The sequence below is a fragment of the Salmo trutta genome, chromosome 32 (genome assembly GCF_901001165.1).
Source record: "Salmo trutta chromosome 32, fSalTru1.1, whole genome shotgun sequence".
Taxonomy (NCBI): domain Eukaryota; kingdom Metazoa; phylum Chordata; class Actinopteri; order Salmoniformes; family Salmonidae; genus Salmo; species Salmo trutta.
Window position 1 is genome coordinate 9,862,093 of NC_042988.1, and position 105,098 is coordinate 9,967,190.

General features: G+C 41.9%; 3 protein-coding genes across 5 annotated transcripts; 2 read left to right on the top strand and 1 right to left on the bottom strand.

Annotated features, from left to right (window-relative positions):
• Positions 1-13,334: 13,334 nt before the first annotated feature.
• On the top strand, positions 13,335-74,615 carry LOC115171021 (insulin-like growth factor 2 mRNA-binding protein 1). Of its 3 annotated transcripts, none has more exons than XM_029727469.1 (15): positions 13,335-14,101; positions 15,311-15,371; positions 59,512-59,560; positions 60,543-60,594; positions 61,307-61,370; positions 63,925-64,212; positions 64,537-64,671; positions 64,878-65,000; positions 65,863-65,998; positions 66,345-66,461; positions 66,687-66,803; positions 67,703-67,777; positions 68,102-68,233; positions 68,454-68,567; positions 68,741-74,615. In XM_029727469.1, exons 1-15 carry the CDS (start codon positions 13,927-13,929, stop codon positions 68,903-68,905), a joined length of 1,803 nt encoding a protein of 600 aa, XP_029583329.1. In that variant the 5' UTR covers positions 13,335-13,926; the 3' UTR covers positions 68,906-74,615. The 3 variants fall into 3 exon arrangements, with proteins under 3 accessions (XP_029583329.1, XP_029583331.1, XP_029583330.1); XM_029727471.1 differs by having other exon boundaries at positions 61,316-61,370; XM_029727470.1 differs by having other exon boundaries at positions 13,336-14,101; positions 66,351-66,461.
• Positions 74,616-78,572: 3,957 nt separating this feature from the next.
• Positions 78,573-83,588, top strand: LOC115171022 (uncharacterized). The gene is made up of 9 exons (XM_029727473.1): positions 78,573-78,640; positions 78,881-78,977; positions 79,116-79,239; positions 79,385-79,542; positions 79,743-79,885; positions 80,198-80,372; positions 80,813-80,952; positions 81,592-81,754; positions 82,052-83,588. The coding sequence occupies exons 1-9, from the start codon at positions 78,618-78,620 to the stop codon at positions 82,115-82,117; spliced, it is 1,089 nt and encodes a 362-aa protein (XP_029583333.1). The 5' UTR covers positions 78,573-78,617; the 3' UTR covers positions 82,118-83,588.
• Positions 83,589-86,903: 3,315 nt separating this feature from the next.
• Positions 86,904-95,307, bottom strand: LOC115171023 (nuclear receptor subfamily 1 group D member 1-like). Its single transcript, XM_029727474.1, has 7 exons — positions 94,882-95,307; positions 91,011-91,289; positions 90,648-90,881; positions 89,876-90,525; positions 89,569-89,754; positions 89,217-89,427; positions 86,904-87,895 (listed from the first exon to the last, which is right to left on the bottom strand). The coding sequence occupies exons 1-7, from the start codon at positions 94,919-94,921 to the stop codon at positions 87,699-87,701; spliced, it is 1,797 nt and encodes a 598-aa protein (XP_029583334.1). The 5' UTR covers positions 94,922-95,307; the 3' UTR covers positions 86,904-87,698.
• Between the last annotated feature and the right edge of the window lie 9,791 nt (positions 95,308-105,098).

The following is a 105,098-nucleotide window of genomic DNA, read 5'->3' on the forward strand; positions in this document are numbered from 1 at the left end:
TAGCCTGCTTTGGACTACGTTGAATGACGTTTTATGAGTGCATTATTTTCCTTCTTAGACTTTGGGCAATGTTGTGTGCTTGTCAGGCAGGGGCAGTAAGGCTTTCATCTGTTAGAGTTTCACAGATTTTATTGATTGGATTTATTATTTCTAATTATGTTTTTCTTTTCTCATTTGTAGTTAAAAGAGGAGGAAAACATTGAATTCAGACCAAAAATAAGACTATTGATCTTAAAACTATTGATGAAACCATATAAAAAGCCACAACTTCATGATGAAACATTTGTGATTTATAGACTACTACATTGGTTGATGACAGCTTAATGTGAGACAGTCATTCTCTCCAGTTGTCTCCTCCACGAATAACATGTTGCTATTGTTCTATAGGCCTATTTCATTTATACATTTTTAAAACGACTTTTTGACATACGTTTTATTATACAGTATTCATCTTCAATCGTGATAATGTTGGATTAGTAAACGCTCCTTCTATCTGACGGACCAAATAACTTCATTCTATCGACCCTCCCTCACACACAGTTATTATTGAGATGGGCTGGAGGCGCTTTCTTTCAACTCAACAGGTAGCTGAATCCCAACCGACAACAACTTAGACAATTGGTATGAAATACAGTATATTGAAAGAATTGAGTCAATTTTGATACAGGGATCCAGTATGTTTTTTGTCATTTCGAAATTGTACAAGATTCAATATGATTCTGATGGGCTTCCAAAGCATGACTTCGAGGTCGCGCAATACTGTACCTTGTTTTTTTTTCGATGTAGTAACTGATCAAGTCTCTTGAGTTTTGTTTTGTAATTATTCATATGGCATGTGTGTTGAATTTCAAACGGAATATACTCTGCAAACATGAATTGTTAAGTTAGTAGGCAGTCTTGACACCATTTCAGATGTCTATTGTAGCCGATATAATTCATATTATTTGTATCCGATTATTTATATTATCATTATAATTACTACACAATTTATGCAATAGAAAATCAAAGAAAACAAAGGTGTATTCAATGACATGTTCACACTTACACTATTTCGTGTAATGTTTTGCCCTTGTGATGGTCTGATTCGTTTAAGGTGAGCGTTGATTTGTAATTATATGCCTTTTCGATAGCTTTTCGTTTGTGCTTTCAGTAGAACTTTTGATGAGAAATTGGAAGAATTGTTCTATCGTTCCAAAACACAAGTTAACAATTTTATAACACAATAATTAACGATGACTCAAAAAAAAAATCTGTAATAGCTTCTAATAAATTGAATACATTTAAAATACAACGGGATTTAACCAGATAGTTCACAACAGTTAATTCTTCCATTTGTTGTGAAATGTTCTCGTGAAAGTAAGCTAACATCATTGTAGTCAGCAGGAACGCCTCGTCTTGTTTAATAAGATATAGGCTACTTCGATATGCTGAAGAAATCCTCGTTTCGCTTTAGCCAGCATATGTAACAATGTAGCCTATATGCGCGTGTATTTGATATGTTTGATTTTATATTGTTTGGTAGGCTATTGTATTTAAAATGTTTACTTCGCTGCAGTAGCCTGCATTCAGTATAAAAAAAACATCTTTATTTGAAAATAAAGTGCTGTATTCTATGATCATTTGATCATTTTTCCTTACAGGCCTGTTAACGGATTACTGTTTAATGAAGGATAATACAACATCAAACTAATGTTCATGGTGGGCTATGTTGTGAGTTGAGGAAAAACAGTATACATTTGAACCATTTCAGTTCATTTATGTGCACATGCGATGCGTTATCTCAACGTGTCCACTTGGTGGGGGTAGCTACGAGCAGAAGTATCTTGGTGGGTGACACGTCTAGGACCACCTCTTAATCAAACCTTCTTCTGAACACAGAACTGTTTATGTTCTTAAAGATCTTCTGTAGCAACTGATTCATGAATGGAATATTGGGCAGATTTGCTGATATTACTAGATACTATGACAAACGAGCAATGGGTTAATGAAGTAGCAAACAAAATCACATGCACTATTCCAAATCAGAACTATTTGTGATTTTCAAAGAAATATTTAAGCCATTCGTGTAAACCTGAAAGTTTTGTGTAAGGCAAGTTCCTAATTGATTGAAAGTGGCTATTGCAATTAGGCTATCGAAAACTTGGGGATATTGAAAAAAATAACTCAACACCGTTTATTTATTTTCATATTCGTTCAGGGAATAACTCAGTATCCTCTTCAGTGTTTTTTTGTTGTTGTTCCTGTTGGCGCTTTTCTCGTCGGAAATAACTTTGCTCTCTTCTCTCTCTCTCCCTCTTTCTCTCTCTCTCTCTCCATTTTGAGAATTGACTGAAACAACAGAAACGATCGTATCAGAGAACGACAAAATGAGACATTTCTGAACAAGTCAATGGTAAGAATTACTAAGATTTTCAATAAGTAATTTTTTTAACGTTTTTATTTACTTTAATTAGGCGCCGGTCGGTTTCGTAGCCTTTGACTTAATATGAACAAACCTAGTAATTTCTACCTTGTCCTTCTACCTAAAAGATCATAAAACAATGTTTTGATCACTGACTAACATCTCTCATAGGGAATACAATAACCTCAAATTATGTTTTGATATATATATAAATTGTGTAAGAATGTATTTGGTGAATAGTAATATTCAGTTTATAACCTGTAAAGTCTCTAACATGATTATTTTGAGTACAATTCAATTACAAAATACATCCCTTAATGTTTCTAAAGACGTGTTTAGTAACTGTTTATCTGCCAATGTTGTCTTTGTTTCTGTAATGAACAGAATTATGAAGTATCATAAATAAGTATTTGTTTTTCTGTATCGTTGTTATAAACATGGAGCAAATTGACTGAAATGGTTATAGAGTTTTAACAGTTTTTCCTGTCATGAAATTGAGGTTGAATTAAACTTTTTCACAAATATTTAGTTGTAAATGTTTTAAAGCATGAAACTTTACCTTCATAATGTTGTTGTTCTTCTTGTTGTTGTTATTGTTGTTCAACTTCTGTCTGAATTTACTGTGAACTTCTTGGACTTATTTTCCTAAATATGTGCCTTGCAAAATATATATATTTGTATGTTTTAGTTCCACAAATGCTGTATCAAGTAAGACACACGTTTGAATAATGATGTTTATACACCCACGCCTGTTTCAGGCTTATTGAAGAACAGGAATGTGTACCCTTTTAGCCATAACTACTCTGTAACATTACAAGTTTGGTTCAAGACTTTAAGCTGATGTTTTACTACTTTTTAGACAAGCATTCTCACTTCCAGTTTGAGTTGACATTCAATTTGAAGAAAAAAAATGCCATGTACTAAATCTGGCCACATTCTCACTTAACACTGTAATTCTCGAAATGGGTAGAAACGTAAGTCACCATGGAAATTTAAACTGCACTAATAATGTTGTCGAAAGCACGCTGCCATGTATTCGTTTTACATTCATGTAGCCAACCTTTACATTAGGAAGTGTGCAGTACCACACAACCTCAGAAGTAAGAGTGACTGACAACCAGAGGGAAAACACAAACAAGAAACAACACTTAACAAACAGCACCCTGACCCACTGATATCCTATACAAGCCTCTGAAAAGGTAGCACACTTTAGGACTCTAACGAGTCCTACTGTCCCCTGAGATAAGTACATCTGGATTAGGGTGGGGGTCCTCAATAAAACAGATTATGTAATATAGCTGCAGATACATCCCAAATGGCACCCTATTCCCTTTATAGTGCACTACTTTTGGCCAGGACCCATATGGCTCTGGTCAAAAATAGTGCACTATGTGGGGATATTTGGGACAGAGCCAAAGACTGTGACGCCCACTGAGAATAATAAACATCAACATTACCTTACGCAGATTGAACCAATTCACAGACATAGACCTGATGCGTATAGTCAAGCATTGTCTAAACTACCTTTGGAATCCTTACATACTATAGTAGTATGTATCTGTTGTAGATGACAGCGTATATGAATATCCAGGGTTACAATGCCAGTAAGACGGTATGAATGAAGTTTTCTTTATATTCTATGCCATCACGCAAACACTCCATCTCCAGTCAGTCAACCTCTACTGTTATCATAAACAGCCATCACTGTGATGACACATTCTCATTGGATGTTTCATGTATCTTCTCCAAAGGTGAAAACGATAAATACAAGATGATGTGGTCTGTGACAATATTGGATAGATGCAGAACCAATATGTTCTCCCCTCAGGTGTTCTGCCTAAACCGCACACAATACTGTACATTCTAAAATGTAATACCATGTCTGCAGTATGCCACTTTCCTTCCGGCTCTTGATTGTATCTTGCATGTCAACATGGTGTCCCTCTTGGCTATTTACAATAACGCTTCACTGTGTTTACTACATGTCTCTTCTTCTAGGTATCGATCTCTCGTTACGATTATGCCACTAAAACAAAAGTGTAAAACACACTCTATAGACAACCTGACAAACCGTTTTGGGCGGCCGTCCGGTATTGCCTCTTAGGTAGAGCAGCAGCAGCGTAGACTCGTGTCCTTGTTGGCATGCAGTCTCATCTTCATTGAGAAAATTGCATTTGAATTCTCTTGAGCTGTTTTTTTTTCCCAACTAATTTGATCAATGATCAGTAGACGGTTCATCAACTGCAGCTGCTTTTAGTGGAAATACATGACAGATACTATTATTACTACTATTACTTTACTGGAATTGCTTCTAACTAAACTATTCTATCTTCATCACATCTTCTTTCCATTTATTTTCATTAACTACCACGATCACCTCATGTTTTGATGCCTCTAAAATTTTTACTTTGAACCGTTTTATGCAGAGGTTATGCAGTGGTGGGAAAAGTACTCAATTGTCCTACTGTAGTAAAAGTAAAGATACCTTACTAGAAAATGACTCAAGTAAAAGTGAAAGTCACCCAGTAAAATAGTACTTGAGTAAAAGTATAAACAATCTGGTTTTATATGTACTTAAGTACAGTGGTGGAAAAAGTACTCAATAGTCATACTTGAGTAAGTGTAAAAAGTAAATGCTTATATTAAGCCAATCAGATGGCAAAATGCTCTTTCTTTATTTTTACGGACCGCCAGGGACACACACTCCAACACTCAGACATCATTTACAAACGCAGTATTTGTGTCTAGTAAGTCCGCCAGATCAGAGGCAGTAGGAATTACATGTTATATTGATAGATGTGTCAATTGGACCATATTGCTGTCCTGCCAGAGCATTTGTAATGTAACGAGTACTTTAGGGTGTCAGGGAATATGTATGGGAGTATAAAGTACATATTTTCTTTAGGAATGTAGTAGAGTACAAGTAAAATGTAAAGTAAAGTACAGATACCCCAAAACACTACTTAAGTAGATCTTTAAAGTATTTTTACTTAAGTACTTTACACCACTGAGGTTATGTTATGTGAGCCCAAAGGTTTATGCTGTAGCTTATGAAGCTATAGTTTCATTAAAAGTAACAAGAAAAAGAGAGGACATCTTGGTAAATATAATATCACCAACATCATTGAATCATTGAATAGAAACATAATTGAATAGAAACATTCTTACTCATGTACCATGCAGCCATTCTACCAGCGTAAGAGTGGGAACTCGGTAAGACCTTGTACGATTGCTGAACTCCATACAACCTTCCTCGTTGCTGACCCACTGCGTATGTTTCACACAGCTTAGGTTTTAGTTTCCTACTTAGATGTCTGTACATCTCAGATATGAAATGGAGAATACAGAGGAATCAGAACAGGGTCCATAGAAAGTGGTTGAGAGGACATCACTTTTCAAGACAGGTGGAGTGACAAGGATAAAGTTAGTTCAAACTCAAAAGAAACTAGCTACCATGTTAGATCTATACAGTTGAACTTTCTTTCATCGCCTTTGGTCCATCAATGTTTTGCAAGCTGTTCTTTGCATCCACAAAGTTCTCCTTACAAATATGTTGCGTGTTAGGCAGTGTAACTTGAAAATGGGAGTCTTACCCTTTTTTAATTCAACAATATTAAGTTTGTGTTGCTTATTCATAGGGATTTCCATGGTATTTTGAGGGTATTCAACCTAATCATTCCATGGTATTTTGACGGTATAGCAGCCAACCTAACTAATGGCTCAATTTAAAAATGCAGTTTGGTATTACATCACCAGTGTACTAGACACCATTCTTCTACTTCTGCATTCCCGCCCAATTTAACCTCTGCTTAGCCTAACCTTTTGACCTCCTTCTTTGCACCTCCCCCAAAACATACATACACACAACCACCACTACCAGTGAAGAAGGGGAGGTGAGCTGATTTGGTGAAAGTCAAAGTAGGAAGTGGGTGTTTTTTGTCTTTTGTTTTGCACAGCACATCCATAACTCTCCCATCTGCGTAGCTTTTACCCACAATGTAAACAGCAACCCACACAACACCCTTTAAACCCCATATATATATATATATATATATATATATATATATATATATATATATATATATATATATACAAAATATTTATGTTTCATTGTCACATAGGCGCATCTTGGGTATTCGAACCAGCTACCTTTCGGTTACTGGCCCAACCTTCTAACTGCTAGGCTACCTGCTGCTGTTACACAGACAGTCATGTTGCTGGTAGACCAGTGAAATAGCAATGAAGAGGAATGAGGCTTTGGAACACCCAACAATGGACGCCCTTATGATGTGCCATCAGGCATCAACTGACATAACTGTTCTTGTATGTAGAAAAACTTTTCATTGGGGTGCCAGAGTTAGTAATTGACAGTGCATAGCACTGATTGAACAGCATTCTCTGTTGTTACCTCTATAACAAAGTTATCGTCAGTGTCCCCCTCACTCATATAGCAGCAGAGAGATGGTTGAAAAGCACAAATATGGGATTCTGTACAGCAAAAGCACTGGTACTCCTGTATCCTAGATGCCGTCTCCTGCCGTTGTGCACTTGAGCAAGGCACTTACCCCCTTAACTACTCCAGGGGCGTCGTACTATGGCTGACCCTCTGCTTTAACCTCGCCACCCTCTGTGTGTGTGCGCTATGGGTGTCTCTCGAAGGGGTTGGGATAAAGTAGAACACACATCTTTTTGTTGAACATTTGTGGACAATGGACAATAAAATGATGTTGATTTTCAATATGTTGGCTGCACCATACAGAAAGTCGTGACTGACTGCATCACCGCTTGGTATGGCAACTGCTTGGCATCCAAAAAAAGCAATGTTTGGTAAAAAATAAGGTAAGTGAATGATGGTCACGCTAAGGCAAACAAGTTATGAAGGGAATTAAGTGGCTACAATTTTGTAGTTATTTAATTAAATGTTTTCCATTTAATTAACAGGTATTGTATATATATATCAAGTGTATAGATTAGATGATAAATATATATAATATTCATCATTTAGATATATAGAAATTTTTTCAAAATGATGAATATTAGATCAAATTATCTCCGAATTTCCTACAGACCCAACAAAAATTATTATAATCATTTTCCTCAGAATCGTTTCGTTAGAATTACTTTTACATTTTTGGGATGAAACAGATAATATTTTCAGTTAAGCAACAGTAGTGGCAGCCAGGGAATGTGAAAAATAGATGACAAAGTGGTTTCTGGGAGAATTATAGGGCTGGGGGCATCTGCCCCGGGGGGGATAGTTATCCCACGTTAACAATACATATTACCTCAACTACCTCCTACCCGGTACTCCTTGTATATAGCCTCGTTATTGTTATTTTATTGTTTGCAACTTTTTCTTTTTTTTATTACTTTTTAACTCTGCGTTATTGGGAAAGCGCTCGTAAGTAAGCATTTCACTGTAAAGTCTACACCTGTTGTATTTGGCACACGTGAAAAATAAAATTTGATGATGAAGTTATCAGAACCTCATTTGTTTCATTAAGTTATTAAACCTTTTAGCTGGGTTCAATGTATTCCATTACCAGTGTGTGTTTTACATACCAGTGATCCCATACATCTTAATTAGAGCCAGCAGAAAAATGATACTGCAGCAACAGGAAATGTGAATTATTATGTGGATTATAATCAATGGACATTTTTATAGAGGTTAATACATTTTTCTTAAGGGAAAATCAAGTCTGAAATTTCAGAGGAAATTACAAACTTCAGAAGCCTTTTTTAACCTCAAATACACGACACATTTTACATTTCCTGCTTGATCAAATTAAGATCCTACATCTGTACATACCAGTTCCCTATCATGCACAGTTGTGTGTGGGTCTCCATAATAACTGCATTGATCGTTTTAGTGAGTGCAACATATTGATACAAAACACACTATAAGACATAAGCAAAAAAACATGACTTTGCAACCTTTCCATTTAGACCATTACAAGTAGTTTGAGTTATTTATTTTGTTGTCCTCTGGGTATTTTCTGAAATTTATGTTAAGTATCTTGTGATTTGACCTAATGTAGCAACCTCCCGGGTTACAACTTCAATTCCCTAATGACTAAGACTTACACATTGTACCAGACTGAATAACCTGTTTACATTAAGTTAACTCAGCAAAAAAAGACACGTCCTCTCACTGTCAACTGCGTTTATTTTCAGCAAACTTAACATGTGTAAATATTTGTATGAACATAACAAGATTCAACAACTGAGACAGAAACTGAACAAGTTCCACAGACGTGACTAAGAGAAATTGAATAATGTGTCCCTGAACAAAGGTAGGGGAGTCAAAATCAAAAGTAACAGTCAGTATCTGGTGTGGCCACCAGCTGCATTAAGTACTGCAGTGCATCTCCTCCTTATGGACTGCACCAGATTTGCCAGTTCTTGCTGTGAGATGTTACCCCACTCTTCCACCAAGGCACCTGCAAGTTCCCAGACGATTCTGGGGGGAATGGCCCTAGCCCTCACCCTCTGATCCAACAGGTCTCAGACGTGCTCAATGGGATTGAGATCCGGGCTCTTTGCTGGCCATGGCAGAACACTGACATTCCTGTCTTGCAGGAAATCACATACAGAATGAGTAGTATGGCTGGTGGCATTGTCATGCTGGAGGGTCATGTCAGGATGAGCCTGCAGGAAGGGTACCACATGAGGGAGGAGGATGTCTTCCCTGTAACATAGCACTTTTTGCCAGTCCTGTCTGGTCCAGCGGCGGTGGGTTTGTGCCCATAGGCGACGTTGTTGCCGGTGATGTCTGGTGAGGACCTGCCTTACAACAGGCCTAAAAGCCCTCAGTCCAGCCTCTCTCAGTCTATTGCGGACAGTCTGAGCACTGATGGTGGGATTGTGCGTTCCTGATGTAACTTGGGCAGTTGTTGTTGCCATCCTGTACCTGTCCCGCAGGTGTGATGTTCAGATGTACCGATCCTGTGCAGGTGTTGTTACACGTGGTCTGCCACTGCGAGGACAATCAGCTGTCTGTCCTGTCTCCTTGTAGCGTTGTCTTAGGCGTCTCACAGTACGGACATTGCAATTTATTGCCCTGGCCACATCTGCAGTCCTCATGCCTCCTTGCAGCATACCTAAGGCACGTTCACGCAGATGAGCAGGGACCCTGGGCATCTTCCTTTTGGTGTTTTTCAGAGTCAGTAGAAAGGCTTCTTTAGTGTCCTAAGTTTTCATAACCTTAATTGCCTACCATCTGTAAGCTGTTAGTGTCTTAATGACCGTTCCACAGGTGCATGTTCATTAATTGTTTGTGGTTCATTGAACAAGCATGGGAAACAGTGTTTAAACCCTTTACAAGGAAGATCTGTGAAGTTATTTGGATTTTTACGAATTATCTTTGAAAGACAGGGTCCTGAAAAAAAGGATGTTTATTTTTTTGTTGAGTTTATAAGAGTATAGGAACCACTGAACCAATTAAGCTTTGACCAGGCAGTTTGTTCTAGAATGTAATACTTTTTGCACCCAACAAATGACATCAATGATACAACACAAAACATGCGGGTTGACTCAATATTGAGTGACATCAACCATTTTTGTTTTGAGTGACTGGTGCCATTGTTCATAGCTTTCAACATAAACAGTGCATGTACTTGGCTGTGGCAGGTCCTCCTTACATTAGTCTTTGTGAATCTTTTTAACCTGGTGTGAAGTACAAGTCCTCATTATCAACTCAATTATCCCAATGTGTTCATTATTCTATTGTTTTGTGCATTATTGTATGTATTGTAAGTGTTTGCCTATGTTGTTTTTTTAATGTTATGGTATGTTTTGGCCATATGCACTTTCAAAATATATGTTCCTTTTGTCTTTTACAGTTTTTTATCTTATAACTGACTTTATTATGTGCATTTGTATGTTTGTAAAATGTTTTTTAAAAGATAAATAGTGAAGATACAGTACCAGTCAAAAGTTTGGACACCTACTCATTCAAGGGTTTTTCTTTATTTTTAAGTTTTTCACCATTGTAGAATAATACTGAAGATATCAAAACTATGAAATAACACATATGGAATCATGTAGTAACCAAAAAAGTGTTAAACAAATGAAAATATATTTTTGATTTTAGATTCTTCAAAGTAGCCACCCTTTGCCTTGATGACAGCTTCACACACTCTTGGCATTCTCTCAACCAGCTTCACCTGGAATGCTTTCCAACAGTCTTGAAGGAGTTCCCACATATGCTGAGCACCATCTCATTTGGGTTGAGGTCGGGGGATTGTGGAGGCCAGGTCATCTGATGCAGCACTCCATCACTCTCCTTCTTGGTCAAATTGCCCTTACACAGCCTGGAGGTGTGTTTGGTCATTGTCCTGTTGGAAATCAAATGATAGTCCCACTAAGCGCAAACCAGATGGGATGGTGTATCGCTGCAGAATGCTGTGGTAGCCATGCTGGTTAAGTGTGCCTTGAATTCTAAACAAATCACTGACAGTGTCACCAGCAAAGCACCCCCATACCATCACACCTCCTCCTTCATGCTTCACGGTGGGCACCACACATGCAGAGATCATCCGTTCACCTACTCTGCGTCTCACAAAGACACGGCGATTGGAACAAAAAGTCTAAAATTTGGACTCATCAGACCAAAGGACAGATTTCCACCAGTCTAGTGTCCGTTGCTCGTGTTTCTGGGCCCAAGCAAGTCTCTTCTTATTATTGGTGTTCTTTAGTAATGGTTTCTTTGTAGCAATTCATCCATGAAGGCCTGATTCACAGTCTCCTCTGAACAGTTGATGCTGAAATGTGTCTGTGTACATTTATTTGGGCTGCAATTTCTGAAGCTGGTAACACTAATGAACTTATCCTCTGCAGCAGAGGTAACTCTGGGTCTTTCCTGTGGCGATCCTCATGAGAGCCAGTTTCATCATAGCGATGGTTTTTGCGACTGCACTTGAAGAAACTTTCAAAGTTCTACATTTTCTGGATTAACTGACCATCATGTCTTAAAGTGATGATGGACTGTAGTTTGTCTTTGCTTATTTGAGCTGTTCTTGCCATAATATGGACTTGGTATTTTTCCAAATAAGGCTATCTTCTGTAAACCAACCCTACCTTTTCACAACACAACTGATTGGTTCAAACACATTAAAAAGGAAAGAAATTCCACAAATCACATTTTAACAAGGCACACCTGCATTCCATTCCATTACCTCATGAAGCTGATTGAGAGAATGCAAAGCTGTCATCAAGGCAAAAGGTAGCTACTTTGAAGAAATATATTTTGATTTGTTTAACACTTTTTTTGGTTACTACATGATTCCATATGTGTTATTTCATAGTTTTGATGCCTTCACTATTATTCAACAATGTATAAAATAGTCAAAATAAAGAAAACCCTTGAATGAGTAGGTGTGTCCAAACGTTTGACTGGTACTGTATATCATGTGGTTACATGGAATTTCAATTTCTTGGTATAATAACTATGTAACTACATAGTACCTATTCTTTAGGCTTACTGGTGGCTAATTTGAAACAGAATTTGGTCAGTTTCCTTTCAGTACAATTCGGCCATTGTTCTATCTGCACTTACTGTGTGACGCTGAAGAGGTATAGGCTAAAGATTATGTTATTAATATTAAATAGGTTATAGAGTAGATGTATCTAAGCGAAACTTAGCCTACTGTAAGGTTTTGTCATAATGTGTAATTAATTTTAAAAAAAAACATTTAATTAGCCTAAAAATAATTTTGCTGTTGGTTCTCAAGCCCACGACTTCGTATAGCATTAATTATTGTGATATTATTGTCAAATCAAGCGTTCCATAACATGTGTTATAACGGGAGTTGTTGCCATGTGTTACGCATAATGAAATTGTTGGAAGATTTTGAGTTTTTAACCCTCCAATGTCTGTAGGCGAGCCATTTTACAACAAAGCGATACAGTATGCCTATATGCCACGTTGAATACAGTATATGCTGCACTCTCAGTAGTCAACAAAATGCCTCAATGCAGATCCATTATCGTATGATTTATTCAAAGTGATGTTCTGTCTGCAGATATAATTAAAATATTATATTAAACACACTTAACTCACTAAGTTCGTGACTGTACATGATGAAGTACACGACTTTCGGTGGAGTACACTGTGCACACTGACTGCAGCAGAAGCTCTGCCATTTCCCCTTCCAATGAAAAGCTGCCCTTTGCGCTTTTGGGGCCTGCACCACTGGATCCTCCATTTTGAAAATTAAATCAGGGGATTGGGCGTATTTTGCCTGGCAGAGTAGTGTACACCATGTGTAGCGAGCTGTCAGTTTCCTAAAAGCCCTTTACAGAAATATGATGAAAACGGAACACTTGTAAGGCTGGCTATATGGCCAAAGAATAACCTCAAACCAAGGAATCGTTGCTCCAGCGAGGCCTTCTAGTTTCAGGCGAATGCAACAATGTTACGAGTGCTATAATGAACCTAAACAATGATACAACGTAACAATTTCCTTCCACGCTCGGCAGTTTGTTACAATGTATCTAGCTTGACTGCTGTTGGCCTCGTTGCCTATGCCACAACCTTTTGTTAGAGACTTTCGAAAATGACTTGGAAGCTTATGATTTTACGTTCATGTAACATCCTCCTGGAGACCAAATTCTTTATCACAATGCATATTCATTGGAGAGGCGGGATGACTTCAAGAGCTGGGCTGAAGAGAGAATGTCTTGACCAAATGGTATATGAGCTAAGAGCTTATATTAAACTAAGTAGACCACAACTCGCACACCTCCGACACAATAGTCATCCATTATGTTCCTATCCAAAATCTGCGAATGATTTATATATTTTTAAAGGACAAAACACACATCCGCATCTTGAAGGAAGTATCCCCTCCCGGTGACTGATATTCAGCAGACATCAGACATGCCCAGCACACTCGCGCATGTGTGGGCTACGTATGCATAAAGCCTGTACGCACACAGCACGGTGGCATAGCATGAAGGCTCGCTTCGTATACTCATCTGGTGAGCTACGCGGCCAGGAGGCTGGCCCTTTCTCTAGCTACTCCAATACCACGTGGTTTCCTCTTTGCAAACAAAAAAAATGTGAATTCGAGTCGGTTTAGAGGCGGTGCCATCGCCAGGCAGAAGGATCTGTGACAGTGCAGGGTACAACTCGAGGTTGAGGGGCAGAGAGAGGAAAACATTTCTCCCGATCCCGCCATACTTCTACCACTATTCCACCATAACCACCATCAAATTCATTCAAATTGATCCATTCTACATTGTGCGATTCATTCGCTTGGGTTGCTGCAGTCAAGGTTTCTCCACTTCAATATTGGACTTAATCAGACTACAACATTACCATTACTTTCAACTTTTTTTCCTTTTTCTTTTAGTTTTACTTTGAAAATAAATGTATTTCGTTTTCTTTTACTGCTTGTGGACATTTGCAAGTGTTTTCAACCTGTGATCATCCTGGGTAGATCTATCTCGTTGCGTTTTCAAAGAAAAAAAGTTTTGTTGCTCAGATTTTTTTCATTTCAATTGGAGGACCTCTATTTTTCAACATGAACAAGCTATACATTGGAAATCTCAATGAAAACGTGACTGCAGAGGACTTGGTTAAAACCTTTGATGACAACAAGATTCCATACTCTGGGCAGTTTCTTATGAAAACTGGCTACGCGTTTGTTGATTGTCCGGACGACCAATGGGCTATGAAAGCCATTGAAGCATTTTCCGGTAAGTAATTGAACGTAAATGATCACTTCAATAGCGTCGTACCTTTATGTAATTTAATTCAATGGGGAAACCACCTAGGCTCAAATGTATAAGGGTTTGCCCACTCCCCTCACGCGTCCCAATGCTAATTGTCCAGTAGAAGACATGATAGAATTAAGAGACACTTCGTAGCAAATATGTTGCATAGGCCTATAATAATCGAGAAGAGGTTTATGAAGTGCTTAACCGAACATCAAGATACTCAACTTTTACAGGGAGAGGGGGCCCATCACACAGGCCTACCTATTTGAATGTGAACATCAAGATAACCAGATTTCTCGAATCGTATTCTATTTTAGGTCTATTTACATACTCTAAACCGCAGTTTTGTCCTGGATATGATAGCCAAATGCCTATATTTCGGCCTTATGACCACACGCTTTTATTGTACTTACCGAAGCCTTGCTCTCTGGTGCCTTGTATGACTAGGTTCTGTGTACTCCGTAGAGCTGTAGAATCAAATCTTACACCTCCCCCTTTTGGCGAAAAGGCCACTAAAGCTAAGATAAAAATGCGTTCTATGTGTAGTTTAAAAGCATATATCGACACTATTCTTTCATAGATTAATGGCTTTGATTGCCTTGACCATTACATTGCCAAATTACTTTCCCATTCTTCTCACAAGTCACGAACGGGCTTGATTCCCTTAAATGTATCTTCACGACCTCCTACATATGTAGCATGTGATGTTGTTCTATATAGCACGAAGGACGCCATGCTGCTCATGTGTTAAGCCTGAAATAGATCACTAAGAACTCTAGGGCACGCAAATGTGCATCTTCAGCTTTTAATAATTGTTTGACAATGTCCTTTTCAAATGGACCATAAGTGTTCTGTTGTACTCTATATGACATGAGGGACTGGGAAGAATGAGTTGTAAAAGATCAACAATGTGTGGAAGTGAAATAGGAGTTGATGAGTTAATTCACAATTGTTGAACTTCTTGCCCATCATATTTCAATGACAGGCCTATTGCGTTATTGGGCACTAACTACTTATCTTGAACATGCATTGGTGCATATTAGACAACATAAGACACAATTAAGGAACACACAACTCAGTCACATGGTAAATATTATTTCCATATGGCAAATAAATGCAATACACTGTCTACACTCTGAATGGAGGACATGGCCTCATTTATTTTTAACATAAACATTTATTTTACAGGTAAAGTGGAGCTCCATGGGAAACATATTGAGGTCGAACACTCTGTCCCTAAGAAGCAAAGGTATTTAGCACCCTCCCCCAATAACACTTCAGTTGTTGCATCTGGTAATGTATGGATTTTGCTGGAAAAGGGACATGTTGCTATTTAAGTTAATGCACGCATTAGATGTAGAGTTCTATGCCTGGTGTGTGGATGTAGTAGTAAGAAGGTTTTGTATTTAGGCTACTCTTTAATTACATTGTTGTAAACGGTGTGGCCTACTCACGTGTGGAGTATGTGGTGTCGCGAGTCTTGTCTACGTATGCACTAAAGGCTACTCTTAAAACGAAAATGATGGCTGTCCATTAATTACTGGGACACTTATTTGACACTGTGAAGATAATATCGGTTGCAACGTCATCACTTAAATACCTCATGTTCATTTTACCTCCGGAAGGCCTTGTCATAGGCCTAGGCCTTCCTGTGTGCAGAATTATTGATAAAAAAAATGTGTAGGCCATAGCTACTTTTCACAGCTACTTTAGTGGCATTGGGTACGTGGTTACGTTGTGTATGTTGGCACTATATTGTCATGCACAGCCTAGTGACAATCGAGTTGCTATGTCAATATGTGGGATTGAAATTGGTTTAAATCACGTCACGACAACTGCTGAAACTTCAGTAATTTGTTGCACTGGGATTATTCATTATGAAGAACGAAGCCTTTTTAATTACGTTTTTGCTTTTATTGCACACGAACATTGTTTTGTTGTTGTCTGGGCGTTGTTTTATAATGTTGAATCTCCAATAAATTTGGTCTCTGGGTTAGAAATGTGAAAAATACTGTTTCTGGTCATTAATCATGAAGTAGGCCTGTAGAAAATAAATGGTTATATGTGCATGCATAGGCTATGCCTATTCTTGCTCTGGTCTAATTCGTATTTTGTCATTAAACAGACGTGTATGTGTGTATGGCAGTAAACACATATTGTGCTGAAATGTAATGCAATACTCACATCAATTCAAAGGACAGTTCGTCAAAAATAATTTGAGTAGCCTAGGTTATTTATCCGGTCTATATACATGCTATATCAAAATGGGGACATTGAGCCCTCCCTCCATTACAGTTGACCCAGTTAAAAATATTACTACATTTTAGCGTAGTTAAAAATAGTTTAACAAAAATATTCATTACCATTAACCTTTTAACACATGTAGGTTATTTGAAATTATTCGTCTACGAAAGTACGGGTTTGAGATTAGGGTGTAACAGTTTGGGGTTAGGCTAAGAGTTTTTAATTCAGGTGTAGGCATACCTTCTTTTTTTTTACCAGCCTTTTTTTCAAGAAAACATTTAATCAAAGGCAATTTATTTTGACTTACTAAATATATTCAAACATATGCCCTATCTGTAAAAGTGGTATGTATGTAGGCTGATGTAAACGTATAGACTACATTCAAGTCTGTAATAGACCGTAGCCCTGACAAGGAAAAGTCGTGGCTGTATTGCAATAATAATAGAAATATGTGTTATAGCCTACCATTCAAGTGCCATTCATTGGTGGATTCTATGCCCGTATTGGGAAAAACAATTATAACACTAATTGATGCATATAGGCTTTTTACAACCTTTGTCTGAAAAACAAATTCACGGATATGCATATGGATAATTTGAACGAGTATATGTTCAACCTTCAATGGCATAGAGAAATATAGTTGAGGTTTTCACTCATGGAATAGCCTACATTTCAGTGCAACTGTTAGAATATAGCTGTGTTGAGGTTTTCGCCCATGAAATAGCCTATATTTCACAACCGTTAGATATTACCTGTTAGATACTGCTGCACTGTTGGATCTAGACACATAAGCATTTCGCTACACTCGCAATATCATCTGCTAACCATGTCTATGTGACCGTTAAAATGTGATTTGATTGATTTGATTTGAACTGGAAAGGCCTACCTTTGGCGATACACAACACGTGGTCGCCCCCACTGAGAGAAGTCATCCAACGTCACTTGAGTGGGAAAAATGGCGAGCCTCATCATGAATGGCAAAGGGTGTTCTTTCTTTCGTTCATTCACTGCTGCAAAGCACGCACTCCTCTCTATTAATGTAGCAAAGCTGTTTAAGTTTTTTTTCTGTTGATCTTAGGCCTTTATAGCCTTTACCATGAAGTTAAACATAGGCTATAAATGAATGTTTCGACTAGGCCTAATATCTTGCTGACACTCAAAATGGCCGCAACAACTCAACTAGCGGTGGCCAAATTCTCTTAAAACCAGCGCTAGGAATTCAAATTCACGTGAATACATTATTATAGTTATGTCATTGTCACCTGAACATATAAATTGTAGTCCTATCAGTTATTTCTGAATTCTGCAAACGCTACCACAGTAGCCTGTGCTGAGTTGTGTTGTTTTAGATTTCCAATGAACATGCTACGCAATGCCTCATTTGATTTTGATGAGAAGCCCAGGCATAGGGGCTTTCATTTAAAAAAAATGTTCATTTGATGAAAGTGGTCATTTTATGAGGTATTAGACAATGGTTCAAACTCTGCTCCTTTGGCTCATGCCTCTCCTTGAGAAACCATGTGACTCGAGTGCAACACCAACCCATTGTTCCATTTTATTTCGCCCACTGTAAAATAACTCATTTTGACAAATATCTATTCTACATGCCACTCACTATAGGCTATTTAAAATCACTTCAGCATATTATCTTGATCTCGTTTGTTTTCTGCATACTAGTGCTTAAATTAGGCGACTCTCCAATATTCAAACTATATTGTGTATTTATAATTGTTTCTTTGTATTAGCTTATGTTGCCACCCTTGTTGATTAACACAAATATGTATCTTCACAAGTCGTGTCCTTTCTGCAGCGTCCTAAGTATTGAGGTGGGCTTAAGCCTGTGAGTGAAGTAGATCCTAGTGTACGATGTAGAGTTGTGGTTGTGTGTCAGAGACAGAGAGAGAAAGGTGAGAGGGGGAGGGGTGATGGAGGAAGGATCTTCAGACATAACTCTGTCCCTCCTGACATAAGTGCATACACTATAAATTAGAAATGTATGTATGCAGGGAGGGAACCCCCTCCCCTGCAAGTAATCTGTTGATGTGGCCCAGGGCATTGAAATGTCCTACAAAATCAAATAAAATGTTATTTGTCACATGCTTCGTAAACAACAGGTGTAGACTAACAGTGAAAGGCTTACTCACTATTAGAATTAAGCTGTTGTGACAACTCCTAGTTTGTGTCTGATGTTTTGGGAAAAAATGGGAGACTTTGTTTGAGATGACAAAGTTAAAGGTGCAATATGTAGAAATTGCTCCGCCATTTCCTGGTTGCTAAAATTCGAATAGTTTGCCTGATTTCAGTTTATGTGACAAAACAAGCAAGTGTAGAGAATCATTGTACCATCTAAACCTCTATGAAATATATGTTCAATAACCAAAATATTGTATTTTCAGCTGGTTGAAGCTGGTGTACAAAACCGAAAGTAAAAGACCCAAAAATGAATCTTAAGAACGGGAAGCGTAGAAATAACGCACATAGAACAGATCTACCGCTCCTTAGACTTGCTTTCAATGAGAATGAAAGATCTGTTACTCACATTTCTATGTGAATTTGGTCAGGTCACACAAAAGCATGGTCACACTCTAAAAAGTAACTTTGGAACATTGTGGTTTTTTGGGTGTGAATTTTCAGATTTAAAGGAGTAGTTCACTATTTTACAACTTGATGTTAGATGCGTCCACGCCCTGAAATTAGTCTATGGGCCAGGAGAAACTGTAATCCATGGTTCAGTTCTATTTATTAAACAGCCACTACAAACTTCAGCTAACTTTAGCCACCGCAAGCTAATAATCAAGGGATGGGAGCATATGAGCATATTTTAAATGGCCAAATCACCTTTAAGGAACATCAAACCAAATATGGAGTTGATTTGAACTGATTTCAGGTGATTTGGAAATACTTTTGTAAAACATACTCACATGGTCCTCTGTAGCTCAGTTGGTAGAGCATTGTTCTTTGCTATACCAGGATTGTAGGGTCGATTCCCGGGTGGCTACGGGTAGCTGAAGTTTGGGGTGGCTGTTTAAAGAAAACTGAACCCTGGATTATAGTTTCTCTTGGCCCACAGACTAGTTTCAGGGTGAGGAACCATCTAACATCAAGTTGTAAACTAGTGAACTACTCTTTTAATATATGTGTGTTGGTGTGGGTGTGTACAGCTTTTGTGTGTACCACACCTCTTCCACTCACACTTGCACACAAACCCATTGCCCTGCTTCACTGATTTAAGCTTAATGAGGAATGCTACGTTTCCTTGAGCATGGCCATTTGCAATGCCGTGTTGGGCCTATTTTGATGTGCCTACACTTCTGAGAGATGTTGAAACAAAGGGAAGTTCCAGACCCCCTCCTAAATGCCAGGTGCTGGTAAAAAAAAACATCACCCCCCTCTAGTATCACCCAACACCACCCTGAGAGAACCTGAAATGAAAAAAGAAAGGTTGGCTTCCTATTGTGACATCATGACCAGTGTTTGCAGGCCTCCAGGCCACTTGTCTATGCCCAGTGGGATGCAGGGATTGGCTATTGAACGCTTTGGGCACATCTGTATTTGGGGGGCAGGGTAGCTGCAGGAGTGCTTAGTGAAAAGAAAGCATGCCCTCTGTACTCCTGATTGCATTCATTACTGTAAATATATATGAACTGTTTTGTAATTATCCTCCCATTTGTCTCCTATCCATCCAGTATGGCTTTCTGTTACTGTTGCGCTTATGTGCACAAAATATGTTGTCCTCAGGGTTTTATAGAATTTGAACTGATTGTATTAGTTTGTTTGTCCTCTTATTGATTGTAATAAACATATTTGCATATTTACTGTTTTAAAGTATGTTGGTGCTCTTTTTAAAATACATTTTTAGGGTTAGATGGAGGGAAAAAAGTTACAGGTGTGATTTTATCATGAGGGAAAAGCCCAGTATACGATTATTCAAATAATGTTGCACAAAGTTTCATTGAAAATGCTTGAAATTACTTTGAAATGTACATCGAAAGAATGAGTCAAAATGTGTATGCAAAACAGGTCCTATTGGGTTTTTTTCTTTCCCGCGTTGCAAACAAACTTCCTTGAAATATGTGGCACATATGAAAAGTCCTTGATCTGCATGAATCAAGCACGTAGTAGGGCTGTAGTGTTGCTCCCATTGCCTGTCTCAAGCTAGCAGCCAGCAAACTCACTGTTTCTTCCTCTCATGATTGTTGTACTACCAAAGGCAATGCGAGGGAGGGGGTGTTGTGAGAGAGGGGGTGCGACCAATCAGCTGGCTGGAACACCTGTGTGCAGCGCCGAGAGGCCATTGACGCTGCAGCACACAAAAAGGCAGTCCCTCGCTCCCTCCCTCTCCTTCTCCCTCGCTCTTTCTCACACACACACATCCACTCACAGCTGGCACACACACCCGACCTCTCACACACCCACAGCAGAAAGGCATGTTCTGCGCTCTATTACATTCCTGATACATAACTTTTTGCCAGCCAGGCAGAATGAGAGGAAGAGTGTGAGTGCGAGCGGCTGAGGGAGTGAGTGAGTGAATGAGAGAAAGCGAGACCAAAAGAGAGAAAGAAAGAGAGCTGTCGCATACATGCACGCATGCTCCTCTACAGGGTCATATGATTAGCTGCTCTCTCTCTTTCCGGGGCTTCAGTTGCGGAATATAGTGGAGGCAGGGGCAGGGACGCTGCATGGAAGGACTTCCTTATGGGCTATCTGAAGGAAAGAAAATCTAGTGGGGGGTTGTGGAGATGGCGAGAGAGACGTGTCCATTTCTGTGTGTATGGATTGGAGAGAGGGGAGGGAATCTGTTGGAGGGGGCTAGCTGGGGGGAAAATGTGCACCGTCTCTTTAAGAAACCACCAACCCCTTGCTAATGTGCCTTCTTCCCCCTCTCTGGTTTGGACCATCTGTCCTGTTTTTAAAGGGGCTGAGTCCCACTCCCTTCAGATCTTCTCACAGCTTTGGACTTGCCATGGACACCACTAACCTCTAAATCCACCCCAACCCTGTCCCCCTCCCAACACACACACATCAACCAACCATGGCTGCTGTGGGAAAAACGCAGGGGGATTGGCAACGTGTCTCGTAAATTTAGGTAAAAATGTGAACTGTTGACCTGGAAGAAGCCAAGGGTGAAAAGAAAGAAAGGCAGGGGGAGAAGACAGAATAAAAGAGGAGATCTTTGGGTTTTGTGTTGAATGGGAGAGCCTATATGGCGGTGGAGCAGGGAAAAGAGCTATCCACTCGGCTGGGATCAATGTGCAGCCAAATGGATTTGTCTCCATGTGTGAGAGTCAGGATTTTCTGAGCTGCAACTGAAATGCAAGGGAAACCAACCCTTCCCACCTACACAAATCAAATCAAAATGTATTGTTCACATACACATGGTTAGCAGATGTTAATGCGAGTGCAGCAAAATGCTTGTGCTTCTAGTTCCGACAGTGCAGTAATATCTAACAAGTAATCTAACAATTCCCCAACAACTACCTAATACACACAAATCTAAAGGGGTGACTGAGAATATGTTCATATAAATATATGGATGAGCGATGGCAGAGCAGCATAGGCAAGATGCAATAGATGGTATAAAATACAGTATATACACATGATATGAGTAATGTAAGATATGTAAACATTATTAAAGTGGCATTGTTTAAAGTGACTAGTGATCCATTTATTAAAGTGGCCTGTGATTGGGTCTCAATGTGGGCAGCAGTCTCTCTGAGTTATTGATTGCTGTTTAACAGTCTGATGGCCTTGAGATAGAAGCTGTTTTTCAGTCTCTCGGTCCCAGCTTTGATGCACCTGTACTGACCTCGCCTTCTGGATGGTAGCGGTGTGAACAGGCAGTGGCTTGGGTGGTTGTTGTCCTTGATGATCTTTTTGGCCTTACTGTGACATCGGGTGCTGTAGGTGTCCTGGAGGACAGGTAGTTTGCCCCCGGTGATGCGTTGTGCCGACCGCACTACCCTCCGGAGAACCTTGCGGTTGAGGGAGGTGCAGTTGCCGTACCAGGCTGTGATACAGCCCGACAGGATGCTCTCGATTATGCATCTGTAAAAGTTTGTCAGGGTTTTGGCTGACAAGCCACATTTCTTCCACCTCCTGAGGTTGAAGAGTCGCTCTTGCGCCATCTTCACCACACTGTCTGTGTGGGTGGACCATTTCAGTTAGTCTGTGATGTGTACGCCGAGGAACTTAAAACTTTCCACCTTCTCCACTGCTGTCCCTTCAATGTGGATAGTGGGATGCTCCCTCTGCTGTTTCCTGAAGCACAATCATCTCCTTTGTTTTGTCGACGTTGAATGAGAGGTTATTTTTCTGACACCACACTCCGAGTGCCCTCACCTCCTCCCTGTAGGCCGTCTCGTTGTTGTTGGTAATCAAGCCCACTACTGTTGTGTCATCTGCAAACGTGATGATTGAGTTGGAGGCGTGCATGGCCACGCAGTCATGGGTGAACAGGGAGTACAGGAGGGGGCTGAGCACACACCCTTGTGGGGCCCCAGTGTTGAGGGTCAGCGAAGTGGAGATGTTGTTTTCTAACTTCACCACCTGGGGCGGCCCGTCAGAAAGTCCAGGACCCAATTGCTTTGAGGGTATTATGGTGTTGAATGCTGAGCTGTAGTCAATGAACAGCATTCTTACATAGGTATTCCTCGTCCAGATGGGATAGGGCAGTGCGCAGGCGATTGCATCGTTTGTGGACCTCTTGGGGCGGTATGCAAACTGAAGGTGGAGGTGATATGATCCTTGACTAGTCTCTCACAGCACTTCATGATGACAAAAGTCATTTAGTTCAGTTGTCTTTGCCTTCTTGGGTACAGGAACAATAGTGGCCATCTAGAAGCATGTGATGAAACACACATACACAGCAGGGAGGCCCCGGGGTAGAGTTGAGCTGTCCCTGTGTGGACAGACGGAGGCTCGCCTCACCGTCCCACTCCACAACACTCCATCCCACCCATCCAAGGGCACGTTACCCAGAAGAAGCCTCCTTGAGAGCGTATTTCCCCAGGGGTGGCTCTGCACCAAACAGCTGGATGGAAATGTCAGCTGACGGGGCAGATAAGCACAAAATGCACCGCTTAACTCTAATAACAAATTGGGTGGGCGTTTATGATGCATTTTTTAAAATGTGTTTTTGCAAGGATTAATAGACAGGTTATTGCGAAATAATTCAAGAAAATCTAAACAATTAGATGATAATGAACCAAGGAGGAATTTGTTTGCATTGTAAAATGTGAATGGTACAGTGTATCAAAATGATTTTAGATATACTTTTTGTATTGAACTTTCTCTAGCTTCATTATGAAAGTTAAATATAGTTTCCTAAGAACAGTTGAAGTGTGAGGAACATTTTCTTATAGCTCAGACATTGTGGTAGGCTTGTCAAACATTTGCCTTCCGACTGTACTTAGCACCTCTGAACACTGTCACTTTTGTGTTTACCCAGCAAAGACCTTGAAGTCATCAGCCACTCAGCCTTGTTAAAATACTCCAAACCAGAAGGTGACAGTAGCGTTGTTTGGCAATACAGGTCCGTGTGTGTAGCTTATTTTATGGTCTAGATTCCAATGTTAGCCAGCTATATAGCTAGCTGCGCTAATGTTGCTATTTTGTAGAAAGCCATAGTTGATACTGGCCAGATGGCCACAGCTAACTACCTAACATGATGACGAAGAAACTATTTAATTAACTCTCCATAATCCCCTACTGCCAGTGCCAGTCCATAGCCAAATATTTAGCTAGCTAAGGTTAGCATATTCTCTAGCTAGCACAGCTTAGCAAGCTAGCTAGCTAGGTAAGGAGTCTGCCCTATCTTGTCAGCTATCACGGGCAGCTGTTTCATGTAAACAAATCCATTGTGATTTAATTATAGTGTCAATATTAGTTATCTAACTTGGAGTAATAATTTAGTTTTGTGTGCATTGCATCTATGCAATTCGCTAGTTACCATCCCATAGCCTACATTGCATATGAAGTGTGACTTGCTCATGACATTTAACCGTGGATGTAAATTGCCCTCTTTTTTCCCTTTTTGTTGTCACTCCTGTTGGCTTCCTCATGTGGGGGTTTGTGCTCTCTGATTGGCTCAAAGTCAAGTTGTTGGCCACTGACGAGCATTGCGATTCTACAAGTAGAAACGTCAGGTTCGTTGCTAATGGGTCGGCACGAAGCAGGTACCAGTTTTGTCCTAGCAAGAGAAGGGACGGGCTCCCACAGTGATACAATTCTATCGGCAGTCTGATTCATGCTTTAGGTTGTGCCCACACACTTTTAAAGTACTTTGTTAAGTTTAATCCAGTCCTTTTCTCTCCTTTATGATGTTTTACAGACTGTTCAATTTGGTTTGAATAAAAACATCAACGTAGGGTTAAATAAATGCCATATAGAACATTTATGAATGGAGTAGAACTGAAAGTATGTGGCCCTTTTTGTGATGTCTGGCCTGTCTGAAGAGCTTGCACGACTAAGGGGCGTTTGTTGATTTGTTTTTATTTATCACTTTTATTTACTCTGGGTCACACAGTCAGCTGATGTTTACTTACTAACCTCACTGTTCCTGGAATACAAAGTCTTCAGCCTCGCTCAGTCTAGCAGAACGTCTTCACCCCCCCCCCTCCCCCAAAAGTACTTCCCTGTGTTAGGGGCCTCCCGCCCCCTCACCCCTGACCTCTCTTTGTGTGCCTTGTGAACCGGCCTCTCTGGAGGCTCGGTTGGGTGAGGAACACGGTAAACATTCCCAAAGTTTCCCCCTGGGGCAAACTGGAGGATGGTAGAGGTGTGTGTGCATGAAGGGGTAGTGCCTCTTAGACCTAAATACTTAAACACATATTTTGCAATGAGAGAAATTGAAGATCAAGGAGCTATAGTGTTTTTTATGTCAGTGGTGCTTGTGTTAAGAGTTATTCTGTGTAATTAAAGTCCCTCTCTTGCTATCCATGTGGATCTTTACAAACCTGAAGTTGACTGCTTTCCATAGGAAATATGTGTACCATGGGTATTATGTCAAAGGCACATTTTTCTGAATTAGTCTTTCTATCAGATAAACTATTGAGGCTGGGATATGTTCCCTCTTTAAGTTGTCACATATAGCTTCTGCTCCAATAGGATGCAGCTTTTTGTAAATAAGTTAACCTGACACAGTAACAGCTAGCTCCGACTCACATCCTCGTATTTAGTACCTTTGTATTAAAATGTATTACACTACCAGTACGTTTGCTGTGGTCTGTGGAAAGACCTATATGTGGTTATCTTACCTAGTTGAATGCACTGACTGTAAGTCTTTCTGGATAAGAGTGTCTGCTAAATGGCCGAACTGGAAAAAGGTATTCAAGGAGAAAGTCTCCTTTTACACTGAATATCATCTCCCCTCTAAATGTGGGAGAAAGTTCAAAGATGAATAACATCATAGGTGTGCATCTTGTGTGATCTTCTTCATTTTGCGAGTTTGACTCATCAAATTGAATCCGTCAAGAGGTCAAACGTCCTTATTGGATTTCTCCTTGACTTTGCTGGATTTCCATACTCAATGCAGACAAGCTTGTCTCGTTGCCTTGTTATGGCTTGTTATGAAATTGTCTATCAGTGCTATGTCTATCACGCCTGTTCCTTTGTATCCTTCCGAGTTGATATGGAAAAGCAAGGCCAGAGGGAACAGGACAGAGCCTCTGTATTCATTTTACATTTTAGTCATTTAGCAGACGCTCTTATCCAGAGCGACTTACAGTAGTGAATGCATACATTTCATACATTTTAATTTTTTTTCCTGTGTTGGCCCCCCGTGGGAATCGAACCCACAACCCTGGTGTTGCAAACACCATGCTCTACCAACTGAGCTACAGGGAAGGCTGCATCTGCAAACCCAAAAGAAGCTAAGATAAGCCCCCGGGCTGCAGCTCTAGATGGCATACAGTACTGTTGCATCTCTCAGCACCTTTAGCCACAGTCAATCCACAGTGGGTCAATAGGCAAGACCAGAGTGTCACAGTAAATGACTGGTGACAACTGCTATCCCCTCTATATCGATTCATTGAAAATTGAAGGACGTTAGAACAAACGAGTGATAGACAATCATAAGCTACATCCCACTGCTAAATGTCTTGTTTCGTTTCACTGTGTGAAAATTCCATGGGATAAATTTTTATAAAGGTGTGACTGGTTTATCTTTATTTCTGTTGTCTATTTATTAAATCGAAGGATATTGAAGTAATGTTTTCATTGGGAGAAACTAACATCTTGTTAAAATACTGTTATTGCCATGTTATTACCACTTTATGTGCTGTAATATATAGTGCTGCAGAGGTTTAAATGTAGTTACATTTAGGCATCATCAAAAAATTGCTGAATATTTTTCACATGTAATTCACATTAAGTTCATGACCCATGTTGTAGACAGAAACGCTTGTTTCTCTTGGACGTTTAAATGAAATCACAGCATTTATTTTCTCAAAACTTTGCTCTTCATTTATTAAACAGTTGAAATTGGACATGTATTACTTCACAATTTGAATGGATAGATGTTGTATGCCAAGATGTTGATTATTCCTTTCAAAGTGACTGAGCTATTCTGATATTGACTATGTGTGGAATTTTTTCAGTATAGATTCATTAGTTCACAAATACGTTTGAATGTGTTTGCACATTTTGAATGGATAAATATTAAATGCCAAGATGTTGATTACTCATTTCATAGCCAACGATGTTGACAATTTGTGTGGTGTCAAGTCTTTCTCTCTTTAGATTTAGTTCACAGCAGTAAAAAAGTCACTTTTCACCAGCTCTGTTGCATTTAATCACCTCTTCTCATCAAGGACCCAAGTGTTGTTTGTCATGAATGTGCATCATCATCATCCACCTGTTTGATCACCCAGGGCAGCCATTTTGTTCCAGAGTGCTCCCTGTACACTTGGACACCAATGAGCAGAGAGCCTAGTGGGCGGAGCTTCCCCAGTCAGTCCCACTTTGCTGTTCTGCTCTGCTTTAAGAGGTGTTGTGTCTCGTGTGGATTTTGCAACTCTGCTCCCACCTCCTTTCTGTGGGTGTCACAGTGGGGCTTGGCACCCAAAAGTGCCGGAATGTGGAAGGTCTCGATGGGGAGAGAGAGGGTATTTCTTGCTTGTCTTCAGAAATCCTTGGCCCACTTCTCAGTAATTTAGTCCAGGGGTTCCAAAGTGGCGGAGCTCTAAATGGTCTGCCAATTTCTATACATTTTCAACAACAACAAAAACATGAGTGGTAACCCAGATGTGAGTGCAGATCCCAGGTGTGGAAAGCGTAGATGCAATTCCAGTGCACATATTGTATGTACTGTACAAGGTCATTAAAGCTCTGAGAAAGATAACGCTGTCGTAGACAGCATAATACATTTCAAATAGCTCAATGAAGTTATTGAAAGACTGTCTGCAGTGTTTTTGTCTGAAAAGACAGTTTGAAGTGGGAACTTGACGTTATGGGATTCGTGGTAGTCGCGGTAGCAGCACGATCTAAGGATTGTAGAGTTGTGTGGGCCAAAGATTCATAATTGTATTATGTTCTTATATTAACTTACGGTGGGGTTCTTGGATGCTAATCAGAATGTTTACCTTTTTGTAATGAATAACTATTGATTTATGAAATATTCTTTTCATCTAAATAATTATCTTATGCTGTAAACATGTTCGGCCTCAACGGACAAGTTGTTAAGACTTCAAACGACTGAGTTAAATCTTAATGACATTTTTCATAGTATTGAATTGAAAAAGAAAATATGTCTTTAAAGTATGTAACATGACATCACACATAAAAGTGTTACTGAACCTTAATAAACTATGGTTTATAAACTAATTATTTTTGTTGCATCACAGATGAGAAAGCAGTGTTATTTTAGACATCCAAAAATGACCAATTGATTATTGAGACAATGAAAATAATTGGGACTGAACCGAGTGTAGGGTTACAGGTCATTTATCTGTATTTTAAAGCACGTCTTAGTGAGCAAATAGCTCGGTCTTTCATGGGTCAACACTCTTGGTAGTGCCATGCTCTATCAGTGCCCTGAAGTCATCACCATTTTCCTAAATAGTTACTGAAGGACTACTTTATGTAAACCTTCCAATACAGTGAATAATGTTGTGTTGTATCTGAGGCGCATGAAAGGATGGCTTAATATTTGTTAACAGTGACATGTTAATGGGGTTTCCCTTACCAGATCCACTGACCTTGGTGACAGTTTGAGTTTTTTTTCTCCCTTTCCTGCAGTCAAACGACCTAGTTGCCTCAGGGGTGGAATGTTATTCATGTTTTTCATAACTTCATAATTAATAAACAAATATTTCTTTCAACCTCAGAAAATCTGGTGTTTCTATGTCAAACGGTTTTGTTATATTTCAGTCTTCTGTGATGATATAAAGTGTAATAGTGGGATGCGAACTCAAAATGTTCTACATTTCAAGACTGTATATCTGAAATTGTACAGGTAAGTGTCTTCTTCTTTTTAAGCCCATAACCAAGTGTGTGAGGTGTATACTTTTGTTTCAAAGTAGATTTGTTTAAGACTACCAAGAAACTCTGTGTGACCCTGATTTAGCCCACTGCAGTATTAAAGAAATACTCAAATATATATAGAAAAAATAAGTCTATGTCAAGCTTTACAATGTGTATAATTAGAGGGCAACATCAATGTAAAAAGATAGAAATCGTCTAATATCATTGAGCATGATTACTTTAGATGTAGGAAGATATGTGTAGACATGTCTCTGCTGCAATTCACATCTTGATATAAGGTGGTAAGAAGTGGGTGTGTCAAATGATATGTAAGTATTTTCTTATTATTGTTCTCTTATGAGGCCTTGCAAAGCAAAGTGAAGACCCATTTTCTCCCCTCCTCCATTTTTCTCCCCTCTCGCTCCTTCTCGCTCCTTCTCGCTCTTTCCCTCAGTCTCACAGCTCTGACTATGAATCAGTTAAAATGGAGCCTCCAGGTCACATGTCTGCCAAACAGGCATGTGCTGGTATGGCCATGCTATCCCCTTTCACACACACACACACACACACACTACAAGGCAGAGGGAGCGAGGGCGGCTTACAAGCCTACACCCTTACTCAACCCCCTTCCCCCACCTCATACCTCTCCCCTCATACTAGTCACTTCATCATACTGGGAGTGTGTACCATGTCACACACAGGACACATGCTCACATGGATGTGAGTGTGGTGTTGGATTTCTGGATTAAGATTATTTGCTGAGTTGCTGCGCACATAGACCGAGGAGCGATGAGATCGAAATCTATTGAAACATCTTTCGTGTTGGTATTATTTTTGTCCAGCAAACATACAAAAGCAAACATGCATGGTTGCTTTGATATTTGAGAATGCACAACAGTATTTTTCCTCCCCTGGTTGTGGTTGCAGGCATCATTTCAGTCTCATACGAAAAGGATGAGGTTGAACACACTCTGACCGATGTTATGAATAAAACTTGTTTTTGTGTGGTTTTCAGTTAAGGGTCAGGTCTAATTAAAATGACTGGCATGTTGGGATGCCATTGGGTCAACATTTTATCCTTGTCTTCGTTATCCATATACAGATAACCCCCAAAATAAAGGAAACACTTGAGTAAATGAGGGTTCTGGCAGCTCTGTTATGGTGTGGGGTGCATTTTCCTGGCATGGTTTAGGTCCTCTCATCCCCTTAGAGGGTAAGGTAAACACCAATTAAATACACAGCCAGCCCTTCTGTGTGATCACCTTCAACCTATGGTGAAGCACTTCGATCCTGATGGAAGTGGCTTCTTCCAGGATGGACAATGCCCCCATCCACAAGGCACGACTGGTCACTGAATGGCTTGATGAGCATGAAAACGATGTAAAATATATGCCATAGCCGTCTCAGTCACCAGATCTCAACCCAATTGAACACTGATGGGAGATTCTGGAGCGGCAACTGAGACAGCGTTTTCCACCACAATCAACAAAACACCAAATGATGGATTTTCTTGTAGAAGAATGGTGTCGCATCCCTCCAATACAGTTCCAGACACTTGTAGAATCTATGCCAAGGAGCATTGAACCTATTCTGGCAGCTCGTGGTGGCCCAACGCCCTATTAAGTCACTTATGTTGGTGTTTCCTTTATTTTGGCAGTTACCTGTTTGTTAACCAAGGTGTTGATTGATCTCTGCATAGTGAGTTTTAATGTGTTTCAATTCCTCTTCGCCTCTAGTAATACTTCTGTAACAAGACTTTGCTAATAGTTACTTTATTGAGGGAAAATGTACTTACTACGACTGTGATATGTGGTTGTCTCACCTAGCTACCTTAAGATGAATGCACTAACTGTAAGTCGTTCTGGATAAGAGCGTCTGCTGAATGACTAAAATGTGAATATTAATATTTTGAGTCTGAGAATTTGATAGATTTGTTGAATGTTCATAAAACACACATGCACAGAGAAACCCTGCAGTTTGCTAATTTCTTAGAATAACTTCTGATACCTCAAGTAAATGTGAAAGAAATATTGCAATCTACGTGAAACCATGCAATGGAATTATGATGAAGTGGGTCCTTGCTTCAATGTTCAAGTATTGAGCAAAATGCTTGACAGAAATGTTATTTGTCATCTAGTTTAGAACTAATTTAGTTGTATTAGTTTTAGCTTTTGTTATTTCTCTCTGAGGCTATGTGGACTGTACCAAACATAACACATGGTTAACAGAGTTGAGCTGTAGTGTGTCTTAAAACGTTTTTTTTTATTATTGGAATATAGAGCCCAAATATCTTTGCCATGTTGATCGGCAATGATCATTACCCAACGTTCCTCAATCAATGTTTGGGGCAGCAGCCATGGCGTTGTGCTGTGTGTTGGAAGTTACACATGAGAAGGGAACTAAACAGAGGAAGGGAGGGATGCCTTGGCTGTTCCTAGGAGTCAGTTGCATATAGAGTGGACTGGCCCCCACATTCTGGACGTTGTATTGGTCCTTGGGGTTCATTGATTCAAAACAAAGTCAGAGCTGACGTCACACTCTCCGATGAAGAAACCCCCCTCTTGTTTTTGAAACACAAGTACATTGTGGCTCTCTTTCTCTCTCTCTCTTTCTCTCTCAAAGTGAACTTTGAAGTTGGAGATGCTTGTTACTTTTAGCAAGGTTTTGAAAACTGTTTGTGGTCATATTGATGAATATGGATATTTTGGTAGATGTTTTTAGAGGAAGGTTTTAATCATTTATTTCTGTTAATCTGTTTATGTGACTGGGGGGAAACAGAGATATATACATGAGCATTGTAGTAAATGATTACCTTACACTTTGTTACTTTTGAAGTGTTCTGATTTGTTCAAGGACACTAAATTCTCAAAAGTAGGAACATCTCATTAGGTCAAAATACTTATTTACCTTTTTGAAGGTAAATGGGGAGAATAACTTCTCTATTCTTCTGAAGTGGATCTCACAGAAGGCTTCTGGGTGGACCACGTTTTTAGTTAACTAAAGATGATGGTGTTGATGGCATAGAACTTTGTGGTTGAAGAATTTAGAAACAAAAATAATGTTTTTGAAAATAGAAAACAATATATGTTGTGGTGCTGGATAAGCAAATTCTTTCCACAGTTGTATTTTTGTACATTAAAATCTGGCAATGGACAGGCTTTACCCCAATGCTGACCATTTGGAGAGGGTCCTATAAGTTGAACTGGAAATTGTACTGTATGATTGAGTATAATACAATACAATTTATGTTATTACTCTATGGAAATTAATTAGTTATTCAATTATTTTAATTTATGTGTAAAGATATGTTATAACTTTTTAGAGTATGTTATGTTAATTAATTGTAAAGGTTTCTGGGCTTAATTGACTTGTAGACTAGTTGTATTGAATTCAGAACTTTGCAGTGGTAACATTGGGATTTCATTGGGGTGTGGGCACAATGCTTTAACACTATCTTAATATGATGTTCATATTTTTCTAATTTAGGAGTATTTGTCTCCCCTCACTCCCTATTCTCACGTATATTCACTGTGCATCCTAAAGGTACTCTGATAGGTGTTTTACATCGGAGTTATAATGTAATGTATCTCGGTATAGAATAAAGCAACAAAATAACCATTTGACATCACACCAACTTTAATGTTATTTAGTTTTCAAAGTAAATTTTTTTACATTTAAATTCAAACAATTATCAGTGATTGATATCAGATTTATAGCAGTAGGCCTAGACCAATATCAGTTCTCGGCCTATATCCGTTCTCAGAATCAGAATCACCTTCATTTGCCAAGTCCATTTACGCATACTCGGAATGTTACTTGGTGATATGGTGCTGCTAGTGATAGACAGCATTTAGAGACAAAATACAGAAAACAGAGTTTAATCAAAGTTTACATACATTATATTTATTATATACAACTAGGTAGTGCGAGAGAATGAGAAAATATGAAAATACACAAATGTTCACCAGTGTTTGTTTCATGGAATTGTTTATTGTTTCTTTGGCGTAATACTTTATGTATTATTTGTGGGGAAGAATTGTTTATCTTAAAGAATGTAGTTTGGAAATATGTACATTTCTCATTTTAGAATTGAAAGATTTCGAAGTTCTGTTCATAGTGTACATTAGACAGCAATGAGTTGACGACACTAAAGTTGTTACTCAAACAATGTGGATAAACTTGAGAATTTTACATTTTATTTGGGTTTATATAATACTGATATGAACTATAATTCGTTCAACTAGTAGGCCTTCTCCCTTAGTGTTGAATTATTTGTTTGCAGTCATTGGCATGATGCGTGCATGCACAATGAGTGAGATTCCCCTAACGTTTTACATCGATCTAAAGTATGGACTCAGATGGAACATAGTGTTGAAATCGTTATGCTACATTATGATTTCGATGAAAACTTAATACGATGTTTTTTTAGTGCTTGATAATGATATTTCAATAGCCGTTTCACTCTAGAGTGTAGTTGGGTGTTAATCATTCAATTGGTATATGTCTTTTCTCGCTATCAAAACAAACAACTCGGTTATTACATTCATTTCAAGTAGAACGCTTAGTGGGGGTTTTGTCATGCCTCTCACTTCTTACCTATTTGGAATAAACACTGGTTTATCTCCTCCCATGATTTGACGAAAACTGACACACGTTGTGTGACCGAATGGATTTGCCTTTGCTTTCTCGGACGTATTATGGGCAATTAAGAAATACATTTTGCACGTTTATGAGGACGCGTGAGGCTTTGATCATTCACGAATAGGCTATAATGCATATAAAATGTAGGCTAACCGTTTAAACACTCAATCTAGGTCTCATTAGAACCAGCAGACATATCGACATCAGATGAAAAGCGAATGCAAGGATGTGAGGTTATGTTTCTGCTCCATGAGTCATGTTTAAACGTTATAGCAAGTAGCCTACGTGGTTCTATTCTATACGCTATGGGGCTTGACTTCTGGACAGTGCAGCGACGGGAAGAAAATCGTCCACGTCAAACGCAGCAATGATTCATCGGAAGTAAGTGCATATGTATCAGAAACAATGCATATGTATCAGAAATGTGTCACTGCTCGATATCACCAGCATAGCCAAACCCTTGCTATACCCCCTGTATGCGTCAGGCGTGCTCTCTGGCATACATTGGAGCCACACGCTCCCTCCTTTCTTCTATCCAATGACTGCTTCTATCTTCTCCCCCTCCCCTCCCCTCCGCTTCTCTAGGTGGGCGGTGCAGCTACTCCGAGAACCGCCTCTTCCACGATGCTGTAGTACTCTCGAGTAGTTTACAGACTTTATGAATGAAGGCAGGTTTTCCTCCAAACAGCAGCGCTAGGCTGTAGAGCGATGGGGGGAGGTGTGTAGCCACCGCACTGACAGACAGAGAGAAGCAAGAGGGTTTGCTTTCTCAATAGAATGTAATGAACAGTCTTTCCTTTTCAATGCAATATAGCCAGACGTGCATTGATAATATGTAGATTTACAATATTGTGCATGTCTTCGACTATGGTTGCATAGCCTATAAAACGCCTATTGTTTAACCTTTAAACAATAGTGATAAAATGGCAGCTGTTTTTTTGTTTTTGTGTGTAAGTTATTAACAGTATATTATCTTTATAAGCGTTTGTTTTACCCATGCAGGAACCTAGCCACGAATTCTCAACGTGGTGACTGTCTGTGCCACTCATCCATATCAATTTATTCAATAGGTGACGCCCAGATGAATAGTGCTCTCAGTGATGTTTCTAAATGTTCTGGTATGTTCTGCGCTGCCACATGTGACTGTATTTCATTGTGGTAATTGGGCGTTGTCCAATAAAGATGGCTACCTACTTGCTGGCTCACATGGCTCAGATTTATCTAGGGTGGTGTCATTCGCAGTGAACTAGAAAATACGGCTTTACAGACATGTGTGTGTCTAAGAGCCCTGTAAGTGTTCAAACTGCCACCATAGCAAGTTATATGCGGTGTTTTGGTTTTGTTTATATTCTGAACATATGCATTCTTATTAACCAACAGACCGCAAATTCATCCTAATCCGGACTACTTCTAATTTGAAGAATAGCTTTCTTATCTGTCTGATTCAGATTTTTACCCGCTGGGTTCTGCATGGCAAGTATGGAATATGGACAGAGAGACAAATAAGGAAAATAGCGTTCGGTTCTGATTATGCGGTTATAGACCATATAGCCTAATGTATGAGGGAATGTTTAGGCCTATGGCCTCAGTCGAGTAGCCTACATTTCTCTTTTATTGCCTTTTGGGAAATTTAAGGGATAAATATTCCTATGCAAAAAAAAACTGGATACAGGTTTCTATAGACTTTTGTCTTTTGACCATCAGTTGATTGGATAAACTGTTGAAAGAATAGTACTTTTAAACCTGTATATCAGTGTTAATTGTTGATTTTTAGAGCAATATAAATTAATTGGCAATCATTTGGTCATTAATATTGCATACAAATATCAAATCAATAGGTCTATGTGGGCATAGGGCCTCGATATGGCAGAGCCTGTCAAATTGGGTGGGTTACCGAGAAAGGGACAACGAAATATCATCGTTTTGGAAGAGAAATACATGCAAGGTCATCCGCCTAGATAGACTGCTCTTACCAAAATTATTACATTTGACCCTCCTCTTCTCAATAACTTCAACCCAAATCTGAGCGACAACTTTTTCTAATGATCAAACTGTAAGTAATTAAACGAGTAGTCTGTAGACTATTCTTGAGCTATTATAAATATATGGAATAATGTCAATCAAAGTTAATCATTTACTTTATATGCTGTAAATTGGACAAGTATTTCTCTCGAACCCATGCAGTGCATAAAATGTAGGCCACTGTTGCGCACAAAATGACGCACGAGGAAGACGTGTGCAAGAGGCGCAGGCAGCGTCAGCCTATAGCCTACAGCAAGGCTATGGGACTGACCATATTCACAGGGCATAAAGTGACCAGACTCCAGTAGCACACCACAGTGTAAAGAAAACGTGCATTAATTAACAACTGTCATGCATAAATATGTCTTTATTATTCCATATCGTATGTTGGAAACAAATAAACGCACTCATAGCCCTGCATGCGTAGATTATCGAAACCTTGCTCTTATCAGAATGGAAATATAGGCTATATAAGTGTTTTTCAGGAATCAGAATGTATAACAAAAAATATATTAAGTTATGTGTTAATAAAGTGACAATGGCTAAATGTACTCGATGGAGATCAATATCTCACCTACAACGTACTGTTAGGCTACTGTGCCACACAAAATGGAGACCTTGCGGCTGCCATCTTCTCATGGCGAACGGGTCATTGTGGAGATAGGCATTAACTTTGAGCCAGACTAAAGGCACATCTCTCGTTGCTACTTCTCCACTGCTAAATGAACTCCAGAGTTGTTCTCGCAGGTTCAGCTTCTTCTCACTATACCAGCCACCGCAACGACCACCCCACCTCTTCCAGGCAATGGCGCGAATGCGCTCTCTACTGTGTAGGTCAGACCTGTAGAGTAGACTCATTTCACCAGTGAAGGAGAGGGTCCTAGGCTGCGATTCGCATCATTCATTCATGTGCACAGTGTATTTACGGATGTAGGATCTTAATTTGAGCAGCAACAGGAAATGTGAATTATTATGAGGTTTATAATAATCGAGATTTTTGTGCTCAACTGCTCTGAAACCGCAACAAAACGCCAGGCATATCAGACGCTATCAATTTCCCGTTTTCGGGCGGTTGTTGGTTGACGTGTCGTTTTTTGTGTGGCATTTTGATTAAAGCAATTACGTAAAATCTCACATATGATATCCCTATGTAGCCTATTAGCATGTATGATGTCATGTAATAGGAGTGCCAGAGGAAGCAGTTGTGTGTGGGTGACTGTCTCATAGTGTTCCACATAACCCTGCGAAGCCTATTTTAAGTCAGGGGAAGCCCATCCCCCGCTATGGCGGCTGCACCTCAGCTGAAGCTGCGGCCCCTGTGAACAGTTCAATTGTTTGCTGCTAGTGCTACGCCCTCTGGCCCTTTCTAAACTCTTAAACTACAGCATTTCATAGTCACTCCGAGGTCAAGGGTTGCGGTGTATGGTTCGGGTCAATCCGCCATTGCTGCGATGGAATGAGCTAGGATCGAAAACCTAACCAGATTTGTTTTAGGCTCGGGAACTGTGGAATTCGGAGCCTGGAAGAGGGCGGAGTGAGTGAGTGAGAGGAGGGATAGAGGGAGGAAAGGAGGAGGGAAGAAGGGGGGAGCTCGTAAAGTGATAATGTATGAGAGGACCTGTGTTTCCTCCCCTGCTGGTTGCCATGGCAGAAGCCCCACATTCCTCAGCTGAGCATTTTTCCCCTCAGTCAATCGGTGTTTGTGTGCGTGTGTGGTGCAGCACTGTGATGCATGAGAGAGATGGCACCATAAACACAGAGGCTCCCAGGGGCCTCAAACTGTCTGGACTGAACTCTCCTCACACACACACACACACACACACACACACACACACACACACACACACACACACACAGAGAGATATACACACACCTTGATGGCCAGGTGTTTTTGTTTCACACGCTCATCCGTAGAGTTTACAGCAGCCTAATAGTCAGTAACACATTACCCTGACTCTATTTTAGAAAACATCCAAAGTTGACTCATAAGCGGTAAATACACATTATAATAAACACCTGCGGTTTAATTTAAGTAGGCATATTATTTAATGGTTAAGTGAACAATTACAGACGTTACCTCAACAGTAATGTCATATTGTAAAAGTGTATAGGCAACATTCTAAACCTACCATTGGTCATTAATAATTTTCCTTGTCATGAAGTGTTAGGCTATTAATGCCTAATAGTATATTCATGCAGTATCTGAGTAATAATACGTTTATTACGTAACCCTGTAACTGTCGTGTTCCTTCAGTGCTTATGAATGTGTTATGAATCATTTATTAGTCGATTCATTTTTTTATGGCTTTGTCCAAAATATGGTTGTCGTATATTTGATTACTATGGATGCGTTTTCAAAGATGAGGAGCTTTCATGATTCTGAAATATATGAGACTGGAAGACAAAATGACTGATTCGATTGAAAGTCGTGTATTATACTGGAGCAAATCGACAAATTCAATCAACGCGATTAAAAAAACTAGAATGCCATGGACGCTTGATGGCAAAGAAAATAACATCCTTTACCTGAGTTATGATTTGGTCCATTTCTGTAATTGATTGAGTTTTGTTTAGATCAAATTGTGATTACAAACAAATCTTATCATGCCATGACATATTTGGGATCTCCAGAGAAGAGGATGCTACAGTGCCTTGCAAAAATATTCAGATCCCTTGGATTTCTTTACATTTCATTTTGTTACAAGGTGGGAATAAAATGTATTTAATTGTCATTATTTTGTCAACAATCTACACAAAATACTCTGTAGCCTAATGTCTAAGTGAAAGAAAAATTCTACCGTTTTTCCTCTAGGATTTTGCCTGTGCTTAGCTACATCACACTTTTTATCTTGAAAACCTCCCCAGTATCTGATGTTAAGCATATCCATACCATGATGCAGCAACAACATGCTTGAAAATAAGGAGGCAGTTTCTCAGTGATGTGTTGTGATAGATTTGCCCCAAACATACGGCTTTGCATTCAGACCAAAATGTGTATTACTTTGCTGTTGTTTTTTTGCAGTATTACTTTAGTGCCTTGTTAAATATATAATCCACAGCATAATTATTAACTTGACCATGCTTAAAGAGATGTTCAGTGTCTGATTTGTTATTGTTGCCCATCTACCAATCACTGCCCTTCTTTGAGGCTGTCGAAAAGATCCCTTATCTTTGTATTTGAATCTGTGTTTGAAATGCAATACTTGACTGAGGGACCTTACAGATGTTTTCTGTATCGGGGACAGAGGAAGGGTTAGTCATTTAAAAAATCATATCAGCCCCTTTTATTTCACACAGAGTGAGTCCATGTAACTTATTATGTGATTTGTTGAGCCAAATGTTTACTCCTGAACTAATTTAGGCTTGCCTAAACAAAGGGGCTAAATACTTACGCAACGACTATATCTTAGTTATGACTTTTATTTTTAATAAAACATTTTCAATTAATATTTCTTCCAATTTGACAGAGTATTCTGTGTAGATTGTTGACAAAAAAATGACAATTGAATCCATTTTTAATCCCACTTTTTAACACCACAAAAAGGTGAAGTAATCCAAGGGGCCTAATTACTTTTACAAGGCACTGTACGTGGCCTTAGTTTTTAGTACATTGTTTTGTTTGTTCTTCATCTGTCTTTAATCATGAATCATAAAATACTAATTTGCGAAAGGAGCAGGACCAGGTCAGTGCCAGGGGAATCACTCCTCTGCCTTCAACCACTGCTCCTCACGGCAGCCCTGTTAGCCTCTCTCTCTCTCCCAAACCCGTTGACCACCTCCATCCACCGCTACTGTACAACCACAGAGGAAATGTATTGTGACATATCAATACATTTTTGATTGGAAGAGATTCATCCCTCTCAGCAGGTTTTCTCGGCCAACGAGGTTGTCCGAGTCTTTGAACTCTCCCGGCTATTCTTGGTACTGTAGTGTCTTTGTAAGGTTAAAAATATTTTGTCTTTTCATTACGTAATACTTGCGCTTGAGCTGGGTAGGTGCACACTTGTAGTGAGTACCAGGACCTTGAATTTAGATTCAAACTCTATAGAATATTGACTCTAAAATCTGATTCCAGTACCTCAAATGAGTACTGGCATCTATTTCATTCTAAGCAGTGGTATACCCAAGCACACTGAAGCTCAGCCTGTGTAAAGAACATGTCATCCATGCTGCCAGTTGACTGTATGCTGCCAGTTGACTGCATGCTGCCAGTTGACTTCAAGAAATCACCTTGCTTGTGCCCCCTGCTTCCTCTCCCCTACCATTCTTTCTTTGCGCTCCTCTCCACCCCCTCCCTCTCCCCCTCCCTCTCCCCCTCCCTCTCTTGCACACTCTGGCTATTTAAAGCATGAAGTACAGTATTACATCCACAGAAGGGTTCATGTCTGTCTTTGATTGACACACTAAGGAGTATTGGCACTTCAGGCTCTAGCAGCTAGATCAGTCGAACCAGAGTACAGTGTTATGGTATTTGGTTGCCTTTGCACCTTCCCATTAACAATTAAATATTCATCTCTGATTTTATGCTCGCTAGATAGTCCCCATGAAATATTGACTTATCTACTTCTCTCTCCTACGTAATAGCTGCTCCTAATAGCAGTGTGGGTCTTTCCTTTTTTCTTCTTCCAATATGTCAACTTGCAAGCTGCTTTTTTATTTCCTCTTCTCCCTCACTCTGTTCTCTGCTCTTTGAAAAATGTGAGTTAACATCTTGGTAAGCTTTTATGGCACATTGTGAAGATTTGCACGTTGAAACATTTCAACGAGCATGACCAATCCATGCAAGTGGAGTTTTCAGTCGGTTAACAACAACGTCAGGCAGTTGCCATGTTGGAAGTGTGATCTCGCTTGTGTACAATCCCTTGTTTGTTATGCAAATAATTCTGTGTTGCATTAATGTGATGCGTTTCTATCAATCATTTATCAAAACAGTTGTCAGCTCGTCTGACATTCATATAGCCTATCTGTCACTGATGAGCGCAGAGCGCCAATCACCTCTTAGAGTCATTGTTTTGCTTTGTACGTTGTTTGAATTTGAGATTACATCCTTAATAGGACTTTCAAGTTGTCTGTTTCAGTTTCAAGATTTGTGTAAGGAAGCGCACGGTATAAACCGTCCAATGAAATGCTTACTTGCAGGTTCCTTACTCGACAATGCAACAACAATAAGAAATAATAAAAGATAAGAATAGGAACATAAAGTCAATGACAGTAGAATAGAATAAACATTTTAGCATAAGTATAATACAGGAAGGCACAATTTATAGTCCAATATTTACACGTGTATTGGGGAAGGGGGGCATGTGTATACATTTCGCAGTATAAAAAGAGTATGCTAGCAGCAGCTGTGATGTGTGTGTGTGTGTGTGTGTGTGTGTGTGTGTGTGTGTGTGTGTGTGTGTAAGTGTGTGTGTGTGTGTGTGTGCAGCATGAATGTATATGTACTGTATGTGTGTGTATGTCTGTGTGGGTGTGTGCATGAGTGAGCCCATGTGTACTATGGTGCGAAGAATCAGAGCAGGTGGTCAGTCCAGTGTGACTGTTCAGCAGTCTGATGGCTTGTAGATAGAAACGGACTGGTGAGGACGTGCAGATTTCAACGAAAGCCAACCATTTATTGTGTTTGAGTGCCTAGACATGATGGAGGATTTTCGGGTTTCCCAGTTTTGCTTCCCGACTTTTGATTTGGCTCCACATTCGTACCTGGAAAGTGCCCATATCCTTCCTTTTGGGCATAGTGGGAAGAGAATGAGATTTTGAACTGACACAGCCCACTGGGCACACCATGTCATTTCAACGTGGAAATGTGGGACATTTTTGTTTGAGACATTAATCAATGAGATTTCAACCTTTATTCACCCACTCAAAAAGACAGCCAGAAGTTTGTTTAAATTTCCAATATGTTATCACTATGCTCTCAACCATCTAAAAGCACAATTCAATTCCAATAAAAAAAAACAATATCTGATTTTGGTTGTCATCTAATGGCACTTTCAACCATTTAAAAGCACAACAAAGTTGAAATAGGAATACACTGTCAGACATTTTGTATTTATATAACACAATTTAATGTGTTATCACTGTGCTTCATCTAATAGCACAACTAAATGACCTGGATTGTAGTTCAGATTACATTAAAAGTACATAGTGCAAGTGATCAATGCTGTTCGAGATTCTACACAGATATTTCAATTGTGAAGATCTCCACAGACCTGCTACCTTTGCATGCTGTCTTGAACATGCACATTTTCTGTGATTACATAAATACTTTTATAGTTACAGTAACCTTAAAAATGTTGCCATGGATAAGTTACTCATTTAAGGTTGAATAAAAACTGCTAAATTAGTTTGAAAGATAGCCTTAACTTTACTGTTTTTAGTTCCATCTGAGCCACTGGCTTAATCCTATTCTTTAACATTATTTTTGGTTTAGTTGGAGACTTGAATCCAACATAAGTTAATAGGCTATTTACTAGTTAATAGGCTATTTACTGTATAGCAAAACTGATATTGAATTGTGTTTGGTTTTAAACGCAACCAAATATTTACATTTGAAGAAGATATATATTTTGTGCCACTGACTTAGTCTGACTTTAATTCCAGTTTGTCTACAAATTTAACAATTGATATGTTGGATTCATGTCCCCAATCTCAACCAAAAGTCAAAGTTAAAGAATAGGTCTAAATCAAATCAATTCAAACTTTAAATACACGAAATAAAGTTTGATTTGATTTAGTCCTATTCATTAACTTTGATTTTTGGATGAAATGGAGACGAGAATCCAACATATTCATTATTAACTTGAAGATTCAATTTGACATCAACCAAAGCTTGAAATCCTAGGCCTTTATGTATTGTCTATTTTTAGTTGAACCCTGGGTTAAACTGAAACAATAGCTGTTGATGACTTTGCAAATGCTACACTGAACAAAAATATAACTGCAACATGTAGTGTTGGTCCCATGTTTCATGTGTTGAAATAAAAGATCCCAGACATTTTCCATACCCACAAAAAACATCTTTCTCTAAAATGTTGTGCTTAAATGTGTTTACATCTCTGTTAGTGTGCATTTATCCTTTGCCAAGATAATCCATCCACCTGACAGGTGTGGCATAACAAGAAGCTGATTAAACAGCATGATCATTACACATGTGTACCTTGTGCTGGGGACAATAAAAGGCAACTTTAAAATGTGCAGTTTTGTCACACAACACAATACCACAGATATCTCAAGTTTTGAGGGAGCGTGCAATTGGCATGCTGACTGTAGGAATGTCCACCAGAGCTGTTGCCAGAGAATTGAATGGTAATTTCTCTATCATAAGCCACCTCCAACGTTGTTTTAGAGCATTTGGCAGTATGTCCAACCGGGCTCACAACCGCAGACCACGTGTATGGTGTCGTGTGGGCGAGCGGTTTACTGATGTCAACGTTGTGACAGGCGAGTTATGGTATGGGCAGGCATAAGCTACGGACAACGAACACAATTGAATTTTATCTATGGCAATTTGAATGCACAGAGATACCATGATGAGATCCTGAGGCCCATTGTTGTGCCATGCATAGGCCGCCATCACCTCATGTTTCAGCCTGATAATGCACGGTCCCATGTCACATCTGTACACAATTCCTGGAAGCTGAAAATGTTCCAGTTCTCCCATGGCCTGCATACTCACCTGACATGTCACCCATTGAGCATGTTTGGGATGCTCTGGATCGACATGTACGACAGCGTGCTCCAGTTGCCACCAATATCCAGAAACTTCGCACAGCCATTGAAGAGGAGTGGGACAACACTCCACAGGCCACAACCAACTCTATGCGAAGGAGATGTCTCGCACTGCATGAGGCAAATGGTGGTCTCACCAGATACTTACTGGTATTCTGATCCACGCCCCTACCTTTTTTAAAAAAGTATTTCTGACCAACAGATGCATATCTGTATTTCCAGTCATGTGAAATACATAGATTGGGGCGTAATGAATTTATTCTAATTGACTGATTTCCTTATATGAACTGTAACTCAGTGAAATCTTCGAAATTGTTACATGTCACATTTATATTTTGGTTCAGTATATATAGGCCTAAATAGTATAATATTGATGATGTATGACTTATAGAGTATAGAGTACCAATGATGTTATATTCGCTCTGTTAAACCTTCCCTTTGGAATGACTTCGATAGCAACAGTGAATCTATTTAGTTATTAAGAGATCTCTCAATAATCATTCTCATGATAGCACATTGTTAGTAGTTAGTGATGAATATCAAAGTTAAGCAGGTTTTGGTTAAAAGCCTAGATGGGAGACCAAATGGAGGTGCTGCCCAACTTGTTATTTTTTTCTTATAGTGGATATAACGTTGACGATCTGACGTTGTTTCAAAGATAGAAATTCAACATATTTTATAAAAGGTTTGTCTATGTTGAAAACTGGTTACCATGATGACATAATTCTGTGGTTGAAATCTCACACGCAAAACAACAGTTTTTGAGGACTTTTTGCAAATCCAATGGATTTTCCACATCACAATACATTGACAAATTACGCTGAAACAACGTTGATTCAACCAATCTGTGCCCAGTGGGAACTGTCTCTTTTATTCATATAGGACTACTACAGTTCACAGTTGTAACATTTGGGATGAAAACCATTTCCCCAAGTCTTCCCACTCTGTAGTTTCTTTCAATGACTTCTACATATGTACCTTCAGAGCACCCTGAGAAAATAAGACTCCTTCCTGCATGCTATTTCTCAACCCTTTTGTTGTTCCGAAACTCTCTCCACACGGGCAAATTTGGAGCCTCTTTTCCTGACCGCTGTTTTTGAAGTGTAATGAACCAGGTGAAGATTGTAATCGTATAGACAGCGGCAGTCTTTCCACCTGCTCTCTGTTCTCTCTTCATGCCAACAGACTCTACCTATTTAGACTCTCCCTATGCAAGATCTCCCTGTGTTTGTTGTTGTTAGCATGTCTTGTTTTAGGTATTTCCATATGATTCTAATCCCTATAGGCAGGGACAGAGACAGCCTGCTATAGCAGCAGAACGGTCCAACTCTTTGTGTGTGTGTGTGTCCCTGGCGTGTTTGGGGTTAATGTTGCATCTGCGCCTCCTGATTGCCTGGCTAGTGGAGTGACCTTTCACCCGTTGGAGGAGGGGGGGAGGAGGTGGGGGCAGCTATCAGGTCTTCTCGGGGGGGGGGGGGGGTCAAGTGGAGGGAGAGGGAGGGAGAGGGAAGGGTTGTAAGTATACAGTGTAGGGGAGAGTGGGGTAAGTTGAGCCAAATGGGTATGTTGAGCCACCCAAATGTATTATTTGACCAAGTATTTAGGGAGAGGTCATGATTTCATGGAGTCTATGAAGTAAGGAACCACATGGAAAAAGTGGTAAGCAAGTTAGATCCAAAAAATAGATTTTTACCAAGTCAAATGAATGTATTGTGTTAGAGGTTTCATGAATTTTGCATCTAAACCAACGTAGGACATTTTAAGATTGTTCAGTTGGGATCTCTATAAGCTTCAATATGAGGTCCTAAACCTAGCATGAAAGTGCATCCTTGTAGATGTGTGGGCTAATATAGTCAACATGTTTGCCATGGGGTAAGTTGAGCCAATGACCATGGGGTAAGTTGAGCCAATGACCATGGGGTAAGTTGAGCCAATGACCATGGGGTAAGTTGAGCCAATGACCATGGGGTAAGTTGAGCCAATGACCATGGGGTAAGTTGAGCCAATGACCATGGGGTAAGTTAAGCCAATGACCATGGGGTAAGTTGAGCCAATGACCATGGGGTAAGTTGAGCCAATGACAAGTTGACCAAATTGAAGTGTTTTCTTCCCAGGCGTAATGCAAGGAATTATCGCTGGGATATGAGGTAACAGGCCTATGTTAAAAGTGTTAAATAAAGTACAAAATGTTTGTTAGGAGTTAAGCCTGTGTTAAAAGATGCCTAAAATGATTGAAAGACAAAGAAGTGATTGTGATTGTGTTGAATTGTGTTTGGGAAATACAGATTGTCATGGTTTTAAAAAGGTAGTGATAATATTTCATTCAGTACAGAGATTTGTAGGTGGCCTAACTTACTCTGTCCTGCGGGTCAATTTACCACTTTTTTGGACAAGCTATGTTTTCAAAACTGTAACGTTTACATGAATTCGGATCATTTCCAGGGATACCCACCATACTGAAATATATGTAGATATCTTTGTTAGAAAGAATACTATATTTCGCTTGATGGAGTGATGCTGAATGTAAAAAATGGCTCAGATTACCACACTCTTCCCTATATCTTGTCTCATGTCAGTGCTCCTTGCTTACACTGTATGTTGATGAAGTCATTTAAGCCTCCATGCTTTGTTGAGAGCTTCTTGGGTGGTAGTAAGGCTATTTCACAAAGAATTGTGATAAACACACATCCACTACTTGTTTCTGAGTAGTTAGCTCCTTGGCTCTCGTTTGTCCTGTCTTGTGAAATGCCTTCCTGGAGTCATGGGCACCAACAACATCCTGGTATGGACTACATGGAATATCTGTCAAGATGGCGCCGACAGACACGGTCTCCCTGTTTCTAGCTCCTAGCCAACTTTGCTGTGTAAATTTTTTTCATGTTATTTCTTACATTATTTTCTCTGAACTTTTCATGTATTATTACCTTCAGCCAGAAATAACATTTGGACATTAGATCGGTGGTCACTCACCAGAAATTCTAGCACAAATTTGTTTGCATACCATCCACCGCTTCTGAGTATATTACTCGCTAACGTTCAGTCCTTGGACAATAAAGTAGATGAGCTCAGGGCAAGGATCTCCTTCCAGAGAGACATCAGGGACTGTAACATACTATGTTTTATGGATTCATGGCTCTCTCCGGATATACTGTCCCCATCCATTCAACCAGTTGGGTTCTCCGTCCATCTTGCGGACAAGAAGAAAAAACTCTACGGGAAAAAGAAAGGCGGTGGGGTTTGTTTCATGATTAACAAAATACAAACTAGCCAAATATAAACTGTGCTCTGCAATAAGGAAGGCCAAAACAAACCACAAAAAAACTGAAAGCACAATTAACTGCCAATGACTCCAGATCAGTCAGGAAAAGCTTACAAGAGATGACAAATTACAAAAAATGATCCTCCCCCTTCAAATGAGGACCCTGACCTCCCAGACAAGCTCAATGTGTTTTCTGCACGCTTTGAGGAAACAAGTGTATAGACACTCAACCCTCCACTTCAGGTCCCCCCCCCTCCCGACACCATTCACCATACCGGAGGATGAGGTGAGAACTGTTTTCAAAAAGCAGAACATAAGGAAAGCCGAAGAGCCGGATCAACTTGCCCCAGCTGTGCTCCACCACTGTATGGAACAACTGGCTACAGTGTTCACTGACATTTAAAAAAATGTCTTAATGCCATTGTACAGTACCACAGTATCCACCATCATCACTGTCCCCAAATCACCCAAAACACCCTGCCTCAAACACCTGAGCCCCATCGCCCTGACTTCTGTGGCCATGAAAGCGTTTCAATGCCATGTCCTAGCCTACATCATGCACATCCCCATTGATGGATCCACTCCAGTTTGCCTAGTGAGCTAATAGGCCCATTGAAGACGCTGTCGACCTGGCATTCAACCACAGATTGCAACACCTGCAGACACCTAACAACTACTTACGCCTCTTGTTCATAGACTTTTGGCTCGGCCTTCAAAACCATCAATCCCCACAAACTATTCACTAAGCTGAAGGACATGAACATCAACCCAGCTATGTGCCACTGGATACTGGACTTCCTGAGGAACAGAAGCCAGACTGTCAAGGTAAACAATCTGACATCTTGCCCTCTGACCCTCAGTACTGGTGCACCATAAGGTTGCGTGCCGTCCGCTCTGCTCTTCTCCCTCCTCACGAACCAGTTTACATCTCATGAGACCACAGTTGAGGTCTTTAAATAGGCTGACGATGCCACCATAGTCAGCTTCATCACAGACAACAATGAAACACATTGCCGCCGTGAAGTGGCCTTTTGCCTTTTGGTAGGCCGTCATTGTAAATTAGAATTTGTTCTTAACTGACTTGCCTAGTTAAATAAAGGTTAAATAAAAAGTGGCTAAGGCGGTGACGTAGTGTAAGGACTATGACCTCATGCTCAATGCCTAAAAAAAACACAGAGATAGCCATAGACTACAGGATAAGAAAGAACCCCAAGGTCATAATCACTGACCAACCAATAACCTTGATAGATTCTTTCAAATTCCTTTGCACTTACATAATTCAAATGGGACTCCAACTCCAACCACATTATCAAGAAGGCCCAGCAGAGGCTTTACTTTCTAAGACAACTGAAAACGTACAGGGTCAGCTACTGGTTCAGTTTTACACAGCCATCATACAGTGCATTACCATATCATCCATTACAGTTAGGTATGGGAACATGGACAGTCACATTAAGAGGATACTACAGTGGGTTGTGTCAAATGCCTTAAAGATCACTGGCTTTGACCTTCCCTCTGAGCTCTCTGCACACCAAGCGCACATTCAAATGTGGGGAAATAAATCATCAACGACCCCACCCCTCCAGCCAATTAACTCTTTCAGCCCCTACCCTCTGGAAGGCGTTTGAAAAATAGTTTTCCCCCGCAGCAATCAGAACGTTGAACTCCCTTAGCATTGGTTGTATGGCAATAACGTATCTTCTGTCTTGTAACGCATGGTGTGATTGTGGTAATGTACAGGAACTCAAGTCCTTTTGTTCTCTCGATCTGGAATCCTTCACAATTAAATGCCGACCGCATCACCTACGGAGATCATTTTCTTCAGTCATCATCACTGCCATGTATATTCCCCCCAAGCCTAAACCGTGACGGCTCTCAAGGAACTACACTGGATTATATGCCAACTGGAAACCGCATATCCTGGGGCCACATTTATTATAGCTGGGGACTTTAATAAAGGAAATCTGAGGAAAACGCTACCGAAATTCTATCAACACATCGCCTGTGCTACACGCTGAACATGAACCCTGGCTCTTTGCTACTCTCCCTTCCTGGACAGCTACAAGGCCCTCCCCCGACCTTCCTTCAGCAATTTAGATCACACCTCCATTCTGCTCCTCCCCACCTATAGGCAGAAACTTAAACAGGAAGCTCCCATGAAAAGGACTGTTCAACATTGGTCTGACCAATCGGAATCTATGCTTCAAGATTGTTTTGATCACGCAGACTGGGAAATGTTCCGGGTCGCCTCTGAGAATGGTATCAACGTATACACTGACTCGGTGACGGGGTTCATCAGGAAGTGCATAGAGGATCTTGTTCCCGATGTGAAAATTAGAACTTATCCAAGCCAAAAACAATGGAGAGGTGACAGCATTCCCGCAAAACTGAAAGTGCGAACCACCGCAGTTAACCATGGAAAGGTGACTGGGAACATGGACTTGTACAAACAGACCATCTACGACTTCCGTGAGGCAATCAGAAAGGTAAAACGACAGTACAGGGACAAAGGGGAGTCACAATTCAACGGCTCAGACATGAGACTTATGTGGCAGGGACTCCAGACAATCACAGATTATAAAGGGAAAGCCAGCCACGTCGCGGACACCAACGCCTCACTCCCAGACGAGCTAAACACGATGAAGTAAACATAGAGCTTCACGAGGACTGTGTACTCTCCGTCTCCGTGGCCGACGTGAGTAAGTCATTTAAGCGTGTTAACCCTCGCAAGGCTGCTGGCCCAGACGGCATCCCAAGCCGCGATCTCGGAGCATGTGCAGACCAGCTGGCTCGAGTGTTGTCAACATGTGCTTCAAGAGGTCCACCATTGTTCCTGTACCCAAGAAAGCGAAGGTAACTGAACTAAATGACCATCGCCCCGTAGCGCTCACTTCTGTCATCATGCAGTACTTTGAGAGGCAGATCATTTCCACCTTACCCGACACCCAAGACCCACTACAATTTGCATATCTCCCCAACAGATCCACGGATGTCGCAATCGCCATTGCACTGCACACACTGCCCTATCCCACCGTGTGCGTGTGTGTGTGTGTGCCCGCGTGTGTGTGTTTGTGTGTGTAAAGGTGGCTGTTTTTGTAGTGTCGCTCTACTTTTCCCCATCTTCCCCAACACCAAGGTGGACAATGATCCAATTCCTTAACTAGGCTTTGTGTAGTGGCTTTAATATACTTCAGTAGCCCACGTGTAATCTCTCTCTCTCTCGCTCGCGCTCTCTCGCTCTCTCGCTCTCTCGCTCTCTCGCTCTCTCGCTCTCATTTAGCATAATCAGCTTAGAACTGCAACCATGGGCCTGCTATCCTGCAGGTTCCCAGCCCACCCCATAAACACAACACACAGCACACAAAACACACACACACAATTAGCTTTCTTGACCACCATTCCCAGGATGTATAGGCTGTTGACCCACACATTGCAGTATAGTGTATCCAGGATCTTACTTTTTTTGTTGTCAGTTTGCTACAGCAGGAAAATGATCCTGCAACAACAGGAAATGTGAATAATTATGTGGATTATAATTAATAGACATTTTTGTAGGGGTTGATGCATTTTTCTCAATGGAAAATCAAGGCTGACATTTCAAAGTGGAAATTACAAACATCAGGACTTTTATAACCTCAAATGCACTCCAAGTTGAAAATGTCCTGCATTGCAGGAGAACTTACTACACTTTGGAGAAACAGCATGAAACCAAAAACATTCCTTTAACATGTTGAACTTTGTTAATTTTGCTGAAATTAGAGATGAAGGATTTGAAGTATTTTTAAAAATAGATATTTGTTTGTATCACTATCAATACTGCCAAATCTCAAGGTATGATTGAATGGTAAGCAATATCTGCATCTGTCTTACTATTTCATTACTATTAACAAGTTGTTGGACTTTTTGTTTAACAATATCATAATCAAGGTGCAACAACAGTGTCTACCAACCAAATTCTGGGACAATTGAAGGTGTGTGGGGCTTTAGGGTGTACGCTGTATGGCAACCTAACATGACACTATGAGGTCAATTATTGGAATGAGCTTTTCAATTAAGTGATTACAATTCGCATTTAGCGCTATCGTTCTCTCTGAGCACAAGCTATGGTGCTGCTAAGCGCCATCCCTTCCTATTGTATGGCCTTGTTGTAACAGTTATTATCTGGAGCCTTTGAGCTTTGCATGGTGAGAGTGGATTTGGTTTCATTTATGGTTGAGATTCAGGCTCGAGTTCCATTGCATCCCTGTGAAAAACTGCTACCTCTTTTGAAGGGCGTAGGCAGCAGAGAATGGCTAGTAGGGATGTGAGGTGTATTCAGCTAAGCTGAAATGTTGAATTATCGCTCAAAACAAAAACAGTATTGAATTTAACGTTTGATATACGAACATTGCAACTTTAGGCATTCTGAATGCACCGTTTGTTGAATACAAAGGTCGAACACACCGGCTGTGGATATAGCCCTAAAAATTGTGTGTTGAAATTATTTCTCAACGTCAATGTTGACAGACTGGTCTTTTTTAATGTGAGATCAAAACATTAATTCATAAAAAAAAATCAAATAATAATAATAAGGTTTTATTGTCAAATTCACCGGATAGTTGCAATGAAATAAGCACCAGATAACAAGTTGTAAATACCAGATAAAATCTACACATTATGTTGTCTACACGCATAAGGTCAATCCCAGCTATAGGAAGAAGACGTGGGCATTTTGACTGAAGGGCTTTGTAGCGGTAGTACAATGCCAACATATATCACGGCTTTGGCAGTTCGCTGCTTAATCTCGTTACCCTACTGCTCTATACACTCTTAGAACCTAAAAGGGTTCTTCAGCTGTCCCGATAGGAGAACCCTTTGAAGAACCCTTTTTGGTTCCAGGTAGAACCCTTTCCCCAGAGGGTTCTACATTGAACCCAAAAGAGTTCTGCCTGGAGCTAAAAATAGTGTACGTAGGAGCCGTTAATCAGTAGCTCTGTTTTATTTTATTTTGAAGAGGCACCTTTTTGCGGTCCCCACCCCTTTCCCTTCCTCCGTCTCTCGCCCCTCTCCTCTGCTCTCCACATGCATTGAGAGGAAGTTAGCTGGGAGTGGGGGTGTGTGCATGTGGGGGAGGGGAGAGAGAGAGAGAATGCAAGCTGCTGTCTTTGAAGCCTATTGTTTTTTCTTCTCTCTCTCTTTCTCTCTCTCGCTCGCGCTCTCTATCTCTCTCTCTCTCTGCATTTCATTCCCCACTCCCCCATCATCCTCTGAGCTTGGTTTCTGATTGGCCAAGCCACCGAGAGGGTGAAATTAGACAGGAAGTAGCTCTGGATAGAAAGAAAAGGCAAAGCGGTTCTACATGACTGAGACATCCTGTGTGCTCCATTTCCTGCTTGACCTTTCACCTTGCCCATGGGCCCCACATAGTTCATTTGGTGGGATTTGGAGGTCTGCAGCTACCCTGGTGCATGTGTGTGTGTGTGTGTTAGCATGTGTGTGTACTTCTTTTATTCCGCTGAGTTGGTTGAGTTGTCGTGGGCCCCTTTGCTAGGTAGACTGTATATGTAATGCTGTTGTGTAATTGTCGCTATTCTTCGGCTACGCCATCTTCCCTAAAACACATTTTGGCCTCCATTTTCAAAACTCCATGGTCTGTTGTAGTTATACTCTTAAATGAAAAGGACAGTCAGGGTTACTTAGGCCAACCACCCACTGACCTAAGTTTAAAAGTGAATCACATAATCCCAGTTTGTATGTGTGTATTTGTGTTGGTAGGCGTTTACAGTATGTTAGTATGGTCATGAGTATTTTATCTATGTACCTTTTTCATTTTAGCAAGTGTGTTCAGACCTACATTTATGGTGTGCCTTTGTTGGTTTTTGACTGTATCTTGTAAATCAAGGGGCATCTACAAAGTCTGTATGCACTTGATGCTTGTGGTGTGGGTGTGTTTGTGTTTTCAGCACACATAGTGTGTGTGTGTGTGTGTGTGTGTGTGTGTGTGTGTGCGCGCGTTCAAACGTGAATGTGTGGAGCCTAAGTGACTATGTTTTAACAAAAATACATATTTTTTTTAAAGTATTTTTTTTACAATACTAATTCTGATCTATGTTCAAATATGCACATGTGCGGACGAGTGGGTGTGTTTGTTTAATCTGCATGGTGGGTGTGTGACTTGGTGTGTGTTTATGATTATGGGCTGTGGAATGCTCCAGCCGGGTCCTCCAGCCCTGCTGAGACTGTTCCATCATGCATCGGTGAGCCACCGGTGGGGGGGGGGGGCGCTCTAGGAACCTTTCCAATGCTAAACAGACGGCCTGATGGGAATGGGAGGCGAGCCACCCAGGGCGACATGCATGCCTGTGTAACAGCTCTCTGTGAAAATTGCACCTCCTCTGTGCAAACGTGCACGTGTGGTTGTGTACATTTTACCCCTATGTAAAATGACCTGAGGGTGTGTGTATTATGCAATTGAGCCTGAACTTGGCACGGAAAGTTTTCTTTCCTACATTTGTGGTTCCTTACTTGTAAAGTCTACAGCATGAATGTAAAGGTTTGAATATTGTAGTTGTGTTTGTTTATTAAATGGTGAGATGATACTGTAGAGCAGAGTTCTCCAATAGGCGGCCCGTTGGTGATTTTGTTTTGCCCCCAAGGTTTCCGAGCAAAATAAAAAAGAGAATAAATAAATGTACAGTACCAGTAAAAAGTATGAACACACCTACTCATTCAAGGGTTTTTCTTTATTTTTACATTGTAGAATAATAGTTAAGACATCAAAAATATGAAATAACACATATGGAATCATGTAGTAAACAAGAAAGTGTTAAACAAATCAAAATATATTTGAGATTCTTCAAAGTAGCCACCCTTTGCCTTGATGGCATCTTTGCATACTCTTGGCATTCTCTCAACCAGCTTCATGAGGTAGTCACCTGGAATGCATTTCAATTAACAGGTGTGCCTTGTTAAAGTGATTTTGTGGAATTTCTTTCCTTCTTAATGCGTTTGAGCCAATCAGTTGTGTTGTGACAAGGTAGGGGTGGTATACAGAAGATAGCCCTATTTGGTAAAAGACAAAGTCCATATTATGGCAAGAACAGCTCAAATAAGCAAGGAGAAACTATAGTCCATCATTACTTTAAGACATGAAGGTCAGTCAATACAGAACGTTTCCAAAACTTTGAAAGTTTCTTCAAGTGCAGTCGGAATAGCCATCAAGCGCTTTGGTCTGATGAGTCCAAATTTCAGATTTTTGGTTCCAAATGTTGTGTATTTGTGAGACACAGAGTAGGTGAACGGATGATATTCGCATGTGTGGTTCCTTCCATGAAGCATGGAGGAGGAGGTGGGGGGTGCTTTGCTGGTGACACTGTCAGTGATTTATTTAGAATTCAAGGCGCACTTAACCAGAATTCTGCAGGGATATGCCATCCCATCTGGTTTGCGCTTAGTGGGACTATCATTTGTTTTTCAACAGGACAATGACCCAAACACACCTCCAGGCTGTGTAAGGGCTATTTGACCAAGAAGGAGAGTGATGGAGTGCTGCATCAGAAGATCTAGCCTCCACAATCACCCGAGCTCAACCCAATTATGATGGTTTGGGATGAGTTTGACCACAGACTGAAGGAAAAGCCGCCAACAAGTGCTCGGTATATGTGGGAACTCATTCAAAACTGTTGGAAAAAATATATATACAACAGTATGTGGACACCCCTTCAAATTAGTGGATTCGGCTATTTCAGCCACACCCGTTGCTGACAGGTGCATAAAATCGAGCACACAGCCATGCAATCTCCATAGACAAACATTAACAGTAGAATGGCCTTACTGAAGAGCTCAGTGACTTTCAACGTGGCACTGTCATAGGATGCCACCTTTCCAACAAGTCAGTTTGTCAACTTTCTGCCCTTGTCGAGCTGCCCCGGTCAACTCTAAGTGCCGTTATTGTGAAGTGGAAACATCTAGGAGCAATAATGGCTTAGCCGTGAAGTAGCAGGCCACACAAGCTCACAGAACGGGACCGCCGAGTGCTGAACCACGTAGTGCGTAAAAATCCGCAACCCTCAGCTTCATGAAATGGGTTTCCATGGCCAAGCAGCCACATACAAGCCTAAGATTACCATGCGCAATGCCAAGCATCGGCTGGAGTGGTGTAAAGCCCGCCACCATTGTACTCTGGAGCAGTGGAAACGCGTTCTCTGTAGTGATGAATCACGCTTCACCATCTGGCAGTCCAACGGACTAATCTGTGTTTGGCGGATGCCAGGAGAATGCTACCTACCCCAATGCATAGTGCCAACTGTAAAGATTGATGCAGGAAGAATAATGGTCTGGGGCTGTTTTTCATAGTTAGGGCTAGGCCCCTGGCCTGCACAGTCAACCCCATCGAACACCTTTGGGATGAATTGGAACGCTGACTGCGAGCCAGACCTAATCACCCAACATCAGAGCCCGACCTCACTAATGCTCTTGTGGCTGAATGGAAGAAAGTCCCCACAGCAATGTTCCAACATCTAGTGTATATATATGTTACGTTATTGGACATAAAATGCCAGGAAATTATATTGAAAGTACATATACATTTTAGTAATTTAGCACACTCTCTTATCCGAAACGACTTACAGTAGTAGTGAGCTCCAAGTGATTATAATTTAGCAAATCTGTTCCCAAGTATTCCCATGAGTAAATAGAGGGATATGTGATCGTTACCCCGATGTTACCAAGGTTTGAAATGATTCTGTTTTTGTAAAATACTATATCTGTTTAGGATTCTTGCGGTCAATTTGCAGTGTACAAATTATTTAGAGCTATGTTCTGGCCCCCCGACCAAGGAGAAATCAGCCCACGGCTGAATGTAATTGGGGACCCCTGCCGTGGAGGCCTATCCTTGAATGAAATGTTGCGGGATAGATCTTCAAAGGAGAGGTGCACAGGAACCAAAATTGATGACATGAGTATAATGGAGGACAGAGAGTCGAGCTATTCAGTTAGGACCTTTCGAAACCTCCCGCAAGTCCATTTTCCCTTGCATAACCAACCAGTGTCTGTACAACATGCACACACTTACGTACATACAAACACCTTCGCTCTTCGTCACAGGCCTGCAGCAAACGTGCTCCCTGACACTTTCACTCTTCCTCATTTTTCAATGTTTGGGATGTCTGTCCTTTATGGAGTGTGCTCTCTCTCTCTCTCTCTATTCTCTCTCTCTCTCTCTCTCTCTCTCTCTCTCTCTCTCTCTATTCTCTCTCTCTCTCTCTCTCTCTCTCTCTCTCTCTCTCTCTCTCTATTCCCTCTCTCTATTCCCTCTCTCTATTCTTCCCACCTGCTGTACTTGTCCCACCCCACCCTATATTCCCTGACCATTCTATTCTTTGACATGGTAAACTATCTCCTCCTTGCCCCTCCTATGAGACAATGCTATGGTCTCACCCCCCACCTTCAGACCAATAGAGTCTCCTGATCAGTCTAAAGGCCCTTCACTTTTGACCCCACAAGCGCAAAGCTGTGGGCTCGAGGCTTCTAAGCGTCCAGGCCCCTCTCTTCTTTCTCCCCTTGTCCTGTTGGTACCGCCACAAGCTATATATGTTAGACGCTACCTCAAGGACAAAGTCAGTAACACAGACATAAACATTCGTTAAGCTTCAGCTGAGCTTTTGTTTTTCAAGAATTTACAAATGTTTGTTCATTTTGGAGTATTTGCTATGTGAGGTTGGGAGCATGTGTAGGGAAGACCACCCCTGAAGGGAGGAACAACAACAAATGAATGGGTGCAACCATATTGTCTCCTCGCCACTCATCCATCTTCCCCTCCTCTCCCCTGTCGTCATGGCGTTAGCCAATGAGATGCCTGGGAGTTGGCGGTCAGTGTTGTCTAGGTTCATTTAATTTAACAGTTGGTGTGGGTGCGGGGCTGATAGTTGAGGGGGGTTAAAGGGGCAAATGTGAGTTAAGTGTTGGGTGGGGGAGTATGTAGATGTGGGGGCAGGGTGGATGCTTATGTCTACTGATGTATTGATTTGCGGGACAGGGACTTTGATGGATGAAAAAGGGTTTTCGCCGAGGAGGAAAAGTCCCAGGAGCTTGGTGGCCTTGGTAGTTCTGCTCACTGCACCATCCCACATTCTCCCCTAACCCCCCCAGACCAGCACGCCCCCATCAACCCAGGCCTAAATCTCAATTCAAAGGCTCACCCATCCCCCTCACTTGCTCCCCTCACAAAAAGCCTACCGTGGGGTGGTGAAGCCTGAAGCTCGGCCATGAGCTTGGCTGTTGATTTGGTGGCTTTCACAAGTTTACCCAAAAATGGCCAAAACTATTTGTTTTCCAGACTTTGTGGTGGCCTTCGAGTAACTGAACCATTCTATGCGGCTAAAGAGTCATTAGTGCCTTAATGGTTACAGCACATTCAACCCAACTACCATCCAACAGTGTTGCACAGCAAACAGGAACCTCTTAGCCTCATCACCAAAATGCCCTGAAACCTTTCGAGAATGTTGCTGCTCTTGAAAGCAACCTGTGCCGTGTTTGTATTGGGTTGCTTTGTGGTAATATATGTGTAGAATGTCATTTACCTGAGGCCCATGAGCTTGGATTGGCCCTTCCATGTGTTTTGTCGTGCAGAGCCCAAGAGGCGAGGCAGGGAATTTTTATTGGGTTGTGTCTCTCCTGGGTGTGGAAACTAGGGTTCAGAGGTCACCAGGGGATTGCCACATATTAACCCTTTACAAACCAGCAGAGCAGTGAGCTGCCCCTCCCGTATGACCCCTGGCGCCCGTTCTCTCCTCTACACGCACACACCAAACACTCACAACCCCTCACCTCTCACATAGATCATTAGAGCTCCCTCTAGAGTTTCAATCAGGACGCTGGCAACCAATTCCCAGCTCTGTGTTTCAGTTGCCCTTAGGCACACAGATCTAGCATCAGCTTACCCTCTAAAATCTGGTGGTAAACGCGGAAACTGACCGTACATCTAGGAGTGACGTCATCCTACTCCCAGACAGAGATCCTACTCCCAGACAGGAAAATTTGATAGGCTACTATTATCTACCTGCTACCCCTCCCTGTCCTCTTTTCTCTCCTCACTATGTTCCCCTGATCTCCTCCACTTTGCCTTCTCTGTGGCCAAATCTTTGAATACATCTGTGAGTACTACTTTGGTACTGAGTGGTTCAACATACAAGTTATTCAGCTTGATTGTTTATTCTTGTATTTTGGGGAACCTTGATGTTGTTATGGCAATTGTCCTCCCCCTGCTCCAGTTCTTTCTCTCTCACTCCTGTTTGCGCCTTGTAACACTCTGTCCCTTTCTCGCATGTGTTCCCCTGCAGTCAACTCTCTCTCGCTTAATGCCAACCTCACACACTCTCTCCCTCTACTATACTCCGTAATAGTTTGACTCTCTCTCCCTCTCTCTCTCACACTCTCTCTCTCTCTCTCTCTCTCTCTGAGTCCAGGCCAGCAACAGGCAGCGGGATATGCAAGCTGGCAGATGCTGATGAGCTGAGACACACACACACACACACACACACACACACACACACACACACACACACACACACACACACACTTTCAGCGTCGCTCATGTGTACTGAACCAGGATGTTAAAACCTGAAACACAAGACTGCCAACCGTGTGTGTGTGTGCGTGTGTGTGTGCGTGTGTGTGTGCGTGTGTGTGTGTGTGTGTGTGTGTGTGTGTGTGTGTGTGTGGTGTGTGTGTCTGTATGTCTTTCTTGACAGCTTGTCATAACTTTCAATGGTGCATTGGCGGTCAGTACAATGGAGTTCAGCGTTTTTCTATGGACACAGACTTCTCAGTTGAGAGGCTCAAAGTATTGGAGTTGTACATATATAAAATATATGGAGTAGTGATACCGATGCTCTTTCCTCTCACAGTTGCTGCAAGCAAACTGTGAGACACTGGTATTTTATGATGCTGAAACGTGAACCAGAGAACCCAATCATGCTGCTGATTCAATGAAATAAAGAATGACGTTTGACAAAAAAAGATTCAGAATTGGATGGTTAATTAAGTAATAATGCCTGAGAAACTGGTGTTTGGAGGATATATTTAGAACACAACCCAGTCGTTCGTTCTAAATGTTCCATTGCCATACTGGCTGGCAACGTTCTTATCCCCTGCTTGCTAGCTAGCCAACTTACAGTCACGTCAAACAGTGCAGCCAGAATAACAGCAAAGTAACTGCATTTGCATTCTAGTGACAGTTATTTGGATACATCCATAACAATGAGCTAATGAGGCACGATTTCGCCTGGCATAGAAAATGTGCTCTCTCGTTAGGACACTGTTGTTCAGAGTAGCTAGCCAACAACACCGCTAACACAATCACTTCAAACTGAAGCTGGAAAGACTGCAAACTACAGTAGCTGCACGTTGTTTCATTTTACATTTTTTCAATTGACAGTTGTTTATATCTATAAAAATGATGCCAGCTGATTCATGATGTAGACTGGCTGAGAAACGCAGCCTGCTTGTCTGTCTCGTCCAGACTCCCGACACGTTCATTACTACGGGACAGCTGGAGATTGAATTTCAATATTGAAACAATGTTGCAAATGTCGTAGAGACCGACAGCAAGGTCTATACAAATCTCCTCTGTTGAAAACTAAATGTTACTCTAAAAGAAATGTGAGATAATATCTAGATGCTTTTTATAGTGGAGACCAAGTATATAACTTGCATGGCTGAGGAGATAAGACAGTGGATTACGCAGTCAGATGGAACAGAGTAAATAGGCATTTTAATGTCATAGATTTAGCCGGTGGTAACTTGTGGAGTAGACACCGGCTGGAATGCGGTTTCAACCAATCAGCATTCAGGATTAGAACCACCCATTGTATAATATAGTGTAACCACACACCAGGTCATAGTTTAACCAAATCCATTTGACTGCATAAAATATGTAAATGTTTTACAGCCATGTTTGAGTTTAATATTTTCTAAGAGTATTTCTCTCTCTCTTTCTCTCTCTCTCTCTCTCTCTCTCTCTCTCTCTCTCTCTCTCTCTCTCTCTCTCTCTTAGGACCAGGAAACTCCAGATCAGAAACATTCCTCCACACCTGCAGTGGGAGGTGAGTGCCCCTGGTTTGACCAGATCATAGTTTCACCATATCAAAATGTGTCAATGGGTCCGTTAGTGTCTCTCAACCAGTTAGTGTTACTTTTAGAAGGAAAAGCATAGGTTAGTCCCTGCTACAACAAAGGTAAGTAATCAGAAAAACAAATCTGTTCAGAACAGAATGTTCTGTGTAGCCGTCTGAGATGTGAGTGAGTTAAGGGGGGTAAAAAGGCATTTAGATTAACTATGGCTGCGGGCATGAGCGTGTGTGTTCGTATGTGCATTTGTGTCTTTATCGTGTGTGTCTGTGTGAGTGTGTGCTGGCGTGGGCGGCGAGCGGCGCACGCTGCCGCTGACAGCTGGACGAAGACAGGCCACATGTCCCTGCTAAGGCGGGGCTCTTTCGCTTTCTCTCTCTCTCTCCCTCCCTCTCTTTCTCTCCCTCCCTCTCTTTCTCCCCACTCCGTCCTGCCGGGCGCTCTCGTGCAGCGCAGCGTGTAACTTCTCTAACTGGCCACACGAGGGTAACGTTTCTCCACCCATGTTATAGCCCTGCACGTGAGCCACAGTACAGCAAGGAATAAAAAAAGAGGCCCAATGTCAGGTAGAAACACCAGGGAAGTTAAACCAAGCCTCTGGACGGCCACATATGCCATTTATCCAAGCGACATACAGTAGTGGGTGCCACAATTATACGTATGGCCGGTCCCGGAAATCAAACCCATTATCCTGGCATTGTAAGCACCATGCTCTACTAACAGAGCTACTCAAGGACATCAGTGTCTGATTTAGACCAGGGAAGCATCTCTCTCCAGTCAGTAACACTAATCAGTTAAGTGGCAGGTTGAAATGATGCAGACACTTTGACCCTTGAGGACTGGAACTGCTTTACACTGATGTAGCAAGTGAGACAAATAAGAGAACAGTGGAGAAACCCAGTTTCGGTGCAAATGTTGTAACACCACTATAATAAAATGGTGTTCTCCCCTCACTAGGTGCTGGATGGTCTGCTGGCCCAATATGGAACGGTTGAGAACTGCGAACAAGGTAAGATACTGAAGTTACCTCTGGGAAAAATAGAGTTATTCTGTCCTTTTCATAACCAGTCAGACTTCGCTCTGAACATCTCATCTGCAAATCCAATGAGAAGGCTTCCTTTACACACTCACTGGGCGAGATTCTAATGAGATTCACAGTAATTCTCTGCACTTTGCTCAATGCTTTAACACCGCAAAAATGTCGCTCACTGTTTTCTATCCCTGAGACCTGACCGGACCTGCTTACCTATCCATCTGAGCTACAAAACAAAAGCATATTCATAAAGCGTCTCAGAATAGGAGTGCTGATCTAGGATCAGGTCCTACCTGTCCAGGTAATCTTAGTCATTAAGATCTAAGAGGCACTCCTACTCTGAGGCGCTTTATGATCAGAGTTCTGACATTCCTTCTGTAGTCCAAGCACCTCCCTTCGTGAATACAGCTCATTAAGAAATAGCTTAAGTCTACCAGTCTACCGGAAACACTGCGAGAGGGAAGTCTTTACTGTCAGCGAATCAGATTTGATCAATGGGATATCCCATGCTCTGTCATAGGTCAATCAATATCAATAACTCTCAGTGCTCAACTGTTCAGGAAATGGAAAGGAGGTGGGTTTATAGCCTCGGACTTATGCAATCTCCCCTCCTCTCTCTCCTCTCTCTCTCTCCTTGCATCTCTCTGTCTCTCGTCCCCTCTCCTCTCACTCTGGCTACTTTTCTTAGTGAACACAGACAGTGAGACTGCGGTGGTCAACGTCACATATGGAACTCGGGAACATGCCAGACAGTAAGTCTCCCATAGTACATTATATTTTCTATATCTCTACTTCCAATTGTACCCACCCCATATCCTTTCACACCTTGCTTATCTGAATGTTTTTGTGTCTATATAATATAGGCCATTGAGCAGATGCATTTATCCAAAGGGACTTAGTCATGAGTGCATACATTTTACATCCCAGGAATCAAACACACTATCCTGGCATTGCAAGCACCATGCTCTACCAACTGAGCTACAGAGGACCATACGAACAAAGCGTATAGGGCTAAATTATGTCCAAATGTTACAGTGAAATGCTTACTTACAGGCCCTAACCAACAGTGCAATTTTTAAGTAAAAAATAGGTATTAGGTGAACAATAGATAAGTAAAGAAATAAATACAACAGTTAAAAGACAGTGAATAATAACAGTAGCGAGGCTATATACAGTAGTGAGGCTATATACAGGCACCGGTTAGTCGGGCTAATTGAGGTACTCTGAATACTCTGTAATACTTGATAAGAGAGCTATTTGAATCTTTGTCAAACTCCACGTGTTGATGCATGATACACTACATGACCAAAAGTATGTGGACACTTGCTCGTCAAAAATCTCGTTCACGAAATCATGGCCATTAATATGGAGTTGATCCCCTCTTTGCTTCTATAACAGCCTCCACTCTTCTGGGAAGGCTTTCCACTAGATGTTGGAATATTGCTTCAGGGACTTGGTTCCATTCAGCCAGAAGAGCATTAGTGAGGTCGGGCACTGATGTTTGGCAATTATGCCTAGCTCGCAGTCGGTGTTCCAATTCATCCCAAATGTGTTCAATGGGGTTGAGGTCAGTGCTCTGTGCAGGCCAGTCAAGTTCTTCCGCACCAATCTCGACAAATCATTTCTGTAGGGACCTCGCTTTATGCACAGGGGCATTGTCATGCTGAAACCGGAAAGGGCCTTCCCCATACTGTTGCCACAAAGTTGGAAGCACATAATCTTCTAGAATGTAATTGAATGCTGTAACGTTAAGATTTCCCTTCACTGGAACTAAGGGGCCTAGCCTGAACCATGAAAAACAGCCTCCGACCATTATTCCTCCTACACCAAACTTTACAGTTGGCACTATGCATTGGGGCAGGTAGCGTTCTCCTGGCATCCGCCAAACACATATTTGTCCGTCAGATTGCCAGATGGTAAAGCGTGATTCATCACTCCAGAGAATGCGTTTACACTGCTCCAGAGTCCAATAGCGGCGTGCTTTACACCACTCCAGCCGAGGCTTGGCATTGCGCATGGTGATATTAGGCTTGTGTGTGGCTGCTCGGCCATGGAAACCCATTTCATGAATCTCCCGACTAACAGTTATTGTGCTGATGTTGCTTCTAGAGGCAGTTTGGAACTCAGTAGTGAGTGTTGCAACCGAGGACAGACGATTTTAACGCACTTCAGCACTCGTCGGTCCCGTTCTGTGAGCTTGTGTGGCTTACCATTTCGCAGCTCAGCCAATGTTGCTTCTAGACATTTCCACTTCACAATAACAGCACTGGCCAGCTGCATACCACCCTGCATCCCACTGCTGGCTTGCTTCTGAAGCTTATCAGGGTTGGTCCTGGTCAGTCCCTGGATGGGAGACCAGATGCTGCTGGAAGTGGTGTTGGAGGGCCAGTAGGAGGCACCCTTTCCTCTGGTCTAAAAAAATATCCCAATGATTGGGGACATTGCCGTGTGTAGGGTGCTGTCTTTCAGCTGGGATGTCAAACGGGTGCCCTGACTCTGTGGTCACTAAAAGATCCCATGGCACTTATTGTAAGAGTGTGGGTGTTAACCCTGGTGTCTTGGCTAAATTCCACATCTGGCTCTCATACCATCATGGTCACATAATCATCCCCTGTAACTATTCCCCAGGTTGTTGCTGTAAATGAGAATGTGTTCTCAGTCAACTTACCTGGTTAAAGAATAAAAATTACAGTTGACTGGGGCAGCTCTAGCAGGGCAGAAATTTGATCAACTGACTTGTTGGAAAGGTGGCATCCTATGATGGTACCATGTTAAAAGTCACTGAGCTCTTCAGTAAGGCCATTCTCCTGGCAGTGGTGTCTATGGAGATTGTATGGCTGTGTGCTCAATTTTATACACCTGTCAGCAACGGGTGTGTCTGAAATCCACTACTTTGAACGGGTGTCCACATAGTTTTGTATATTTAGTGTATACATCACTCGCTTGACCTCTAGTGGTATGATAGTAGGACTGCAGTTGGGGATTGCGCTGCGCTGCAACAAAAATGATCAAAGATATTTAACATGAACTACACACATGTAGCTGATGAATTTGGCCATAGTAGAAGGTTTCACTTAAGAAAAGCATTGTTTTGAGACATTTGGCTTTCAAGGTCCATTTTTGTCCAGCAAAAACATATAAAACTCATTATAAAAAGGTTTTCAGAAAACCTCATGGATAAGTGACACAAACCATGGGAATTCTTTCTTTCTCTTTCGTCATCCTTATAAATGACCATTTCTAGTTTTGTTGATATTGTCGCTGTATGATTAAACGTGAAATGTAACATCCACCTCTTTCTCCCAGGGCTATCCAGAAGCTGAACGGCTACGAGTTTGAGAACAACTCCTTGCGCGTCTCCTACATCCCAGATGAGACGTCTGATGTCGACTCCCAACGCGGCCAAGACAACAGTCGTCGCCCCGGTTACGGTTCCCGCGGCCCCCGTGGCGGTTCCCCGGGCTCAGGCATGCCTTCGAAACACCAGCACGCTGACATCCCCCTCCGACTCCTGGTGCCCACCCAATACGTGGGGGCCATCATCGGCAAGGAGGGTGCCACCATCCGCAACATCACCAAACAAACCCAGAGCAAGTGAGTACAAATATGAGTTGACCAATATACTGTAAGTAACAGATGAGTACCAGAGAACCAGATCAAGTAAGTGCAAGTCACCGGTATGGCCTCTAAAAGAGAACATGTTGGTAGAATAGACCATTACTGCCATTACTGCCACAAGGTTTTACATCCCATCTTTGTTAACGCTTTTGAAGTGAGTATGAAAAGGTACTGGGAGCATTGCACAACCCAAAGGGCTTTCGATTGAATTTAAACAAACCAAAAGTGCCCTGCCTACCTGTTTGTGGACACCATACTGTATGGCCAAACGGACTTTCCTGCGTTTTCCGTCCCTGCTAGAATTGACGTCCACCGCAAAGAGAATGCCGGCGCAGCTGAGAAACCAATCAGCATCCACTCCACCCCTGAGGGCTGCTCCTCTGCCTGCCGTATGATCCTGGACATCATGCAACAGGAGGCTAAGGACACCAAGACGTGAGTGCAGTGTCCGTGAAGCAGCTGTCAAACCTGCACAGTGTGAAAACTTTAAAGTGACCCTCCAGCTATTTTGTAACTTTTCCCATTAAAAAACGGCATCTCCAATTGTGCTAGGGGTGGACGTTTATGCATGCAGTTAGGAAACGGTATATTTGGATTTCCTCCTGTGTTTATCTCATACTGTGTTCTCCTCATCCTCTCAGTGCTGAAGAAGTACCCCTGAAGATCCTGGCTCACAATAACTTTGTAGGCCGACTGATCGGCAAGGAGGGGCGCAACCTGAAAAAAGTGGAGCAGGACACCGACACCAAGATTACCATCTCCCCGTTAGTCACACACATCTAAAAACATACACACACATCTACACACATCATGAAACACACAGGTCCCTGGGTATGTTTACGCAGAGCCGCCATGGTCAATTAGGAAAGATCATGCACCGTGTGATCGAAACCTATGACTATATCTAATGACTGAGACTGATTAAATGTACTGAGTTGTACGGGCCTCCCGAGTGGCGCAGCAGTCTAAGGCACTGCTCCACAGTGCTAGCTGTGTCACTACACATCCGGGTTTGATCCCGGGCTGTGTCGCAGCCGGCCGTGGCCGGGAGACCCATGAGGCGGTGCACAATTGGCCCAGCGTCGTCCGGGTTAGGGGAGGGTTTGGCTGGTAGGGATGTCCTTGTCCCATCACGCTCTAGTGACTCCTGTGGCGGGCCGGGTGCATACACGGTCGCCAGGTGTTACAGTGTTTCCTCCGACACATTGTTGCGGCTGGCTTCCCGGGTTAAGTGAGCAGTGTGTCAAAAAAAGCTTGGCGGGGTTGTGTTTTGGAGGATGCATGGCTCTCGACCTTTGCCTCTCCCGAGTCTGTATGGGAGTTACAGTGATGGGACTAGACTGTAACTACCAATTGAGGAGAAAAAAGGGTTAAAAAAAATAGAACTGTATGTACTGAGTTATTTCTTCATTAGTGTAGTCTCCAATGATCACCTATGGTTGATTAACAGCGTTCCTTGTACTTTTTCTCCCTCTGCTCCTCTCCTCTCCCCTTCTTCTTTCTTCTTCTACCTGCTCTTCCTGTTTCTTATCTTCCTCCTTTTCCACCTGACCTCTCCCTCTTTCCTCTTCTCCTCCTCTTTCACTTCTCCCACCCTCTCTTCCTTCCCACTGCTCCTGTCTGCAGACTCCAGGACTTGACCGTGTACAACCCAGAGAGGACCATCACAGTGAAGGGACCCATCGAGGCATGTTGTCTGGCCGAGACAGAGATCATGAAGAAAGTGCGTGAGGCCTATGACAATGACATGGCCGCCATGAATGTGAGTCAATGCTCAATAAAGTTACTGGCCTCCAGTTCTCTTCAAAACACAATGGTCCCTCACATAGATCTTTCCCCTGCCCCTGGCACTTTAGGTTTCCACCTGTGTTTGTTGAATTTAATAGCGAGAAATGCACATACAGTCATTGTCACATGCACTCAAACGATCATGCACTCAAACTATCATGCACTCAAACGATCATGCACTCAAACTATCATGCACTCAAACTATCATGCACTCAAACTATCATGCACTCAAACTATCATGCACTCAAACTATCATGCACTCAAACTATCATGCACTCTCAGTTCAGTTCCTTTGGCACTTACCTGCTTCTTGTCTCCAGCAACAGACTCATCTGATTCCCGGATTGAACCTTGGAGCGCTTGGACTTTTCCCCCCTTCCGGTTCCATGCCCCCTCCCCCACCAGGCAACTCTGCATCCCCCTACGGCTCTTTTGGGGTAAGTGCACAGGCTTCTATCTAAGCTAGTTGGGTTCCAGCCATTGAGCTTTAGTTTAGTTTGCTGTGTTTGCAAACGCTGATGCTAGCTCTCACAAACATTACTTCTGTCTGTCTCAGGGTTGGGTTATGGTGTGGTAACAACCTCTAGATCAGCGGGGTCAGATATTGGTTGGGCCGTGGTCATATTGTGATATAGTTGTAACTGTTTCATGTCACCCTACAGGCCCCTGAGCAGGAGACAGTCCATGTGTACATCCCGGCCCAGGCAGTAGGAGCTATTATTGGCAAGAAGGGACAGCATATAAAACAGCTAAGCCGCTTCGCTGGAGCGTCAATCAAGGTGAGAAATGTACTAGTATACACAGACATTCACTCACACAAGGAGTGAATGTCAATTGGTCAATGAGGAAAGATAATACACCAAGCTGATGTAAATAGTGCATTTCATCACCGCTCTGAAACTGATTCGAAAAAACAATGACTTCTTGAGACACCTATACTTGTACTTATCATGTCTCTATAAAGGACGTTACGCTGCTTGCTTAGCGAGTACCACTTCCTCCGGTTTCGTCCCATACCTGACTCAAACTCAGAACCTCTACCTTGCTAGCACACGTGACCACCCTCCTGAAGCATCTTACCAGTCGGCGCCACACGATAAGCTCACTATTCACTGGTGCAAGTGGGGACACTTCAGGCTGAGAAGTGAGTTTCACACATCCCCATGTGCTACATTCACCCCTCAAAAGGACATCACGCTGCTTGTTTAGCGAGTAACACTTCCTTCTGATTCTCCCCATACCTGGCTCAAACTCCTTCTGATTCTCCCCATACCTGGCTCAAACTCGGGACCTCTGCCTTGCTAGCACACGTGACCGCCCTCCTGAAGCGTCTTGCCAGTCGGCGCCATGCGAAAAGCTAGCTATTCGCTAGCACAAGTGGGGAGACTTCATTTACATTACATTTACATCATTTAGCAGACACTCTTATCCAGAGCGACTTACAGTAGTGAATACATACATTTCATTTCATGCACTCTTTTTTTGTACTGGCCCCCCGTGGGAATCGAACCCACAACCCTGGCGTTGCACACACCATGCTGGCATTGCAAACACCATGCTCTACCAACTGAGCCACAGGGAAGACTTCAGGCTGAGGAGTCAGTTTCGCACATTCCCATGTGCTATAGACCTCTATCTGTGTGGTTTAAGTTGACCTTCATATCTTTTTCCCTGCCAGATTGCCCCAGCTGAGGCTCCAGACTCCAAGATGCGAATGGTCATTGTAACCGGCCCACCTGAGGCCCAGTTCAAGGTACAGTGGAATGGGAGCATGATCAGACAATCTCTTTTTCAGCCTCTGTTTTTCATAGTGTTCATATCAGTGTTCAGAACTGGGAGCCCTCTTCTTGGTGTTTGCATCTTTTGTTGTGTGTGGTCTCTGCTTGCCTGTCCTGCCTTCTCATCCTTCATCCGTTTCCTCTCCTCCAACCTGTATTTCCCTACTTTTAGCCTTACACTCTTCCTCTCCTTCATACTCTCTTTTTCCTTCCAAATCCCTGTTGAAGTCACATGTCAAGCCATAGGTGTAGTTACTTTTTGATGTCAAACTGACTTTGGATCTTTGTTGCCACCTCAGGCTCAGGGCAGGATTTATGGCAAACTGAAGGAGGAAAACTTCTTTGGGCCGAAGGAGGAAGTGAAGCTGGAGACGCACATCAAGGTAGCTGCTGCCGCTGCCGGCAGAGTCATCGGAAAAGGCGGAAAGACGGTGAGTGTAAAGGGTCTTCTCTAGGTCCTTTTCAGGTTGCATCCCTTTCTCTTTTTGGCATAGCTTGTACCCTGTATTACAATCAATTCTGTTCCTCTATGTCCTTGTGGCTATCCTCTCCTGAGCTAGAATAACCGAGCATAGGACCACTAATCACTATAAACAGTCATGTTAGTTTTATCTAAGTGCAAATCACTAACAAAACCTTCTTATTCCTCAGGTGAATGAGCTACAGAACCTCACTGCAGCTGAGGTGGTGGTCCCTCGCGAACAGACCCCAGACGAGAATGACCAGGTTATTGTCAAGATCATCGGCCACTTCTACGCAAGCCAGGTGAGGATCTCCTAGTCCTCATTCTCTTTCATAAGCTGCCTATAGAAGTTGACTATATAGAACCTACGGAGATTTGAATAGGCCCCAACCTCTCCTCATCATTTCCTTCAACAGTTTCTCCAGTACTCTTCAGTCTCCTCACATGCTCACTCATATGTTGTTGTCTCCTGCAGTTGGCCCAAAGGAAGATCAGGGACATTCTTACGCAGGTCAGGCAGCAGCAGAAGGGAGGCATGGGGGAGCGCCAGGGGGAGCGCCAGGGGCCACACCCACAGGTCTTGTCTGAGATGGGGCCCTCCCAGGGACTGGCACAGGAGCCCCGGCCCCAGAGAAAGTGACGGGGCAGAGGGACCTTACCGGACAGACAGACAGAAAAACGAACGGAGGATAGATGAACGGACGTATAAAAGAGAGCGACACACGGACCCAGCGATAGACAGGAGAGATGCGAGTCAAACTGAGTCAGAGAGAGGAAACACCTGAGAGAGGACAAAGTTTAGAGAGGAAAAAAAGAGAGGAAAAGTAAACTTAGAGAAAACAGAGACCAGATGCCAGGCCAGAGCGACTGACTGGGAATGGTGAGTTGTTTGGAGGAGGTGGTAGGTAGAGGCGTCCTTGTGTGTTTCAGAGAGGGTCTTTCTCTCTCACACCAATGGGGGTCATTTGGTTCTCCTCATATGGAGAGCGGCTACTTTCCCTGATCGCACTTGGATAGGCCAGCCTACTTGATACTAAACCCATACTGAGCTCTTAACCATCTCCAGCCAGTCCTATATTTTAAGGGTGGTTTTTTTAAAGATAAAGATATATGTATAGAAATGTTTATTCAGAGGTATTATTAATAGAATGCAGTGATCGGGAGCCGGGAGAGGGGGCGGGGAAGCCATTGCAGTGGGGGCGGGGTCATGGATTAGGTGACCCTTCGTCAGCCAATGGAAGTTCAGCAGAGGGGCCGCAGTTGTTAACACTGCTCTTTGACTCCTTCGTAGAAATCTAAGAAGAAAAAAAGAAAATATGAGGTTGTAAATAGAATCTTCATGAAATGTAATGAAATGCTGCGCTCAATCGCCTTGCCTTTTGGGGTCGCCTCGAGACTCAGGTTTGCCTCGTTTCCGAGACACTGTTTGTTCCTGAGGTCCCGATAGGCGTCTGGTGGTCGGAGCAGTGAGAGATCAGTAAGTGCGTGGAGGCCGCGGCTAGTCCTGCAGTTCTATTGCAGAGGCTTAGCTCCGAGACGCGGACGAGAACGACCGTAAACTAGCTAGCCATGCTCGCTGGCGAGCGGCCCACGCCTAAACGGCATATTTTATATATATTATATATATATGATATGTGAGTTAACCCAAGTCCCTCGGGAGAATGAATTGAGGGCAAGGAGAAATACTGTGTAGCAGTCCTGCAATGACTGACAGGCAAGAGGTCTTATTTGATTTTGCTCATTGCCTTTTTCATGCTCAGACCCAATCTAGACCCAAACCGGTTCTTTGGAACCCCCTGTGTGTTCTGGATTTCGTTTTATTGGATCTACGAAAACGTCAAAAATGAAATCCATTGTTTAATTTGATACCAAGCAGGATTGGGCCCACACGTACTGAGGTCACAAACAAGTTAGGAGACTAGATGGAATCAAAAACAGTACACACAGCAGTCTTTGAGGACCACGACTGCATGGGTCAGGTGAGTTGATCCACAGTCCTTGCCTTTAGATGGAAAGGTAATAACAGATAGTGGGGATGGCTTCCTCTCTCTCTCTCCCCCCTCCGCTGAAGGCCTGCTGGTGACGCTTCCAGACCCCACCTAATGAAGGAGGGGTAGAAGCATGGGGCGCTCTCACCGTTACTAGAAAAGATTAGATAAAATGAAATTAAAAATAAAAACCTACCTCAGGGTATTGTTACCTCAGTATTCCTAACTTTTTTTTTTTTTGCTTGCTGGTGTTTTATATAAAGCTGATAGTCCTGAATATTTTTTATTTTTTTAAGAAAAAATAAATACATTTTTTAGGTTTTGTCTTGTTGCTTTGGTTATTTTTTTCTGTTTTTTTGTGTGACTTTTATTTTGAAAATCAGAATGACCCAGAGGTGATGCCCCAGAAGAGAAAGTGAAATTAGCCAACAATGGCAAGGTGATAGAGGACCATGTCATGTGTTGTCATGCCTGCTTTGGGGGCAGCCTCTGGCTCTTCTGAAGTATGATTGGAGCATTCGGTCTTTAAAATCAGAGTATTGGCCAATGGGGAATGGCGCTGTTAGTCAAGAGGGTCTCTGGGCACATGTTGGTCCATACCACACCATGGGTGTGGGTTATGATTAGGTCCCGGTAATTATGTTTTTGACATGGTCAAAAGGTTATTTATGATTATATATGTTTGTCATACAAGCTATAATTTGTTATACTGCTGAACTAGAATACTGACAGCATGACAGGATAGGTTTTTGAGGCAGAATTCCCATGATATGACTTTGACCACTGTGTATCCGAGGCCCTCTTGTCTGTTTCATGATGACATCATCTTAATGCGCAGAATGTTTACTTACATGTTGCAGTCCATCTTTAGTGCTGTGCCAGAGAAATGTTGATGGAAGACTGAAGGGCGTTCAATCTGTCCCCTTGCTCTGAAAACACTGAATGTGAATATTTATTAGCTCTGTGCACTGACCAATAAGCCTCAGCCCTGCCCACACTCACAGATCTGTGAGTGTGATCGTGCGTGGGCTTGGGTGTGTTAGTGATTTTTTAGTTTATTGGTTTTAAGTGTTACATTTTTTTGCGGGGGAAGTGGTGGGGTGTAAAAAAAGCAGAAAAAAGTAGAAAGAGAACCTATGGACTCGGTTTGTCTTTCAACAGACAGAGGGGTGTTCAAAAACCTTTTAAAAATGGGAGCAGAAAGCAAGGAAATTGAAAAGAATGCATAAAATAAATAGATTCAACCTGTTCATAAGATGTAAAAGGAAACCGATCACCAGACTTTTGTATTTTTGAAATAACTATGGGGGTGAAATGATGAGAAATGATGGAAAAGTCGAAGAATAAAACGTGCCAGGTCACTGATTGACACTGCCAGATAGCATCATTTCCACAGTCTGAGCTATTCACTAACCACATCCAGTAGACTGGCCAGCGGCTTTGAAACATACTTTCTCACCATCGACAGGTGAAAGTCTATTCTACTGTTTATGCTTCCATTTTTTTTTTCAAGAGACGGCAACTTCTTGTTTCGCCATGGCAAGAGCTGACTTGACATGTTTAGAGGTCTCCTTGGCAATGAGCATATGACTCCATCATCATGTGGGGTAAATGCTCCTCAGAAGTTTCCGTCTCTTTCCGACCCATAGAGCTCTGTTCACAAACACCAAGACACACTATTTTGGATTATTCAGACTGCAGCCATTTTTTTTTGTATACAGCAAGCTTTATTTGGACATGACATCTGGTTAAATACTGTTACACTAATTGAATAATGTAAACAACTAAATATTGAAATGACCGAGAACCTCCAGGACTTTTTTAAACTTGATGCAATTTAGTAAGGGAGGTGTAGAAGATTGACAGGAGATGGGCCAATCTTTTGTGGAAAGCGGGCGAGGGACTATTATCTACTATGTCAGAGACTGACAGACAAATAGCATACCCTTGTTTGATGTACAAGAATTGCCTTTTTATGTTAGGTCACTGGAAATGCAACTATACCCCATATAGTCCAGTCAAAGTGGACTTAACATCACACACACGTAACCCCCTCCCCTCTAGTCTTCTTTCACTATCTCACCACCCTGGTTTAAGATCATTCTACTCACACTCTCTTACTATCAGGATTTTATTTGTACTTTTCTGTACTCCACAGGACTAGGAGAACCTTTTTAAAAAATCATTTCATTTTCGGGAGATGAGGGGAACTACGGAGTCCTCCACCCTCTCTTACGCTGGCCTCGATTGTGTTCGTTTTCTCACTTCTGTTCAGATGTTTCTAGTTTTATTACATATACTTTTTTTCAATTTGTTTCCGTTGCTTTAGTTTGGAAAAATAGTTGATTACCTTTTTTTTCTGATCATGTTTTTTAATGCACAGATCTCATAAACAGCTACTAAATAAAGACAAAATACTAACATGTAACGCATTACATGATGCAAGTAATAACAGTGCCAAACAAGTTTTAGTACTCAAAAAGAGAAAAAATAAGAATTTGGTTTTATCTGTAAATGGATGACACCTGGTCTGTTCACTGAGTGGCTTACTCTTCAGCCCTCACACTTTGAAGCACTATAACATGAAATCCATGCTCGTTGTCTGTGGCAAAGCGAATGGCTCACTATTGTGTCCACAAACAAAATTCTCTAAATGTCTAAACCGAAGTCCTTTTTTATGCAATTTCAGTGATATGTTGACAAGCTATATTCATGGTCAACATTTGGCATGTGGACTGTTGATTATCCACTTATAAAACAAACCCACAACAATATGACAAAACTATTTTGAAACTTCCCATCAAAGCTTGTAGCTTAGCATATTGACGACAGATTCAAGCTTTCGTAATGACGGCTATGATTATTGAAACAAAGATGCACACCACAATGTTTTTTTCCTCATTAGTAGACTCTTCACTTAAACGAGACATCATAGATGTGTGCTACAAAGATGAGACAAACCTCACACATAACTGGGAACGCTACCTCAAGACTTAGCCATAAGATTGTTTTTATCAACCAGACAAGAGCAAACAGTGCATGTTACAGTATTTTCTTTCATTCACTTTAATTTATTTTTTATTTTAATTTTACCTCTACAGCTTTGAGTTGGGACTGTAAAAATTACAATAAACACAGAGGGTGAAGTGGGGTGCAGGAGCAGGGAGGGAGAGGACTATGTGTGGGGAGTGACTGGGTCTATTATGGGCATCCTCTAGTAGGCCTTGGACATGTTGGTTTGAGTGATAAGGAGGCACTGAGGATTGGAACAAAGTGAATACATGGGAAACTAAACCCTTGTGGCTCTTTTGGTGGAGCAGGGTTGTTCGGTCTCTCTTGAATGAGAACCCGAGGGCCCTGAAATTGCTTCTATCCCTCATTAGATACACCACACTCTGTGCCTGTTCCACATTTCTCTACTGACCCCTTCAGATAACCAGCTCCCCCATAGGCCCTCACCTTGGGGTCCTGAGGCCCAGTGTCCCACCCTCCTCCTCCTCCCACAGTGCTCCTCCAACTCTGCCCCTCTTCCATCTCTCCCTTTGTTTTCACTTCCTGAATCAAGGGGAATGATACCTGTAACCATGTAATTTTTTTGTTGATCTACCTCTTAGGAAAAAATTGGTAAAAGGTCAAATTAAAAAAGGACACAAAAGTTTAACATTTGAAAATGCTCATATAAAAATTAAGTAAATCAATAAATAACTGGGTAGCTGCATCTCCATATACTGTAGTTCATAGTCTATTAAAAGGAAAATAAAAACTTTTCTTCCAAAGATGATTTTGTTTTCTCTGTTGTTAGAAGCTATTTTGAAAGGATTATGAAATGGAAACATTGAACTTAAGTTTTTTTTTTCTCAAAAAACAAGATTTAATTATCCAATTGCATTTTTGTTCTTCATTAGATGTACGTTTTTAGCCTCAAAATTCTTTCTCTTTTTTTGTTTGATTTCTTTTCTGATTGCTTTTTCAAATGACATAGGATTGTATTTCTTGTGTTTGGATGCATTAGGATTCTCTCTCTGTGAACTGCAACATAATAACACTCAGTAAAACCTTTTCAGAGCAGCATGATGTCTAAACGATTAGATTTTTATTTTTTATTTTGAATGATTAATTTGAAAAGAAAGGACCTGTTTAGCTGGTCAGTCTCCAGAGGAGCTGGAGGAGGAGGACATGGAGAGAGAGAGAGGCCCATCTATCAGGCTCTACTCTGCTGCCAGCCCTTCTCCACCTCTGGGGCCTTGGCCTTTCAACTTCTGCCCGCCTGATTTCTTTAGTTCTCATCAAGACTTGTTTTTAAACTCCTTGTTAACAAAACAGAGCATAGATATGAATGTGTTATTAAAAGATGAGAAAACCGGAACCCGCTTCTGTCTTGTGTGTTTTCTGTGTTGTCTTTTTTCTCTACACAGTACCCACCACTGCCTTCTTCCCCCACTGTGGTCTTTACAGAAAAATTCAGATTTAACCACAGAACTAGATTAACTCATATTTCTATAAGTGGAACACCATTTTTTTTATTTAAACTTTATTTCACTAGGCAAGTCAGTTAAGAACAAATTCTAATTTACAATGACGGCCTACAAAAAGGCCTCCTGCGGGGACAGGGGCCTTGGTTTAAAAATAAAAAAGAAATACAATATAAATATAGGACAAAACACACATCACAACAAGAGAGACAACACAACACTACATAAAGAGAGACCTATGACAACAACATAGTAAGGCAGCAACACATGACAACACAACATGGTAGCAAAACAATATAACAACATGGTAGCTGCACAAAACATGGTACAAACATTACTGGGCACAGAGAACAGCACAAAGGGCAAGAAGGTAGAGACAACAATACATCACACAAAGCCACCACAACTGTCAGTAAGATTGTCCATGATTGAGTCTTTGAATGAAGAGATTGAGATAAAACTGTCAAGTTTAAGTGTTACAGCTCGTTCCAGTCGCTAGCTGCAACTGTGTGTGCTTTGGGGACCTTTAACAGAATGTGACTGGCAGAACTGGTGTTGTATGTGGAGGATGAGTGCTGCAGTAGATACATTTGAAGTCGGAAGTTTACATACACTTAGGTTGGAGTCATTAAAACTTGTTTTTCAACCACTCCACAAATTTCTTGTTAACAAACTATAGTTTTGTCAAGTCGGTTAGGACATTTTTCCAACAGACAGATTATTTCACTTATAATTCACTGTGTCACAATTCCAGTGGGTCAAAAGTTTACATACACTAAGTTGGCTGTGCCTTTAAACAGCTTGGAAAATTCCAGAAAATGTTCAGAAGCTTCTGATTGACTCAAATGATGTCAATTAGCCTATTGTGGATGTATTTCAAAGCCTACCTTCAAACTTAGTGCCTCTTTGCTTGACATCATGGGAAAATCAAAAGAAATCAGCCAAGACCTCGGAAAAAAAATTGGAGACCTCCACAAGTCTGGTTCATCCCTGGGAGCAATTTCCAAATGCCTGAAGGTACCACGTTCATCTGTACAAACAATAGTATGCAAGTATAAACACCACCGCTCAGGAAGGAGACGCCTTCCATCTCCTAGAGATGAACGTACTTTGGTGCAAAAAGTGCAAATCAATCCCAGAACAACAGCAAAGGACATTGTGTAGATGCTGGAGGAAACCAGTACAAAAGTACCTATATCCACAACAAAACGAGTCCTATATCGACATAACTTGAAAGGCCACTCAGCAAAGAAGAAGCTACTGCTCCAAAACCGCCATAAAAAAGCCAGACTACGGTTTGCAACTGCACATGGGGACAAAGATCGTACTTTTTAGAGAAATGTCCTCTGGTCTTATGAAACAAAAATAGAACTGTTTGGCCATAATGACCATCGTTATGTTTGGAGGAAAAAGGGGGAAGCTTGCAAGCCGAAGAACACCATCTCAACCGTGAAGCACGGGGGTGGCAACCTCATGTTATGGGGGTGCTTTGCTGCAGGAGGGACTGGTGCACATCACAAAATAGATGGCATCATGAGGAAGGGGAAAGCTATGTGGATATATTGAAGCAACATCTCAAGACATCAGTCAGGAAGTTAAAGCTTGGTCAAAAATGGGTCTTCCAAATGGACAATGACCCCAAGCATACTTCCAAAGTTGTGGAAAAATGGTTTAAGGACAACAGAGTCAAGGTATTGGAGTGGCCATCACAAAGCCCTGACCTCAATCCCATAGAATATTTGTGGGCAGAACTGAAAAAGTGTGTGCGAGCAAGGAGGCCTACAAACCTGACTCAGTTACACCAGCTCTGTCAGGCAGAATGGCCAAAATTCACCCAACTTATTGTGGGAAGCTTGTGGAAGGCTACCCGAAACGTTTGACCCAAGTTAAACAATTTAAATTCAATGCTACCAAATACTAATTGAGTGTATGTAAACTTCTGACCCACTGGGAATGTGATGAAAGAAATAAAAGCTGAAAGAAATCATTCTCTACTATTATTCTGACATTTCACATTCTTTAAAATAAAGTGGTGATCCTAACTGACGTAAGACAGGGAATTCTTACTAGGATTAAATGTCAGGAATTGTGAAAAACTGAGTTTAAATGTAGTTGGCTAAGGTGTATGTAAACTTCCGACTTCAACTGTATCTCAGATAGGGGGGAGTGAGGCCTAAGAGGGTTTTATAAATAAGCATCAACCAGTGGGACTTGCGACAGGTATACAGAGATGACCAGTTTACAGAGGAGTATAGAGTGCAGTGATGTGTCCTGTAAGGAGCATTGGTGGAGCACTATGTATCATGTCACATCAGATGTCTCGATCTAGAGTTTGGAATTCCAATCAAAGATATCGATGAAGAGTCTAGGAACTCTATGGCTATTGAACTTTCCTGGAATAACTTAGAAGCAACCTAAGACACTGGCATTAACAAATATCCTTATTTAAGCCTATATACTCCCAGCAGGAGTTTATCAAAATGCTTTACTTTCTGAGGCAATGTGTTCCTCTGACACATTGATATAATTATTATTGAGTACACACTTGGCTAGGTCAAGGTCCTATAAATGTATTATTATTATTATTTTTTACAGTCTATGAATTTAGCAGTACCCCCCTCTTATTAAAAAGAATACCCAGGTGGCACATAACGTTCTGAGAACCATATGTTTCTTAGAGCATGGTTGTTCTATGGTAATTTTGCATACAACCTTCCCATAATTTTATAGGCACAAGATACCCGGCTAGCACATTACATTCTGAGAACCATATGTTTCTTAAGTGGGAATTTCAGTACTTCAGCATTACTTTTTCTGCACGTTTACTCATGGTTCTATTTAAAGAAAACGTTTCATAAAAACCACAAGAAAACAGTAAAGTCCAAAGAATATTCTAAGAATTTTATTTAAAAACATGTACATTCTGTTCTCAGCTCCAACAAAACTCTCTATCCTCTGTCTTGTTAAGTGTGTTCAGGTGTGTTAGCCGAGCACACTAATTGGCGACACCTGATCTTAATGAGTTCTTGTTTCCTTTTAAATGGGGTCTGTTAAAATACACATACCATGCTAGCTCCATCCTGGTGGTGCTGTGGACTAATTCCATGGATAGAGAACAGAAGATCATAGGTTTGAGCCTCAATTTAAAAACATTTTTTTTGCATGATTAATGCCTAAGCAAAATAATTTCCATGTGTCATATCTGTGCTTGGAGTTCAAAACAGTTAACCCAAACTGAGCTAGCAGTGTTATTAAAAGTCTTATTAAAACATTCAGTGAAAGTTAAGGAAGTTGTTCTAAAACCTCCAAATAACCTATCATTTCCAGCCTCAGAACTTTAATAAAACCTCCCAGGAAAACTTTCAGAAAACCATAGAAAAACATTGTAAGAACCCGCCTGCAACCTAAATATGAATGTTCTCAGAACAAGCTAAATGTTCACTTCTGTTCTCAGAACGTTTAAAACCTTTCAGTTTTACCGGTCAGGAAACGTATGACTTCGTTCCCAGAACCAATGTGAAACCAAACACTTACATTCCCACAACTTCCAAGGAACCAAATGTGCTAGCTTGGTAGTGTCCTGATTGAAATGTCACTAATCATACCTGTTTAAGACCAGCACTGTTGCGTATATTTATGTCTAAAGTACTGTTGAGTTCGCTAGTCAGGAGCCTGTGCTGCTAATAAATAGAGTTGAAAAAATCTAGGAAAATGAAAAAGCAGACCATTTCTATGCCTTTACATAGATTTTCTTATAAATGTTGCCTTTTATGGCTATGAAAGAAGCCGCTCCCTTTTTCATGACGCACGTCCTACTTTCAACCTAATTGGACAATAATCTATCCAATCACATTCCACGTTGTACAGCGGGCGCTGAATTTTGAAACCCAAAATGGCTACTGAGGCTGCTCAAGCGTAAGTTCCCTAAGCATTTTTATCAAATTGAATAATCGTATGCGATGTATTTCAACCCTATTCCGTAATATCATGCCTTTCGTCAAATTATGAATCGCGATTCAAGGGCTTCTTATACTAGCCTAGTTAATTATAAATCCCTAAAAATAACTGTCAATATGATGTGAGTGGCGAGACAAGCCAGCTAGCTGCTAACGTTAACTAGCTTTTCTTAGTTTGACTCTGATCCATCGTTTTCAGGTTGCTTGAAAGATGCGACCATGTACATTTGGATTTGTACGATGGGGCAGAGCGTCAGGAGGGTGGGGAAGCGGAGTTGATGGTGCCCTACCTAACTGTGAGTAGGTTAACACCTCACCTACTTTAGACACTCTGAAATGCTTGGCCAAAAAACTCGTCAAAATGTTGGAGATGGTCCAAGAAAAATATATGCATTGCATTAATTACATTTATAAGTACTATCTGTGTTGTTCAGGAGAGTCGTAGCAAACAGAAGATTTTGGGCAGACAGTTGTTTGTGCTTGATGACATGATGCAGCTTCTGGAGAGACTGGAGACAACTGACGAGCTGTTAAATGAACCCTGCCCCCCTGTCCCCGGTAACACACAGATACACATCCAACACATAATCGGTGATAATGCCACTCAAGATATCCTTACTTCCATGGCCTCTTAGTACCACTTAATAGTACTCCGAGGGGTCAGGCCTATCACTTTTGTAAATGACTGGTTTTCTGTGTACAGGCAACGAGGCTCACAGCCGCTGGAAGGTCCTGAAGAGTGAATATAAAGAGGGAGTCCAGGAGGTGGAGGCACTCATTAGCACCTTACAGGACAGGATGGACAAACTGCACCACAAACGGGACAGACTGACAAACCTGGTCACAGCACTAGAAAATAAGGTATACACGCACTCATGATGCACACTCACGGACACACACACTTTAGCCTGTACGGTGACTTTCCACGTTTTAAAAAAAGAGAGCAATGGTCCTCTCACAATTTGCAGACTTTCGATGGACATGGTCTTTCGTATGGTTACTTTGTATCAGTCCTGTGCCATGTTTTGGATATGTAATGTCTTTCCACATCTCTCCCCTAGAAAGATCTCAGCCTGCAGATGGGGGAGTCTCTCCAGACGGCCTACAATGCCTTGCGTGTGTGTGAGGGGCAGCTGGCCCAGCTAAGGATGGAGACAGACGCCACACTGGACCGCTCGGCTGACTGGCAGCACCTGAGAGACGCGTGAGTGACAAGCAGCTCTATCCACCAATCATACATCCTTGCAGAGACGTGTCCTATTTGTACTCTCCCACCTCCACTAATTTGCCCTGACTTTAGTCTTGAGCTACCACACTTCCATATTGTTCACTCCGGTATTAGAGCTCTCATTCAATGTCCCATTTCATAATGAATGTGAGAAAGACAAAAATGTAGGTTTTTCCCATTCTAAAATCAACCCAGAACCCCTAACCTAGTCCCTTGGTAATTCCAAACGAGGGTGGGCACCTGACTGCCCTGCTCCAGTCCATACTCACCTCTGTCTCCTGTCCCCAGCCTGCAGGGCTATGTGGAGGAGACACAGGGGGTGATGCAGTGTAGGCTGCTGTCGGTGGGGTCCTCAGAGCTGTGTGTGGAACTGAGGCCCCGCTCCTGTGGGTCCTCCTCTGGCCAGCTGGAGCCCCTCAGACTGACTGTCACTTGGAGCCCTGATGACCACTTCCACCTCCAGGTAAACAACACAGCTGACCTCCGACCTGGGTGCTGTTCATTAGGAACCAAACAAAATGGAGAGGGACCGTCCTGAATTTATCCAATACAAACTCTTGTTTTAGTTGCAAAACGTTTTCAGTTTCGGGTAATCGGTTTCCGTTGCAAAACATTTTGCTACGGCGTGTGACAAATGAATACACTCCTGGTTCGGTTTCTGGTCCTTACACATATTTTCCAAAGCTCCTGGTCCGGTTCTATCCTAGTTCCTACACCTCTTCTCCTTAGCTCCCCCTGAGCCCATTTGCATCCCTTGTGTCCTAGATGGGAATCATTGTTAGATTTAGCCAAGTAAGATATGTCTACATTTATTTCTCTGTTTTTGGCACCTATTGAGAAAATAACATTTTTTTGCCACCATTAGTCACAACCCCCACTTTGTCCCTCTCTCCCTCCCTCTAGGTGTATCAGGGTACTGCAGGGCTGTTAGAGGTGTCAATGAAGGGTTGCCTTTCTCATCTCAGTGCTGCCTTGCTGGAGGTCATGCAGTGCTACACCAGCCAGGGAGAGATGCTGGCTGAGATCCAGGCCCTGCATTCCAGGTACACACACACACACAGTGCCTACAAAGATCAGTCAGTGATGATTGAAGCGAGACCCTTGATGTTCAATGATAAAGTGGAGTGATGTTTCTTTCTGAGACTGAATCCTGTTGCTGTTTGAATGGCCTTACCACATGATCTGAAGCATTAAAAGCAGCCGTCTGACTATCCCACTGCCTCTTCTCTTGGTGAGGGATCATTGAGACACACACACTTACAAAAAGCAATGTAAAACAGTTGTATACAGTTGATCAGATCAACACACTCAAACGGAGCAATTTCTGCAAACTAAAACGTGGAGTAGCACTAAACAACCATAACTTGCTCAGCTACGAACCCATCAACGATTGTTTTTAATGACCCCCGACAGAATATCTTCAGTATTCTGAACTACTCAGTTCTACTGAAGGTGAGTAGGAGTTGCCGGCAAATATTGAGTACCTTTCTCATGCATTCTCAATCACACTGGAACACTTTACGTTCATAATATTGCTTATACTTCAACACTTCTAAGCAAGAATTAGTCTGAGTTTATTCGTATCTGTGGACATTTTCATATTCCAAACACAATGACACATGATGACGTTTTCATTCTTAAACACCTGTGTTTGACATGGAGAGTATTTCTCCTGTGTGTAGGTTTGCTATAGACTGGCGTCCAGGCCAGAGACTGCTGGTGTTCCTGAAGACTGCCTCTAGTGTGTGTAACCTGGGGGTAGAGGAGGGCTACCCCTCCAGAGGCACAGCTACACTCATCTCTGTACGCAGGGATGGAGAACTGGTCGACAACGCTGTCCTACAGGTAAAACATTCATCGCCATGACCTGTTTATTGATGTATTGAGGCCCATTTGAGTCCCATTGAAATGGTATTAGCAAACACCTTTTTTGCGAAGATGGAGCACTGCCCTTGCCCTTCAAGTTATTATCTACCCTTAAACATGAATTATTTGGTTCTTGCAGTTATTATTTACCCTCTGGGGTCAGTATTTGTTTGGAGATCCCCTTAATATTTGAAATCCACAGCTACAAATAACCATGTAAGTGATATTGATTTGTGCATTCCGTTACAATGTGAGACATGTTGTTTGAATTTGCAGCCTCCCCAGAAGACCCCATCTCTGACAGAGTGGCTGGAGTTCCTCTCCTCCAGTCCGTACGTCTGACCATCCTCTCTCTGGTCTACACGGAGGAAGTGGCTGTTTCTCTCCATGGTCACTAAATGGCGCCCTTGCCTCTCTAATATGTAAATATTAGGAATGTAACAATTTACTGATATGCATCGGTCCTGGTTCAAATGTTTGAAGATACTTGTGCATGGTTCTGCAGGAGCCCAAACCAATCCACATTAAGCGTGCGTCGATCAGAACTGATTCAAACGTTACAATCGCCATTTCACTGATGTTTTTCACTCATTGTTTTATTCCAAAAATACCTCTTCTGTGTTGTGACTGAGTTGATGCGTCCTCCTTCAGTTCAGTAGGCTATTGAACTTTTATGCGTGTAACTGCATTTGACTGTCAGATAATTGTGAGCACAGTGCAGGTAGAGACAGCTGCGTGCGCCAACTAGAGGTAGGCCTATCCATGTTCTAATAGGCCTTCAGCATTCAGATGCTTTGAAAATGGCTTTCACAATGTCATATCATAGGGTTTGTTAGTTGAGTGACAACTATTGTAATTTGCTGGGTCATTGTTACCAAATGCGCTGTATAATTGTTTTTTTACTGGAGTTGTGTAGTCTACCGGATTGGACAAAACTCGCATCGAACTGCTGATTGGGGTTTTCAATCATTCCGATTTTTAGATTGTTCAGGTCACCATAATAAATAGTTTGGGTAGTTTTTCTTTAAACAGTCAGTGTATTTGGTCATTTATACATGAATGGGGTAATTTCATAAAGAACCTCAATCATTTTAGCTAAAGCTCTCCATAAAATTCCAAACGTTCTAAAACATTTGCTTTTGAGACGGTTAAAATCCAACGCTGCGTTATATTAAATGCCATGCTAATTTGTAAAGAAATATTGACATAGTACAAGCTCAACATGTTTTATCTGCAAAAATGACAAGTTAATGAGTGGGTGATGGTGATTGCAGATAAAACATTTTTAAAAAGTGGATGGACAAAAAGCATAAATTGCCCTCACCTCTAATCTGATGATAGTGGGGTGGTAGATGCTCAGTCTGCCCTATGGCTCAGCTCATGTGCCTATATCATTGAGGGACTCTCAGCTCATAGAAGTAATCTCAGACAGATCCAGCTCAGATAGGCCCAGCTCCTGAGCTCTAATCATTAGCAGATATTCTTTTAAAATGGAAAATGAATGTGTTCATGCAACAACAAAAAATACAATATAGAGCCGAATCGCATCGATTCATTCCTCTAATCAAACAGAATTGCACCGAATCATTTAAGACTAAAACATATCGTTCCTGTATCATATCAGAGCCCATGTATCTAGATGCGTATCGAATCATTCATGAAGGGAGAGCTGCACATCCCTAGTAAATATCTCATGACTCTATCTAATGTTACTCTGTTTTGTCTTCTAGCTGTATCTGTTGTCTTGTCTATGTATGGTTGTAATGATATTACGACTCACATGTAAATAAATAACATACCATTTCGGTGAAAACTTTTTTGTTTTTCTTCATATTTAGACTTAAAGAAAAGGTGAAAAGTAAATAAACCACGTTGTGAAGAGTGAAACTTTTATTTCTCTATCAGAGTTCAGGCTCTTTTAGTCATCAGCACCCCTATAACTACTAGAGTAGTAACTATGTACACTCTGAATTATTTTGCTCCCCGTAGGCTGACGTCATGTGGTTAGATCATCTATGGGTTGACAGACGGAGCCTACGGCTCTGTACAAAGTCAACCCTGAAAGCTGTGAAAAAGCCTGAAGAGAAATGGCCTGAGATCTGAGATGGGTCTTCAATGGCTTCCACAAGCAATGTTATTTATTTCCACCTAACTTTGTAACTTAACGTACAAGCTGTTGACAACCTGCTCTCATATTCTTGAAAAGACATGCCCTTTGGTGGTTTGTCTGAGCTACTTGGCACTTTGACTTGAGAGCCTGCTCTCCCTCTCGTTTTTCATACTGTCAGTTACCCTTCATGCTTCGCTAATCATTCCTCACCTGCTGACTTTCAATTGGCTCCCTGGGATGCAGCAGGCGGAGCCAATGTCTGAGCTGTGAAAAGTTGGTTATGTGAACGGTTTGACCCACTTCTGATCCATGTGGCAGCAGCTTCTGCAGTTATTAGGTTACATTCTCCTCGCCTCACTTTGGGGTTGGGTGGTTTGATAATCCTCTTCATAGATCAGATTCCACTCCACTGTGGACGCAAGTGAAAGGGATCATGTTTTTCTGTCTTCAATGTGATACAGTAGTCTCACCAATCAGCATCAGTCGTACTTTGTTTTTGTCCCCAGTAATAACCGTGTCTAGTGACTGGGAGCTCCCTAGCTTTCCGTAGGGCAGTTTTAAACAGACAATTACTTGTTTATGTTGTAGAGGTGTTTAACAGTGTATTCAGACCCCTTAACTTTTTCCAAATTGTTATGAAACAGCCGTATTCTAAAATGGATAAACAAACATGTTCTTAATCAATCTACACAATACCCCTTAATGACAAAGCAAAAACAGGTCTTAAGACATTTTCTCAAATGTATTAAAAATAAAAGATACCTTGCTTACATTAGTATTCAGACCCTTTGCTATGAGACTCAAAATTGAGCTCAGGTGCATCCTGTTTCCATTGATCATCCTTGAGATGTTTCTACAACTTGATTGAAGTCCACCTGTGGTAAATTCAATTGATTTGACATGATTTGGAAAGGCACAAACCTGTCTATATAAGGTCCCACAGTTGACAGTGCATGTCAGAGCAAAAACCAAGCCATGAGGTTGAAGGATTTGTCCTTTGAGCTCCGAGACAGGATTGTGTCAAAGCACAGATCTGGGGAAGGGTACCGAAAAATGTCTGCAGCATTGAAGGTCCCAAAGAACACAGTGGCCTACATCATTCTTAAATGGAAGAAATTTGGAACCACAAAGACTCTTCCTAGAGCTGGCTGCCCGGTCAAACTGAGCAATCGGGGGAGAAGGGGCTTGGTCAGGGAGGTGTCCAAGAACCCGATGGTCACTCTGACAGGGCTCCGGAGTTCCTCTGTGGAGATGGGAGAACCTTTCAGAAGGGCAACCATCTCTGCAGCACTCCACCAATGAGGTCTTTATGGTAGAGTGGCCAAACGGAAGCCAATCCTCAGTACAAGGCACACGACAGCCCACTTGGAGTTTTCCTAAAGGCCCTCAAAGGACTCTGACCATGGAAAAATGATTCTCTGGTCTGATGATACCAAGATTGAACTCTTTGGCCTGAAGGCCAAGCGTCATGTCTGGAGGAAACCTGCCACCATCCCTACGGTGAAGCGTGGCGGCAGCATCATGCTGTGAGGATATTTTTCAGCTGCAGGGACTGGGAGACTAGTCAGGATCGAGGGAAAGATGAACAGAGCAAAGTTCAGAGATCCTTGATGGAAACCTGCTCCAGAGCACTCAGGACCTCAGACTAGGGTGAATGTTCACTTTCCAACAGGACAACAATGTAAGCACACAGCCAAGACAACGCAGGAGTGGCTTCGGGACAAGTCTCAATGTCCTTGAGACCCAGCCAGAGCCCGGACTTGAACCTGATCAAAAATCTCTGGAGAGACCTGAAAATAGCTGTGCAGCGATGCTCACCATCCAACATGACAGAGATTGATAGGATCTTCAGAGAAGAATGGGAGAATCTCCCCAAATACAGGTGTGCCAAGCTTGTAGCAACATACCAAAGAGGCTGTAATCGCTGCCAAAGGTGCTTCAAGAAAGTACTGATTAAAGGGTCTGAATACTTATGTAAATGTGATATTTCCAGGTTTAAAAATAAATTTAAAAAATTGCTAAAAATCTCAACCTGTTTTTGCTTTGTCATTGGGGTATTGTGTGTAGGTTGAGGGGAAAAAACGATTTTATAAATTTTCGACTAAGGCTGTAACAAAAATGTGGAAAAAGTCAAGGGGTCTGAATACTTTCCAAATGCGCTGTATATACAGTATATTACAAATTGCTCTCATTAATGAGAACCTTGTGTCCATGGAAATGTTCCTACACATACATAATTATTACATAATCCAGTTTCTAACCTACGATTTGTCTGCAGAACTGTAGCTCATTGACTTTTGCAAACCAAATCATTGTCTTACATTCGGTATGTTTTTCATCCGAGCACTAGTGTCATACCCTTACTTGGTAACAATTACTTTGCAGATAGCGCTCACCAATTCTGCATTTTGGTTAGCTACAGTATATTTGACTATTGGCTACAATTCAGAACATATACAGTACTTTGTGGTTGTGGTCATGATGGGATGCGGAAACAAAACAGGAACATGAGAAATGTTTTGAGTGGTTTTATAAATGGGGAAGATTTACACCTGCTTGTAGTGTGTTCTATGAAAGAATTATAGACAAGACCTTGAGGTACAGCAATAATCTGTTACTATTGAAGAGGCTACTGCTTTATCTTGGCCAGGTCGCAGTTGTAAATAAGAACTTGTTCTCAACTGGCCTATCTGGTTAAATAAAGGTAAAATAAAAAAATGAGTCAGTATGTCCTTTTCAAATAAGTTCATCACAAGGTCCAAAGTGGACTGGGTTACTCAAATTTGAAATGTATTCTATAACTAAGACCGAATCCAAGCAAATGTGCAGCCTTGGTCATTGGTCAGTATGAACTGTTATTCCCACTTTAGTGTTGTGTCAGCATCCTCAGGGTGACCTGTGGCTTACATAGCACAGACCTCTAAAAGCTAAGTGAGCCCGGTCTCTCCAACCCAGTCCCAGACAGATGTAGAACAACAAGATCGGTACTACAGAAAAAGATCACACAAAGGAATTCAAGTCAGTCTTTTTTTGTATAATGTCTTCATTACATAAAACATTTTTGAAATACAGTTCTGGATATTATTTTTTGTACGCATACACTCAATTTGTATTTTATACATTTGTACCCACACATTTATAACTATGAGTACTAGAGAATTTCATCTTAACAAAAAAAAATATATATTATACACATTTTTCAAACATTTCAAGTTAAGCTTATTGATGTTTGTAGCTAGATATTTACAAATTTGTACAAACTCAGTTTGGAGTATGAATAAAGTTTACAACACTGCACATATTTTACAAATTATTTACAGTCATGATAAAACAGAGCAGATGGTTTTAAAATGCATCTAGCAGACTCTTGGAAGGAACCAGGCCTAGCTGGACATGTGGGGTAGTAAAGCCCAATTGCTTCTTTTGGTTTGGCTCAACCAACAAATGGTCTCTGGCCCCCTCAGACCAGCTGGTGTAGAGGGGGCACTTGTTCTGGGCAGTTTTGAGCTGCGACCACCCCAACCTCCAAAAATAATTGATGTAGTGGGCTTTGTCTCCCTAATCTCCATGGGTCTATTGGCCTTACCCCTATCAGTTGTCAGTCACTGTCTTTCAGCCATGTCATTGGCTGATGCGCACATCAGTCAACTCGGAGGCGGGTGTCCCTGAAGGGAGCAAGCGAGCAGGCGGAATCAGATCCCCTGTCACCTCCCCAAACTTGCCCCGCACCTTAGCCGCCCAACCACCACTGTCTGTGAGGTGGAGATGGGCGACGAGTCCAGATGGCTTTTCTTGTCATCAGTGGTGACAGTCTTATACGTCGATGCGGAAGGACAGCAGCTTCTCTGAGTGCACGTTGTTGAGTGTGCGCAGGTCGGGCATCTTGAGCAGCAGCTTGGTGAAGCGAGAGGCGTCGCAGGGGTTGCTCTTGCTGACCAGGGCACGCAGCGCTTTGATCAGAGACTCCTGAAGCAGCTCCACGGAGTTTAGGTTCTCGATGCCTGAGCGATCTGAAAGAGGACAGAGAAGAAAGAGAGCACCGTTAGACTACTTTACACTTTAGTACAGACCATTACTATCCCATAATAGTGAGTGATTTTTGAAGTTTCAAGTGTCATCGTCAATGTTCCCCATCATTTTTTTCGTCGCTGAGCGGATTTCAGGTCTGCTGAGCGCAAAGTTCAACATTGTGAAAATTCTGTGCAACTTCCAGCTCGCATTTACTGGGAACACTGAGGCTGTATCCGCTTAAAGTAACAGTGTCAGACAGTGGTCAAGTAGGCTACTGTGGGTATTTGATCATAATGTAGGCCTACGAGAATGGCCTCCCATCAAAAACAATGGAAAAAATGCATTCCATAACATTTTAACATGGAAATGGCTGTTCTATCATTCAGCCTAAAGTAGCAGCCAATGTGTGATGTTCAATGTAGGCCTACATGCATTGCTTGACTGAAAATGTTGTTGTGTTGTTTGATGAAACCACTTTACAAAATATTACAGAGAATCAGACAAATGATGCTACTGCCTATAGGCTACTTAGCTTATTTAAAACTCTCTCAAAATAAAACACTGCTCCTTTAAGACAAAAAAAGTTATTTATCCAACTCCCTCTTTAAAGATGTCTAGAAATGTACACGGTTTGTGCTCTTGTAGGAAGCAATCCCTCCCCCATTGCTGACTACATATGATCTATAACTGGGCTAATAACTCCTTAACTATCAAAGGATATGAACAAATGTACACACGTGGCTGCATGCAGCTCTTGCTTTGACCCCAAAACAAGCGCATCTACTCATGACCGCTCATGCTTTAAACACAGTCCAGTTCAAAGTGAATGGCACAGATCCATATATGGCAATGGTCTATTTGCATATAGGCCTACTGCAGCTCTGATTGGTTATGCCACACCAGTCTGTGTAGAGTATGGGCTGAGTTGTGCATGTCATTGCAATAGAATCCTACTCCGATGCGTTCTGCCTACAACAAAATCTCTTGCATTGTTAATTTTGCACACTAAGTCTTGCATAGTTCGTTTAGTTTCGGTATGTTGCATTTATAATGGCTAATATTGCTTTGATTCCATCACAATTCCCACAGTAAATGGAAACGTTGATAGTGTTAACTAAGGGGGAAAACTCTAGAAAGTTGAGTGAAGTTCATTCTCACGCTTCTCAGCGCGGGCTGTTATTTCTTCTGCGCGGCAGTCCCGTGGGAGCTTAGAGGGAACATTGGTCATGGTGATTTACTGGCAGGAGAAGTACAGTACTTGAGCTCTGACTGCTTAGATAGGTTGTTAAAGTAATTAATAAGGCTTCTCATTGTTCTTACCTGCAGACACTAGCACTACAGCGGTGAAGAGACCCAGCTCCTCGGCCGTGAGCTCCAGGGATTTGAGCTTCTCGCTGAATTCAAACATGGTGTCTAGCAAGCCTCCCATGCCCATGCCCTTCAGGGCCTCCAGGCTGTAGGTGGTACCCGAGATGAAGGTGACAGTCTGCTCCTTCACATTGAAGAGGGAGGCAAAGCGCACCATCAAGACCTGTAACAGAAGCAAGGGAAAAGTGAGTGGGTGGTGAGTTATTTTATCTTCTCAATACAGTACAGCTGTGAGTATTTTTGTTTATCACTGTATGAAGTTTCTTTGCATATCTGTGTTTGCACACATTTCATGGATGCCTACCTCAAAGGTGCCGGCCTTGAGCAGGGTGACTTGGTCGTTCTCGGAGAGTGCACTGAACCCTGGAATGTGCTTTGCGAACTCCACCACCTCACGCACAGCCGGCGTGAAGCTGAGTGAGAAGTCCTCCCAGATCTCCTGGGGGGTCTTGTTGGGTTCGGCTTGGGGGTACATGTTCATTGGACATGCCTGGAGGACCGAGGAGAACCGTAATCAGCATTTTCCTATATGCTATGACTACCTGCCACTGTTATTGACAATCTTTGACATCAAGATCTTTTCTATGTTGCTGTTCTGTTCAGTGACTCACCAGCACAATGTCCTTGTGGTTTTTCCATGGGAAGTTCTGGCCCTGGGGGACGCTGCAAGTCTCAATGCTTTGGTGGCTCCCAAACAGGTTGCTGTTGTGGAACTGCTTGCCGTTGTTCTGGTGATGTCTGTCAGACATGGCTTGGAAGCCATGGTTCTGGAGGGCCAAGTTGTTGTTGTGGTGGTAGATTGTGTTGTTCTGGTGGTAGCCAGCAGGACAGTAGTTGGAGCCCCAGTTGTCCACCTCTCCGTTATGCAGTCTCGCGGAATCGCCCAGCTTGTTGTGGGCGTAAACAAAGGTCTCACGGTGTGCCCGGGCAATGGCGGTTATGGTGCAGTCCACCCCAGGGCTGGGGCATAGGGGTGGAGAGCTGGCCAACAGTGGCGGGCTTTGGTTGAATGGTGGGGGCAGAGGGGAAGCAGGGGCTTGTACTGGAGGAGAGGGGGAAGGGGCAAAAGGCAGCGCCTGAGGCTGGGGTGTCACAGTCAGACCCGGGCAGGGAGAAGAGGAAGTGGGAGAAGGGGGAGAGTTGTGAGTCAGGCTGGCCAGCTGGAACTCGTTTTGCATGTTGTTCATGCTGTTCATGGTGCTCTGCATCTCTGCCAGCATGCGCTGCTTCTCACGTTTAGGTATTCTGCCAAAGCGAACAGCTGGGGAGAGAGAAAGAGACATGTGGAGTCAACAGTCCTGACAGGGATGAGAGTGTATTAGAACTATTAAACCTTTTTTGTGGCTACATGTGTCATGTTTTAGCATGTGAAGCTGTACTTACCATCGCGGGACATGCCCACGGACAGACACTTTTTGAAGCGGCACTGCTGGCAGCGGTTGCGGTTAATCCTCACGATGGTGCAGGTCTCGTTCTTCAGGCACTTTTTGTACTGGATGTTCTGCTGGATACTGCGTCGGAAGAATCCCTTGCAGCCCTCACAGGCATGAACCCCATAGTGGAAGCCTGAGGCGACGTCTCCACACACTTTACACAGCAGCACCATCCCATTCAGTTCTGTTACAAACATAAAGAGAAGCACTTAAAGCTGTAATTCCAGCAGCTGTACTTCCAGCAGTGACAGATAGGGGTGCACAATCTGGATTCATATAAAGTATTGGGGATCTGGTATGGGGGTCTACTCACTGGTAAGGCTTGCCACGGACTTGCTGGGGGAGCAGCGAGAAATGCTGCTGTCATTACGACCCCTAGGCCTTGGGGACCCTCCGGAGCCGGAAGAGGAGTTGCCATCATCACCATTGGAGGAGCTGGAGCTGCCACTGCCGGAGTAGGCATTGGAGAAGCCCTGGGAGCCATTGGGGGAGGGAGGGAAGGAGGCTCCGAAGGAGTTCTCGCTGTACATAGACACCGGGCTGGTGCGGTTAGGTGAGCAGCCACTGGAGCCGATGTAGGAGATTACGCCCCCTGGCGACAAAAGAAAGAGCGGGAGGACTACTTGTTAGAATGGATGCGTGGTTTAAAAACAGTGAGAATTGAATTTGTCACATTTAGTGCTCTGTTCTTTGACACTCTAACCATTGGACATCAGTCAACTGACAGTGAGGAGTGATGGAAACTAAAACAGAGGAGGTGAAGAGGAAGAGGGTTAGAGAGAGGACGCCCACTGGTTAAGATTGATATTGCGCCCATTCATGGTCATTGACAAAAAAACGAGGGGGCGGCTGCAACTTTGTATCATTCTGTACATTCCAAATGTTCCCTTAGCTACCCAGGACAATTATGCAAGGAAACCGTGGCAATGTTATGATAACCATAGCAACAGAGTGACTGCGGAGAGTCCAAGAAGACAAGTGGCTGGGAAAAAAACACTGCTTTCCAGGAAATGTTGTCAGGAAAGGCTGCCCTGACTGGCTTTCCGTTTATTTTTCTAGTTCAGAGGTGGTCACCACTCTTTCCAAAACAGAGGCCTTGACCAGAGTACATTTTATAGGAAGCCATAAGGGAAAGATTGTCCTGTATGGGTTGTAACACATGAGCAAGCATCACCTACAGAACATTCTTGACATTACGGAAGAAGCTATTGCAGCATGGAGAATGAGCACGTTCTTTTGGGCACGTTCTTTTGGGATGCTGCCCAATAGCACAGACAGTACTATTGCTGTTGTGCAGTCTCATTGGCCAGACATAGCCACCCACACGAGTGGATTTAGATACTCTTGCGCTCTCTCTCTCTCTTTGTTGGAACTCTCCTGACAACTTTGACTTGCTTTTATTTGCTTCCCTTTCTCTCCAACTCTCCTTGAAACTCTTGTTATTCTCTCTCCACACCCCCTGCCCTCTGTACTCTTTCTTGCTCATACTCTGTTTCTCTTCTCCTTCTCCCTCTCTCACTTTCATTCTCTTTCTCCCTCCTGCTTGTTCTAATCCAGCGGTCTCAGTTTCTCCCACAGTGAAGGCTAATTCTCACAAGTTCCGTCCAAGGATCATGTTTCACCACAGCTGGCCACCCACACACCAACTCGTGCCCGGTCGCCGGGGGGTGCCATGCACAAGGCTACCGGGAATGGCTAATCGCTTTTTAAATGCCAAATGGTGTGCCCCGCCCTTTGCCACACACAGCGTTCCTGCCGAAACCCGAACCTACAAAGCATGTGCCCAAGACTTTCTGCACTTCCTGTTGACTCCAATTAACCTGTGCTCTAATACCAGATCAACTGTATTGTGTTGTTGTTAGGAGATAATGTGTTGTTGTTAGGAGATAATGTGTTGTTGTTAGGAGATGATGTGTTTTTGTGAGGAGATAATGTGTTGTTTTAAGGAGTCATTTGCAGGACATTGTATTGTGTTGTTGAGGCTTTAATTGATGATGCCCTTAAACCATCTTTATGATTTAATTTCCCTGCATTGATGGCAAGCTGCCCACCTACTGTATGTTTGGGTGGGGCCTATTGAAGGATGGGATCATTGTTTTGTGCTTAACAAAACCAAACTCTATACTTCTGTTCTGTGAGCTTGGCATTTAAAACTGGATGGATTCCAATTTCCTGATTGAACAAACAGTGAGGGAATGTTTGTCTGTTCTGTTCTTTTTGAGATATTCCAATCTCAGAATCCAGCCAGCCAGGCAGCCCTGGAGGAGAAACATAATTCACTGTGGAATGGAACATAAGGTCTTGTAGGGTCACTGGGTCAGGTGTCACCACAACACGTGCACTTCCTTGTCCTGCCTGGTGCTATAGTACTCTCTCTCCACTGCATGTTTTCACTCCCTTTGCTCTGTCTTCCACCTCCTGACTTTCTATCCCCAAATAATGTATTACCCACAATAACCAATCAGTGAGTGGAAGTTAAGATTGCTTTTGTATCAAAATCAAAAAAATCAATTAACTTGCCATGTTAAACCAACACTTGTAAAGTCGACGTGAAATGAAGAAAACACATCAATAGATATAGCTCTGAATATTGAATTCGTCTTAGTGAGTAAACATACATTCAGAGTGAGGTATTTGAAAGTAATGTAATAGTACATCGAAAGCTATGCATGGGAGAGCCATGGAATGAAAACAGATTGGACTGCAGACTTGTGTTGCTCGAGGAGCAGCACTAGTTTAGGCTGGCTGGAATACATTCCAGTCACGCCCTTACTCAACGTGCGCGACTCCAGCAGGTTATTCAACGAGACTGGCAACCTAAAAAAAAATGTTTAAAAAAAAAGACTGGCAAACTGACTGGCTGTGCAATACACGTTCCCCTCCCGCCTGGCGCTATCCATGGTACCTAATAGACAGTCAATTCCCACAATATACTCCTTAGATAATCTAATATCATTTACAACATACTTGCTGAATATAACTGAAAAGCTTGGCATCTATCTACGTTTTCACTTCGCTATGTTGTAGCTGTACAATATAATTGTATGTATTGAAAAGGTATTTTCTCTGAACCTATATTCAAATGGCTTAACCTATAAATGCTTTATTAGACCTACTATCGCCTTGCCCTAATAATAATATAATAAAGTTAAACCCATTATTTTGGACATCTTAGATATCGAAAAGTAATGTCCCAATCACCCTGCAAGTATTTGGTTATGCCTGTGTAATTATGTCAGCAACAATAAGTTATGATGCCTTACATAAACGTCCGTGTCCCACGTTTCAATCTAACACGTGACTGAACGATGCCCTGATCGAATCGCAATAAGTACACCCGCCAGCTATCCAATAGCAGTGCACACATGGCATCCAAGACTACGTCACCCATGGGACTCTGACGAGAAATTATGCAATGAGCTTGCTCTCTATACCAACGGAGATTGGTGGAGAACGGTGAATGAAAACAAAACGCACATGGCTAGCTTGGCGGGCCATGTGAATTGGACAAAAACATGCGCGGATGTCTGCATCAAAGGGATGTCAGTCCACCTGACATGACCTACTTCCCCCCGAACAATTTTAGTCCACCGTGTCTCAACCCATGATGTTCTACCTACCACACGTACACCATCAAACAATGTTTAGCACTTTAAATATTTCTTTAAGGAAATGTACAGATAACTTATAGGCTATTAAACTCCACAATACAACATTTCTTAATTTTGCTTTTACTGAGGCCAGTAAATCGATCTTGACAATGACAATTATGAAGAACAGTTGGGGTACAATATATAGGCTACAGTAATGATAACACACAATCATCAGTGAATTCCAAATAAACACTATGAGGAATAGGCCTACTTCAAGCCTCATCTGTCATGGACTGAGATTTGGCATGAGGAGAACTGTACAGAGGCCCATTGAACTTTCCCCCATCCAGTGTTGCATCACAAGGATGATTCCATCAGCCTCGTAAGTTCCATATACAAAAGTGTCTCTACTTAATCGACAGGTGTACATCAATACAATACAACTAATCATTGATTTACGCATTACGGACTGATAAACAACTAAATGTAAAGAGCTTCAACAGACTGCCAACAAGCCAGGTAGCCAAAACAATATGCGTAAAACACATAACCCCATTACACACGCACAACAAAATAATCCTGAATATGTACCTGTATTGTTGTTATTTGTGTCCATTGCTGTTGTTGCCATCCTGACCTCCAAAACATTCAAATAGATATCGGTGAAAATAGAAAACAGTTTAGGAAAGGATAATTTCCCTTCTGGTTAGGTTATTGGCAAAAAATAAGGTCCTCTTTGTTACGATGTCATTGTGTTCCTCTTTATAATAAAATCTCTATTTGAGTTCGAATACTCATTATAATACTTATAACCAAGGTTAATAAACTACCAAATGATGCATCTGCTATCGAGCAAGTTCCCGCGTAATGTGAATCACTTCTCTGTGAGCACTGCCTGCGAAAACAATTACGAAAAGCGTCTATGCTGTCACTGGCTCTATCCGTGTAGGTCTGACCGCAGTTCCCAAGTCGGTCTGGTTTTTCTCAGTCTCCCTCATCCCTAGGAAAGGAACGAGGACGCACTGCATGCCTGCTCGCACGGGGCTGAAAACGGGACCATGTGACCCCCGGGGAGTGCCTCGTGTCCCAGTGACACACTTTTTCTCCGAACACATCAGCTTTTCTTTTAAAACCCCTGCGCACATGGAGATGGTAACTCCTACCAAAATGGCTACGAAAAATGTGGGGAAATAATATTTTAACGCTACCATTTTTAACTAGAAGGGATAGGGCAGACATATGCACAATATTTATTATAACCAAATGCGCAAAGCCATGGCACATGTTCCATCCATCATTCAAATGGTGTCTAATTTGGATCTAATTGGACGTGTCATTATATACTGGCTCACAAAGGGCTCCCCTTTTCATGTCTGGTGGGAATGTGGACGTGACCACTGACATTCACTTGATACAATGAAAAGAATAATGCAACCTATTGTGAAGCAGGAACATTGCATTTCAAACATCGTAATATGATCAAGAACAACGATTAGCTTTTATTCAGCTTTTCTGGCAGCATTTGCAAGCGATGGGAATGGGGTGATGGTGGTATAGAATAAAAAAATAAAACTGTCCAAGAACTCTCCAGAATAATTGCAGACAGTATCATAACACCTTACTTATTACCATTTTATAACCAGTGTTTTTGTAATAGGAAAACTCTGCAGGATCAAAAGGAACATGATATGCCTGCATATAATGCGCACCATTTCTGCCAGACTGTTTACAGCGCCCCACTCTATTCTACTCTGTGCACATTGTCCTCACGCCCCCACATTGTGCTGCTGTGGGTACATGTAAAGATCACCTAGCCCAATTCTGCGACTACCCCTGAAGATCTCATTTATTTCCCATTATACGCAGCTACAGTAGGACATTTGGTTCGTTGGAAGTTGTGAGAACATACGTTTGTGGTTTCCAATTGGTTCTGGGAACGAACCCATAAGTTTCCTGCCTAGTAAAATTGAATGTTCAGTAAATATTCAGTGAACTTATTTTTAGGTTGCAGGGAGGTTCTGAGAATGTTTTGCTCTGGTTTCTGAGAGGTTTCATTAACGATCTGAGAATGGAAATTATTGGTTATTTATAGTTTTTTTAATAACTTCCTTAAAACTCTTTAGAACCCATAGCAGCCGTCAACTTCCTTTCTTTAACTTACTATAGCGGCTGGAACAGCCTTGTTTTTCTAACAATAATACACTATATATACAAAAGTATGCGAACACCCCTTCAAATTGGTAGTTTTGGCTATTTCAGCCACACCCGTTGCTGCCAGGTGTATAAAATCGAGCACACAGCCATGCAATCATCATAGACAAACATTGGCAGTAGAACGCCCTTTTCTGAAGAGCTCAGTGACTTTCAACGTGGCACCGTCATAGGATGCCACCTTTCCAACAAGTCAGTTTGTATAATTTCTGCACTGCTAGAGCTGCCCCGGTCAACCGTAAGTGCTGTTATTGTGAAGTGGAAATGTCTAGGAGCAACAACGGCTCAGCCACAAAGTTGTAGGACACACAAGCTCACAGAATGGGACCACCGAGTGCTGAAGCACGTAGCACATAAAAATCGCCTGTCCTCGGTTGCAACACTCACTACTGAGTTGCAAGCTGCTTCTGGAAGCAACATCAGCACAGTGACTTTTTATCAGGAGCTTCATGAAATGGGTTTCCATGGCTGAGCAGCCACACACAAGCCTATGATCCCCATGTGCAATGCCAAGCCTCGGCTGGTGTGGTGTAAAGCTCGCCACCATTGGACTCCGGAGCAGTGGAAACTCGTTCTCTGGCCATCACGCTTCACCATCTGGAAGTCTGATGGGCGAATTTGGGTTTGGCGGATGCCAGGAGAACGCTACTTGCCCCAATGCATAGTGCCAACTGTAAGGTTTGGTGGAGGAGGAATAATGGTCTGGGGATGTTTTTCATGGTTCAGGCTAGGCCCCTTTGTTCCAGTGAAGGGACATTTTAACTCTACAGCATACAATGACATTCCAGAGTATTCTGTGCTTCCAACTTTGTGGCAACAGTTTGGGGAAAGCCCTGTCCTGTTATGGCATTCAAATTTGTTTTTATTTAACTAGGGAAGTCAGTTAAGAACACATTTGTATTTACAATGATGGCCTACCCCGGCCAAACCCCAACCAAGATGATGCTGGGCCAATTGTGCACCACCCTATGGGACTCCCAATCACGGCCGGGTTGTGATACAGCCTGTAATTGAACCAGGGTCTGTAGTGACGCCTCTAGCATTGAGATGCAGTGCCTTCGACCGCTGCGCCAATCAGGAGCCCCCTGGAGCCCCAATGCCCCGTGCACTAAGTGAGGTCCATATAGAAATGGTTTGTCGAGATTGGTGTGGAAGAACTTGATTGGCCTGTACAGAGTCCTGACCTCAACCCCATTAAACACCTTTGGGTTGAATTGGAACGCAGACTGCGAGCCAGGCCTAATCGCCCAACATCAGCACCCAACCTTACTAATGCTCTTGTGGCTGAATGAAAGCAAGTCCCCGGAGCAATGTTCCAACATCTAGGCTGAAATCAAGTATAGAGTAATTTGTTTTTATCTGTTGGGCTTAGGTTATATGTTTTCTAGGTGCAGATACAGTGACTTTTTCCACATTTTGTTGCATTACAGCCTTATTCTAAAATGGATTAAATAGTGTTTTCCCTCATCAATCTACACACAATACCCCATGTTCCTCTAGGTCAGTGAAAGTGAGGGAAGTGATGTGGAGAGTCAGAGCTCAGCAGCAAAAAGCAGGAAGGAAGAAGAGTTAGAGATGATTGGAGGGATAGAGATGTGGAGCAAGGAGGGAGGAGGGAGAGTAGAGGACGAGAGAAAAAGGAGAGGAGAGTGGAGGAAGAGGAGGGAGAGGACAAAGCAGAGGGAGAGGAGGAAGCAGAGGGAGAGGAGGAAGCAGAGGGAGAGGAGGAGGGAGGGGAAGAGGAGGAGGGAGGGGAAGAGGGAGAGCACACCTGAGAGTGGAGCCTACGTTTCCATGCATTGTGTCTGCCCCAAGTCCCACCATTCACCCTTGTACCACACAGCCTGGCCCTAAAGTGACAGTGGCAGGTGTTTTGGAGTTGTTTTTAAAAGTAGTAGGAATTTATATATTCTCCAAAGCTTGTGATGGATTACAACAAGAAAATGGGCGGGGTTGACCATCTTGACTGAGGACTTATTGCAATGTTGGACGCACAGGCAGAAAATGGTGTAAGTATGTGCTTTGGGGGATGCTCAACATTGCCATCATAATTGTGTGGGGGACCCTGCAAAGGCCCCTTCCCAGAAACCACAGGTGCTGGTCCCTGAAGGCATTCAAAAAGCAGCTTGTGCATTCACTTTGTGATATGGCTACAGTGGCAGGAGGAGGGGAGCCAAGAGGGTATGTGGACTGAGTTGTAACTCATTTGAAAACAGGGGAAGTCTGAAGGGTGCAGGAGAGGGTGTGCATCCGGAGTGGACGCAGGGCAAAGAGTGAGAGATGTATAGAAACCTCCTTTGGGTGCTCTACGTGTTCTGTGCCACTTTGCAGGATGGGGCCGTGCTTCCAGAAGTTCCATGATATGTTGTAGGCTAAATCCAAACATTAAAGTGACAGTGTGAAATATGAATTTGTCCTACAAATATTTTATTGTCTCTGAACAGTTATGTTTTGTATCTTCTCTCTTTATATCTTTCTAATACTTGTTGCATTCACTGAATTGTTGTCGAAGTAGGCTACTATTTCTACATTTTGTGTCAAGCCTGGTCTGTACTAAATTTTATTGTGACAGGTTACCTACATTTTTAAATAGTCCCTGAATGGTTGTTTGCATTTTTACATTGTTACAGAAGTAATAATCATTGTCAATCAAATAGCCTACTTTGTGTGGGTTTTGAAATACTTTCTGAATATTGTCCTCTGGTCACATTTAGGATATTTTTGTATATAAATGTAAATAATATTTAAGTATATACTGAACAAAAATATAAACACAGCATGCAACAATTTCAAAGATTTGACTGAGTTACAGTTCATAGAAAGTAATCAGTCAACTGAAATAAATAAATTAGGACCTAATCTATGGATTTAACATGACTGGGCAGGGGCGCACTGGGGAGCCAGGTTCAGCCAATCGGAATGAGTTTTTTCCCACAAAAGGACTTTATTATAGACAGAAATACTAATCAGTACCCCCCTCCTCAGACAATCCCGCAGGTAAAAGGCAGGGTGTAGAGGTCCTGGGCTGGCGTGTTTACACGTGGTCTGCGGTTGTGAGGCAGGTTGGATGTACTGCCAAATTCTCTAAAACGACTCTGGAGGTGGCTTATGGTAGAGAAATTAAGATTAAATTATCTGGCAACAGCTTTTTTGGACATTCCTGCAGTCAGCATGCCAATTGCACGCTCCCTGGAAATTTGAGACATCTGTGGCATTGTGTTGCGTGACAAAACCGCACATTTTAGAGTTGCCTTTTATTGTCCCCAGCACAAGGTGCACCTGTGTAATGATCATGCTGTTTAATCAGCTTCTTGATAGGCCACACCTGTCAGGTGGATGGATTATCTTGGCAAAGGAGAAATGCTCACTAACAGGAATGCAAACAAATTTGAGAGAAATAAACTTTTTGTGCATATGGAACATTTCTTGGATCTTTTATTTCAGCTCATGAAACATGAGACCAACACTTTACATGTTGCGTTTATATTTTTGTTCAGTATATTATACTTGCTACAATTTGAGTGAGTAATTTAGTCAAATGTATTACAATTTCAATACTCTAGTTTTTTGTTGTGTTGAGTGTTAATTGTTTTTTTGATAGAGTGTCTTTACACAATGGAGGACAAAATGAGTGTTATTCCTATCGACATGAATGTGGTGTAATATTAAAGAAGAGGTTGTGCTCTTTAACAGTAAGTTAAGTTGTAGTTGTCATTTGTTCTTTGTTTTTGAGCTATGTCTGTTTGTTTGAAATGTGTGAGAAAATTTGATTTATCTTGAAAGTTCTCAGTAATCTACAGCAGCGTTCTAGAATTCTATTGGAGTATAGAGTTAAACGTTTCACGCAATATTTCATTAAGATTTTTATAACACATGTAGTTTATTTTGGGTCATTTTTTTTAATACTCCAAGCACAGATAGGACACATGGAAATATATTTGACTTTAAATAGAACCATAAGGAAACCTGTAGGAAACGTTATGCTGAAGTAATGACATTTCCACAGAAGAACGTTGTTTCTTAATGTTGTCTGAACTATTTGAGAACATTTCCAATGTCAAGCCATGTTCTGTTAATGTTATGAAATACCAATTTAAAAAAATCAGGTTCCTTAAATGTGCTGAGAATGTGCTAAAGCTAAGTAACTATCTTGCACCATTCCCAGAAAGTTGTGGGAAGGTTGTATGCAAAATAACCATAGGACAACCAGCTCTCACCAAGCTTTAAAAAACACATGGTTCTCAGAACGTTATGTGCTAGCTGGGGACTGTTCTAGACTCTTGATCAAGCGCCCTGCTCAGGCTGTTGTTACCACCTGCAGAGTTAGGCTACCTTCACGCATCTAGTAAATGCACTCCCCGTGATAAATGTATTTAAAACCCAAAATGAGGAGGCCTAAGCTACCCGCTGTGCTGCTGCTGCAGATAGCGCGGGAGAAAAAGTAAGCCGAAAGCGGTTATCCAAGTTCGGTAGACTATCATTCATTTTCAAAGCTAGAATCCTTAATTGAAACAATAACAAAGGGGTCACCCCCCTGTGTTTTTGTTAAAAGCTGAGCCATGGGCCTGAACAAATGTAACCACTCTCAAATTCATAGACAGAGCTATGGATGCAAGGACATACCAAAATCAAGCCTATAGATTTAACCATATTTTGTTTATTTAACCTGTATTTAACCATGTTTTGTTGACATTTATAGCTCATGATGCATTTATAAGTTAAATTCTTCAAGAAATAATGGGTATATATAATTAATTTATAAGTTCAAAAATGTGTGTAGCAACTATATAAGGATTCCAGCTTTAACTTCGCTGTACACGTGTCCGAGAGCAATGTGATTTGAAATAGCGCATTACCAAGCAAGGGGAAGAATAACTTGATCATGTGTGCGTGCAAGCCTGTCGAGCGCACTTCTAACTATAAATTGTTAAGGCGTAGGCGTACTTATAAAGCAGTCACTCACTGTCAAATGTAAATGTCTGTTCATTTTTCATCTGTGGAGACATGAGACATAGCCTTAACATCAATATAACCAAGCGAGTCATTCAACTTCATTTATCATATCCGTGATTATTATGGCAGTTCATTAATCACACACGTGAGTTTATTATCCGTTTGCATCTGGTCTGTATATACTGTATATGGCCACTGATGCATACCAGGCGCACGTGGCTCCACCGGTGACTATTGTGGGTGTTGGTTTGGAATTCTTAGAAACTGTTTTACTGTATGCAGAAAAACAGATCCAGTAGACTATTTATTGCCATGGCTCTTTAGACCCATGAATACATTAGGGAGGTTTCTCTACAGTGGTGCGAATGCTGTGACAAGTTAATGAGCGGATGTAATTCATTCTGCAACTCTGGTAGACAGGGGGTAGATCAAGGCTAACGGATAGATTAGAGAATTGTGTTAAGTTTTCGTCACGTTTACTCAACGCCTTACTTATCTGGCCAGCCACCACGAGACAGCAGGGTTGGCGCACGAGTCAATTAGGCCTACAGGATTGACAGCTTACCACGGATGTAAAAAAAAAATATATATAGTATTTATTTAACCTTTATTTAACGAGGCAAGTCAGTTAAGAACAAATTATTCTTTACAATGATGTCCTACCAAAAGGCAAAAGGCCTCCTGCAGAGACGGGACCGGGATAAAACAATATATATATATATACTGCTCAAAAAAATAAAGGGAACACTTAAACAACACATCCTAGATCTGAATGAAAGAAATAATCTTATTAAATACTTTTTTCTTTACATAGTTGAATGTGCTGACAACAAAATCACACAAAAATAATAAATGGAAATCCAATTTATCAACCCATGGAGGTCTGGATTTGGAGCCACACTCAAAATTAAAGTGGAAAACCACACCACAGGCTGATTCAACTTTGATGTAATGTCTTTAAAACAAGTCAAAATGAGGCTCAGTAGTGTGTGTGGCCTCCATGTGCCTGTATGACCTCCCTACAACGCCTGGGCATGCTCCTGATGAGGTGGCGGATGGTCTCCTGAGGGATCTCCTCCCAGACCTGGACTAAAGCATCCGCCAACTCCTGGACAGTCTGTGGTGAAACGTGGCGTTGGTGGATGGAGCGAGACATGATGTCCCAGATGTGCTCAATTGGATTCAGGTCTGGGGAACGGGCGGGCCAGTCCATAGCATCAATGCCTTCCTCTTGCAGGAACTGCTGACACACTCACGCCACATGAGGTCTAGCATTGTCTTGCATTAGGAGGAACCCAGGGCCAACCGCACCAGCATATGGTCTCACAAGGGGTCTGAGAATCTCATCTCGGTACCTAATGGCAGTCAGGCTACCTCTGGCGAGCACATGGAGGGCTGTGCGGCCCCCCAAAGAAATGCCACCCCACACCATGACTGACCCACCGCCAAACCGGTCATGCTGGAGGATGTTGCAGGCAGTAGAACGTTCTCCACGGCGTCTCCAGACTCTGTCACGTCTGTCACGTGCTCAGTGTGAACCTGCTTTCATCTGTGAAGAGCACAGGGCGCCAGTGGCGAATTTGCCAATCTTGGTGTTCTCTGGCAAATGCCAAACATCCTGCACGGTGTTGGGCTGTAAGCACTACCCCCACCTGTGGACGTCGGGCCCTCATACCACCCTCATGGAGTCTGTTTCTGACCGTTTGAGCAGACACATGCACATTTGTGGCCTGCTGGAGGTCATTTTGCAGGGCTCTGGCAGTGCTTCTCCTGCTCCTACTTGCACAAAGGCGGAGGTAGCGGTCCTGCTGCTGGGTTGTTGCCCTCCTACGGCCTCCTCCACTTCTCCTGATGTACTGGCCTGTCTCCTGGTAGCGCCTCCATGCTCTGGACACTACGTTGACAGACACAGCAAACCTTCTTGCCACAGCTCGCATTGATGTGCCATCCTGGATGAGCTGCACTACCTGAGCCACTTGTGTGGGTTGTAGACTCTGTCTCATGCTACCACTAGAGTGAAAGCACCGGCAGCATTCAAAAGTGACCAAAACATCAGCCAGGAAGCATAGGAACTGAGAAGTGGTCTGTGGTCCCCACCTGCAGAACCACTCCTTTATTGGGGGTGTCTTGCTAATTGCCTATAATTTCCACCTGTTGTCTATTCCATTTGCACAACAGCATGTGAAATTTATTGTCAATCAGTGTTGCTTCCTAAGTGGACAGTTTGATTTCACAGAAGTGTGATTGACTTGGAGTTACATTGTGTTGTTTAAGTGTTCCCTTTATTTTTTGAGCAGTGTATATATAGGACAAAACACACATCACGACAAGAGAGACAACACTACATAAAGAGAGACCTAAGATAACAACATAGCATGGCAGCAACACATGACAACACAGCATGGTAGCAACACAACATGGTAGCAGCTCAACATGGTAGCAGGACAAAACATGGTGCAAACATTATTGGGAACAGACAACAGCACAAAGGGCAAGAAGGTAGAGACAACAATACATCACGCGAAACAGCAATAACTGTCAGTAAGAGTGTTCATGATTGAGTCTTTTAATGAAGATGTGGAGATAAAATGTGCAGTTAGAAGGCACAGATCACTGCGAACTTCTGTTAGAGGAAAGAGCTGTTGAATAAATAATTAAATAGAACCTATTCTATCATGTTATTTGCTGTATGTGTTTACAATATACAGCCTACCATTTCATACTGTTCATAAGATACAATAGCTGCATCAAATAGTGTGCGTGAGAACATCATTAGGCTATTAACAATTGGTCAGGCTTATTGAAGCATTCAAAACGGACATTTGGAACAATGTTATAGGAACTTTCTTTGCTCACTTTGTACCGTGCAGACAATTAGATAAGTCACTCGATATACGCTATATTAGTGTCTTTACACGCAATTGTGTATCATATCCTGCCAGCCTCTAATTAGAGTCCCAAGGTCTTAGTCTCAGTCGAGTCCCAAGTAAAACGGGTCGAGTCTCGAGTCAAATCGAAGTCGTGCATTCTAAGAGCAAGTCAAGTCACACTTTTTTTCAAGTCAAGTCTCAAGTCAAGTACTTTTTTGTATGTATTTATGCAACGACATATCTATTTTTTGAGGCTACCAGGCAGCCCTTTTCATTATTTTGGCTACAACACATTTCGATGCTGTAATTCCTAAGGGAATTAAATCAGCAGAAGACAATGCAGGGTGAAGTGCTAAGAGTGTAGATTTATTTACAGGTCTTGGTGATCCCATGTTGAAGGTACCATATCATACAAAATATACACTGGCAATAGCCCAAAAGAAATAACCTCTGTGTCAGGCCAAACAGGGACACAGGTAGACACAGGTAGAGGGCAAGACTGCACAGCCTCCCCTTGAGAAACCACATTGAATCTGTCAAACAGGTAGCCTACATACAGTCGTGGCCAAAAGTTTTGAGAAGGACACAAATATTAATTTTCACAAAGTCTGCTGCCTCAATTTGTATGATGGCAATTTGCATATACTCCAGAATGTTATGAAGAGTGATCAGATGAATTGCAATTAATTGTGAAGTCCCTCTTTGCCATGCAAATGAACTGAATCCCCAAAAAACATTTCCACTACATTTCAGCCCTGCCACAAAAGGACCAGC

What these genes read in the sequence shown, in the direction of transcription:
- LOC115171021 (XM_029727469.1), top strand. Translation starts at nt 13,927, where the DNA reads ATGAACAAGCTATACATTGGAAATCTCAATGAAAACGTGACTGCAGAG. An exon ending in GGTTGAGAACTGCGAACAAG is followed by an intron (nt 60,595 to 61,306) that starts GTAAGATACTGA and finishes TACTTTTCTTAG; the next exon opens with TGAACACAGACAGTGAGACT. An exon ending in ACCAAACAAACCCAGAGCAA is followed by an intron (nt 64,213 to 64,536) that starts GTGAGTACAAAT and finishes CGTCCCTGCTAG; the next exon opens with AATTGACGTCCACCGCAAAG.
- LOC115171022 (XM_029727473.1), top strand. Translation starts at nt 78,618, where the DNA reads ATGGCTACTGAGGCTGCTCAAGC. An exon ending in TGATGGTGCCCTACCTAACT is followed by an intron (nt 78,978 to 79,115) that starts GTGAGTAGGTTA and finishes TGTGTTGTTCAG; the next exon opens with GAGAGTCGTAGCAAACAGAA. An exon ending in TGGCAGCACCTGAGAGACGC is followed by an intron (nt 79,886 to 80,197) that starts GTGAGTGACAAG and finishes TCCTGTCCCCAG; the next exon opens with CCTGCAGGGCTATGTGGAGG.
- LOC115171023 (XM_029727474.1), bottom strand. Translation starts at nt 94,921, where the DNA reads ATGGCAACAACAGCAATGGACACAAATAACAACAATACAG. An exon ending in GTCCGTGGCAAGCCTTACCA is followed by an intron (nt 90,882 to 91,010) that starts GTGAGTAGACCC and finishes TGTTTGTAACAG; the next exon opens with AACTGAATGGGATGGTGCTG. An exon ending in ACCACAAGGACATTGTGCTG is followed by an intron (nt 89,755 to 89,875) that starts GTGAGTCACTGA and finishes TCGGTCCTCCAG; the next exon opens with GCATGTCCAATGAACATGTA.